The sequence below is a fragment of the Eumetopias jubatus genome, unplaced genomic scaffold, assembly GCF_037043125.1.
Source record: "Eumetopias jubatus isolate StellerSeaLion01/CBP00866 unplaced genomic scaffold, mEumJub1_p1.0 scaffold_2, whole genome shotgun sequence".
In the NCBI taxonomy this organism is placed as follows: domain Eukaryota; kingdom Metazoa; phylum Chordata; class Mammalia; order Carnivora; family Otariidae; genus Eumetopias; species Eumetopias jubatus.
The window spans coordinates 45,071,776-45,215,954 of record NW_028274808.1 but is presented as its reverse complement, the minus strand read 5'-3'; the positions used below and the strand labels follow the sequence as shown (position 1 = coordinate 45,215,954).

Sequence of the window (144,179 nt, the reverse complement as noted above, 5' to 3'; positions counted from 1 at the left end):
AAGATGGAAGGGGAGGGGAGAGGCAGAGCCTTCCAACACCTGGCTAGAGCCTCCCTCCCGAGCTGAGCACCAGCAAGCCTTCTTTTGCTAAGAATGCATGTCCAAGAGAGGGTTGTGCCCACTGAATCAAAGTCATCTTGATCACTTTTTATCCTCTCTCTTAGCCACTTCCTGAGCAAAACTTGCTGAACTTACCCAATCCAGCCCAGTGCACTTTTGAACCAGTCAATCTCCTCCCTGCAAATACCAACATGCTTCCTTTCCTACTCCCCCAGATTGGCTCTGCTGATGAACTGGGCTCATGGTTTCTGTTCTAAACCTTGTTCTTCTTCCATGAGTAAACTGAGGCAGCAGAGTACAACTTGGAAGACAACAAGATAGGTGTCTTGGACAAAATCCAACTCAAGCTTAGCAAAATTGTGAGGTGGGGAAAATATGCCTTTCTTTATCTCCCCTTTATGGCTTTTTCCCCCAATTCCCTCAGGTTCCTGCTTTTGATCCAATTCATGGGGTGGGGGCACTTTTTCAGAGTCTTATGCCCACTTGTTCCTTCATAATCCTTTTAGCAAAACTCTCCTTCATGAAAAGATAGATAAACTCATTTACTTTCATATATAAAAGACTGATAATGGCTTTATATATATCTCTACCAACTATTTAACTCAGCACAGAGCCATTTGATTTGTGCCCTGATTATAAACACCTGAAAGTCAAGTCAAAAAGGAATATTAAAGAAGGAAAATCAGGCAACTTTCAAATTGCTGTGTCCCTGAAGAGTTTCTACTTATTAGGCCGATCATAGTCCTTTTAAATTTTTGCTTTAGAAAAAAAATACACTGAAATTTAAAAATCTAATCATCACGTTAGTCAACAGTTTTACCATGTGGGCAATTTATATCCATTGAAAAATATTAAACAGAGAATGGACTCCGTAAAGCATTGTTTTGAGAATATGCTGGCAAAAACCATGGTCCCTAACTTCAACTAACTTACCATCTAGTTAGGAACATAAGACCGATGTGAAAAGCAATTAACGCCCAATAAATATGCTAGAGATGTTAAGTATAATAGACTTTTTTTTTAAAAGATTTTATTTATTTGACAGAAAGAGAGAGAGCGAGAGCAGGAACACAAGCAGGGGCAGTGGGAGAGGGAGAGCAGGCTTCCCGCTGAGCAGGGAGCCTGACGTGGGACTTGATTCCAGGACCCCGGGATCACGACCTGAGCTGAAGGCAGACGCTTAACGACTGAGCCACCCAGGCGCCCCAAGTATAATAGACTTTTAAGTGAAACAGAAATCTCTAGAGTCTACAGTGGGCTTTCACTTGGGAGCAGGATCTTACCTGACCCTTCTCACTGGAACTTCTTATCCTCACAGACCACCCTGTAAGCATAAATAAAAGGGCTTGATAAAATATTTTAAAACCTACCTCTAAAACTAATATAACATTATATGTGAAGTATACTTCAATTAAAATGAATAAAATTTAAGAAATATTTTAAAATCTTTTCCTATAAATCTCTAATGTATTATGTTAAGCGAAAGAAGCCAGACTCAAGACTACATTTTGTCTGATTCCGTTTATATTACATTCTGAAAACAGCAAAACCATAGGGACCGAAAACAGCTTAGTCGGGGGAGGGGCTGACCACAAAGGGCCAACATGAGGAAATTCTGGAAGGTGTTAGGACTCTTCTTTATACTCATCGTGGTGGACTCTTAACTGCATATATTTGTCAAAACCCAGAATTGCACATCAACAGAGGTAAATTTTACTGTAAATAAATTCTACCTCAACTGAAAATAAATAAACACTAAACCTAAAAAAACCCTTTTTCCAAAGTGTATGGATGTGTTGGCCAGGTGAGTAAGGACTACTCAGGTATCCAAAGCTAAATGAGAGTGGGGATCTGGTGAGTCAGAGATGCCTTGAACCTGGACTCTGACATTTTCTGATCCTGGTTTGGTTGACAGAGCCCTGAGGCTAATGTGAGACAGAAAAGAAAGCCCAATTTGGAAACTCTAAAAGGTAACTCTTGATAAAACTAGGACCCTGATGGATTTCACCTTCAGTTAAGAGCAAGTTAGAAATAAACCTGTTTTTCCCAGCCCTTCCACAGGGGACTACTTAAAAAGTTGTTTGTCTCAAAATTTGATGCTGAGTGGAGAAGAAAAAGAAAATTCCCCTTGGGAATAAGTAGCCACAAGAAAGATTTTATTTATTTATTTGTTTGTTTCTTTTGCACCTTGAATGCACACTATCAGGATAGACTAATATATCTCAAACCAAACATTTCTTTTAGAATGTTTTTGAGCTGGTAGAACCTCTCAAATACCTGGCAGAAACTAATTTGAATTTCCCCCTTGAAAGAATTTACCTTAAACCCAATCCTCACAGAATTCCCTAAGCTAAAGTTCCAAGGGGTATGACTCAGTCAAAAAAAAAAAAAATCATAAAATACACAAGAAAACAAAGCACCAAGAGTGAAATCAAGCACAAACAGCAAATAGCTAAATCAGATCTGAAAGCACTAATCAGTTTTGACAAAGAACTAAATACAACTTTGAGGAATGAAAACATTTAATGATTTAAAATGAAAATTTAATGAATGAGCTTGTAGGATAGTAAAGTCCACTGAAGAAAAAAAAAGCCACTGAAGAGAGATATGGTGAACTTAGATCTTAAAAATTATCCAAATGCATCACAAACAGATAAAGGGACATGACGTCCAAAAGAGAGATTAAGAGACATGGAGAATGAGGTGTGAAGATTTAACAGATGTGTAATCAGAGTTCCAAAAGAAGAGGAGACAATATCTGAAGGAATAAATTCTAAGAATTTTTCAGAGCTTATAAAAAGACTGTAGCCCAAAGACTTCAGAAAGAAAAAAAAAAAAAAGCATAAAATACAAAAAGAAATCTATACCCACATGCATCATGAGGAAATTGCTGATACCAAAGACAAAGATCATAAAAAAATCCAGAAAGAAAACAAAATTTAATTTAAATAAAGAAAAACTAGAAAGCAGATTGCTATGATCTGAATGTTTCTGTCCTCCTAGAGTCCTATGTTGAAACCTATTGCTCAGCACGATGGTATTAGGAAGTGAGGTCTTAAGAGATGATTAGGTCATTATGGCAGAACCCTTATGAGTGGGATTAGAGCCCTTATAAAACACCCTGCCAGCACCTTGATCTTGGACTTCCAGCCTCCAGGATTATGAGACATAAATTACTGTTGCTTAAACCACCCAGTCCACAGTATTTTGTTACAGCAGCTTCAACAGACTAAGACCCTAGTCCAAAGAATTCAGGAACATTAACTTCAAAGGAATAACAATAAAGTTGACAGCTAACTTTCTTAACATGAGACAAAAAGCCAATGAAGTAATATTTTTAATATAACCAAGGGGAAAACACTTGGAAAGAAAATTCGGGAGAGTGTGATTCAGAAAAAAGAAATCATAGCAAAGTTTTGAGATACAAAAGAATGATGAGCAAAGAAAGCAATATGCAAGTAAATCTTAACATTGATTAAAACAATAATAACCATGTCAGTGGGCTAACAAAAATAATAGCTTGTAAGTTAGAAGTTGGCTAAATTAGTGTTCTAAGGTTTTTATATAGATCTGGAAGATGGTTAACATTGATTAACTTTGGATTTGCAAGTTAGGTTATACATCTAATTTTATAGGGTAACATCTAAATGAATTGAAATAGCACATAACTTCCAAACAACTACAATAGTGGGATACATTAACACACATCAGTAAGAGAGATCAAGCAGACAAAGAATAGTCTACTGGACAAAAATAGAACACTGCAGAAGGCATATTGATTTCAAGCACATATAGGGTATTTATGAAAATTGCCCACAGACAGACTGTGATGGTTATTTTCATGTGTCATTTTGATTGGTCCATAGGATGCCTCAATATTGGCCAAACATTACTCGGGATGTTTCTGTGAGTGTATTTTTGGATAGATTAACATTTAAATTGGTAGACTGAGGGAGCACCTGGGTGGCTCAGTTAGTTAAGCATCTGCCTTAGGCTCAGGTCATGATCTCAGGGTCCTGGGACAGATCCCCACATCCGGCCTTATGCTCAGAGGCAAGTCTGCTTCTCCCACTCCCTCTGTGATCTCTCTGGCTCTCACCCCCTCTCAAATAAATAAACAAAATCTTTAAAAATAAATAAATACATAGATAAATAAATAAATTGGTCGACTGAGTAAAGCCGATTGCCTTCCCTAATGTGGATGAGCCTCATCCAATCAGTTGAAGGCCTAAATAGAACAAAATGCTGATCTTCCCCCAAGTAGAGAGTATTCTTCCTGCCTGATGGTCTTTGAACTAAAACGTTGGTTTTTTTCCTGCCTTTGGATTTGAACTGAAATATTGGCTCTCCCTGGATCTCAAGCTTGTTGGTCTTTGAACTGAAACTGACCATGAACTCTTCCGGTTCTTCGGTCTTCGGACTCAGACTAAACTAATCATTGGCTCTCCTGGGTCTCCAGCCACCTCACACCTCAGATCTGGGAACTTGCGAGCCTTCATAATTGCATGAGTCATTCCTTATAATAAATCTCAACTTCTCTCTCTCAATGTGGATGTAGATATACATAAAGGTAGGTCTCAACAAATTTCAAAAGATTTCCATCTTTGACAATAGTGTAATTAAGTGGAAACAATTATAGAAGAAAACTAGCAACATTTGACAGACTTGAAAATTAGAAAATATACTTCTAAATATTTTATGTATTAAAGAAGAAATGAGAAGAGAAACTAGAAAATATTGGAACTGTATTAATCAGCTGTGGGCTGCCATCATGAAATGCCACAGATCACATGGCTTGAACAACAGAAATGTATTCTCTTATGATTCTGGAAAGTGGAAAGTCTAAGGTCAAGGTGTGGCAGTATTAGGCTTCCAATGAGAGCTCTCTTCCTGGCCTCCTGATGAACACCTTCTTGCTGTGTCCTCAAATGGCCAGGGGGGAAGGGGCAGTGAGGAAGGGAGCTTGATTTGGTGTCTCTACTTGTAAGGACACTAATTCTATCAGATCAGTGCCCCACTCTTAGGACTTAATTTAACCTTAATTACCTCCGTGTAGGCCTTGCCTCAAAATACAGTCACTTTGGGGTTGCACAATTCAGTCTACAGCAAGAACTGAACAATAAAAAATATTAAATACCAGAATTTATGAGTGTAGCTATTGACGGATAATTACAGAGAAGTGTGTAGCTTTATTTTATTGTTTTTAATTTTTTTATTTAAATTCAAGTTAGTTAACAGTATTGGCAGTATTGGTTTCAGGAGTAGAATGGTATGATTCCAACTATATGACATTCTGGAAAAGGCAAAATTACAAAGATAAGAAAATCGTCAGTGGTTGCCAAAGATTGGGGTGTGCACTCAAACAGACACCTCATGGAAGAGAAAAGCCAAGGAGCCAATAAAAGTAAGAAAACAGATAATCAACCTCATTAGTAATCAGAGAAATGAACATTTAAACTGTAGTGAGGGGGCACCTGGGTGGCTCACTCTGTTGAGTGTCAGACTCTTGATCTCAGAGTTTTGAGTTCAAGCCCCACCTTGGGTTCCACCAGCATGGAGCCTACTTTAAAAAAAAAAGCACTTTAAAGATATACAAACCTTGTGACCCAAGAGTTTGGCTCCTGATCTGTACCCTAGAGAAACTCTTGCACCCCCCCAGGGGAGATAGATACAGGAAAGAATGACTAGTGGCGCTTCTGCAATAGCAACAAAGTAGAAATAACTCAAGTCTTCACTAACAGCATTATTAATAAAACATTTTCTTATAGAGATGCACTGTATAGCAGAGAAGCTATAGCAAGGTTGAACTTTAAGAACATGATGTTAAGCAAGAAAGCAAGTCAGGAGTAAAATCGTCATCGCCAGGGGTTAGAGGAGGAGGAAGTGGGGAATTGTTAATCAATGGGCATAAAGTTGCCGTTAGCCAAGGTGAGTAAGTTCTAGAGATCTGCTGTACAACATGTGGTTAACAATACTGCATTGAATACTTAAAAATCTGTTAAAAGGGTAGATCTCATGGTAAATGTTCTTACCACAATTAAAAAGAAAGAAACAGTATAATAAACGTTAATGGAAAAAAATAAAAACAGGTCAAAAAAGAGTGCCTACAGTCTCATGTAATGATATGCAGTATCATATAATGACTACATATATATAAAATAAATAAAGATAAACCTGAACAATGTGTTATTTAGGAATGCTAACATATTTGGTGAAACTATGAAGACAAGTCAAAGAATAATAAAATAAAAATGCAGGATTGCCTTCTGAGTGTAAGAAAACAGGATATGGTTCAGGGATATGTATAGGAGAATTTCAAAGATAATGGTTATATAATTTTTATTACACTGGATGATGGGTCATATTTATTGTATCTGTATATTATTTTGCATCTACTTTATGTTCAGTTACAAGAATTTTAAAAATAAGCATTCATTCAGCAAATATTATTGAATCACTACTATGTCTCAAGCACTGTTCTAGGAGCTTAGGATACCTCGGTGAATAAAACATCCCTCCCTGCCTACCTATGCTTGCGAGGGGTCAGTGGTGGTCGTGCCAATAGTAAACAATAAACATTATAAATAAGTAAACAAGGTGGCATGTTCCAAGAGGAGAAGTGTTATGAAAAAATAAAATGTTGAGTAAGATAAATGAAAATGAGGCACGGGATGGGAAGTTTTGCCAAGCAATTATCTTGGAGGGGAATAATCTAGGTAAAAGCAAGAACCGCATGAAGGTTCTAAGGCAGGAAAATGTCCAGCGGTTTGAAGAACAGCTGGGAGGCCCCTGTGGCTGAAGTAAAGTGAGCATAGATGGGAAACAATAGCACATGTGATCAGGGAGGTCCTGGTTAGGGGTAGAGGTGGGGGCTGAAGGATGGCTACAGCTTATGTAGGCGTTCTGAGCAAAAGAGTGATGTATTAGTTTTCCATTGCTGCTAAAACAAATTGCCACACATTTAGTGGCCCCCCCAAACTCAAACTTACTAACTTACAGTTCTATAGTTCCTCCGGGATAAAGTCAAGCTGTCAGGGTTGGTTGTTTTTGGAGGCTGGAGGGGAAAATCCGTTTCTTTGCCTTTTTCATCTTCTAGAGGCAGTCCTCACTCCTTGGCTCCTTCCTCCATCTCTGAGGCAGCTCCCAAGCTTCCACCATCAAACTGCCTTCTCTCTCTGACTCTAGTGCTATGGCCTCCCTCTTCTAAGGACCCTTGTGATTGCACTGGGCCCACCCTGATAGTCTCTCCGTCTTGACAGCCTCAGTCACATCTGCAAGAGTCTCCTGCCATATAAGGTGATACATTCACAGGCCCCAGGGATTAGGATGTGGATATGGTTGGTGACAAAGAGACCACAAGAGACACGATTGAATGTGTTTTTAAAGGGATTTTGCAAGAGTAAATGTAAGCAATTAGGAAGTTATTCTAATCATCCAATTGAGAGTTGATGGTGGCTCACACCAGGCTGGTTGGGGAGAGGGGTGGGATCAGATACTGGATATATTTCTAGTATAACACCAACATTATCTCATAATGGATAAGATATGGGATATGAAAGAAAGGGAGAAGTCAAGGGTGAATCCAACTGTTTTTTCGCTTGAGCAACCAGAAAGCTCAAATCGCCACCAATGTAGGTAGAGAAGACCATGGATGAGTACATTTTTGAAGAAAGATCCTCTCTGTATGTACATTGAGGGAGACCACAAAAAATAAGCACATCCTTATATACAATGCACCTTGGCAATGTGACTGTACCACTCCTGCAATCAATGGGTGAAGGCTACTTCTCCATCCCTTGAATCTGGAATGACTTTGTGACCAACAGAATGTGGCAGAGGTGACACCATGTGACTTCCAATCCTAGCCTCAAGAGGCCTTGCTGCTTCTTACTCCCATTCCCTTGGAAAGCTGCCCTGAGACTGCCCCTCGAAGAAGTCTGGTCTAGCTTGCTTGATGATGGCCAAGGACAGCAGGGACAATTACCCCTGTGAGGCCCTCCAGGTCAGCCAGCCAACCACAGGCACCAACCACCGGATATGTGATTGAGACATCTTACGCCACCCAACCCAGTTGAGTTTTTAATGGTATCATAATGTCTGTTCCCTTTGTCGTTCCTTTTGTTCTCATTCAATGTTGTTGCCAGGTGTGGCAATAGGCAGAGACCTCACCTGTGTGGGCTGCATCATTGGCTTCCCCTGTCTGCTGGCCTCTGATTTGTTAAGGCCATTGGAGTGCACTGGCTGGAGACCCAAGGCCATTTTTTTAACATATTGCAGGACCCTAGACTTAGGATGCTTTAATCCCTCACAGTGTCACTCAATCTTACACATGATTGTTGTCTAGTATTTTAGTTTCAGATTGTTTTTATAGCCACTGTGTTAATGGCATTTATTCTAATGAAGTCAGTTCTTATATATGTATACATACGGCTTATCATTTTTCACCATTTCTTTTTAAAGAACACTTCTTATCTCTCAGTTACATTTGATTTTTCCTGAATTCACTCTTTAATAATTCTGTCAGAGGGTTCTGTGAGGGGTAAACACTCTCGCTTTATTTTTCTGAAAACATCTTCATTTTACTTGGACCTCTGAATAGTAGTTTGAGAATAGAATTCTATGTTCACATGTATTTTCCTTTGGCACTTTGATTTATTATTCGTCTTTGGCCTTTATTGTTGAAAAGTCTGTTGTCAGTCTAATTGTCATTTCTTGGTAAAGGATATGTCTTTTTCTCTGGATGCTTTTAAGATGTTATCTCCATCAGCCTTGATCCATACCTTTGCCTATAGTATGTCTTTGTGTGGATTTATTTTTATTTATCCCCCTCAAGACTCATTATATCTCCTGGGTCTGAGTATACATGTTTTTCATAATTCTGCAAAAATTCTCATCAGTACCTCTTCTTATGTAAAATAGTAAGAGTAAACAGGGTGCTGTGGGTCCCTCTACTACCTAAAAGCATCCCGTACCTCCCCTGTGTTACTCAAACAAGACTATTCCTAATGGCCTGTTCACAAGGGTTGCGCTCTTTTACACCCTCCAAAAGTTCAAAGTCATGCATCAGTTTAGTTTCATAGCTGGACCACAACTACCTTGGATAGTTTTGGTTTTGTTTTTCTAAAGTTTTTAAATCCCTATCTCTTGGTTGGGAGAGCAAGCCCACACCTTCTTCACTATGTCTCTTGCACTTTTCAGCTTCATATTCTTATCCAGGGGTCAACCTACAGGCCAACTTCAGCCTGCAGCTAGTTTTTTGCAGCACCTGGGAGCTAATAACGGCTTTTACATTTTTAAAGGGTCGTAGAAGAAGGAGAGGGAAGAGGAGAGACTGTACAGGGTGAAGCAAATGAGGCACTCACCTGGGGTACAAAATTTAAGGGGGAGCCAAAAAACTCTATAATATTTTAATACAATATATAAGAAATAAAATTGGCAAATTATGGCCTGTTTTTGTAAAGTTTCATTGGAACCAGGGTCAAGATTAGAATGAGATAGGCTCATGCAAAGGCAGGATTTGTTTTATTTTTTATTTATTTAAAATTTTAAAATTTTGTTCATCATAGATTTTTTGCACTCATGTAGATTTTTACAAAATATGCATTAAATATGATTTATCTTCATGACCAAGGTTTTTGGTAAATTTTTCACCCAAAACAGGTGCCCCACATGCCTCACCCTAGTCCCAGCTCCACCTAGAATCCTTACAATCTGGCCCTCCCTGAAAAAGTTTGCTGACCCCTGCTCTTATCTACTGCTTGGATTCCGTTCTTCTCGAAGACTTTCTTTTTAAAGCTCACTGACTTTGGTTCTAATTTGATAGATTTAATTTTAGACTGCTACCCAAGTATCATCCTAGTATCTCTTTACTGAACTTCTGAGTAAGAGACACCATTTCCTGGATTCCATATTGTCTCTGGACAGAAATTATCTCCAAAAGTCCTCTTATGTCTGAAAACGATCTTAACTTTTCTCCTGCATTTACTGATAGTTTGACTAGATATAAAATTCCAACAGCAAACTTATTTTCCCCCTGAGCTTTAAATACTTTGGCCCACTGTTTTCTAGCATCTATTATTGCTAACAGGAAGTTGCAGATAAGAATTCTGATACCAGTCTGATTTTTCACTCATTTTTTTTCTCCATGAGCAATTTGTTACCATCTTTCCTTCATCCTTTGTGCTCTGAAATTGCCCAGTGATGCATCAGGTAAGGGTCTCTAGTCATATGTCCTATTCAGCTTTGGTCAGGTTCTTGCATTTTGAGGCTCACACTTAATTTTTCCTCTGGAAATTTTTCTTCCCTAAATACTTTGATTAAATTCCTATTAATCTGATGTTGAACATTCTTACTTGATCCTCTATCTTTTTTTCCATCTCTTTCTATTGATATTTTAATTTCTGAAGCCATAGGTTTTTAGTTCCCAAGAGCATGTTCATGTTCTAATTTTTTCATTTTCCATGGCACATTCTATGTCCTTATTTTATGGATATGCATCATGACTTAATCACTGATATTTCCAAGATTCTACTTGATGTAAAAGTTTATACATCAATTTCTATTTGATGTATATTTTTTTAGTAGGACTTTATAGTGCATATTTGTGACCAACAGAGAAAGAAGTTATTGTAGGGTTTACTTTTATAAGATACATATTCTAGGGGTGCCTGGCTGGCTCAGTCAGTAAAGCATGCAACTCTTGATCTCAGGGTTGTGAGTTCGAGCCCTATGGTGGGTGTGAGATCACTTAAAGATAAAATCCTTTTTTAAAAAATAAGATACATATTCTAAATTTTCAAGCAGCCATTTCTTTTTTAAAAAAATTAAATAGGAATTGATTTTTGTCCTCCTGTTTGAGGAAAGCATTGCAGAACGTCAACATGACCAGTTAAGATGGAGGCAGCATTTTCTGGCCCATAACCAAAGTAAACTAACCGGGCTGGGTGAGGCACGGAATCCAGAATGTTAGCCTCAATAATTCAATATTCATCTCTTCGTAGTCTCTTCTCCCTCCATATTCAAATCTCTCTTCTAGAGAGTTCTTGCATAACATGCCTGTTACTGCAAAGGCAGCTGCTCTCTCTCTTTCTCTCCATCTGCCCCCATTTTAATGCTCATGTACCTACTTTTTTGGGGGGTGGGGTGGGCGGAACTCCAAGTTTTGACCCATGAGGGAAAGATCGTGTAGAATGAGAATCAGGAAATGTGGTGTTGTCCTACTTCTGGCCACTTCTTTGCCTCATGCAGGAAATACAGCCCCTTACTAATCAAAGTGTGGGTCTTGACGGCAGCCTGGGCATTATCAGGGGACTTGTTAGAAATGGAGAATCTCAGGCCCTGACTCAGACTTAATGAATCAGATTCTGCATTCTAACAAATCTGCAGGTGAGTTGTGTGCGCATTAAAATTTGATCGACATTGATTTAGCCTCTATGAGCCTAAATTTTCTGTGAAATGGAAGTTTCAATCCCTACATAGTCTTATTGCTCTAAAATCCTACAGTTTTATCAATGAGAGGAAGGAAAGAGAGAGCCCCTCTTTCAGAAGGACCCAGGAACTGTCTGTTGATGTTTTGTCTCACAATTAGATCCTGTGAGTGAAGGTGTGAGGTGTCTTGTTGAGGTAATGGAGAATGGCAGAAGCTGTCCACACGTGGATTCCGGGACATAGGTGCAGCCAGAGAATGTTCTCTAAGAATTGAGTGTCATCAGTTCCACTGCTGCCAGCCACATCTGGAGCCATTTGGGATCTCTGAATGCCACTTTCATCCTGGATGTTGTGTTTGAGGTTGTTACATCTGAAAGGCCAAAAGTCTTTGGAAAGTCTTTGTGGAAATGACAGGAGCTCTCTGAAGATCTGAGGAGAGCTGTGTCAGAAGAGCGTAAGTGGGATTCTAATTAGAAAGACAACCACAAAGAAACATGGGCATTCGGTCATGACTGTGACCTTCAGGGAAACATTTGTCCTTCTTGCTTCTGCTCTCTAGCTCTCTAAACTAGTCCTGAGAGACACCTAGATTTCTGAAGCCCCTGGGGGGGGGGGGCAGGAGGGTGGTTGTAGTTCTGAGACCATTGCAGGATATATGACCACCAGCAGTCCCCAGGGGTGTCCAATTGAAGCCAGAAAAAGTGCTGCCCTATGCAAGAAGCTACTGCAGGGGGATTCTCCAGGGCAGCAGAAGATCAACCCCCTCTTTGTGGTTCCTGACCTACCCATTACATTGTATCTATATCATACCTGTAATTACAAAGTAACTGTGGCTGCTATTTTGTTAAAATAACATAGAAAGCTATTATGACTCAAAAGCATAAGAGTTCTTGTGTATTTATTAAAAGTTTCAATCAGCCACAATCCTGCCTTAGATAAACCTCATGGGATACTACACAACCCCGCCAGTGTAAACGGAAGATATGTGAAGGGGGAAGCAGTGTAGGGTAGGTAAGCAGATCCACCCTGGAATTCCCAGACGTGGGTTCAGGCCTTAGCTCTGATTAGAGCTCTGGACTCATCTGTAGATAGGAAAACCAAACTGGGTGACCTCTCTCACTTTTATGTGCCAGAATTTTTCACAAGTCAGCTTTAGAACCACATTTCATGTGCTGCCTTGTTTTCTTTCTTTTGTGACTGTCTTGATTACACCAGTAGTTTGAAAACACATTGTGGGCAGAGATCCTGTATGTTACTCTTTTTATATACCCACTGAGATCTAATCAGAGCTCGTGGTAGGACAGGGACCATGTAAGTCCTTTGCAGAACAAATGTGTAAACGAATGGCCTTGGATCTGTCTAAACTCTACCCCATAGTTGCCAGACAAAAATAAAATATTTTCTTCAACTCTATGCCATCTGGGTGATATAATTGACTTTGCTTTAAGAAAACTATTTGCACCTCTCTCTTTAAAATAAATAAATAAATATTTAATAAGGCAGGGGGCACCTGGGTGGTGCAGTCGGTTAAGCCTCTGACTCTTGGTTTCAGCTCAGGTCATGATCTCAGAGTCCTGCAATCAAGCCCCCCACATTGTGCTCCACACTCAGCACACAGTGTGCTTGAGATTCTCTCTCCCTCTCCCTCTGCCCCTCCCGCTTATGCTCTCTCTTTCTCTAAAGAAAGAAAGAAAGAAAGAAAGAAAGAAAGAAAGAAAGAAAGAAAGAAAGAAAGAAAGAAAGAAAGAAAGAAAGAATTCTTAAAAAAAAAAAAAGAAAACTACACCAAAAATCTTACAAACATTGGCAGCCGTCAGTGATTCTTTGCCTTATAAGTGGGGTTTGTCTCGGTCAGGGGCTTGGCAGGAAATGTGAGGCACTCTTAGAAGGAGTAATTGGAGAGTTTGGTAAAGGAACTGTTTACAAGGGTGTGAGCAGGGTTTAGGAAAAGCCGGAGGGATGATGCACCAGTGACCTGCACTGAGCCGGAGCAGCGAGGGCTGCCCCCACCTGCCCTCACCGAAGGGAAGGTGGAGGGAGCAGGGGCTGGTCATGCCTTCCCTGGAGGGGTGCAGCTGCCAGGCAGAGAGGGAGCCAGGAAAAGCAGCACTGCGACCTTCTGTCCCTCTGGCCATCTGTGTGGTGAAGCCTGGAGGTGCACAATTATTCCAGAAAAACTTCTTTCAATAATAACCCTCTTCCCTCCCAAGGCCCTTTGAAAGGTCAGAAAATTTATTTTTGGAAGACTAATGACAGTGCTGGAAACAATTTTGTTTTAAATGAGATTGTGTGATCAGAAAAATCAAAGCAAGAAAGTCACAGACCAAACCACTGGAAGCAAAAGCAATCCACTCCAAAAGCATCTCAAAGAACTGCCAGGCTTGGGGCACGCGGGAAGAGAAATGGTGCACCAGCGGGGCAGTTATCAGGATTGATAATGAAAGGAAATTAACTCTTTTCTCCATGGCAGCTGACCCCAAAAAGCTCCTTTTGGCTCACAGTTCCCTTGAAATATATTCCCAGTATTTCTATCAATTTCTATCAATGTGTTCTCATTAGCTCTCTAGTCCCCTTGGACTAGCAAATCTAGCTCTGGAATAATCTAGCTCTGGAGCTCTTTCTGGAATAATGAGACCATTTAGGTCCTTCCCATCCCCACACCCACTTCCTCTCTGGGCATCCTTCCTGCTCCTGATATAGCTGCAGTCCAAACACAGAGAGGGGCTACCTGCACGGGGGGCTTCTAAGTGTGGGTGGGAGAGACTAAGGGAGCATCAGATACATGTTTAAAAGGCTCCAGTCGGGGCGCCTGGGTGGCTGAGTCATTAAGCGTCTACCTTCGGCTCAGGTCATGGTCCCAGGGTCCTGGGATCGAGCCCCACCTCGGGCTCCCTGCTCAGTGGGAGAGCCTGCTTCTCCCTCTCTCACTCCCCCTGCTTGGGCTCTCTCTCTCACTGTGTCACTCTCTGTCAAATAAATAAAAATTAAAAAATCTTTAAAAAATAAAAAAATAAAATAAAATAAAAGGCTCCAGTCTGTACCACCGCAGCAGATGCAGGAGGGAAAACAGAAGGAGAGGCGGATCTTTGGGGAGGCAAATGCACATTGTGCTGCACCCCAGAACCTTCCATACCCCAAACACGGCCTTCCTCATCTGCCCGGGCCACATCCACACGCCCTGAAGAAAAAGCCTGACAACGGTCATGCACTCCACCAACACCGGCAAGAAGCCCATGGGGAAACATGCATTTAACCGAAGAAGAAATCCATGCCAACTGTTTACACAAACCAAACACATGGCAACGTGCTTGCACACACTGTTTGGTACCTTGCTATTTCACCCTACATTTTAACCATAAGTGATAAGATATTGGAAAATTTTCCCTGTCAGTCCAGAGAGAGGCTTCCTTATTCTTTATTTTGTTTGTTTACAGCTCTATATTATTTCACAGTACTGATGTACCATAATTCATTTAAATAGCCCCTTATGATAGACAGTTTAGGTTGCATTGTCAAACTTTCTGATCTTTGTCAATCGGATAGGGGATAAATGATAATTCGGAGTACTTTTAGTTGCATTTATCTTATTATGAGTGAAATCGAACATCTTTTCATGTATTTAAGAGACATTTGCATTTTCCCTTCTGTAAGCAGCCTGATCATATTCTTTCTTGTTCTTTCTATTGGGCTGTTGGTCTTTTATTACAAATAAGAAACCGATATCTAAATTTGGGGGCTGAAAAGCAATGGAATTAAAACTTGTTTAACATTTCTGAAGTAAAAAACAATGTAATTGTATTTAGATGGCAAATCAACTTCATCGTCTTAACATGCGGCATTTTTTTAACTTCATAAATTTAGCTTAACAGAAAAGAAAATACATTGCTAAAGCCACCAAACTCTTACAATCTGAAGACTAGAAAGACTCTTCCACATTATTTAGCTTTATTGCTTCATTGTATGGGTATAACTGAGAGGAATCAAGGCAAGCAGCCTTAGTTAATAGAATTAGCTAATGGAATAAAACACCTCCAGATTACTAGCCCAGGGACCTTTGTAGTCTATTTTGTTGCTCCTCCTAATCTGCTATTTAGAGAAACCAGAATTTTCTGTCCTTGACTGAAAGTTTCTTTTCAAAAGATATGTGAACAGTCAGCACCAAACCCTTTGAAGAAAGCCCGGGACAGCTGAGCTCAGTTTTGCTGGGGTGCTTCTCCTAACCACTTCCCTGGCTCTCCCAACCTTGACCTTAAGCTTCTATAAAGGGAAGAGTTCAGCAAAACTGGGTAGATGAACAAATATTTTGGATTTCTCTCAAATGACAGGACAGAACAAGGCAGCCGGGGCCGAGGTGTGGCCAGGAAACTTCAGAGTCCGGCACTGAACTGAATCCCGCCATCCAAGGTAAACATGCAGCTGAGTGAAATTTCAGGCCCTTGGCTCTTTGCCTTTATGTCTGATCCCCTATAAAAGAACATAATATTTGATGAGAAACAAAAGATGTGAGCAAACCAGGTAATAATCACGTACTGAGAATAGATACAGGAGGTTAATTTTTTAGGTCCTGGATTAGTAAGTGACAGAGGGTATAAAACTCCAAATGTAAGGACTTCAGCAGAAGCAGTGCACTGAGAAAAATACAGCATTAGAGCCCCAGGCTGAGTAAGGATACATTGGAAGGTGAGGAACCAGAGGCCAAACTCTTTTCTTTAAGTAGAGAAGAAATTAGTTCATGCCCACATGTCATTCTGGCAGTCTCTGAAGAAAAACAGGTATTCCTATGCAAGAATGAGAGAATGGGACGGGCTGAGTTGTACCAGGAGGGAAAGAGAGTAGCGGACCATCTCTGATGGATCACACACAGGACTGTCTTAGCAGTAGTCCAGGAGAAAACTGCCTACACAGTCAGGACTGCCCTGTACAGTTGGGCAGCTTGGGCACTGCTCAAAGGCACCATCTGAAAGAGTGCCCTGCCTATCACTACCCAAATTGTGTAGGGAAGAAGATTCTTCTTGTAAACGTATCTTCAGGGCTGCATCTGCCTAGAGGGGAGCACCTTTTCCTAATTCAGGCAAAGGTGTCATGCCGACTCCTGGCAGCCTGAGATCTTATTATAAATGCAGAATCTCAAGTCCTCCCCCTACCCCCACCACTCAATCAGAATCTTCCCATTAGCAACATCCCAGGTGACTTAGACACTCATTAGTCTGAGAAGCACTGCCCTAAAGCACAGGAGAACATATGTCACTTTGTAGAAGGGAAACAGATACACAGGAAAGTGTTTTCTTGGAGAAGAAGTGGGGTTGCACTTAGGCCTCCTGAGTTCCAGTCCTTTTCCAGTAACCTTTTACTAACATGGCCCGGATCCCTCATTACTTTTAGGGTTCTAAGCCTCCTGGAATCCTCAAGACTTGGGATTTTTTTTCACATCAGAATGGGGCGGTCCTCAGATTATATCTGACCCAAAGCAGCGGAGCTGCTCCTGCTCTGCTCCTGCCCTTCTCCTGCTCAGAGCTCCAGGCCTCAGATTCTAGCTAGACCCCAGGTCTAAGATCATGGGAGAGGGCTGCAGTACGTGCGTGTGCATTGAGGTGTGTGGTGTCTCATGCACACAAGCATGAGGAGAGGGTGGGGTGGGTACGGGGCAGACAGAACCACACTGCATGCACATCTTGCTGTTCTACTTGTCTTTTTATTTAGGGTTTAAATACTCTTCTAAGGGCCTCAGCCACCCCCTCAGCCTGTCATATGGTCCGGAAGAACTTGCCGCTCAATGTTCTCTGTGCTTCTCATATGGGCAAACAGACTGTACTTCTACACTTGGGGTGTCTTTCAACTGAAGTTGTTCCATTATTGTTGGTATAATTTCTCTTTCAATTGCTTTCTCTCTTTCTCTTCTCTTAAATTCTATCACCTTACTAGTCCTGCTAACTGATGTCCAACCTATAGGAATAAAGGAAAGTCTTGAGGCCAAAATATTGAGGAGAGAATTCAGAGTCTTAAAAAAAAATTCAGGTGCCTTGTAAAATTCAATACGTCTGTAAAATTCTGCTTCCAATTTATCCATGTGTAGTAGGGAGCATCATTCACAGTTAAATATCGGCTTGCCACTTCTCAGAGAAAAGCTGTTATGTTTTTCTCCTTAACATGTTCTCATTATCTTTCTTTCTGATATTCTTCTCCTCCCCCTCTCCCCTGTCCACTCTCTCCTCTTCCTCTCCTTCTCTGCCCTCCACCTCCCACCAGAGGGGACCTCTTTCATTTACCCTTGGCTGATTATCATTTCCCAAGCTCTTCTTTGTGAGTCCCAGAAAAGAAAGGAAGACAGTGGAAACAGGTGTCTGCAGCAGGCTTTCCCAGTGTGAGAGCCTATTCCCAAACAGGGAATAGGCCTGCCCCCCGCTTCCATCCCTCCGTTCCTCATGGCTTCCGGCGCTGGAGCCTGGGGACCCTCGGGCACTTGTGCACATAGAGGCCGCCGGGTTTCTGCAGCTGGTGCACCTCCTCGCCCAGGAAGCCCCTGATTTCTGTCCCTGCTCACAACATTTCTGTCCCTGCTCACTGATTTCTCCCCCCTCCCCCCACTTCCAGCCATTTGTCAGGTAGGCAGAAAATTGCTGAAAGAGTTTCCACTGATACTTTCTATCAAGACAAAAGCCAGAGGAAGAGCATCTGTCTTAGTCTGAGATAGTAGGGGGTGTGGTCCGAAGTCTAAGAAAAGTGAAGACTTTACATTTTTGTGTGACTACTGATCAAGGACACAGAAGGAGGGCTCGGTGGCTTTGTGACTTCCTCCAGCTTGCTCGTGTTATTGAGAGAAAGCTTTGGACTCATAGCCATTTTCTTCTCTCTCTCTCCTCTCACTCGCTAAGCCTTCAAAGCAAGGAGGATGTTTTTCCAGAGGGAGTCTCAGCTCACTGATAATCAAGTCATAGGGGATGTAGTAAGGAAGGAGACTTTTTTTAATCAAAGACACTGGGACCGGCCCAAGCCACGTATCTCATTAATTTGGTCTGTCACTTCACCTCTGTGAATCTGAATTCTATTGGACATCAAATTAGGATAATGCTGGTGATCTAATCCACGATTTTTTTTTAAGATTTTGTTTATTTATTTGACAGAGAGAGACACAGCGAGAGAGAACACAAGCAAGGGGAGAGGGAGAGGGAGAGCGAGCGGGGTAGGCAGCCCGACGCGGGGCTCGATCCCAGGACCCTGGGATCATGACCTGAGCCGAAGGCAGACGCTTAACGACTGAGCTACACAGGATTTTGAAAGAACCATGTTAGATAATGTATGTGAAAGAATTTTGGAAAGCATAAATTGCTCTAAAAGTAGAAGGAGCTACTGATATCAAATCACTGCTCAAGTGCTCTGTGGATATAAGTTTGAGTGCGAATTCCTTACCAATCCAAAAGTTTACAATAAAATCAGAGAAATAAGACACAGAGCAGTCAATAGCAGCTAATAATACGAGAGAGCATGGAATAAGGAGCAGATGCGTATGGTACAGTACAAATGAGTAGCTACAGACCTACGAGGTATAAAAAAACAGAGACCAAAGAGTGATTTGGGAAGTTCCCATTGAAGAGACGCAAGCTCGTAGGGGTTGAATTGTGTCCCCCGCCAAAATATGTTGAAGTTCTAACCCCCCCAGGCATCACACGTGATCTTATTTGGAAAGAGGGTCCTTGCAGATGTATTAGTTAAAATGAGGTCACACTGGATCAAGATGGGCCCTATAATCCAACATGACCAGTGTCCTCGTCAGAAGGGCAGAGACAGACCCAGGGAGAACGCTACCTGACCACACACACACACACACACACACACACACACACACACACACACAGAGACACCACGTGACAACAGAGGCAGAGCCTGGAGAGAAGCAGCCACAAGCCAAGGAAGGCCAAGGACTGCTGGCCACCACCGGAAGTTAGGAAGGGGAGAGTACGGAATCTCCCCTACAGATTTCAGAGGAAGCACAGCGCCACTGACACCTGAACTTCAGACTTCTGGCCACCTGAACTTCAGACTTCTGGCCTCCAGAACCAGGAGACCGATTTCTGTTGTTTCAGTGCACCCGGTTTGAGCTCTGTTCAAGCAGGCCTCGGAAACGAAAACAGGAGCTAACCAGGATCCCGTTAACTGTGCTGTATCCCCACAGGCAAAGCAGAAGAGGAGATGCTCTGTATGACATTAGATCACAGAGGAATGTTCACCAGTCAAGTTAATCATTTCTCAGTATGCTCTAATATCCTGGAATAATATCTGTGTTCCATCCGGCTAAGGTCAGCAATTTCTATTTTACCATCTAGTAATCAGTATTATCCTAACTGTGCTACCCCGTGTATTTGATTTGGCTGTACAAACCCTTTTTAACCTCCTTCTCCTTGCCCATTATCTATTTATTGTCCGTGAAGCATCATGCTGACCCTGTTCTCATTTTTTAAAAAATCAGGGTTTGGCTTTCACATGTATTGGTATTCAGATATTTGTGGTACCCAAATTTCCTGGTAATTTTTGACATTTAACTCTGAGGAAAGCGGCATGAAAGTTGCAGTAAGAAACTTCTAAAACTCTGTGAGCACTGTTTGATACTCAACAGATTTTGCTTCCAGGAAATCCTGTTCTCTGAAGAAGCTGTTATGGTCTATTGGACCAGTATCTTACCTTGAGAAAGATCTAAGAACTGTATTTACACGTTCAGCTGTCATAGATCCAAAGTAGCCATTAGTAATGATTAGGTAAATAGAATAACTTCAAATGTCCCTAAATACATATTTGCAGGATAATAGGCTATTGCGTGAGGTGTTCCTCTTTTAAATAAGCCCAGTTTTTGAAGGAAATTCCGATTAGTTTACAAGCATGCTGGGTAAGGCTGCCCTCAGTTGTGTGTCTTGCCAGTTAACATATCACGGTTGTATCTGACCGTGTCCTGGCATTCTTTGGGTTCACAAAGGATGTTGTGGAGTGTGTGACATTGATTTCAGGCAAAGCTCAGTCTACGAACCAGTATTCTAAGTGTTAGAGCAGAGGCTTTTGCTGACATGCCCCCAGAGTTCGTAATAGATGTCTATGTGTTAGTTTCCTTATTTCACAAAGTCTAACAGAAATCAGTCATTCACATTCAAGTAACCAATAGTCTCATTCAAGTCTCACCTATGCATTATAAAGATTAAGACTTTACAGTCTGGAGCCAGACTGCCTGAAATTCGACATGCTAGTTGTGGAAACTTGTCCAATATCTTCAGCCTCGGAACCTTAGTTTCCACATCAGTAAAATAAGGATGACAACAGTATCCAAACGTATGATTGTTGCCAGGCTTACCTGAGTGGAAACAAGGTAGGCATTTAGGGCAGGGCCGGACATACTCCAAGTTCTCAGTAAGGGCTTCTTATGAGTTTTTGCTTCTAGCCAAATTATTTGAAGTCCAATCAAATATTTTACACTAATAAGAAGCTCTACTCGGCAGTGGTATGTGTCTCAAATTAATTTTTACTAATATTAAATAACGTATCTCTAAGATGTCTCTTAAAACCTCGTTTATACAAGGGAGAAAAAATGAAAGGGGTCACTGGTGGTAAAAATATTGGGAATCACTGTATTTGGGGTTATTTTAAAGACACTTTTGTTTACACTGTATAGACATAGCATCCAAAATCATAAAGGGAACACCTCCTCAAGAGAACTCAGTCTTTAGAAGCACTATAATCTTAATATAATAATAATAATAGTGACTTGGCAATTGCACACAGTGTCTAATTCTGGCTTTCTTGATTTCCCTTTTAAATATCCAAGGAGACTCAGAAAAATGTAAAAATGAAAGTGGAAATTGATTAACACTCGAATATAAAAATCTGGGAGGAATCTCCACTAGATAAGGAGCCAAAGAGAAAGAAAAACCTGCTCAGGATGGTACAAAAACTTAAAATGCAAAGCACCAAAATTAAAGCCCACACTGGAGGGAGTAGCTGCAGAAAGTGTCACCATCATCGAAGACTAGAAAGCCTTCCTGTCCACTCCCCAGCCAAGCCAGGTACCTGCCTCTTTGTTCATTGTCTGAGTTCCCAGGACAGCTTCTGCATTCTTCTTCCATATCACTTGCCACATCATATTGATACTATCTGTTTATAGGTCTAAATCTGAATCTAAATTGTAGGAACCATGTACTAGTCATATCTGCATCTCCAGTAACTGAAGGGAACTGAACAAAGAGAGAGAGTGAAGTAGCTCTGGGATGTGCAGAGGTGTTTACTGGAGTTGTTGGCTGAATACCTAGCTGCACATGTGTGAAGTGAGATTCCATGTGGATAGGAAAAGAATCACCAGAAAGCAGTTGATGAAACAATTTCTGGAGCTCATGCAAAGCTGAAGATTATTCCTGCTTTGACCAGTCAGGGTGGAGAGACTTCCTGATATATGGACATGGGCGGTGGTGTGCTGATGGTGAGCAGGCTTGTACAAACTTGACATAGTTGATTGTTAACTTCCAGGGATTTTAAGAGCTGCTTGATGTCACATTGGTAGATTGAAACTGGCCATAGTGGGAAGTAAACAAACACTGTAAATTGGGTTTTTACTTTTTTCCTTGAGAACCAGTTGTTAAATATTCACCAGCACACCACTGAGCACCGTGTAGAGTCTTTAGAAAGGACCATGCTATAGTAGTTCAGTAGTTTCGCCCTAGGACAAAATCTACCCTAAAAAAGAAACAAAAACTAAAACTTAAAAGGCAAGACTCAAAAGGATCAAGCTGATCTACAAGTAACTTAACCTTAACTTATCCTCAGTTAAGACTGGACACTCTTGAATATAATACAACAAAATCCAGTTCTTAACACAATAGCATTCATAATCATATGAGTAGCCTTACATCTATTAAATAAATTTAATTCATTATCAAAATCCTTTTCACAAAGAAAACTCCAGGCCCAGAGGGTCTCACTGAATTCTATGAAACATTTAAGGAAGAAATAAGACCAAGTCTATACAGACTTCTCTAGAAAATAGAAGAGGAGGAAATACTTCTTAATTCAAGATGCTATGAGACCAACATCATCCTGCTACCAAGGGTACAAGGCAAGAACATTCCAAGTCATTACATTACATTACATTACAAGGAAACTGCCTACCAATATTTCTCATGAACATAGATATAAAATACTTAACAAAATATATTTTTTAAGATTTTATTTATTTATTTGATAGAGAGAGACACAGCGAGAGAGGGAACACAAGCAGGGGGAGTGGGAGAGGGAGAAGCAGGCTTCCCGCCGAGCAGGGAGCCTGATGAGGGGCTCGATCCCAGGACCCTGGGATCATGACCTAAGCCAAAAGCAGAAGCTTAACGACTGAGCCACCCAGGTGCCCCAAACAAACCAAACCCATCAATAAGTTTGTTAATGAATGATGAGCCAGTGTCACTTATCCCAGGAATGGGATGTCAGTTTAATATTTGAAAAATCAACGTATTAACACCTCAGTGAAAGAAGTCAGACATGACACTCCGTACTATATGATTCTATTTATATGAAATTCAAGAAAAGGCAAAACTGGAGTGGCAAGAAGCTGATCAGTGACTGTCTGGGGCTGGGGTAGAAGGAGGAAATGCACTGCAAAGCAGCACAAGGAAACTTTGGGGGGTAATGGAAATGTTACATTTCTTTTTTTTAATTGAAGTATAATGAACATATAACATTATATCAGAAACTATTCTGATGCACAAAATAGTGATTGGTCAAATGTTACATTTCTTAATAATGGAAGTAGTTATGTGACATTTATCAAAATTTATCAAACGGTACACTTAAAATGGGGGGATTTCACTTAATGTAAATTATACCTCAATAAAGCTGATTTAAACATTTTTTTCAGCCCAAACCAGCAAATGCAGCTTCTATAATTCTCTCCTTTCTCTAGGTCTCCTCTTTCCCTTCCTTATTTAGCCTGGTAACACCTTAGCGCAGCATCAGCCCTAGGTGGCTGGTCCAAGTGCCCTGGCCTGCCACCACCAGAAATGGGAGTCATTGATGGATTTTCTCCTTGGAGAGTCTCTGAGAAAATGTGAAGTATGGACTTCCAGACTCCTCCTTCCTTTCCTGCTTTTGTCAAGTGAGTGAAGGTTTAAGGTTGGGCCTCCTGATGGACTCTCTTTGGTTCAGAGACATTTATTCATTTATCAGTGACAATAAATATATCAAGTGACCAGATTTTAGAGCTGGTTCTGTATGAGCTTGAAGAAGTGAACAAGTTGCTTAACATTCTTGGCTTTAATATCATCCTTCAAAAAATGAAGATTGATAATTTTGATAATTCCTAAAGTATTTCCAATAAAAGCTGAGTCTTCATTTCCCTGAGGAAAGACTTCTACAGAATTACTACTTTTTTCTCACAGCATTGCTTAGAACTGTTCATCTGCTTTCTATTTATAACTTCCAAAATCATGTCTTTAATATTTTAATGCCCAATCATATTCAGTTCAGTAGATTTAATATACAATAATATCTCATCCATCTAGCACTCAGCTCTCTTGATTTCTCAGTTCTCCTGAATAAAATCAAGGATCAGATGAAAAGGGGACTCTGAGCCGTCTATTCAAAGACTGGGGAATTTTTCTAAAGAAGAAACACATAGGCTTCCTTAGGGTTAACTCGCTGGGAACTTTACAACCAAATGCAATAAGATTAATTAATTTGTTCTCAAAGCCATGCTAGATAATCATCAGCAAATTAAAAGGTACTGACAAACCAATTACAAGGGAAGAGATAGAAAAGCCATAAAATATGGGTACAATAAAATACAAATGATTCTATTGTAGAAAATAAACTGTTCTGTACACGTACTTCCAATAGGTCCTGAGGGAACTACTGGTATTTTGGAGCTAAATACGATTACTAATCCCATTAATACTACTCTCTTGTGTTCTAAGGGACAACTCCCAGATTTCCAGAAAGCTGGATGGATTCTCCAGAGTGACTCAACCTTTGACAGTTTTGGAAAGCTGATGTCGAGTGTAGTATATTTTATTTCTCAGCTGTTTCATATGTGTAAATGTTGTGTTCTTTACCATCCTGAAGCTCCCTGAGGGGAAGGCCAGGTCATATACGTCTCTGTGCCTCCCACACAACCGTCTTCATCTATACTTTGAGAACAGTGACACCACCTTCACATGGCTGTAGTTTAGGGAAGGGACCCAAGTGCCCAGACAGAGAGGCTGGCACATAGCTGTTCCTCAGTTAATGTTGGCGGAATGAATGACATTAGTGTGTTGTGCAGTTCCAGAAGTACTTGAATTTTTTATTGATTTAGGGATAACTGTGCTTTCTTCAAAGCTGCATCAAGTGCTTAGAGTGCCATCCTTCCTCTCTCAAAAATTTACTAATCCTCCCTACACAAAATACTTTCCAAAATCTTACAAATTCCCAAAGATTTTCCTGAAAAGGTGTGAAGGTTTCTCTTCAGTCCCACAAAGAGTAGATTGCAAACTCCCATGGCCTTTGTCCCTATGTTCTTCTCAAAATGTTCTTGCTCTGGGGAAGAACTCAAAATTTCTCTGATTTCTGACTCATATCTGACACAAATAGTTTACAGAGGGCTTAAGATTTATATTTGAACTTCTTTTTTCTCTTTCTATATTCACATCACATGGTTATATTACATGTTTTTAGTGTCTTGGCGAAAAGTACCTTTGTAATGATTTTTTTAGTTTCCTGTAGGCAATTAGGTACTTAAAAATATCGTAAGAAATATGATTGAGGGAGTCAAGGATTCAAGCACTTCCAAAAGAATATTTTCATTGGATGCATTCTAACAGCAAAATATTATAAAACAAAAAAAGGAGAGCATTCATTTGTGATTGACTCTTTTGCAAAATTCTGGGACAGGTCAAGTCTACTGTGTACCTCTTGTATAGCTAATGTAGGGCTATGTGAGGGAGAGGATACCAAAGTGACAGAATCCAACAGAACAATTTGACATGAATATTTAATACATTTAATTTGTTTTTGTATAAATATAATAATAAAACACATTTTAATCTTGGCAAATTCAAGAAGAGAAATAACGTCCCACGTTCCCACCACCCTGACAAGATTATGTGTATAGACTTTAGAAATGCTATGGGTATAGTCCCTAGGAGAACACCCAGTTCCTGCCCTGGAGGAGTTGTAGATCTCGGTGGGAGGAGACAAGAGCTACACAGTTGATGAGCTTTCAAACTAGGCGAAACCATGTATAGTTTCCAAGTGCTAAATGGAATTTAGGAAGTATTTACAAAGGAGAAAAAAATAGAGGGTATAGAATCTTTGCCTCCAAAAGTGCTTCAAAGTATGAGAAACCACCCAAAAAATAAGATTCTCTCTTCCAGTGACCCACTGGCTGAATGACAAGCATTGGGGAAATGTTCCTGCCACCAGTAATGCCCACTGAGCCAGGTGGGAGACAAGCCCAACAACTGTGATGTAACCAAACCTTCAAGTTGGGTTATGAGAGGTTTTTCAAAGCTTTATTCCTATTACACCTCTGCTTCGATATAGCTTGACACCTCTGTAGAGTCCTGGCCAAAACAAACTCAAAGTTAGGCCTGAACATTTGGGCAGATACTAAAACACTCCGCAGCTCGAAGATGCTAAGTCCGCCATTCTCCCAGAACAAATGGTCGCCTGAGTTAAGCAAGCAGTCAGGAATATTTGTGCTGGGAAATTCTTAAAATGTGTACTTAGATGTGCAGGTATGTGCCAGATTTCCCTACTCGATGAAAAGCACTGCCTCCTTGATCCTGGGTGGGTGGCATTCTCTTTTTGTGAAATGGTGTCAGGGCTGGTTTCCACTCTAGGCACAAGATGTTGCCATTAGTTAGGATCTTCTGATTTATACCTGCAGTGTCTAGTTTTGAAATTCAAATTCCATGCAGCTTAAATATTATTTGCTTCTTTCAAATCAAGTTTGAAAACAATAAACAAGGAAATAAATGTCCACTCGAAAGCTAATTCCCTGGCCTGCTAATAGTTCTAGATTCTTTCGAAATCACAAACATTATGACTTAACCTGGGGATTCCAGAAAATTGGGTAAACAGGGATTCGCTGTAAATATCACCTAGGATAGAACAGAATTATGGAATATTAGAGCTGTGCATGAGTCTTGGAGATGATCAAGTCCCATTTCTCCATTTGACAGTGGAGATTTTGAGAGAGTAAAAGATTATCAAGGTAATGTCAGAGCTAATTAGTGGGAGAAGACCTATGTGTGCTTCCACCTTTGTGAACATTCAACAAGCCATTTGTTGAATGTATTGCCTGTGTTAAGAACTTCCATGTTCTTGTCTCTGGATTTATCAAGATGGAAAAATTTCTCAGGGAGTTTACATTCAAATTTACATTCAAGATTGCTTATCATTTAATCTTAGAAAAATGTTAAATAGTTAATATTTAATACTTTCTTTGGTTAAAAATATCTTTCTTAACCATCTCCATTTAAGGAGGATGGCAGTAATGTGCTTTAGATCTAAAAACTAAAGGGGATCCTCATTATCCCAATATGAATTATCCAGGTGTCTAAGCTCTGACACTGTGTAAGGAAGCAAGAGCTGTTTTAATAAGAAAATTTTCACTAAATGAATCTCCACTTAAAAACTAGTGACTAAATAACACTTCTCACTCAGCACGGATTTGTCTTCATCCTTTGGGTCAACATTTTTGTTGGTCAGTCTTTCCCTGATCATTAAAAACATCCACATAATGCCAACTGGTTGCAAAATAAAATTGAATCCCTTACTTCAAGAATTCATAAAGTAAATCAAGTTTATGTGGAAGATCTGCTCAACCACATGCAAGGCCATTGATGAATGAAGAGCTGCTAGAAATAAAATGGTTAATGGAAGAGAAAATCATGAGAACAGCGACTAAAAAATTTACTCCAAAAAAGAATGGTCCAGAGGCCCCTGGGTGGCTCAGTCTGTTAAACCACAGACTCTTGATGTCTGCTCAGGTCATGATCTCATGGGTCGTGAGATCGAGCCCCGCCTCGGGCTCCACACTGGGCGCTGGGCATGGAACCTGCTTAGGATTCTCCCTCTCTCTCTACATCTACCCCTCCACCCCTACCTCATCCGCACACTCATGCTCCTGTGAGCTCTCTCTCTGTCTCTCTTTAAAAAAAAAAAGTCTGAGTATCATTGAATTAAGAGAAGCCCTTGAATAAATTAATAAAGTTCTTGAATATTTTTACAAAAATGTTCCACTTTATAGGTTGAAACTCAAACAAGAAGTAGAGGCCATTGTATTATGCCAGCCTATGGTTTTTTCAGAAAAATCACACACTCCAAGAGAGAATGAATACTTAGGTCATTCTTTGTTCGTGCTCAGAATACAACATGGTTTTAATTTAAATATATGTTTTATATACAAAATAAGATAAACTTATTTTTAAGATTTTTAGTTTGATTCTTAAATATCTAGTTCCCATCACTTTTTAGTTTGGAATTTTGTTCTCAATTTCAAGTATACTTTATAGCCATGATTTTCAGTAATGGAGATAACCTGTAACTGGAGAGATGAAGGACCAGAAAGTGCAGCAACTCTTCTAGGGTCTCACATCTAGTACAGGCCGCACTGAGTCACCAAATGCTCCCGTGCCCCAGAGATTGCTAATCTCTACGCAAAGAGGTGAAGAATTCACCTTGCATTTAACGTGGTTTTCCCAATCAAGGGAAGAATTTGATGGCAGGAGAAGAAGTAAAAGATGCTGAGGAAAGATCTTATGGAAGATCAAATAAAATTTGTTTTCCCTTCACTTTAGCTAAAGAAATGACATGTCTAAAATTGATCCTAATCCTAAACGTACATTCCAGGGATAAGACTTGCCCATTTTAAAGTGTGTTCTGGTGCAATTAAGAGACACACTTAAGATAGGGATTAATCTTGATTATACTGTTTGGGGTTCTTTTTTAAAGAGAGACTACACAGAGGAAACGGTGACACTCCCCAGCACCATCACCGCTGCTGCCTCGCTCCTGCAGCAAGTGACAATATAAGGCTAAAAGGAGTTCCAAGGTGTTATGGACTGAATGTTGGTGGCCTCCCAAATTCATATGCTGAAGCCCTAACCGCCCGTGTGATGGCGTTTGGAGGTGGGACCTTTGGGAGGTATTAAGGGTTGGATGAGGTCATGAGGGTGGGGCCCCATGATGGGATGAGTGCCCTTGTAAGCAGAGGAAGAGACCAGGAGGCACTCATGTGCTAGCACTCTCTCTCTCTCCTCTGCTACATGAGGACACAGAAGGAAGGTGGTCCTCCGCAAGCCAAGAAGCAGGCCACACCAGGAACTGAATCTGCCACCACCTTGATCTTGGACTTTCCAACCTTCAGAACTGTGGGAAAAGAAATGTTTACTGTTTAAGCCACCAGTCTGTGGTATTTTGCTATAACAGCCTGAGCTAAGACACAAGGTCTCCAGACCAGGTTTTGGTTCTAACTTGGCGGTTTTCCAGGAGGCCACAGTTCCCTCTCCTGTAGACATGAAGGAGACATCAGCATCTGGAGCCAGTAGGCTAGAGATGTGCTGTCTCACTCAGAAGGACAGGGACTGGCCTGCCTCTGCATCTCAGAGAACAAGGTACCACTCTGTCACCGCTGGGCTGTGCCTTGGCCCTAGACACCCTAAACTAGTGATGTTACTTCACCTGTCCAGTAGCCCTTGGACCAATTCAGGGGCAGTCAGTCTAAACAATAAATATTGAGGCCTCTACTCTGCCCTTGGGAACACAGCGATCTCACCTTTCATCATTTTAGGGACTAGCTGGGGGAGGGCAGGGCCATCCCTAAGCCTACACATTGCCCAGACCTCCAATCCACCAGATTTACTTGCTTCTTGGCACAGAACATGAGGGAAATCCAACAATTTCTGCCCTTGATGATGATGCCCTTGGTGACCGTGTCATGGTGATGGAGGGAGCCCAGATGGGGTGGATGGAGAGTGAGTTTCCTCAGCAGCCCCTGGTGGCTACTCCACATGGAGTCCTGTCAGCTGCAGCCCGTCCCAGGGGTGCTGCCTCCTCCCTGTGCAGCCGCAGTGCCCAGGGCCCTCAGTAACTCCCAGCAATGAGGACTGTTCTCCCGATGCTCTTTCCCTCCCATCCTCACACCACTGGTTTCTGGAACCACCGGAAGGCTCTGGGGCTGGGCTCTGCCGCTCTCTCTTAGCATGCCACCAGAGGATGGCTCCCAGCAGGGCCCCCTGCAAACCCCAGGATGGCAGCAGGGCTGTTAGTCTCTGTCTCTGCCCCGAAGACACCACCAGCACCACAGAGTTTATTAGTGTACCTAACACAAGGCACTAGCTCACCCCTCCATCAGCCTCGACAGCGGGCTCCTCCAAAGCTCACTGCCTCAACTAAGGCAGAACAAAGCTCATCCGCCAGTCCAGAGACCTCTCCCCTCTTTCCTCACAGTCAGCTGAGCCAAGACTTCTAGTCTAAGCCAGAATCCTGCACTCTCCCCATTCCCGGCCATACTCTACTGACACTATTTAGCCACATCCCCACCGGCTTCTCAGACTCCCACCTTCAACTTCTCTAACTTATTTCTCACCCAACCGTACTGATCCATTCCTGCTCATGCTCAGTTATCCCTGGCAGTTTCCCGTTATTGACAATTTTAAATCCAAACACCTCAGTGAGACCTGCAGGACTACACCCCCGGGACCTGATCCGGCTTCCCTGAGCCACCTGTCATGTGCTCTACCTTACACCCTGCACTCAGGCCTCCTTGGAATATTCATTGTATGTATTCTGGGAATTCACCCCAAATGTCCCTGCTGTGTCCCCTCCCCCAGGAAGGCCCAAGCTTGCTGCCAATTTTTTAATCCCAATTCCAGTTCAAATGTTACAGTTCTTTAGTTAGCTTTTCCACCATCTTCTCAATCTGAATTTATGCTCTGTTTCCCAAGTTCATGTGTCACTTTGTTAATTAATAAGATGACCCTGTGTTCCTGTTTGCTTGGGACAGTCCTGGTTTATGTCCAATGTTCCTATTTATCTATCTATCTATCTATCTATTTATTTATTTATTTGGGGGGGCAGGAGAGGGAGAGAGAGAATCTTAAGCAGGATCCACACCCAGCACAGAGCCCGACACAGGGCTCGATCTCACGACCCTGAGATCATGACCTGAGCTGAAGCCAAGAGTCAGACGCTTAACCGACTGAGCCACCCAGGTGGCCCCCTGACAATTTATTAATAATTTCCTCTTTTTGTTCTCAAATGTCCAGATTAGGATAATACATGATATGGCCACTATATACATCTAATTCTTGTATTCTAAAACCTTGTATTCTAATTCTTTATGTACTTATTTATGTCCCTCCCACCCTATCCCTAGGTTTGAGGTCAGGAACGGCCACCTCTCCCCAAGTTGCCTTTCCCCAGGCCCAGCCAGTGCCAGAGAGTAGATGCTCAGTATTATTTAAGTGCGCTTTTGTTGGGCCCCAAGGGATGAATGTGATTTGAAAAAGCAGAGAGTAGAGACATTTTTAAGATTATTATATTATAGTGGTATTAGGGGTAATACTGAGATATTCTATTGCAGAAAATATACTTAATTCCAAGTGCATCTGAGCCTTGCCATGAGAATTTCCTGATCTGCTGAACAAGAACACGCATGAGGCTCCAGAACATGAATTTCGGGCCCTAAATACATGCTAAACATTTAAAGAATAATGGTTTAAAGGGATGTCAATTTACTGGCCTGCTTTAGATGCCCACATGTCTCAATTCAGCCCTAAATCAAAAGGTAAGCAGTAAGGAGGAAAAAATGAGAAAGATAGTCTAAGTGTTAGTGATATATCATGCACTAAGGCATATAAATGTTATTGGAAACTGTTCACATTTTTGTAAATACATAAGTGAATGTATAACTGGTGCATTCGTGTGTGTGTGTGTGTGTGCACACACGTGTGTGTGTACTGGGCACGCGGAGGGATGGTCTAAGTCATGCTGTCACTATATACCCGGTGATCTCCAGACACCCATGGGCAGCTGGTAAATGATTCCTGAGTCTGATCCCAGCCCTCAGGACAAAAATTCTTAAACCTCCTAAAACAAGAACTGCCCTATGACTCACCTGGAAGGCAAATGGATAGAAACAGAAATCATCAGGGCAGGGGCATGGTGAGGCAAGCATCAGAGCACTGTCTGGGGGAAGTGGCTGGTACTGGGGGAGGGTGTGTTTAAGTATAGCAAGGCATGCATTGGGATTGTTCTCTTGACTGTCTCTAGTGGTTGATACTGGGGTGTTAGGGTCATCAGTCTTAGTGCCACATGGAGCACAGAGCTTTGCAGTCCCCTCAAGTTTGAGGTTATAAAGGTACAAGGCAGCTTCCACACTTGCATTCACCTGTTGGAGCACAGAATGAAAGTGCACAAAGCCACAAGAATGTAGAGACGGTCGGTAGCCTCTCGGGGTCTGGGAACCCAGCATCATCACAGGACTCTGGGGAGAGGGTATTCTTGCAGAGACAATGAAAGCTGTTTGATGAGGTCAGGGCCACCGAGGAGGAGGACAAGATGAGCAAGACCAGATGGCCATTCTTGAGCTGTATAAGATCCCAGGAACCCTAAAGGACCAAAGAAAGGCATGAGGGGTTAGGAGACTCAAGGTTTTGAAAAGGAGATTAAGTCGAAGAAATACTGATTTGTTGCAAATAGCATGACTTTGCTGGACATCCCCCAACACCAGCTGGTCGTTCTTGGGAAGCACTGGTGTGTGTGTATATGACTGGATTTACTGAGCTTACAAGGAGGATACGTTCACATCTGGACAGCTGAAAATCCCACTCCTGGCTGCTTACATCTTGAGTGGTTTCTTAGACAGTGGAGAGAGAAGGAGACAGCTTGCTCATCCTGGGAGTGCTCAGCAGCTACGTTTGGAGAGGAATTTCACTGATGTTCCCATCCTGGGGTTTCTGGTCCTGATGGCATCTGGAATAAACAGCCTGATGCAGAAGTGAAAACAGAACCTACAGGAAGGCAGAGTAAATGGGTGTCGATGTGATCAGAGGTTCTGAGTTCTAAGGGAGCATCCCAGGGCTTAAAAACATTTCTTTCATGTATGCCACTGACAGAGGCACCGGAGATCTGAAATCCTGGGATTTCAGCCACACTCTGTGGGTGTTTAACGCTGTTTGTGTATTGTTTTGGTGTATTTTTCTGGGTCGAGGCTGTTTCCAATAGATACTGCATTCACATGGTTGGGACACTATAGATGTAACTTCTTAGTTGATACACATTAAAGTCTCCCCACCTCCCCCTCCCACTTGGCACCCAGTTTTGCCCAGTCACACCTTAGTGTTCAATGTATCCTTCTAGCATCTCTTTCTACACAGACAAGCAATATAAATATATATTCTCACCTCCCTTCCATATTCAAAAGTAACATATTATATAATACTTTGTTTTGTTTTATTTTTGTTTATTTTATTTTTGTGTTTTCTTAATTAAAAACATTTTTACTTAAAAAGTAGGTGTCTGGGTGCTCGGGTGGCTCAGTTCGTTGAGCGACTGCCTTCAGCTCAGGTCATGATCCTGGAGTCCCGGGATCGAGTCCCACGTCGGGCTCACTGCTCGGCGGGGAGTCTGCTTCTCCCTCTGACCCTCCCCCCTCTCATGCTCTCTCTCTCAAATAAATAAATAAAATCTAAAATAAAATAAAATAAATAAAAATAAAAAGTAGGTGTCTGACACACTTCCATATCAGAAGTTTCCTTATTATTTTAAAAGTTTCTTATAATTGTCATTTAGGTTGTATAAAATATCTTGTTATTACAAATAACTTGGCAAGAATGGGTCCAGAAGAAGCTTGTCATAATGGTCATTTTGCACAGATGCACGTATATCTGGAAAACAAATTCCCAGAGGTGGAAAAGGATATATGGGTTTGTAATTCTGACAGATATTGTGTGTGTCCGTGTGTGACTTTTTATTGTGGAATCATTTTAGATTTATAGAAAATTTGCAAAGATGACACAGAGTTCCCAGACTCCTAACAATACAGACATTGAAAATTGTTATGTAATCAACTCTATCCATCTTTTGCTTGTAATTTCAACTTTTGCAAAAAAAAAAATCCATGGTGTTTGTTTAGTTATTTTTTGGTTTCACATTTTACACTGAATTATTTCATTCATCTGAATTTATTTTGGTATATGATATGGAGAATGATACCTCACAATTTAAGAATTTAATTTTTCCCTTTCTATGAAAATTTCCAAGTATCCTGGGATCTTTCATTGGCTAATACTTCCCTTATGTCCTGGTATGCAATTCTGCCTTTATTATATATGAAATTTTTGTTCAGACTTGGGTTTATTTGTGGGTTTTCTCTTTTGTTATGTTGATCTGGCTTTTAAGTATTGGTGCTTTGGGGACAATTTCATATTTTAATTGACTCATTTTTTCCATTGGTTTTTTAGCTGATTTTCTTGGATTCATAGGGAAGCCATTATGTTTGCGTTGTGTTTGTTAATATGGTAATTTTGTCTCCTTTTAAAAGAATATTTATTGTTCTTGCTTTCATTCCTTGTTTTATTCCATTGGCTAGAAATGAGGAGGTAGAAAAAAGATGGAATCAAGTGCACAGACAGAGGAGCCTCACCTTAGAAGGAGAGAAGTCCTCTTTCCATTGGGTCAATAGGGAAGGACAAATGGGTTCAGAGAAGTGGGAAATGGGAAGGAAGGGAGTTGAAGGCCTTCTCCGCTGATGGTTCATGTGTCTGTGGAGTGTGAGGCAAGATCATCTTCTTAGAGATTGTGGATGGAGAGATAGAGGAAGGAAATGAATGAATGAATGAGCAACTTCCTCTGGGGAGGATGGCAGGGGCATAAGGTTCTCAGGTTCTCAGGTCCTCAGGTTAAGAACTGGGTTTTAAGCTTTTGCACAACAAAAGAAACAGTCCACAAAACCAAAAGACAACCGACAGAATGGGAGAAGATATTTGCAAATGACATATCAGATAAAGGGCTAGTATCCAAAATCTATAGGGAACTTCTTAAACTCAACACCCAAAGAACAAATGATCCAATCAAGAAATGGGCAGAAGACACGAACAGACATTTTTCCAAAGAAGACATCCAAACGGCCAACAGACACATGAAAAAGTGCTCAACATTGCTCGGCATCAGGGAAATCCAATTCAAAACCTCAGTGAGATATCACCTCACACCAGTCAGAATGGCTAAAATGAACAAGTCAGGAAATGACAGATGTTGGCGGGGATGTGGAGAAAGGGGAACCCTCCTACACTGTTGGTGGGAATGCAAGCTGGTGCAGCCCCTCTGGAAAACAGTATGGAGGTTCCTCAAAAAGTTGAAAATAGAGTTACCATTTGATCCAGCAATTGCACTACTGGGTATTTACCCCAAAGATACAAATGTAGGGATCCGAAGGGGTACGTGCACCCTGATGTTTACAGCAGCAATGTCCACAATAGCCAAACTGTGGAAAGAGCCAAGATGTCCATTGACAGATGAATGGATAAAGAAGAAATGATATATATACACAATGGAATATTATGCAGCCATCAAAAGGAATGAGATCTTGCCGTTTGCAACGACATGGATGGAACTGGAGGGTGTTATGCTGAGCGAAATAAGTCAATCAGAGAAAGACATGTATCATATGACCTCACTGATATGAGGAATTCTTAATCTCAGGAAACAAACTGAGGGTTGCTGGAGTGGTGGGGGGTGAGAGGGATGGGGTGGCTAGTGATAGACATTGGGGAGGGTATGTGCTATGATAAGCGCTGTGAATTGTGCAAGACTGTTGAATCACAGATCTGTACCTCTGAAACAAATAATACAATATATGTTTAAAAAAAAGAAGAAGATAGCAGGAGGGGAAGAATGAAGGGGGGGGAATCGGAGGGGGAGACAAACCATGAGAGACGATGGACTCTGAAAAACAAACTGAGGGTTCTAGAGGGGAGGGGGATGGGAGGATGGGTTAGCCTGGTGATGGGTATTAAAGAGAGCATGCTCTGCATGGAGCACTGGGTGTTATACACAAACAATGAATCATGGAAAACTACATCAAAAACTAATGATGTAATGTATGGTGATTAACATAACAATAAAAAATTTAAAGATTAAAAAAATAAATAAAAAATAAAAGGGCACTGTGGAAATCTTTAGGAGTGAGAGGGCAGTAGAAGTTTGAGTCATGGAGATGAGGCTCCAAGCACTATGGACATGAGAGCATTGGAGCAGATAGGTGGTCAAGGAAGCTTCCAACTGGGATCTGACCAAGCAAGACAGGGCTGTGAGACAAGGACATGTTAGTTGGTGCAAAATTTCCAAAAGGAGCAAGGTCAGAGTCCCATGGTGCATAGGCAAGTGTGGAGCTGGAGAGGAGTTGCCACAGTGGGAATTGGTTATCCTTCTAAGGGGGTCCCAGTCCAAGCGAACAGACAAGCAACAAGTCCCTCATCACGTGTTAAAATTCAACAATCCAAGAACTTCCAGTGCTGGCTAAAATGGAGTATGCTCACCACTATAGTCTATCTCTTCTACTGATTACAACAAAAATTCTAGACTAAATAAAAAGCAAATACTTGAAGGCCCTGAAAAGTACAGACTAGCAGGCAGATTGGGGAGGGAAGTCCAGACTTAAATGACAGTGAGTTTCTTGGTTTGTTTGTTTATTTGTTTGTCTGCTTTTTTGTTTTGTTTTGTTTTCTCCTTTATCTCCTGGCTTTGACCTGAGTGAGATCTGAGTTGCGGAACTGCACAGCAGGTACACTTAGGCAAAGCTCTGAGAGAAACCTCCTTTTTCTGGCCATAAGACCAGGTAAAAGGGTCCTTGTGGGCCAGAAAGTGTGGAAGAAACCTTCATTGTTTTCTTTTTCTTTTTTCCCCTCTCTTTCCTACCCCCATTGCAGTGACAGCAGTGATACAGACACAAAACTGGAGGAAGAAGTTCCTCTGATCCTAAGATCAGGACCAAAAAACATAGGGACAATTCCTCTCTTTTCTCTTGTCACTTTTTGTCCTCTCTTTTCTCTTGTCACTTTTCCCCTAGGGTTGCCCCATGACATAGAACTGTAAGCCAGCACATGAGTATTAGTGAGGAGGGTTTAGGAGTACTAAAACTCTTAGAGAAACCTATATATCTGGTCAGAAAAAAACAGAGAAGAAGCCCATGGAGTTAGAGATGGGGGTGAGTGGTGGTAATTCTGTAGAGAAGAAAGCTGGAGCAGTGGCCACCATAATTCTGTATATGAACAAACACCAATCCCCGGCTGACCACTGAACTGCACAAGTGTGGAACAGACCCAAAGAAGCATAGTAAAGGCTTTGAGGACTGAACTATGACATAAACACTGACCAACTACCAGACTAAACTCTGAGTTGCACGTGCATGGGACAGAGTCCATAGCACAGCAAAGGCTCTGAACAGCAAACTAACATTGGACACACCACCTACAGTAGTTGAGATTGAACTTGCAGTCTGAACATAATCAGTTTGATTACCTGTTGAAATAAAATAAATATTCTTCAGAGGATTTTAATAGGACTCAGAGTCTCACAACATAATATTTAAAGTGCTCAGAATACAATCTGAAATTACCCAACATGCCAACAACCTGGAAAATGTGGCTAATTCTAAAGAAAAGATAATTAACAGATGTCACTCCTGGGATGACCCAGATGTTAGAATGATCAGACAAACACTTAAAAGCAGTCTGATAACCATACTTCATGAGATAGAGGTGTACACTTTTGAAAAGAATGTAAAGATAGACATCCTCATCAGAGGAAAAAGCCCACTTTTTTAAAAGCCAGAAAGTTTTAGTAGAACGAAAAAAAAAATCTAAAAAAAAAAAAAAAGAATCCACTGGATGGGCCCAATAGCAGAATAAAGATGACAAAAGAAAAAGTGAGTGAATCTGAAGATAAATCAGTAGTAATTTTCTGATCTGAAGAACAGAAAGATAACATTTTAAAACACACAAATTGAGCCTTAGGGACTTATGGGATATTAAAAGTCCTACACTTAAGTCATTGGAATCCCAGAATGAGAGGAGATTAATGCAGAAACAATATTTGAGGAAATAAGGGTGAAAATTTTCCACATGACATAGATATACAAATTAAAAAATATCAGTGAATCCCAAGCAAGACAAACTCACAGAAAACCAAAAAATAGTAATCAAATTGACAAAAACAAAATACAAATATATATATAAAACAGCCAGAGAAAATGACACACTATGTATATGAGACACTAGTCAATGACTGCAGATTTCTCAACAGGAACCATGGAGGTCAGAAGACAATGTAACAGAGAAATGCTCAAAAAGAATTGTCAACCAAGCTTGATATCCATTGAATATACTCCTCAAGGCAAAATAGAGACATTTTCAAATGAAGGAAAACTAAGAGTTTGTCACCAGAGGATCTGCTCTACAAGAAATGTTAAAGGAAATTCTCCAGCTAAAGGGAAATGATATTGAAGGGAAACCTAGAACTGTGGGAATGAAAAAAGAAGAAGAGCAGCAGATGAAGTCTAGATAAAAATAACAGACTATTTTTCTTGTCTTAAGTTCTTAAAAATATGTATGATCATTGATAGCAAAAATCATTTTATATCGTTTAGTGCTAATGGAATTGGTGGGGATAGAAATGATGCAGCTCCTTGGGAGAACTATTGAACAGTTTCTTATAAAGTCAAACATACATATACCACATGACCCAGCAATCCTGCTCCTAAATATTTATCCTAGGAAATGAAAACTTATGCTTATATAAAAATAATGTTTAGAGTGGTTTTATTCGTAAATCACCAAAAATAGAAGCAATCCAAATGTCCTTCAACTGGTGAATGGATACATGAACTGTAGTACATCCATACAATAGACAATAGTTTACAGTTGATATGACATTCTGGAAAAGGCAAAACTATAGAGATGAAGAACAGTGTGTCAAAGGTTAGGGGTGGAGGGAGAAGTTGATGACAAAAGGGCAGCACAAGGGAATTTGGGGGGAGCAATGGAACGATTCTGTACCTTGAACATGATGGTGATTGCATGACCCTGCATTTCTCAAAACTCAGAACTGAACACCAAGACATTTCATCATTCTCTTTTTTTTTTAAGATTTTATTTATTTATTTATCAGAGAGAGAGAGAGAGAGAGACAGCACAAGCAGGGGGAGCGGCAGGCAGAGGGAGAAGCAGGCTCGATGCGGGACTAGATCCCAGGACCCTGGGATCACGACCCTGAGCCGAAGGTAGATGTTTAACCGACTGAGCCACCCAGGCATCCCCATTTCATCATTCTTTATGTAAATTTATAAACACATTTTTAAAATTTAGCAGTCTGTTAATGTCTTCAATTTCTAATGCCCCTCCTTTAAGTCAACATACATATTTCTAAAAGCTAAATGCAAACTGAACTCTTGTAAATTTAAATATTTAAAAATTCATTAAGGGAGCTTGCTTTTAAAAAGAATCTTAGTGTGAATTCTTTTACAAAGTAAACTTGGTGCATCCACTACTCACTATGATCTATGTGAACCAGAGATTTGAATTTCATCATCTACCTAAAGGGAGGTGAATGTGTAACACGAAATTTTTCAGGCTCTTCTTTCTTTTTCCATAGCTCTAAGCAAAAGTGGGTTGGGTGAGTTATTCTCACAGCCTTTCCCAGTGTCAGGACTGGGAGAAAGAGTTGGAACACTCCCAGGCAGTTCATGTCTAAGACCTGCCACTGGAGAAACCCATGTTGCCTAACTTAGGGAAGAGGACACTAGAAGGCAGGGCTGGGTGCAGGGTGCCAGGACTCACCCTTTGTTAGCCTGTGCTTCCAGCTCAAGGTCTCTGGGGCCTGAGTCCTGTTGAGCCGGATCAGGGCCACATCTCTCCTCCCTCTCTTCCAGCTTTCGAACGCCCTGATGTTGAGAGCAAACAGCAGCGCCATGAGAAGGAGGAAGTGGCCTTTGTCTCAGCTTGGTGCTTAGTGATGTATGTCAGAGATGACACCTGTTCAACAAAGCAGGTAAACTTTGTGCCCGTTGTTCTGGCTGCCTTCAAGCCCCACAGTTAGCTCAGGTGCTCTGCCCCACCGGTTTGCACATCCTGGTCACATTTCCTCAGCTCTCACTTTCCCAAACCGTGTTTCAGGGTCAGCGGTCTTTCAAAAAATCAGACAACTCTGCCTTTGCCCCCACGAGGGAAGTGTTCCTCACTTGGCTCAACAACTTCCTGAAAAAACAATGGATGCAAATCTCATTATTATCAATTGTGCAGCATAATAAAGGCCTAGGGGAGTTCCCTCCAGAGCAAGCCCAGTGTGGCTCCTTCTACAAACTGAAGTCTCTTTTCGTAAAAAGGAGCTAATCCACCCCTCTACACACACACACACACACACACACACACACACACACACACACACACACACACACACACCAATTTCTCTAGCTCCAAGCTCCTGACGGCAGTATTTCCTTTACAGTCTTCAGCACACAGCCTCTTCCGCTTCTCTCCTCACCCCATCCAGCAGTCCCCACCTTTACAGAAGAAGGTAGTGGCATAACTAGGGAGAATATACTTACCTAAAGCACACAGTTAGCAAATAAGAAGAAATAGATCTTACTATAAATGCCCTCTCACTGAACCAAAATACACCTAGAGTTTATTTTCTTTTTCTAGGCCTCTCACTCCAACTGAAAGGGTAAGTGAATATTGCTAAAGTTTAAAAATAAAGTTCAGTGTAAGTCAAATTCACCCTGTGCTATCTGATCAACCTGTTGAAGGAGAATAACAAGTCAGGAGGACTGGTTAATACCCCCAGACCCTGCTTTACCCGGCTGCCAAGCCAGATTCATCCTGAAGGACCCCATGGCTGGACCAGCCATAGGAGCAGAACTGTTTCAACAATGTTAGAGGCGTGACTTCCTCCATCCTCGTGCCACATCAAACATTTTAAATTTACCCACATCCCACACTAAATAGGATTTTTACATGGCTGCATAAGAGCTAGAAGCAGTTGAGTCATTGATATCATGTTTTATAGACATTTAATTAAATGTTCATTTAATTTTGATTTTGTGGTTTTCTTTTCATGTTTTGAAATTAATACATTTCTTTTTGGGTTCCAAACATTCCTGCTGTCCCCTGTAAAGCTGGTCCTCCTAAGGCACTGTATCTATAGTGTGTGATGTATACAGTGGCCTTGCACAGCGGAACACAGAAATCTTTGGACCTTTGGACCAAATCTGTGGTACGTCCAGCTCAAAATGTTTTCTTTCTTTTTTTTTTAAAGATTTTATTTATTTATTTGAGAGAGAGAGAGCACAAGCAAGGGGAGCGGCAGGCAGAGAGAGAGACAGGCTCCCTGCTGAGCAAGGAGCCTGATGTGGGACTCGATCTCAGGACCCTGGGATCATGACCCGAGCTGAAGACAGATACTTAACTGACTGAGCCATCTAGGCGCCCCTCAAAATGTTTTCACCAACCAGGGGCCAAAATGTTTGAATAGAGGAAGAACTCATTTCTAACACCTAGTGGTAGTCAGTTTAATTTATATTATCTATTCAATCTTTACAACACTCTTGTGTTTGGAATTATCATCCTCATGTAAAGAGAGAGGAAAAAAGGCACAAAAGTTCTTAGTGACTTGTCCAAGATCTCGCTGCCAAAAAGCAGGCTTTTGGACCCAGTTTTCAACTGAGTCCTCTCTCCTGCAAGGATAGTTTTCAACTGAGTTTTCAACCGAGTCCTCTCTCCTGCAAGAATAGCAGAAAATCGGGGCTGTCCTTCCCAACATTTAAAGTTAGATAAATATTGCCAATTTCAGTGATTACTTGATACTCTATAATTCACAGATCTGCTTATACTGTTTAGAAGCTATTCATTCATTCTTTTCTGTCTTTATCTTTTTGTCCAAAATGACCTTGTTAAGCTGTAAAAGGTACTCCTAACATAAGTGTTGGTTTTGTTGTTTTGAGGGGCTGGTTTCCAATCACCTTCTCTTCTCTATCAGCCTTACCTCTCTGGATGCCTACATCACACACTGTCTGTCAAACTCATTTGGCACTTGGAATCCAATGTCACTTTTTTATTCCTGCTTATCTGGTCTCTCTTAAATTATACTCTGGGATCCTCTAGGGAAAGATGGGGTCTTATGTTTTTTGTATCTCCCTTAGCAGTGGGGTCGAGTGGTAAATGAGTCCTGGTTTCCAGTTCCTGCTGTGAAGTGACCCAGTTATGTCACCTTGGGCAAGTCACCCAACTTCTAAGTCTCCCTATTTATAACATGGAAACAATATTTACCCTGCTTCGCTAAAGATGAGAAAGCAAGCTGAGGGGCGCCTGGGTGGCTCAGTCCATTAAGTGTCTGACTCTTGATTTTGACTCAGGTCATGATCTCAGGATCGTGGGATTAAGCTCAACATCTGGTTCCATACTGGGTGTGGAGCCTGCTTGAGATTCTCTCCCTCTCCCTCTGCCCCTCCCCACCCATCCCTGTCCTCCTCCATCTCGCCACCAGCTTGTGCTCACTCCCTCCCACATAAGCTATCTCTCGTAAAAAAAAAAAAAAAGAAAAAGAAAAATAAGGCACCTGGGTGGCTCAGTCAGTTAAGCATCTGTCTTTGGTTCAGGTCATGAAAACCCAGGGATCCTTGCTCAGCGGGGAGTCTGCTTCTCCCTCTATCTTTCCCTCCCCCCTGCTTGTGATCTCACTCTCTTTCTCTCTCAAATAAATAAAATGGAAAGAAAGAAGAAAGGAAGGAAGCAAGCAAGCAAGCAAGCTGATGTATATGTGAGTGCTCTGCAATCTGGAAAATACTGTGCACATATGCAGGGTGATTAGCCAAAAGTATTGCTGACTGACGCTGATGGGAGAAGCAGGTTCCTGGAGTCTTTTGCCAAACTGAGAAAGCTTATAGACAGTAAAGGTTTTACTGCTACTGTGTTGGGCTTCCCAAGGTCATGGCAGGTGAGTAAACCAAAGGATCAGCTACGATGTGACAGCCAGGTCAGCAACTGGGTCCCAGAAGAGCAAGGAAAAATTGTCAGGCAGCAGCACTCTTGTGAGACCCTTGGGAGCCTCCTGGCCCCCTCAAGAACTGAGACTGAAACTCAACCCCTGACTGGTACCATCTGATTGCTGAGTACCTAGAATGTTCTGAGAGGTATTGTCAACACTCAAACAAGCACCCTACCCTTGGTGCTTACCTTACAAAAGCATTACAGGTGCAAACGCAGACGCCAGTACATGAAGAGAGCACTTTGCCAAACCCTTTTCTTAAAGCCCCAAATTGTCAGAGTGAAGACACTGTCTGTCATGGTAGGACGGACTAACGCACAATGAAAACTGGAGGAAGCTGAGACAGGAAAGCATGACAGGGAAAGAGGCTCCCCCACCAGCAGGATGGGAAAAATCAGATTCTTCAACTAGTCAATCTGGGCTTAACATTTCACCAGGAAGATGTCTGCAATGGAAAAATAATTCCCTCCACTCCTGACTCCAAATCAAAGCAGAATCCCAAGCAAAGAAAGCCACCTGGGCTCAAGGCCCAACACAGCCACACCTCAGTCTAGCCCTCAATCTAAAACCCATCTCCTTCCAAGCAGTCCTCTCTGTTCTTTTGGCTCTTTTCCAAACCTGCAGCTCCCACTCACCATGGTCCCTTGTCTCCTAGAACGGCCTTCCCTTGGCACTCCCCACTCAAAGCTGGTGTGCTCCCAGCTGGACAGCCAGGCAATTCTCTCCCCACTCACAGAGCCTACTGCACCCACCCCAGCACCTTTAGTGCCCCCCTCCTCTAAGCTCATAGAAGATGTGATGCAGGCATCGGCTGCCAATTTACTGTCTTGTAGAGCAAGGTCTTCTAGAAACATGTGTAAGCCAATGTGCATGTTTTTGGTTTAGCAGAGCCCGAGTCAAGGACCTCAGCGCAGGTAGTTTATTTGGAAGATGATACCAGAAAACAGAAGTAAGAGAGTCCACAATGTGAGAGGGGAAGAAAGTAAACCAGCCAAGGATGCGTAATAAACCAGCTGCCGCCTTCATCAACAGGGCTTCACACCCACCAGGATCCTCTGAGGAACCATGGAGTGTGTGCTGGGCATCGTCCTAACTGAAGAGAGGAGGCTGGGGCCGATGGTCGAGGAGTCCTAACTCCTTGGAGGCTTCAACTATCTCACCCTTCGTCCTTCAGGTCCTACCCGGCACAGCTGAGTGACCTTCTTCAGCTTCAGAGAAAGCCCTGAGGTAGCTAAGGGCTGCCTCTTTTTTGGTACAATGTTCCACAAGTCACAATATCTGCCACACTGAGCATGCGTGTGCTTTCTCTATGCGACTAGATTGCAAGTTCCTTGAGTGCAAAGATCACAAAAGGGGAATAAAAATGATGCAAATGGTTTCAATTGTAAATTAATATGATCTTGGCTAAAAAACTTTGAGATCATTTGCTCTTTGCTGTTTTAGCTTGATGGCATTTTACCAATGCATTACCCCTATGCTCTCATTGAAAAATAAAACCCTCAGACCATTTATATGGCAAAGACATCAGATCAGGAAATAGTAGAAGAAAAACAATTGTCTCCTTTTGTTCCGTGAGGCAACCACTGTGTGTATTGCCATATTGGGACTGTAATAATACAGAAAGAGAAGTAGGGAAATCTTACTTTGGTCTATCAGATCCTTGTTAACTCTCACTCTGCCCATCCTTCAATAAGCAGGGTCAGACCAGAGGGCCAAGTGACCTTGGGCAAGTCATTTCACCTCTGTAAGGTAGAGATAGTTAACTGTGCTGACATCACAGGGATATCGTTGGCATTGAACATGCTGGTGGTTGAAAAGATGCTTGGTAAACTGTAAAAGGCTATTCAAATATTGGGCGTGATTGTAGCAGGCCTGGCTAAGGGGCTACCTTGCCCTGTAACAAGCCCTCATGTACTCAGCGGGGGGATCACTTCCTGCTCTGAGAGATCCAACTCAGGTTTTATACCACCTAAGACTAGGTGTCCCATATTGCCTGCTATTATTATCTACGTAGGCACCAAGTGTCTTTCTTGGTGTCCCCCACTGTCCCCTGGTGTACTTTACATTCTGACAGTCCATTAAAAGGGTTCTCAGCTTCCCCCTGGAGAAGGCACAGCTCCTCAGCAGGGCCCGAGTCGGGGTGAGTCAACCAGGTTGCAACATGCAACCCCACCTCGACTTTCTCCATCTGACCCGCACCCATAGTTTAGGGTCAGCTTCACTCCACTCTTCCATGAAACACTTCTCAGTCTTCTTCATTTCTTCTTCATTTCATAAGTTTTGTTGTTGTTGTTTTGTTTCTTTGTTTGTTGGTTTTGAGTGCCTACTAGGTGCCAGTACTGTGCAAGGTATAGGGGGCACAATGGTGAACCTATCAGATTTGATCTCTCCCCCTCATGAATCTAGAGACCTTACTCATAATAATGGTCTGGAACTTAGACAATTTGCCTTGTGAGTTTTTCCTTTATGGTTATTTCATACACGTACCTGTATAGACCCAGCGTGACAGCTAGATTTGAGTAAGGCTTTTTTGTACCCTCCCACTCACAAGCAAAACAGTATGTGTGTAGTATGTATGTCAAAATACTTTGTGCCTCTTCTCTTGGCTGTAAGGCAAAGAAAGATATGGGGAAAGTTCCCAAACTATGATACATATTCAACACAATGATCAATTACAAAAATTTAAAATGCACAAGCATACCTTGATACAGATATGACTACCAGACCAAAAAAAAAAAAAAAAAAAAATGGTTCAAGGCTCCTAGACAAACATAAGTTAATGCAATTTCCTTTAGAGATGCTACCATTTGAAAAATATTCTGGTACAATAAGCTTCCAGAAGCTGAGACAGATGTGGGTTTCCAGTTCGGGGGGTGAGAAGAGGTGTGTGATTCTTGTATTAATGAAAATCAGATGCCATCTTGTGGCCAGAAATAGAAATTCAAGAATTTAGTTGGGCAGAAGAATTGGTTGCTCTGGGAATCAAATACAGAATTGCATTCCCCATGTAATCCGCTCAATCTCAGTAGGGTTGGTGTATTCTCACATTAACATTCTTTGCTGTAATCTATGAAGCCCTGCATCCACAATTCTTAATTCACACACACGTGACAATTACAATCCTCCTAAAGCCCCCTGTTCTAATCAACTGGGCTGGCTGTCCAACCTCACCCAAAATCCAGTGTTGATCAACCCTTGAAAACCTCTCAGGGAAATTTTGGTATCTGAAGAGTATTTTCAAGGATATTAGGTGAAAGACAGTTTCCTTTTGTGAGCAAATAAAACTTCAGTAACAGGGGAATGGATGCTTTGCTAAAAGTGGTCTACAAAGGAAGTAATTTTAAAATATTTTATAATTTGTAACACTTATATTTTGCATTATTTTATAATTAAATACTTTTATTTTGTGATGTTATTTTAAATATTTTTCTTTTATAAAACTGATAATTTGTGATGTTTTTTAGCCACATATTAAGTGACCAATTTTGACAGCATCACAAAGTTCAGAATTTCCCTCAAACTAAGAGTTATTTGGTAGAAAAAAAAAATCAATATAAACATAATCATGCCTTGTTACAGATATTACTATTTGGATGATTTTTTTTAAGCTTAGAAATGCATCAATTATAAGACAGAGACTATCAAAGTAGATCAAAAAACAAGCCTCAGTTATATTTTGTCTATAAGAAACCCACTTTAAATATAAAGACACATATTGATTAAAAGTAAATGGATGGAGGGGCATCTGGGTGGCTCAGCTGGTTAAGCATTTGCCTTCAGCTCAGGTCATAATCCCAGGGTCCTGGGATCAAGCCCCACATGGAGCCTGCTTCTCCCTCTCCTTCTGCCTGCCACTCCCTCTCCTTCTGCCTGCCACTCCCCCTGTTTGTGCTCTCTCTCGCTCTCTCTCTCTCAAATAAACAAATAAAATCTTTTTGACTTCAGAACAAAGAAAGTTATTAGGCATAAAGAGGTATTACATAATGATTAAGGGATCAATTTTCAAGAAGAGAAAAGAATCCTTAATGTATATGTACCTAACAACAGAGCATCAAAGTACATAAGGCAAAAACTGATAAACTGCAAGGAGAGATAGTTGAGCCCCCTATTATAGTTGAATACGTCAATGCCCTTTATCAGAAATAGATCCAGCAAGCAGAAAATCGGTAAGGACATACTTAAACTCAACAACACCATCAATCAACTGGATATAATGGACATCTATAAACTACTTCATCCAACAACAACAGAATGCACATTCTTCTCAAGCTCACATAGCACATTTACCTAAAGTAGAACACATTCTGAGCCGCAAAGTACACTTTTACAGAATTGTAAGAATAGAAATCATGCAATGTCTGCTTTCAGACCACAGTGGAATTACACTAGAAATCAATGACAGAGAGGTTATTAGAGGTTAGACACACACTTCTAAATAACATATGGGCCAAAGAAGAAATCCAAGAGAAATTTTAAAATATTTTGAACTAAATGAAAATTAAAACAAAATTTATCAAAATTTGTGAGATGGCATTATAAGAAATCTTATTATAAGACATCTGATAGGGGCACCTGGGTGGCTCAGTCATTAAGCGTCTGCCTTTGGCTCAGGTCATGGTCCCAGGGTCCTGGGATCGAGCCCTGCACTGGGCTCCCTGCTCCGCGGGAAGCCTGCTTCTCCCTCTCCCGCTCCCCCTGCTTGTGTTCCCTCTCTTGCTGTGTCTCTCTCTGTCAAATAAATAAATAAAATCTTAAAAAAAAAAGTTCTCATCACAACCAGTTGGCAATTTTATACCAAACTGAGTCTCTGATAACATGAAATCATTACTGAACACTTAGTAAGTGGTCAAAGTGAAACTCCTAATTTCCCATTGCATCACATTTTCCTCTCTTTTTCCAGCTTTACTGAGATATATTTGTACCTAAATATGTACAGTATTTGTACTATACAGTACTTTATTTGTACAGTAAATATGTACAAATAAAAATTGTACATATTTAAGGTAAAAAAACTAATAGGATGCAGCAAAAGCAGTGTTTAGAGGGAAATTTATAGCACTGAATGCATCTATTAGAAATGAAGAAAAATCTAAAATCAATCACCTAAGTTTCTACCTTAGGAAACTAGAAAAATAAGAGCAAATTAAATCCAAAGTAAGCAAAAGAAAAGAAATAATAAAAATTAGATGAGAAGTCAATAAAATTGAAAACAAATCAATAGATAAAAATCAAACTAAAAGCTAGTTTTTTGGAAATTGTTAAGTCTCTAACCAGGCTAACCAAGAAAAAGAGAGAGGACATAAATTACTAATATCATAAATGAAAGAGGGGACATCACCATAGATCCCATGGACATTAAAAGAATAATAAAGCGTTACTATGAAAAACTAACATCCATAAATTTGATAACCTAGATAAAACGAACCATTTCCTTGAAAAGCACAATCTGCCAAAACTCACACAAGAAGAAATAGACAATTTGAATAGGCCTATATCTACCAAAGAAATTAAATAAATAATTAACAACCTTCCAAAACAGAAAACACCAGATCCAGATGGGTTTACCAGTGAATTCTACCAAACATTTAGGGAGAAATTATACCAGTTCCCTACAATTTCTCCTAGAAGACAGAATCAGAGGGAATTCTTCCTAATTCATTCTATGAGGCCAGCATTACGCTAATACTAAAACCAGAAAAGGCATCACAAAAAAAGGAGAACTACAGACTAATGTATCTCATGAATATACATGCAAAATCCTCAACAAAAGATTAGCTAATAAAATCCAACGATGTATAAAAACAATTATAAACCATGACCAAATGGGATTTATCCCAGGTATGCAAAGCTGGTTCAACATTTGAAAATCAATTAATGTAATGCATCACATCACCAGGCTAAAAAAGAAAAATCACATGATCATATCAATAGATGCAGAAAAACCGTTTGACAAAATCTAATACCCATTAATAATAAAAACTCTCAGTAAACAAGGAATAGAGGGGAACTTCCTCTACTTGATAAAGAATATCTACAAAAAAACCTACAGCTAACATAATTAATGGTGAGAAATTTGAAGCTTTCCCAATAAAATGAGGATCAAGGCAAAGATGTCCCCTACCACCACTCTTTTTCAACATTGTGCTGGTAGTCCTAGCTAATGCAATAAGACAAGAAAAAGAAATAAAAACTACACTGATGGGGAAGGAATAAAACTGTCTCTGTTCACAGACAACATTATTGTCTTTGCAAAAAATCTGAAACGATTGATTTTTTTAAATTCTTGGAACTAATAAATGATAGCAAGGTTGCAACATACATGGTTAATATACCAAAGTCAATCACCTTCCTATATACCAGCAACGAACAAATGGAATTTGAAATTCAAAATACAACATCATTTACATTAACAACCCCAAAAATGAAATACTTAGGCCTAAATCTAACAAAATAGGTACAAGATCTATATAGGAAAACTGCAAAACTCTGATGAAAGAAATCAGAGAAGAACTGAATAAATGGAAGGATATTCTATGTTCATGGATAGGACAATTCAATACTGTCAAGATGCCAGCTCTTCCCAACTTGCACTATAGATTCAATGCAATTTCAATCAAAATCCCAAGAAGTTATTTTGTGATATCAACAAACTGATTCTAAGGTTTATATGGAGAGGCGAAAACCCAGAACAGTCAATTCAATATTGAAGGAGAAGAAAGAACAAAGTGAAATGACTGATACTACTTGACCTCAAGATTTACTATAAAGCTACAGTAATTAGCTATTAATAGTTACTGAAAGCTACAGTAATAAAGGTACTGGTGAAAGAAAGACAAATAGATCAATGGAATGGAATAGAGAGCCCAGAAATAGACCCACATAAATATAGTCAACTGATCTTTGACAAAAGAGCAAAGACAACACAATGAAGAAAAGACAGTCTTTTCAACAATGGTACTGGAACAGCTGGACATCCACATGCCAAAAAAAAAAATAATCTAGACACAGACTTTACACGCTTCACAAAAATTAACTCAAAATAGATCACAGGCCTAAATGTAATATGCAGAAGAAAACATACGTGACCTTGGGTTTGATGATGACTTTTTAGATATGATACCAAAGGCATGATCCATGAAAGAAATAACTGGTAAGCTGGACTTTATTAAAATTAAAAATTTCTGCTCTGCAAAGGGTGCTGTCATGAGAATGAAAAGACTAGTCATTGACTGGAGAAAATATTTCAAAAGACATCTGATAAAGGACTGTTATTCAAAATATACAAAGAACTCTTAAACTCAACAATAAGAAAACAAACGACACAATTAAAAAATGGGTCAAAGACCTTAACAGATACCTCACCAAAAAAGATATACAGATGGCAAATAAGCATATGAAGATATGCTCCATATGATGTCATTAGAGAAATGCAAATTAAAAGCACAATGAGATACAAATACTCACCTATTAAAATGGCCAAAATCCAGAACACTGACAAGGATGAAAAGCAGCAGCAACTCTCCTTCATTGGTGGGAATGCAAGATGGTACAGCCACCTTGGAGGACAGTTTAGCAGTTTCTTACAAAAAGAAATACACTCTTACCAAACAATCCAGGAATCACGTTCTTTCCAACCAAAGGATTTAAAAACTTTCAATGCAAAAACCTGCATATGGATGTTTATAGCAGCTTTATCCTAGTTGCCAAAATTTGGACACAAACAAGATGCCCTTCAGCAGGTGAATGGATAAATAAACTGTGGTATATCCAGACAATGGAATATTATTCAGCACTAAAAAGAATGAGCCAACAAGCCATGAAAAGACATAGAGGAACCTTAAACGTATATTAACTAAGTGAAAGAAGCCTCTCTGAAAAGATCACATAATATATGATCCCAAGTACAGGACATTCTAGAAAAGGCAAACTATGGAAAAAGTAAATAGATCAATAGTTGCCCGGGGTTGGGGGAGGGAAAGATAAATAGGCAGGGCACATTGGATTTTTAGGCTAACGAAACTACCCTGTCTGACACTAATAATTATGGGCACATGTCATTATACATCTGTCCAAACCCATAGAATGTACACCAAGAATGAACCCCAATGTACGCTATGGTCTTTGGGAGATATTGATGTGTCAATGTAGGTTCATCAGTTGTAACAAATGTACCACTCTGGTGGGATGTTAATAATGAGGGATGCTTGGGGCACCTGGGTGGCTCAGTCGATTAACTGTCAGGGTCTTAGGATCGAGTCCTGTGTTGGGCTCCCTGCTCAGCAGGGAGTCTGCTTCTCCCTCTCCCTCTGCTCCTCCCCCCACTTGTGCACTCGCTCTCTCTCTCACTCACTCTCTCAAATAAATAAAATCTTTAAAAAAATGAGGGGGGCTATGCATGTGTGGGAGAAGGAGGTATATGGGAACTTTCTACCTTCTTCACAATTATATTTATTTTTATTTTATTTTTTATTTTTTTAAATATTTTTATTTATTTATTTGACAGATGACACCCCGGGTGAGAGAGGGAACACAAGCAGGGGGAGTGGGAGAGGGAGAAGCAGGCTTCCCGCTGAGCAGGGAGCCCGATGCGGGGCTTGATCCCAGGGTCTTGGGAGCATGACCTGAGCCGAAGGCAGACGCTTAATGACTGAGCCACCCAGGCGCCCCATTCTTCAGTTTTACTGTGGACCTAAAACTGTTCCAAAAGATCAAGTGTATGTATGTATGTGGGTGTGTGTGTATATATGTATATGCATGTATAATTTTAAGTTCAAACATATAGTCTCTATAATTAAAAAAAAAAAAGCCACAGAAAAACCGCAGTGTGTCTTCCTATACTCATATACTAGGTGAAAATAAGGGCATTACTACTATCACATTCCCTAAGCTGCAGGTACTTGATACATTATGAGCTATTTTGTTTCAGGCATTGTGAGAGGGAGCCTAGAGTTCAACACAGATGAACAGTCTGCACTCAGAATTTAGATAGTCATATAGGCCAACCAATTATTGAATTACAGTTGCACGGAGATGCAGCAGTTAAAAACATATTAAAGAGAAGGATGTGAAATGCAGTTAAATCCATCATTTTCCTATACCAATTTCCTGGATTTTTGTGTTTTATTATATAGGAAATGAGAAGAGAATAGTAGTGAAGAAAAGTGATAATGAATGATTCTTTATGGCAGGTGGGCTAAAAGGTCTGTAAAGATTCTCTTTCCAATCTCATATAAAAAGTATGTAATCATACTATAATTATAGACAGAGAGAGGGGGTAGAGCCTATACTACTTGAACAGAGGCTAATGCAGCTGAAGGAACTATTACAGGACATCTGGCCCACCTCTTTCATTTTGCAGATGGTGACACTACAGATGAGAGATTAAATGATATGCCCAAGGCCACTCAAAATTTCCCAACCAGTTAATGAGCTCCAGGACTAGAGTCCAGGCCTTTGGACATGCTGACCCACCTGCTATGTGCTCAATGGTTAAAATGGACCAGAGCAAATAAATTACTTTATTATAGCAACAAATAAAATTATCCGTGTATTAGTATTCGCTATAAGATAATTGTATGCTTTTCAAATCTGGTTTTTAAAACTTGCTGATCTTAAAAACAAAAGACTTACAGAGGCCAAGGTGGACATTCAAGATAGCATCAATAAACAAAGATTTTGATTTAAGTCAAACCAACAAAAACAATCTCTTCAAAATAAGAAGCTGGTTCAGATGAAGCACGACAGTAAGAATCCATGAACATCTGCATATGAGTGCTCTTGGCAACCCTAGCTCATCGGAACACCATGAGGCTTAGAACCTCAGGTTCCGTTCTGCGTGAAGAAGGTTTTTCTACCACAGTGAATAATGGGCTTAGGGTCTGGTACCATCTTTCCACCTAGAACATTCTTTCTCCTGGCTGCTCCTCTCAGTATGATTGCCCTCTCAGTACCATTAACTATGACCCTCTGTATAATTTACCCAGATTTCATTCATGTCATGAGCTTGAGGGGAGGCAAGCAAGGGGGTCGTACACCACCCTTGGCCGTCAGACCCAGGATCCTGCCTGAAGACTGTGAACTGACCATAAAGTTTCACTATTATGGACACAAACTAAACCAGGAATAAGATCCCTGGAAATGCGAGGAAATAAGGCAAGGATGAAAGGAAGCTGTTAGCACTTGGGTCTTTACCAGTTTTTTCAGTCTTGGACCCAAGGCAGTTGAAATTTGGACATTGCCTTGAATCTTCGGGGTTTTTGTTGTTTGTTTGTTTTTTGTTTTTTTTGCCTAGGACTCTCATTATTGAAAGTACTTACCCATTACCCTCATGAAGCCCAGTGCGCCAGGAAAAGGGCATTATGGGTTTTTCATTAAAGTTTGCTCATCATTTTGTCCCAAACTTTAAGACACGGATACAATTACAGAAAGGGAGAAAATTGCTGAAGTATTTCATTCACATGGTTGCACTAAGCTCAAAATATGACTCTTTTGGGATATGTATTTGTCACCTGTCAAGCTAAAGGCATCCACCAAGAGGATGTTCTCATCATTCAGGAGAAAGCCAGAATCTACTTCCACAAGTCCACAACCCGATGAGAGCAAAGTTTCCCAGTACTACTCTTCATTTCTTCATTTCAAGCTACATCTTCCTTAAAGGCAGCCACCACAAGAGCCAGCGGGACAATAATGGGGAATGCAGACATCTGGGCTTCATGAGGCTTCCATTGGGTTCTGCTTTCGCATAAGAGCTGTCAGCCGTGAGTCCTTCACAACAGCAGAAATCCACGAGGACTCTAAAGCAATGACAGGCTTCAACAGCCACGGGTCAAAGACAAAAACATTGCCAATACATCTGGATTTGTATTTTTTCTTCCCACAGAGGAGTTTCAGAGAACAGTGAACATGGGTTGGGCTGTCCCTCTTAAGGTGGCACTTTGTCCTCCCAGCAGAGCACCAGTGGTTCTCCCCAGGTGCCTCACCTACAGTAGAAAATGAAAGATCATGGCCGCCATGGGTACATAAGAACATAAGTGAAGAGGGCGCCTGGGCGGCTCAGTTGGTTAAGCGACTGCCTTCGGCTCAGGTCATGATCCTGGAGTCCCGGGATCGAGTCCCACATCGGGCTCCCTGCTCAGCAGGGAGTCTGCTTCTCCCTCTGACCCTCTTCCCTCTCATGCTCTCTATCTCTCATTCTCTCTCTCAAATAAATAAATAAAATCTTAAAAAAAAAAGAACATAAGCGAAGAGCTTCCTAACGAGGCCGTATCAACAGAAAACCGGAATTCGAAAGTATCCTCTCGTATCCACACATTCACCAAAGAAAGCTCATAGGTTCCCCCAAATAATATTACTTTTAGGAGGCAAGGCTAGAGGAGTAAGTTCGGAAGTATTTTCAAATTGTATAGATGTATGGGGGAGTCCGAATTTTAAATATGGTGCCTGGCTGCAGACCCCTCATGAAATTTCCTCCCTTGCCACTAAACCACCGGGATAGCCCGGATGTTCTACAAATCATTCAACTTCTGGATAGATTTCCAGTTTGTTTCCAGCTTTTGGCTTTCATGAACAATCACCAATACTGTAATTCCTTCTGGGTAGATCTCTCCACCTCTGATGTCCCACAGGCATTCCAAACTCAAGGGGACTTCAGAAGTTTGCTAAATACAATTAACAATGATTGTTGCTCGTATGCAGAATGAGGGAAAGTTGGGGGGGCACTGTGGAGAGAAGAGTGAATGAACAGCAATTTCTGTTCTCATGGGGTACAAATCCTGGACAGATGGCAGCAAAATGCAAAGTGAGGTAGGCTTCAGTGGCTCTAGGCCAGGTACTGATGAGAGAGAGAGATCACATTTGATATGAGAGTCAGGAAGAACTTTGCAATGGAGTAATATATGTTGTCTTCAGGGCACCTAAAAGATAGGACTCTGATGGGCAGAGAGGGGAGGTGGTAGTAGGTAGGAGCGAGAGGAGGACATTCCAGCGAACAAAGATCCGGATAGCCAAACTGTGGAAAGAGCCCAGATGTCCATCGACAGAGGAATGGATAGAGAAGATGTGGTATATACACACAATGGAATATTGCTCAGCCATCAGAAAATGAAATCTTACCATCTGCAACAATGTGGTTGGAACTAGAGCGTATTATGCTGAGTGAAATCAGTCAGTCAGAGAAAGACAATTATCATACGATTTCACTCATATGTGAAATTTAAGAAACAAAACAGAGGAGCATAGGGGAAGGGAGGGAAAAATAAAACAAGATGAAATCAGAGAGGGAGACAAACCATAAGAGACTCTTAACTGTCGGGAACAAACTGAGGGTTGCGGGAGTGGGGCAGGGGGATGGGGTAACTGGGGGATGGGCATTAACGAGGGCACGTGATGTGATGAGCACTGGGTGTTATATACAACTGATGAATCACTAAACTCTACCTCTGAAACTAATAATATACTATATGTCAATTAATTGAATTTAAATAAAATAAAATTTTAAACAAAGATCTGGAAAGAAGGCAGCACTGCTCTGTTCAGGAGATGGAGACCTAGGAGCTCATCCATCCACCCTGCTCTCCTCTCCTGTTTCCCTTTATTCCTTCACACAGGAGGCTAAATTGGGCACTGGCCTATGTAGGAAAGCCTATTCTTAAGTTCAATTGGCAATGAAGAGCCCCTGAAAGTTTTGAGCAAGTGAGTAGCATGGTAGGCCTCTGGCAGCAGGGGGCGGGAGTCTCTTGGGGCTAGGGGACAAGGGTTATTAAGACCTGGGGGATCTCCAGCAGACACCTGGACATGTGGATCTGGAGCTCAGGAGAGAAGTCGGGATGCTATATCCCACGTCTGGGAATCATCTTCCCAGAGAGGCCAACTGACGCTGTGAAGGCCGACCAGCACCAGAAAGGGGTGGAGGGACAGGAGGTCCAAAGGCAGAAGCTTCCCAAGCAGCCATCCCCAGGTGACCCAGAAAGGAACTGAAGCTGGTGGGGGGGAGCCAGGGATGGTGGTCAAGATGCGCAGCCTGGAGGAGGACAGGGAAATGGAAGCCAAAAGAGGGGAGCTAAGGAGGCAGCTCTAAGCCAAGAGCTCAAAGCTCTGGTGTTGTTCATGCCCAAGGAGAAGCAGGACTAGAAGATGGATGTGGAGACAAGGCACCTCCTCTGCCACCAGCTGCTATTCCTCCCGGCCAGGTCTCCCCCTTGACATCGCCCCTGCTCTCATCTTGCCCTACGGTCATGCACCCCCGCGCCCTGTAGATGCCACTTTTACACCCTCGTCAGCTGCGTGCAGTCTGTTCTGGCCACCCTTCCCATCCCCATCATTATCCCTCTTCCGGGCAGTTTCACTGTGGCACCAAGGCGACCATCTCCTGCCCCTGCGGGATTCCTTCTCCACTCCATCCCGTCCACTTCTGCCAGAGGACTCTTCCTAAAGTGAGCTCAGGGTGTCCTCTGCTCCAAGACCCTTAATGGCTCCCGGCTACCTACTGACTAAAGGTCTCACTCCTCCTGATGGCAAAGCTCCAATCTGCAGCTTACCACTAGGGCACCTCCTACAAAGCTCAGCCGGCTGCAAACGAGCTGTTCTCCCTAGTTGCACTCATTACTCCTAGGCGCACCCCTGCATTCTGCCTCAGACCAAAGACAACGCTTTACTCCCCTGTGAGCAGTACTAGCCCACCCCCACTCCCTTCCGGTGCTGGGGTCTCCCTCTTGTCCACCTCTGGGCCTTGTTACATTCTTCTCTGAGATGTCTGGTCCTTAAGGCTGCTCTTGCAGACAGGACTGAAGTCCCTCCCCGGAACTCAGAAAGAAAGGGGAGCTGGGCCCCGTAGGAGAGGGAGCCCCTGCCCTTCATGGCTTTCCTAGGGCTGGAATCTGATTGTGGACGTGCGGGAGAGGGTTGTCAGTGATGAAGACGGCCTCTGCCCGAGGAGGAACTGGGAGGGCCAGCACTCACTTGAAGGGGCGCAGGTTGAAGACGACCAGTTTCTCTCATCCCCTTCTCTAAGTACACGTTTCAGACACCTGCCACGTACCAGGTGCCGGGCTGTGTGTCGGCAGTGGTGGGCTGAAAAGCTGGTAAGACAGAGCCCTGACTTGCAGCAATTGCCTGTTTCCGTGGTATGAAGATTCCTGCCATTGCTGATTTCCAGCTCGCCATAGGACGGTCCCGAACACGGAGCCGGGAAGCAATGCACACAGCCCGCTCCAGGGAGTGGGGCGCGGGGCCGGCTCCGGCACACCACGGCTGGGGCCGGGGCCGGGAGGAAGAGGGCCAAGTCAGTCATGGTCGTAAAGTTTGGTCTAACGGATTAGGTCACTGTTTTACTTCCACGTCCTCTCTTCTATTCCCCTGGTGGGCTGTCGAAGGCCGGGCAGGGCGGGAACCGCAGCTTATACCGGGCTGTCTACCCCTCCCCACCCCCCACCCCACACCAGGCACGGTGCTCTGCTCACCGGATGCACTCCAGCCTGCAGGGCAGGGAGGGTATGTATGCACTGAAAATAGGCCCTCCCATACCTGCCACCCACCCCACCCCAGAGGAGTGGAAGCCACCACAAGCCACAGGTCAGCTTTGCGCAGCACAGGGTTGGCCTTTGGTAAAATGACGCCGGGGCGAGCTTACCTCAAACCTTCCGCACTCTCTAATCCCTCTTCCCCACCCTTGCCGATGGCTCGTTCTCAGGCCTGGCCTCAAGTTTGACTCTCCACCCTCACTGAAGCCTTAGGTGGTGATGCTGCAGGTAGGTTCTCTCACCTCCACGCCATGTGAAGAGTCAAGACTTGTCCCTGGCTTTTCAAAGGGGTCTGACACTTCCCTCCACCCCTCTTCTATCTCCAGAAAAGGTTTAGTTATCTAGGAACTATGTGAGGATTCTGGTCACTCTTGGGCCTTCCATAAAGAGGGACCCTGATTGAACCTCTGCAAAGAGGGGTGTGTGTGTGTGTGTGTGTGTGTGTGTGAGAGAGAGAGAGAGAGAGAGAGAGAGAGAAACAGGCACATCCCAGGTACCAGGGCTGTGCATATCATACACTCGCAGCCCGTCACACTCACACGTCCGCACTAGGAAGGAAAACTGCCACCCTCCCTCTTCGTGGAGAGCAAAGCCAGAGGCGGCTCTTGGCCCTTGCCCAGGCATGATAATGTGACCGTCCCCGGGCTGCCTGACGTGGGGATCTGCCTCCATCTCTGACAGCTGACATGGCACTTTCTACCACAGTCATGGATCTGGTTCTTCATGAGCAAGGCTAGACTAGGCGCCAGCCCCACGGATTACACTCCTTCTCTCCACCCACTCTCCTCTTTTTTCATATTCCTACCACAGAGCCCACAACGCTTCAAAGATCAAGGCTTTATTTTCTCTAGCTCCAGTGTCACAACTGTAGCAGCAAATCTGAGATATCCCCACACATAAACACACATTTGTCCCTGTTCCAAAGAGCTGGCAACAACTGGAGGCAGCAACTGTGCTATTTGCCCCAGGCCATTAAGAAACACTTGCTCACCCTTGTACATTGTGCGTCTTACAGGTAGGAAGCAGCAGTCCATTCGCATTTAACAGACACAATCATCCTTAAATAAAGTTAAATAAAACCTTATTGGCATAACAATGTGTTGGAGATGCAGCTTTAGGGGGACTTTGGAGGACCGCGCTTGGAATAAGACATCATCATTAAAGAAAAAAAAAGAAACAGAAATAGAAAACACACAGAAGGGTGTAGGCCAGTAAACAGCTAGATTGAATACAAAGTTAGGAAAAAATAGGCGTGGATTGAACCTGTATCACCTCTGAGGAAAATCAATTTTCTATTCTAAAATAAAACTCTGATCTCCAAGGGACTGAATCTCACATCATGGCCTGGGCGTAAGAGTTCACGCCTGTATGCACATGCACTGTTACGGAGCACTGTCCTCAAGGGGTGTGCCTTACTGCAGAGGTCACCCCAAACACATGAAAGACCAAGCACGTGCCATGATTATGTTAAGCTGGTCATCACCGGGGTGGGGCGAGAACATTTTCCTATTTAGTTACTTCTCAATGTCAAAGTCACAGTTGACAGCTGGACTGTATAGTCTGCACAAAGCAACAACACAAACTTTGGAGCCCAGAGCAAGGAGGAAAATCAATTCCCGCAAGATTAAGACCACTTACATTTGTTCAGTGCTTCACAACTTTCAAAACCCGCTCAGATACATGGCTCATCCAGCCTCATGAAGGTCCAGGGGGGAAGGCAGGACAGGTGCATTGCCCCATTTCCTGGCCAGTCCATCTGTACGGTGAGAGGAAAGTGTGGGCAGACCTTCCAGCTCAGTCCACAGAGCTCTCAAACCCCCTTCTCACCTCTCCTTCTTGCATCGCTTACCCAAAGGAGCTTTCCTAGAGAAGTGAAGTTTCTTTTCTGAATACCATCGGAAACAAAATCCTGTGTTTTGTTTTGTTGTTGTTGTTTTTTGTTGTTTTTTTTTTTTTTGCAGCAGTGTGGCACATCTTAAGAGGAGGAGAAAGAGTGGTTGGGTAATTACTTTAGAATTCTCTCTCTAGTTTTCTTCCTTTTGCAGAATGTACCAGTAATACACAGCATGTTTTAGTAGAGGATGTAAATACTTCCCAGAGCACCAGGGTCTCTCTCCATGGGCTTTTTGCAACCCCAGGTAGGACAGAGGCTTGCTACAACTGGTTTCCAACTGGCAGAGGGTGGGGAGTGGTTCATTCCAAAGTGAGAGAGGCCAGCAGCTGAGCCCTCCCAGCCCAGGAGCAAGGTCCTTCTCATGGGGCACACATGGGAGCTGCCTGATATGGCACCCTTCCGTCTCTGACCTCAAAACGACTCCTGAAGGCAGTGTGCGGGGTCCCAAGATGAAAGCTGTTCCAGTGCCACCTGGAGTTCTTGGCAGGAGGAATAGCCTCCAAAGGAGCCTGGGTCTGAGCCTCGGAGAGGTGCACTACATTGACCGTGGGGCAGGTCAGGGGCAAAGGGCAAAGGCCGAAGGTCAGGGCCAGCCCCACCAGATTGAACATACATGTGCTTCCTGCTCATTTTTAAAGGGCTCCAGAAGGAAACCGTGAAGCCATTTGGGCTTCCCTTGGAGATGCCTGGCAGCCAATCAAAGGGCGTGGCCAGGGGAAAAAAGCTTGCATTTTCTTAGTGATAATCCGGCTCAGATGCACCATTTCAGAGAACAAGGCAGTTAGGCCTCGAGTTCTCAGCTGGTGCAGCTAAGTGAGGCTGACGATAGCTCTGGAGAGACATCCTGACTTGTGCACAAGGGTCTGGGTCTCACTTCAGCGGCTGGGCTTGGCCTGAGGGCCTGGCCTCTGTCACTGCAAGGTGAGAGGCTCCGTGCCAGGTGAACTAATGGTGGACAGAGGGACGGGCACGTGCCATAGACATACTTGCTATGCTTTTTTAAAAAAATCCCTGAAACAGCCCAGGGAAACAGATTTAGTCAACACACAAGAATATCTGAGGTGCCAGAGTTAAAGGCTGAAGCAGAAATAAGTTCTAGGGAGAATTTATCCCAATCGCCTGCTCAACAAGTAACAAAACCTTGGCATTTCAAGAGCTGCTGCGTGCTGGCCCAGGGAGGCAGACATCCGCATCCCTTACAAGGAGGAAGGGAAAGGTGTCAGCAGGAATAAGACTAGTCATCGCACTCCTGCCGGCGGCCGCCATCCTCCAATGCGACCGATCCTGCCACCATTAGGTGTGCATGTGTATGTGCCTACAGCAAGAGAAAATGCCCCAGGACCGATCTTTGGTCCTGGAATTTTCGGTAAAGACAAAAGGAAAAGGCACACGCAGGTGACTGACTGGATAAAAGGAGAAAAAAAGTAGCTAGGAGTAATATATCATTATTTTGATTTTGTTTGCAACGTAAATTCAAAATATAAACTTTATTATTTTACATTCAAGTGAAACTTCCATCTGGGGGCTCCACACAATCTTAGGCCACATTCACTAATTTATCACTTTGGTGCCTTTTCACTTAACCCAATGGAAGAATTCAGCCCTCTTATCTTTTTAAAAAACAAAAAATAAAACAACTTGATATTCCCAGCTGTACCACTTATTCGCACACACACACACACACTGGCGTGAACACGCGCGTGCGTGCACACACACACACACACACACACACACGCCCAAAAACTTCTACATAGAAAAATAAAGGATAAACATTATCCATCTATTTTGTACTGTGTACTAGAACTTTTATATACAGAATTCTCTTTTTTTCTTTAATGCTTTCAGTCACTGCACATCTTCTCCCCTCCCTTGTGAGCTGCGATCGTAGGGCAGGAGATGGCTACAGGGAGGCAGAAAAGCTACATTCCTGTCAGGGGAGGGAGAGCAAAAGCCATCCCTCACTCCTCGTCCAAAGTCTTTCCCCACCTACCACCTCAGACGTCCCTGTGGACGGCCTTCCGGTCAGCGGCTGTCCCATTGTCCCTGCTCTCTGAGGCGTCAGGGAGCAGAGGGCCCACCCTGCCAACACCCCACCAACATAACCTCGGTGTGAGGTCAAGGGAATGGAAGCAGGCAGGAAGAAGCCTTTTTAAAATAAAAGATTCTGGAATCACTGCCCATGGCCCGTTCCTTTAGTACGGAGCTCGATTTTCCAGCTTGTGCTTGGTGAGAAAGTACTTGAAGAACTCATAGACAGACCAGGAAATGGCCGTGGAGGGCATCTGGTAGATGACACGGGCCTGCATGCCTTTGAAATAGCCGGGTAGGCCATTGAGCTGGTACACCATCCTGAAGGCATTGGCCATGCCCGACAGCCGGCCGCTGATGTTGGCCAGGTTGAGGGCCATGTTCTCCTGAGTGTTGAGGAGGGTCTTACAGACGTCCAGGGGGGTGGTGGCGGCTGCGGCGAGGGCCCCGGCCAGCCCACCCGAGATGATGTGGGACTGTGGGTTGTAGCCCCGGTGAGGGTTGACCTGCTCCTGCAGGAACTCGTAGGTGATGAAGTGGATGGACTGGAAGGGAATGTTCATGGTCAGCTGTGTGGTGTAGCTCCGGTAGAAGGCCCCCAAGCCCTCGGTCCTCCAAACTGTCCAGACGCAACGGAGGGCTGACCGGTGCGGCGAGTCGTACATCTGCATGCGCTGCTTCACAACTGTGGTCAGGGCCACCGGCAGTCGGGGGGGTGGTTGGTTGGGTTTGGCCCCACCCCGGGTCGCAGTGAAATGGGTAGCCAAGCCATAAAGAGAAACAAGCAAGTTTAGACACACTGGTAACAGGTCCCAGAGAGCTAGCACACGCGCAGCCCCAGCCTGAGAATCCAGAGCCGCCAGCTCTGGGCTCTCCCGTTTACAGATGTGACCCCAGGACCCGGTGCTCGGTTTCTCTTGCCTGCAGCCCGCGTAAGGGGGCCCCCGAACCAGGCAGCCACTTCAGACTAGATTCAGTGATCTGATCCCCCAAATCCCGGAGGCCTCCAGCATTGCACCTGCGGCAAAACTAAATCCCGCGCCCCCATCTCTCTACCCTCCACCGTCCCAGCTACACGTGTCCCGTCTTTTATTCTCTGTATGTGGTCTGTACACGCCGTTTTTAGCTTCTGTATGTCACAACACTCTTGGAAGAAACACTGGAATTATGTGAGCCCAAATTCAGTGACACACCCCAATGAAGACCCTGGCTTAAAATACAGAAGTAACTGCTGGTTCAAAGGCTATGAGGCAACCGGGGGCCTCAGGCTTGAGTCGTAATAGTCCCCCGCACTGCCAAGTGAACAGATGCAGTGCACTTTGCTTTACTCTTAGAGAAATGAAGTCCTTAATCAATATGTCAAAGAGAAGAGAGGGAGCTGAACCTGACTTGTTTCTCTTTGAAAAGTAGAAACAAAATTCTTGCCTGGTTGACATGGGCTAACTGGTCACTGACCAGGTCGCTGGATGCACTGCCTTAAACACACAAAAACAAAGCCCGCCTCTCCCAGTCTGACCCATCAAGTCCCTGAAGGTCAGAACAAGTCCCCTGTCTGCGAGGGGCTGGGAGGCAGCTGAAAGCAAATAAGAAATGTTCACCTTAAAAGACAAAAACAGACAAACTCCTAACAAAAGACTTGAAATGTTGACATTTTACCTCTCATTTTCCCTTCTGGCAAGGGACCAATTTTTAGTTGGGGAGAAAGGTGGAGAGAGTCCTACATGTCACACCGAGAATAACCCAGCTGCGAGGATGCCCAGTACCAGGCCCCAAAGCTCCTCGCTGGGCGGACCCGAGTCGGCTAAGGACTCACATCTGCACGGCTGACAACTGTTTTCCAGTGTTCCCCAAATTCAAAATAATAATTAAAAAAAAGAGAGATAATGTGGGAGGGGCTGGCTAAGGCAAGATGGCCAAACGTTAAATCACAAGTAGAGTGAGGCACACACGGCACTCCAAATACTCTTCTCTCTACGTCTGCGTACGTTTGAGATGGTCCGTAATAATTTCAACTCTCTTTTAAAAAAGCAAATTGAACCTAAGCCCTAATGAACGGCCTCTGACGGCTTCCCCCTACATCTGTCTGGGATTGATAAAGGTTAACAAAGGCCTGTGCGTGTGAGTGTGTATGTGCCTGCACGCACATGTACACACACACACAGGTTTTACAGGAGTGCCAAAGACTACTCAAGGAAGCTTGTTAAAACAGATTCCTTGTCTCTACCCCCCAGAGACTCCGATTTAGCAGGTCCGGGGTGGGACACCAATTAGCATTCCTAACATGCTCCCAGGAGATGCTGATGCTGCTGGTCCGAGGATCACAGTCCCACTCTCTGTTCAAGAGAACAGGAACGCCAGAAGCTCAAATGCTCAGCCCCTTTTCGAGGCCTTTACTAACGTGGTGAAGAATTCTGCTTATTCCGACCAGGGGCCGGAAGTCCCCTTGCCCAACCTTCGGTCTCCGCCTCCCACCCCGCCACCGCCCCCCACTGTTTTCGCTGCCCCTTCGCACATCCCCTCCTGCCATTCCCTGGGACCATGAAGCATTACCTTCTGCTGGATTCATTACCGCATCGTGGAGCAGGGTGGCCATACTCCCAGCTATGCCTGCAAAACAAACTCCAGAAAATTACCCTCCGCGACCGGGAGTTCTGAGGAAGTTCCTGGAACGGAAAATCAGATGGAACCCCGCACAGAGCTTTCTAAGAAGCAAAATCTATGCCCAGCTGCTCCCAGGTGAGCATTGACTCTTCAAAACGTAAAGTTATGATGGAATTGTTGAGAAAAATGAGGACGATAACATAGACGCCACTGGCCACATTTTCATCCTGCAGATGGGTAGTCAATGCCGGGAAAGGTTAGACCTGCTGATGCCTGATGGTACCCAGAAACCACACTTCGTGGCTTTTCCCAGTGGAAAACTGTCCAGATTTTAATTCTCTCCTGTCCCTCACCTTTGTCTACAGACTAACTTACTCTGTCCTTGAGCTGGGGCAAGCAAAGGGGATGATATTATATATACAGCTAAGAGGGGAGAAAAAGAAAAGAAGTTTTAAAAGAAATATCCTTAATAAAATCCAGGCATTTTCAAGAAAACAGGCAGGAGAAGCAGACGTCAGGAAGCTCTGCATATGGCAGATTTCCAGGGTTGGTCTGCAAAGCGATGACTCATCTCAGAGATGGCAGACCCCATCTTGAGGCTCACATCTGGCCTGGTTTCAAGAACCAGGAACCTCTGAAGTCTAATTCAGGCCTGGAATTTTGCTTTTGGCTTTGGGTTTCCTCCCTAGGCAGGTGACACTGCCCAGCAATTAAGATTAGCCCCGGAAGGTGGGAGGAATGAGCAATACCAGGATAATGCTTCAGAAATGCATATAAAGCCCCCTTCCCCCCGCCACACACACTTACGATTACCACCAGAAAGGTCAAAATGCAACCACAGCATACATCGTCGCGAAGCAGTAACGGCGCTGGGCAGAACTGTGTTCCGTCCAACCACCTCCAAGGGGTTCAGTGACCAAGGGACTAAACCATTACACAAGGCAGTTTCAGCAAGAAGCAAACCTCGAGGCCACGGACTCAGGGGACAGCGTCAGAGTGTGACCCTTGGGGACTGTCTTGACAAATGCAACCAGGGGCCCATTTGGAAAAAAAAAAAAAAAAAAGCAAAATAAATGCCTGCAAACCAGCCAGGTAGTTATTATTACCAGGGTTTGCTGGTGGAAGGGATGCTTTTGGGTTCTCTCAGCACAAAAAGAAGGGGTAAAAGCTGTCGATGGTCACTCTCCCTCTTCCGTGTTGAAAAATTAGTTTTGTTAAAATAAGGACGCCTTATTCCATGACCAAACAAAAACCAACAAAAGCAAAACCCACAGGAGATGGGGAAAGAGCCACCACTGAGCCCACTGAGCCCACTGAGCCGGGCAGGTAGGAGCCGCCTGCCCACCCGCCCACCCAGGCCCCCTCCCGCCGCTCTCCCTCAAAACAACAAAGGAAAACTACTCCAGCCCTTGCTTGCTGAGAGAGGCAACGGAGACCAATGGAAGAGAACGGGGGCGAAACCCCCAGATCCCCAGAGGCTTAAGGTGGGAAAGGTGGCCTGTGCTGCAGCAAATCCTTTGTCAGCCATAAAACTTCTTGACCTTTTAAAGCTTAGTTAGATCTTGACGTTGCAGAGACCTGTTGAACCAGTTTTTAAATAGTCTCAAAGAAGCTGTCCAGATAACTTTTTTTTTTTTGAATCCAGCATTTAAAAGTTTTGTTTCTATTCAGGGTTTGTTTTTTTTTTTTTTCCTAGATCTGATCATTAATTGCTTTTCAATGTCTTAAAAAGAAAATGAAAAACCCACGCAACAATGCAAACTGAAACACCTCTGTCACCGACTTCCCCCAGGCTTTAGAAAGCGAAGGAGGGGAACAGAAAAGCGTGTGTGTGTGTGTGTGTGTGTGCGTGTGCACGCGCGTGTGTGTTTGGGTGTGTGTGCACACACGACTAGAGTTCTTTATTCGTAAGCAAGCACGGCGGAGATGAGGCGTCAGGCTGCTGGGTCACAGGGAGGAGAACCCTGGGGAAGGGTCTGTTGAAGGAGAGAGCTCTCTAACTCCAGACAAACGCTTTCAAAATACCGTTGGCTAGGTGGCTGTTTCCTTGGTGGTGGAAAACGGCATTTAAAGTCCTTTTCATGTTTTCATAGCAGGCAAAATACATGGCGTGGGCCGGCCCTGCGCCCATCATCATCACGTTGAGGCCTCGCAGGGGCCTCCAGAAGCCTTCAGTCCGAATGATTTTCTTAAGGGCTCCGTAGACACTTGTGTACTGCGCTTTGGGATCTGGATTCAAACTCTGCATTCGTGTCTGGCGGGGGGGGGGGGGGCAAGAAAACAGAAACGGTGGAAGTTAACAAGCATAGTAAAGAGGAAAAAAAGACTCAGGGAGACAGTGAGAGCAAACTGTCCATTTTCAGTTTCACGGGATTTCTTGGTGAGGAAAACACTGATTCCCTCCTTCCTGGAGTACTCCCCCCCCCACATACGCACATTTGCATGGATTTCATTGTGGCCAGCAGCGGGGAAGGATGGTTGGGGGCAGGATATGAAATAGGAAGATGTACCCACATGCTGTGTGAGCCCTGAGGAATCCCTTAACCTCTCTGGACCTCAGGACCCCCCCAATTAAAAAAACAGGATGGTCACAAACCCTTAATAAACTCAGAGGCCTAGTCAACTGGAAGTATTCTTAACCTGTGGTTGCCCCTCTCGTCCTAAAGCCTGTGTCCTCACTTATCTGAGACCTCCATGTTCTGAATGCTCCTTTTCAGCCCCCACTGGGAATCTCCCAGGCGTCCTCCAGACCTCATCCCACAGCTTCTCTACATTTTGTCTTTAGAAGTTAGCACTTACACATAAATGGTCCTGTTCTTAATTTCTTCCTGTGTGGAGCCTTGCCTCCTCGAAGCAGAAGCTCAGCTTTCCCCATATGTCATCCCTGTCAGATGACCAGGGCACTTAAGTGGGTATACAGTTAATCGAGGTGTCAACGGAGCAAGACCATGGTACCCACAATGGCTCCAACTATGACCAGACACTAGTCTAGATGTTGCTATGGAGTTATTTCTTAGATAAGATTAACATTTAAATCATTAAATTAGACCCTGAGTGAAACAGATTACCCTGTGTGGTATGGTGGGTCTACACACACACACACACACACACACACACACTCTCTCTCTCTCTCTCTCTTTCTCTCTCTCTCTCTCCCTCCTGACTTGGTCTCTCTGGAGAACCCTGACTGGTTCAGGAGATAGTATCTGCCAGGTGAAAGACCCACCTTGGCTCAGTCCTGCAAAAGCAACAAGCATGTGCTCCTCCACTCCCCTCAACACACGCAGGCTAGAGGGGAGGGTCTCCAACCGTGAGCAGGGATACCCTTTTACCACCAAACAAAATCATACCCAAAGCTAATATATAAAATGGAAGAATTCTTCTAATTGAGAATGGGGGGGAGGGCCCTGGGCTCTCTTCTCACTCTGAGGCAGACACCCCCCACACACACGCCACCCCCCTCCCCAGCAACCCAGCAACTCCAGGGCTCAGAGGAACAGTGTGAAAACCAATGATCTAAATTAATACTCATATGTGGAATCTAAGAAACAAATGAACAAACAAAGAAAAAAACAGACAACAAACAAGACTTTTTTTTTAAAGATTTTATTTATTTATTTGACAGAGACAGACACAGCGAGAGAGGGAACACAGCAGGGGGGGAGTGGGAGAGGGAGAAGCAGGCTTCCCGCTGGGCAGGGAGCCCGACACGGGGCTCGATCCCAGGACCCTGGGACCATGACCTGAGCCGAAGGCAGATGCTCAACAACTGAGCCACCCAGGCGCCCCAAAACAAGACTCTTAACTACAGAGAACAAACTGGTGTTTGCCAGAGGGGAGGGGGTGGGGGATGGGTGAACTGGGTGATGGGGATTAAGAACCCACTTACTGTGACTAGCACTGGGTGATGTATGAAAGTCTTGAATCACTATGTTGTACTCCTGAAACTAATATAACACTGCATGTTAACGACACTTGAGTTTTAAAAAATAAATTTTTAAAATTAATGGTCATTTTCAGATGTCCCCAGCTAGTAAAAACCACAAAGAAAATGGGCACATCACTGGCAACTTGTCGTTTTGCCAAGAAAGGCCATAAAACAGTAACAACATGAGCAACAATCACCACTGCCCTCCATTACGACCATTTTCTATGAAAGGACATTTTTAATGCCAAAAAAAAAAAAAAAGCAAAGACTACCTCTGATTATAAAGCTGTTCCTTAAATTAAATTTAGCTTTATTAAAAACTCCCCACTTGGGGCACCTGGGTGGCTCAGTCGGTTAAGCGTCCTGACTCGATTTCGGCTCAGGTCATGATCTCAGGGTTATGAGATCAGCCCTGCCTGGGCTCCGCGCTGGGCGTGGAGCCTGTTTGTCCCTCTCCCTCTGCCCCTCCCCCACTCTCTCAAAAAAACAACAAAACAACTCACCACTTTACACTTTGTTTTCCGGTGAAAATGCCCCCTGGCCCAGCCCAAGGCAGCTGCCCCACATCTGGGCCCCCATTCCAGGGAATGAGAGGTGGGAATGGATGGGGTCAGTTGTCCCTGGGCCTTTTGTTGAACTATTTTCTCTTCTAACATGTTTCCAAAGGTGTTCGAGGTGGCTTCATAATGGAGGATACATTATACGCAAACATGAGCAAGGGAAGGAGAAAGAGGGAATTTGTCAACCTAGAGGGCACCTGACGCTGCTCGGCGGGTGCTCCTGGCCAGAGTGAACCGAGTATGGGAGTGCAAAGTGTCCACTCCGGAAGAGGCACACCCGCTTCCTCAGGACTGCTGAGGCTACCCAGGGCACTAAATCCTCAACAACACTTGAAATCGCTCACATTTTACAGCAAAGAAAGCTCCGTAGTTCCCCCCACCCCACCCCCCGCCCCGGCTTTTTCCTATAATTGCCCCTGATGAAAAGCAGGGGCACCAGGCAGGAGGCGGCACAGAGCAAACAGGGATGGAACCCAGATCCCATCACTTAGGCTGTGACTCTGGGCTAGATGGTTACCCCCGCCCCGCTTTCGTTTCCTCCTGTGACAGAATGGTTGAGAAAATTAAATGTCTATGACCATTGTTACTGTTAATGACAATAAAGGCTGTGGTTCTAGTTATCTAGCCCTGCAGAGGTCTAAGCTCCATGGGGGCGGGGGGGGGGGCTACGCCTGTCTAATTTACAGTATATCTACAACGCCTATTACGGTGTCTAACTCACACAGGGGTCGGGGGGTCCAATAAATATTTGCGGAACGAATGGGTGAACAAACAAATGTGTGCAACTTAGGGTACCAACGGGGGTGATGCGGTACTACGTCTCTTATTGCATTCTCCCCCTAAAATATGAGTAGCTTTCCTGGAATTACCTGTCCCTCCCACCACCCCTTCCCTATTGATTTAAAAAAAAAAAAAAGTCCTCATTTTGCTGCATTTCTCAAGCCCAGGGGTGATCTGCTGAGCCACATGCAGAGCTGAGGCAGCCTGTCCCTGGGACCCGTTGGTAATGGGTGGCTCCTGCCAGTCCTGTGCCCAGGGGAGAGCCCCTGGGGATGGACTGGAGAAGCTTCCTGCCTTCTCCACCCCCCACTTGGCCCCGGTTTCTGGCCTTGGGCAGCAAGACCAGCCTGTGGTGAAGGCCTCCCTTGGGTCCCAGTGGGTAGAAACAAAGGAGCCCCTTACAAGCAGTGTGAGAAGACACACAGGACCTGGAACGACGAGCTGAGAGGCTGGATTCTGGACCTGACCCCAGCTCCAACAGGGCCAGGGGCCTTGGCTATGGCATCTCATCTCTCTGGTCCTCAGTGTCCTCAACTGGAAAATGAAAGAGAGGACTGGAACCGTGGCTAGTTACCAGAATCATGGGGAAATGTTTAACGATGTACCTCTGAGAACCACTCCAACAAATGTGGATTCTAAACTCTTTTTTTTTTTTAATTCCCCAGATGATTCTGATCATCACTCAGTTTGGAGAACCCCTAAAAAAAGGGCCCTCTCGGCCTTAGCAGTTTCTAGTAACATTCTGCATCCAGCCTTGGCAGAAAGGGGGGGGCACCAGGGTTAAGTGAGGAGGGGGTGGTTGGGGAGGCGGTGTGCACAGAGAGGGGGGGGCCAAGGCAGGAAGCTTTAGAGCCGGCCAGTCCAACCTTGTAGGTCTGAACTCCAACGCTGGGACCTTGAGCAGGTTCTTCAATGTCGGGGCATGGAATAACCCCCCCAGCGAGCTCCCAGAGAGCTGTTGGCAGCTGGAGTGAGTTGACCGTGGGAAAGGCCTGGCTGAAGCTGGGAGGCAACGAAGACCACCTCTTCTCCTACCCCCCCTTCTATAGTGTCAGGAAGGCTTCTCCCTGACAAAGCCGCTCACATTGGCCAGCTCTCAGACTTACACGGGAAATTTGGGATTGATTTCTCACCTCTCTCTTTTTAAATTAGGGGTGAGGCAGCTGGAGTAAATTTTACTGAACCAAAATGCCCCACCCCCTGTGAACAAGAAAAGGACAATTGGGTATCTCTCTGTCCTGGGGAAGGGGCGGGGGGAAGAGGTCTACTCAAAGGAGGCCACATTTAATGACACAGGCTTGGGACAGAGGCAAGCGGCCCCTGAGCACAGAGGAGGACTCAGTCAAGGACCCTCTGGGCCCACCATGGCCAAGCTCGGGGCCAGAGCCCCTTTCGTGCGAACTTCATTTCTTCAACCTGCCCGCAGGGAGCACCCACCCTCAGTCAGGCACCAGGATGCAGAAGGGGAGAATCGTTGGGGAAATAAATAACAAGGAACGTGGGAGATACGGTTGAGAAGGACACAGACCCTCTGCGTGCCCCGAGGGTGGCCAATTTGCACCAGCATGGTCGTGGGAGGGGCTAAGAGAAGCCGAGGTGGCCACGTAGTAGCCGGAGGAGTGGCCAGAGCAGTGGAGACCCCTCAGTTTAACCTCTCTTTCATTTTCAGTGACTCTACTTGCAAAAGGTACAACTCAGGGCCAGGCATTTTTTAGTGACCTGTGGACCAAAGAAGAATTTGGGGTTGAGTGGAAGCCACCCAAGCGTCCTGTCCCTCGATGGATGAATGAATAAACAAAAAGGGATCCATACAGACAACGGAATCTTATTCGGTCTTAAAAAGGAATGACATTCGGGCATAGGCTACAGCTTGGGGGAACGCAGAGGACATGATGCTGAGTGAAATAAGCCAGCCAGCCACACACACACAAATACTGTTTGAGTCCACGTAACACGAGGTACCTGGAGTTGCCAAAACCATAGAAACAGAAAGTAGAATGGTGGTTGCCAGGGGCTGGGGGAGGGGAATGTGGTTGTTTCCCGGACCCTGAGTTTCACTTTTACAAGACGTACAGTTCCGTGAATGTACTTAATGCCACCAAACTGGGCACTTAAACATGGCTAGGATGGCAAGTTCGATGTTAGGTATATTTTACCACAATGTTTTTCTAAAAGCCCAGGCGTGAGGGTAAACAGAAGGAAAAAGACAACAGAGAAAGGGCAGAGATTAAAAAGCACAACCAAAACCAACCAAAAAGACGGAGACAGAGAATTTCACAAACCGCCTTTCCTGTCCTGGGTTTCAGTTCCTGCTCAGGCCTAGCTGCACTGCACGCCCGCCCTTTCTTTATAATAAATTCCCAATCTCCGCCTTTTAATTCTCCACTCTTGGAAATTCAGAATGCACATTAGCATATTAAAGGCTCTGGGAAGTCCTTCAGGAAAGCACTGGTGAATTTTGTTTAACAAGGCACTTGTTACTGTTTGTCTTGGGCGACAGAAACCCTGTCTCACGGAATAACCAGTTCCACCTTGCTGAACACACTTTGAGAAAACAGCTGTCGCCGGCATGGGCCCTGGACGCAGGAATCGCAGAGGGCAGCTTGGGGTGTCAGGAGGAACCCCCCGGGGCATCCCAGGCACAGTATGGCCGGCACCAGCCGGAAGACAGGCCCGAGAAGCAGCACGGCCGGGAAGCAGCATGAGCCTCTGGGCGGGTTATCCAAGCACTCTGGCCCAGAAATCAGGAGACCTCAGGCCTGGTTCTGCCACTCCCTGTGTGACTGAGCAAGTCTCCTCCAGCCCTAGAAGGGCGATTCTATAGGAGGGCTCCATGCCAATGATACAAACTCTGTATTCGCATTAAACGGGTTCCATAAGCTCCCAGCAAGGCCAGAATGGAGTGAGTGGCAAACTTCCCCCTAAAAAGACAAATCAGGATGAGCCTACCTTTCCGTCTTGTTCTCTTCTTGAGGGGAGGAGGGTGGCTGGAGAGTGGAAAATGTGTCCTTTGCCTCAGGTGAGCTTGCAGGATCGTATGACAGGAGCTGCAAGGGCCCTGGGCAGAGGGCACACGTAGCTTGGCACCTGCCTTTTCAGTCAAGAAAGTGGTGCCCAGCAAAAAAAGCTAAGGGAGCAAGCCAAGCCTGGCGGGGAGACCTGTGACCTCCCTGCAGATCCTGCCCAGCCCAAGGACCTGCAGCATCGTGGGGTCACTGTCCTCCCACCTGGCCCAGATTCCAAGTCCTCCTTTCTCAGTATTTCCAGAAGATGAAGAACAAGTGGGGCGTCTCGCTGGCTCAGTTGGTGGAGTATGCGACTCCTGATCTCAGGGTCGTGAGTTCAAGCCCCACACTGGACACAGAGTTTACTTTAAAAATAAATAAGTAAAGAAAGAACAAATAATAATATGAGAAACTTCCTGTGTCAAAAATACACGCACTATCAGGACCAGGAGAAGATAAGGCGAAATCTACCCATTCATCCACTCAAAAGCATTTGCCACGCTCCTACTTTGGGGCAGGTGCAATGGGGAGACAGGGCAGGAAGGGGTGTATGCGGGGCTCCCGGGTCATGGTGTGAACAAGTATCACAGCATAACAGGTGGGCACAACACGCACCCACTGAGGGACCAGGGCTGGGCCCCAAAAGGCTACCAAGGAGTCTCTGCTGTTCCAGACTTGCTCCCAGAGAAAGGAAATTCAGTTCAGGCACCCACAGAGTGCTAGGAAAATGCCAAATCATATCAGCGTCTGCCGCCCAGTGTCCCTTGCAGAATTAGCGGTCAAATCGATGTTTAATTCTATCCCGTCTGCCAAGGGGCACTGACAGTCAGCAAATGGAACCACAGCCTAAGCCAGGCTGCAGGTCCCAACCCAAGCCCCCTCCCAATTTTCCAAGCCCACAGCCAGCCACCCACAGGCGCACAGCCTCCTTCAGCCCTGTGCCCGAAGCTCTCCCACTTGCACCCACAGCCCATCCATGACACTGTGTGTCCCCGGCACTGGGGTCTGCTGGTGACACTCCAGCTCCCATCCAGCACCACCCAGCGCAGACAGCGTCAAGCCAAGGAGCCTGTTCCCATGCAGGTCTCGCTGGCTGAGACATGGGCGCGCGGATCCCTGCAGGCAGCCGGGAGAGAGGCTTTTTTGGCACTGTGCTTTGTGAGGAAAGAACTGTCTTCTGGAATGAAGCTACAGACCTCATCAAGGGCTTAGAAAGTACTATCCTCGCCTCGGAGAATCCTTAGGAGTCACGCACAGCAGAGAAGAAACCCAAACCACATCAAGGAGAACCACGCAGACACAGTAAAGCCTTCAGCTCTCTTGAGTTCAACACTGCCAGGGTTCCAACTCAGAATCTGCGTCCCAACCTGGAACCTCGTCCTTACTATGTACGATACGGAAGATGGATGATCACACCCTAGCCCTTTGAAAACACTTGCAGAAATCATCAAAATCGAGGCAGGAGGAAAAGGCCCGGCATCATGCCCCCGCCCCACACACACATTAACCAGGAACAGAGCACTGCAGGAAATGCTTTCAGGAGAACCACATTGTTCACGGCAAGCAGAGGCACATTGAAGTTTATTCTCAAGTTCAAAATTCCCAATCATGTCTTCTTAAATCTCCCAAATTGGCAAAAGTATAGACATAAAGAGAATGTTACTCTGTCTCTCTTTTTTTAATCAAAAGGAAAATTTGATCCTCTTCAAGTTTAGGAACCAACAAGAGAAAAAGGACCCCTTAAAAGAAGTCCTTGCCTCTCCCTCCACCACCCCCAAATCAAAGGGGGCACAAGGTAGGGGAACGAAGCATGTGGTGACATGGTGCGTGGGGAGTACCAGGCACACACATTCTGAAAGCCCCCCTATTTTAGAGCAGGCAGAGGGGCCAGTTCACCGTACCGTCAGTGGGAAGAGCTACACCAAGACAAAACAGAGAGATGAGAGCTGGTGGGAACACACCTCCAGCTAAACCGTGTTGGGACCGATTTCCCTGCCTCACCTAGCAGAAGGGCCAGACTCCCCTCCATTCCTAGTCACCCGGATGCTCAGGGGAGGATTGGGGGGGGGGGGCTCACACACACGAGAGCAAACCAGCAAGGCCACTCTGTCTCTCCGCTCACGTCCCACAGGAGACCCGATTTTCATGTGAACTGACTAGCCACGCTCCAACGTTCCCAGTTATCCACTGCCTCTAAAGTGTGGGCCTGCGAAGCGTTCGCGCCATCTCTCACTCATACTCTCCGGACGGAGTCCCGAAACCTCCAGGGCCCATTAGGGGTGTGCTTCAGGGCACTGCTGTTTCTAAGGGTAACGTGCCTAAGCATTCAGTAGAAAATACAAATCCCACCAAGACAACCAAAACCAAGTGCCTCGGCCTCCCAGGGGATAAGCCACGGCCCCAAACACAACTTCTCCTGGGAACAGGCCATAGCGTGAGGAGTCAGACAGACCCCAGATCACATCCAACCCAGAAAAGGTGGCGGAAGAGGGGCCACTTGAGCCGTCCCTCGAAGGAGGAACAGTATTACAATTGGTAAGAAATGGAGCTGTCTTTACGATTCCTTCCATCTGACTTGATTTTTGACTTTGTGCGCGTGTTACTTTGATTGAAAAAATAAATAAATAAAAAAGGCCAACCAGGCAGGGAGAGGAAGTGAACGATTCTGCCAAGGGGGAATGTGAATGTGCAGGTGGGTCTGGGAACCAGAGGAAGGTATGGCTGAAGGGTATGCCTGAGGGGAAATGCAGAGGTAAGGTGCAGATGGAGAGGTAGTCCTGGGCTCAGGCGGGTGGCTGAGCATTAGATAATCAATAAATGCTTGCTGAGAGAAAGGCAGGTTGAGGCTGGACTATGGGAGGCTCTGAACAGCTTGTTCAGGCATTTGGAATTTACTTTATATTCCAGTGTTTTCCATGGTTACGTACTGCACATGACGGGAGCTATGAGGAGCCACACAGTAACCAACACGGATGGGGCCTCCAGCGTCTGGGAGGAGGGTTCAGGCCCAGGAAACAGAAGTCCTCCCTGCCGGGTCTCGTTACAGGCTGGCCACGCTCTGCTCTCTCCGAAGCTGCGGCCCCAAGCAAGGCCACTGTGCCACCACCCCACACCCACGGGTAGCAGCTCACTGCCCTGCTACGGCTCAAAGCACTTTCCCACAGCCCTTTATCCTAGGAGCTAAGCCTGGCCATTCCTCCCCTTCTCTAGAAGATTCTCCGGCAGATGGAGGGAGGGATGAAAGAATCCGTGCCTGGCTCGGACCCAATGTACCCAGGACATACTTAGAACATCCAGTCTGTGGTCGGCCCAAAGGATTAAATTATTGCTGCTCTACAGGTGGGAAAGTTCCCAAGATTCCAGGTAACAGAGCTCAGAGTGCACGGACGGGATTGGTGACCCCACCAGGAGATGGCATGTGAGGCTGGAGGGGAAGCCTGAACCACCAGTCACACCTACCCACCTCGTCTGGCTCTAGCAAGGGTCCCGCATTCTAGTCCCACATCTGGTACTAAGGACTGTGTGGCCTTAAGCAGGTCAGCTTGCTTCTCTGAGCCCCAAGGCCGCCATTCACAAAATAATTATAATAACAAAACAGTCATACTAGCAACTAATTATCCCCATCTTACAAACAAGGAAACTGAGGCACAGAAGGGCTAAGCAACTAGCTCCCAAGATCACAGAGTACACACAGACTGGCTCCAGAGCCATACTCTGAACGGGGAGGCCACCCAACCTCTCGCTAGGGGGTAGACAGTTAGGGATCACAGGTGATCTCCAACTTCCTTCCTGTCTCTGATGTGCTCTGCTTCTCCTACCATGCTAAGTGATAGGTACAACACTCCATATGCGCCCGACCTTTTTGAAGAGGGAGTAGCCCCATCTATGTCAAAGTCCCCCAAATCCTCACTGGTTAAGACCACGAAGCTTTTGAGGGATCTACATCCAGGCTGCAAGCAGGGTACTTACAGAGAGTCATGAGCCCAATCACACGGAGGTCACAGAGCTTTGCTGTTTCGCATTGCTGGCCATCAGCCTGGCCACAGGTCCCAAGTGGACTTGGGTAATAGTGGCTTGTTCAGTACGAACCCATTCTCTCTCCTCAAAAAGGGCTTGAGCCATTCGCCGTCCCAGCTCGTGGGCAGGAGGGGCATGTTGATGGATGAAAGTCTGGCACTCCCACAGTATTCAAAGGCTAAGACTGAATATTCCAAAGTTCAGGCTGCTTTCGGGAAAGAATTTAATTCACTGCGTGATCCTGGCCTCGGCAGGGCCTCCCCTGACTCAGCAGCCTTGTCTATGTCATTGGCTTATAAAACGCCCCACCTACAAGTAAGGACAAGATGTCAGGGGCAGAACTGAAGAAATACCTCATTCGCAAAAGTGTTTTATTTTCCTTGCACATTGGTAAACATCGCAACGCCACATCAAAGAACAAATTTAATGCAAGATTCCACACGGAAATACCCTAGAAGCACATGACGCCACCCCAAGGCACCAGGATTACCTGAGTGCAGAACAGAATCCAGGCACTGATTCTCCACATGATCAATCTGGGCCCTGCCCTCTACCTTCAGCCCTCAAGGCTCTGCCGTCATGGTTTGGTATGGTGGGGTTCCCGATGGGCTTTTGTTTGACTTCAGACTTCTGCCACCCATCGAGCCCCCCAACCTCCACTTTGTCTTCTTTAATGAGGAAGCAGTTATGTGACCTGAGCCCATAGCTCCAAGAGCTGATCACCACTACGCCAGCACTGACCAGCACTCTAGCTCCCAGACCCTGCCCTGCTGACCATCCTTCAAGCTTTTGCTGAAAATCCCAACTGTGGAATCTCAAAGACACCTTGTTCAACCACCTACCGGCCTGACGCTCAGATGGTCCCTGGGGTTTGAAATGCATCCATCCAATCAAAAATTACATGGTGGGCTTCTACTCTAGGCCTGACTCTGTGAATAGGACCCGAGGACACAAAGACATCCCGTATCCTCAACCACCTCACAATCGAAGTCCTATTCTATTTTTCAGCTGTATGCACTTGGGGGAAGTTACTCAACTTCTCTGAATGGCGGTTCCCTCATCTGCAAAAACCCCTCCCTCACGTGCTTCCTGCAATGGATCCTCAAGAAAACTTTTCCGCACATGGATGTTTCCACCAAGCGTACATGGCACAGTACAGGAGGTGCTTAACACATGTTTATCATCTTTGTCATTATTTTTGTAAGGGCTCCAGCATGTTCCCTAAGTGGTTTAGGGAACCACCTATGTTAATAAAAAGGCTTTGAAATCTTATTAAGAATCACCAGCAAAACTAGCTTAATCTTGCCGGGAAGGTGTGGGGCTTTTTCTCCTGCTTGCTGACAAATGGCTGTTTGGCACAAAGGATCTCATTACAGGTCTGAACTGAACATCAGACTACAGAGTAGGACAGGCCATAAACCACACACACAATAGACCCCAGGGTCCCAGAAGGAAGCGGCCAGCCGGGGGGCCCTGGTGTTGAGGACTCCATGCCCCAGTCCCTATAACCTCACAAGGTAGGGAGAGGAGTGAAACCCAACCCTCACCCCCTCTGATCAGAAAGAGGCTGGACAAAGCAAGGTGGCCTTCTCATTTCCACTGGATTCCAGACCCACAACGGCCAGCACCGTAGGCTCGAGGGCTCCGCCTGAGTCTAACCCCCCCCCCCACTCTCCTGCTTCCTCCTCACACCTTTGCACCTTTGGCAAGTTACTCAATCTCTCTGAGCCTGTTCCCTTATCTGTAAATAGGGGACCATAACAGCACCTACCTCCTAACGTCTCTGTGAGGATTAAAGGAAATAATGAACGACAAGCCCTTTGCCTGGGGTCTGGCATGTGTGGGGTTTTTGTTTGTTTGTTTGTTTGTTGGATAAACTGCAAATTCCTAGGAAGATGTAACTTTTACCGTAATTCCTTCAGAAAACCCTCATTCCCTCGGAGGAGATCAGCCCTGGTTGGGGGCAACACCCCGCCCCCCACCATTACCACACACTGAGACTAGATTACCTGAGTCACCCTCACCACAGGCCGAGCAGCTTGTATTTTTGCTGCCTATTAACAGAAGAGAAACTGAGGCCCAGAAAAGCCAGGGCACTTGCCCACAGCACCCACAGGGACCTCTGTCCCTCCCCACCAGCCCCACTCCTGCATTCACCTTTTTTGGCTCTCAATTTCTAAACAAATGGACCTGGTTGCTTACATTAATCCTGGTTATGTAACAAAGGGAGCTTGAGTAGCCTGAAAGGTAGAGGGAAAATCACCAGTGTCAGTTTACACGGGTACAGAGGGTCCAAGATGACAGTGCCTCAGGAAGCTGGCTCGCCGGGCCTGGCTGCTCAGCGCCAAGGGTGGTTCTGGAAAACCTTTAACCATTGCTAAAGTTCCAAGGTTCCCTGACACTGCTGACTGCAGCCCATTCCCTCGAGGTCACCACTGTGGAGAGGGCCCTCCCCGTGCTCAAGGGCTGGCTCCTCTCTGAACCATAGAGAAATAGCCAGATGGGGCCAAGAGGGGCCACAGCACAGGGCACGGGGTGTCCTCTGTGGGTTCTGCCCCTGGCTTGGGCTCCACGGTCACCCTGCAGGACCTGGGCCCTCGCCATGGGCATGGGCAGGCTCACAGGTCCCTTGGATTCTGGGGGATCGAGCCACATGGCGCTGCAGGGCACGGATGTTTCCACCAAGCGTGTCTCACTTTCCCAAACAGGGCAATCTCCCCAAAATGTGCCCTTAAATGTGAGTATGATCAAACGGACAGAGTCCTGTTTCAAGAGTGAGAAGACCCAGACTCCAAGCCAGCTCTGCCCTCAAATCTCTAAGGACCTCGAAGTAATCTAGCCTAGCTGGGCATCAACATGGGTTTCCACCAGCAGGTAAACACCAGAAAAGATGGGAGATTTCTTCTGTTTTGTTCACGATCTATTACAATTGCAAGTATCTGTCAAATGGATCAATGGAGTTAATACTGATGTCTCTAAGGAGGTCCTTTTTGGCCTCATACAGTCTAAATCTATGAAACCAGTAAAGAATCCTTTGAAAAACAAATGTGTGTGGGTTGTGTCTTATTTGGGGGAGATAAATCTATGTATCTACATTACTATACATCAGGCCTACTTGCAGCTTTAAAACACCTGTATTTAAAAGGAAGGAAGGAAGGGAGGGAGGGAGAGGAGTGGAGAAGAGGCGAGGGAAGGGGAGGGGAGGGGAATCCAGGAGATATTGGAAGCCTTGTGTACTGTCCTTGGGAATGTAAAATGGTACAGCCCCTATGGAAACAGTACAGCGGTTACCAAAAAATATTTAAAAACAGAATTATCATATGATCCAGCAATCCCACTTCTGATTTATAACCAAAAAAAAACTGAAAGCAGGATCCCAAAGAGATATTTGCACACCCATGCTCACAGCAGCATTATTCACACTAGCCAAGAGGTGGAAGTAACCCAAGTGTCCATCCGTGGGTGAATGGACAAACAGAATGTGGTCTATCATACAATATTGTTATGCAGCCTTACAAAGGAACGAGGTTCTGACACAGGCTACAACATGGATGAAGATGAACATGATGTGATAAACCCATCACAAAAAGACAAATACTGTATGATTATCACTTCCATGAGGCACATAGAGTAGCCAAATTCAGGGACAGAAAGCGGAATGGGGGTTGCCAGGGGCTGCAGGCGGTGGGGGGGAAGGGGGAGTGATTGTTTAATGGGGACAGTTTTACTCTGAGAAGATGAAGAAGTTCTGGAGAGTGCCTGTACAGTGTGAATGTACTCAGCACTACTGAACTACACACTTAAAAATGTTAAGAGGGGGGCGCCTGGGTGGCTCAGTCGGTTCAGATGTCTGCCTTCGGCTCAGGTCATGAGCTCAGGGTCCGGGGATCGAGTCCTACATCGGGCTCCCTGCTCAGCGGAGAGCCGGCTTCTCCCTCTCCCTCTGTGCTCTCCCTCTCTCTCTCTCTCAAAATAAATAAATAAAATCTCTTAAAAAAAATGTTAAGATGGTCCTGTACACCTGAAACTGATATAACACTGATGTTAACTATACTGGAATTAAAATTAAAAACTCAATGAAAATGTGAAAAAAGAAAAAATGTCACGATGGTAAATTTTATATGTATTTTACCACAATCTTTTTTTTTTAAGATTTATTTATTTATTTTGAGAGAGTGAGAATGAGAGAGAGAGAGAGAGAGAGCACATGGGGGGGAGGGTCAGAGGGAGAAGCAGACTCCCTGCCAAGCAGGGAGCCCGATGCGGGACTCGATCCAGGGACTCCAGGATCATGACCTGAGCCGAAGGCAGTCACTTAATCGACTGAGCCACCCAGGCGCCCACCACAATCTTTTTAAAATCCTAAATCTAATCCATAGCTCATTCCATATCTGAAATCCTGTCACAATCAAATAATTCCCTAGACTTCCTCTAACACCTGAGATAGCATTTTTTTGTTTGTTTGTTTGTTTTTGGTGAAGGCAGCCAGGGGTCTCGAATGCACAGCGCGATCCCCCAGACACAACAGTATTCCTGGCTCCAGAGCCTGCCTTGGAAGGCAGCACCTGGAAGATCAGCCCAGGCGCTCTCAGAAAGAAGGCAAAGCTTCCACGGGAGGCAGAAACGGCTAAGATGCAGAGTTTGACTCTCCGTCCTTTCCTGTAGGCTGGCCCCCAGCCTCAATGAGACAGCGCTTCCCTGTCCAGGGCACTCTGGCCTGGGCCACCCCAAAAGGTATCATCCCAGGGATCAGTACCCCAACTGCTCAGGCACGGAGGGAGCTGTCAAAAGCCAGCCACGTGTTTGTATGTGACAGACTGGGTGACGACACGGGTGACAGGCCATCAGAGCCACAGAGCGGAGGCGACGGCCCCCCTGGAATCCGTCCCAGACAGGCCCAGGGAGCCGAGCACCTCCGAGGCCCTGCATGCGCTTCTCAAGTCAAGTGTGGTCCTGTCAGCTTCTGCAACACCAGCTTCCACACCCTTCACCGAGGCTCCACCTTCTAAAGCATGCCCCACTATTAGCCTGTTATCCACAGGAAGAAAAGACTTCTCAGAACGGCCCTGTCGTCAGCCTTCTCCTGCTCATTTCTCTACTTATAATTATTATCAGGTGACGCGTCTGCATGCCTGTCTTCCAATAAAGTCTGGGGACGGCCTCACGCATTTGCGGTCTCAGTGCCCCGGCACCGTGCTTTATAAAACGGACACACTCAATAACCCATGGTCAAGGACGCAGAGGGACACAAAATGTCACCCACGGGCATACACAAAGTAGGCCCCTGAAACCCCGCACGCACGCCCCTTGCCAAACAGCTGTCTCCTTGCTGCTTGCTCCCCCAAAGGGTTACACACTAGCTGAGTCCCGCATGCACGATGCGCCTTTCTGGGGCCTCCCGCACAGGGGATAGCCCCATCAGAGCTGGGCTCCAGAGTTCAGTGTATGCTAGAGGTCTAAGCAGGGGTTCAGGGTAAATTTCCCAGATGTTACTGAAGCCAGATTCCCTACAAATGCTGAGATCCAATTATCTCCATAATGCTGGCTGACTTATGTGTGGGTGGGGTCAGGTCACAGCTGGAGAGGATGTTCTCCTGCTTTCTTCACACACCTTGCACACCAGCCAGTGACAGAGAAAGAAACCCCAAATACCAGAAACACCACGCTTGATGTTCTCTGGGTCTCTCTCAGGGGAAAGAGACCAAAGGAAACATCCCGAAGATTCCCTTCCCAGCCTCCGGAATCCACTTACACGTACAAATGTCTGCACGGACAAATTGTTTCATAAGCTTTTGGGGGAGTCATGTTTACATTTTCCTGGATGCCGAAGGCAATGGCAGGGACCTGCAATCATGGGTGAGCTTTCATGCTGACTAAAACCCTTGTCCTGGAAACCAGGGCTTTAAAGGATTTAAACTGAAGCCGTCTGACGAGAAGGGTTTCCAGAAGGCAGAGCGGGAGCCTGGCGTGGTCAAACTACGGGGGTTTTTTTCCCCACTGCACAAACATCATCAGTGTGCCCACGGGGGTGGCTAGGGCTGAGTCCTTGCCTTCAAGGGGTCTGTCGTCTTAATAAGGACAGCGAGAGTAAACCAAAAACCATGCAAATAAAAAAATAATAATAACAAAGTCTAAGGGCCCTGAAGCAGAGCAGAAGGGGACAATGCAAGGAGAGCAAAGGCAGGGAGCCTCCTGTACATGTGGGGAAGGGTCCCGGAAGGGCCTCTGAAGCCCGGGGGAGTCGGGCAAGTGGAGCTTAGCGCACAGGGGCTACCTCGGGCACGGGCAGTGGCAGGTGGGAGGGGGCCAGAGGCCCCGAGAAGGCTGGTGTCCCCGGCAGCACCTGGAGCTGCCCTGAAAACCACGGCAGCGGTGAGGATCATTTCACCCTTCTGTCTGTCTGGCTCTGACCTCCGGCCTTGGATGTGGGAAAAGAGAAGGAGGAAGGGGGGGAAGAAAGGAGGTAAAAGACACAGGAGAACGTTTCTCACTGTGAAATCTAAACGGGAGCACAAACCATGGGGAGCAGTGGTACTCCCGTCACCGTGAGGGGACACCACCGAGAGCCTCCCAAGTGAGGAGCCCACCCCACTCTGTCACTCCCAAAAGCGCTCCCCCAAACGCTCGGGTCGTCTGGGCTAACCCATCTGTGCTGCTGGCAAAGCTGCCTGACCTTGGCCATGCCAGCTGACCCCTCAATGACTCAGCTTCCTGGTAGTGAACTTATAAAAGGTCCCCGGCAGGATGGAGTCAGAGTTATAAACAGGGCCTTCCAGAAGCATCTGCTACATGGCTCCCCTTGATTCCAGGGTGGGGCTGTGGCCATTCAGCATTTCTGGAATTGCCTGAATGAATGGTTTGCAGTCTTTAAGCATTGTAGTTGGACGTTTCAAGGAAATTACACAGACTATAATTTCTAGTAGTCTAGTAAGGACGAGCAGGCACTCTAGGATGCGGGGACCCCCAAATGGTATATTGGCACCTGGTTCCTAGCCCTGCTCCTTAACCCCCTGGTAGAAATTCCAGGGAAGGGGTTTTCCAGTGTCCTCCTCTAAAGAGAAGTGTCTCCAGGTCTATACATTCAAAGTCAGAAGAGGATGTCCCAAAGTTATAATGCCCCATGGAAATAAAGGGTGGAAATTTTAGAACTGGAAACTTCCTAAGAAAACATTTAGTTTGGGTTCAGTCTTGCCATTTTACAGATGAAGAAACTGAGACTCGCACAGGTGAAGTGCTTTTCTCAGAGGCACTCGGTTGGTGGGCCTCTGGTCATCTTAAGCTAATTACAGTTCACTCTAAAAGCAACTGCTAAAGAATATAAAATAAAAGGCGAATGCTAATGTACAGAAAGAATCCGCTTTGGCCTCACTTTTCCTTAGTTTGTTCACTGCCCTCTGTGCTCAAGTTCTGGGTTGACAAAGGTTCTCCCTGTCCCTTAAACTGGCTGCTCAGAGATCAGAAATCTGTTTCCAATTTAAAGCAGTTTCTTTTTCTTTTTTTTTTTTTTTAAGCAGTTTCTGGTAAAAGTCCAGCTTTGTAGTGACTTTTGGTTCTTAGGGTCGGAAAGAGAATTTCAGAAACTGGCTTGTGCCTGGATTATCAGAAAATACAAGGGACCCTTGAAAGAGACACCCGGGGGGGAGTTGAAAACGAGACTTCTTATCCAAGGTCAGGGAGAGCATCCGCAGCCGGCGTCAGAAGCCCGTGGGGGAACAGTGCCGAGTCCAGGGAGAAACGGAACCTGCTTCCACCTGAACCTGTCCCAGCGTGCACCACCCCCCGATCAGGACAGACGGCAGTGCCAACCGCTTCTCTACCTCCTCCTGAAACTCGAAAGATTCTTTTGGAAGCACAGAAGGCACTGGGCGTCCTACCAACTTGTCAATATATTCCTTATTGCTATTACATTGTTTTTGCGATGAAAAGCCACTTCTGAAGCGGACATTCTTAAAGCTCTAGCTGCGAACAATAAATACGCAGTAATTTGCGAAGAAAGCTCACTTACCGCGCCATCCTTCCTGGACTGCGTAAATACATGTACGTTAATTCAGTTTATTATCTGAGAAGCCAAGATTCAAGGGGGAGAAGAAATGAAGCACAATCACATTAAAAGAGAGCTCCCAAGTGTCACATACTATGTGGGATTTTAGCCATTTCACTGACAGTTCCTTGTCCTGATAGGACACTTTCTATGGCAGAACTTCAACCAGCTCAAATCCTGGCTTCTCCACTGACCATTTCTTCTGGGTTAACAGCTCAGCATTGTCTAAGGACACTGAAAAGGCCCACACATGTCCTCCTTCAAAACACTCAGCCAACAGATTTGGTAACAAAGACCTCCTGTGCCAGGGGAATCCGCAGACACAGAGAGAAAGGGCTGGCCTTGGGGTCAGCCGATTCTTGCCCATGTCACCGGACCGGCCTTTTAGAGAAACAGGACTCAGTCTCCAAAAGCTGCAAGTTCCAAGAACTTCTGTCTAAACCCTGGACTAATGCAGACAGCAGGGGGAACATTCCTCGGGAGTCCAGTTTCAGGCTCTTTATCAAAACTGCCACAGGCAGATGGGACAAGCCCTGGGAACTGTACTCTCTGCATTTTGTAGGAGACTCTACCGGAGACAGATAGGCTAAAAGGGAAGGGGCGCGGGGGAAATGTCCAGCTCCGCGGTGGCCTTTAAAAAGCGAAAAGGAATGACCTTCAAATAGGAGTGTCAGGAAGAGGTCCAGGTGCTATGGGGCTCCAGCTCAGTCTCTGTCCTCAGGAAAGCACACTGGTCACCTACACTGTTTGTCAGGTCTCTCCCTCATAACCCTACAAACCATGACCTGTGCCAGTAAAGGTCACTCAGGCAAACCCTGACCCTCCACAAGTCATGTGACGGTATTTAATTTTTAGCCACTTATCTGGCTGCTCCTGAAGCTGGTATTTGCCACCAATGCCACCCATTTATTATGAGCCAGTTATGAGCAGAAATGCCTTCGGTATGACAGCTTTCGTCCCTCCCTCCTTGTTCCTGTCTCCCTCTGGTCTTTAGCACTGCTGTCCCACTCAGGGAGGGAAAGCCACCAGGCTGTCACTTGGGAGCCGGACAGGGAATTAAAACCCCAGAACATGAGGGAGAAAAAGAAGAAACTGCAGAGAAGTGGGGGGGCAAGAAAATTCCAGAACAGGGGGCAGGTCTCACGTGGAGGCCCCGGTGTGGTGACCTCGAACCACGAAAACTGTCTCCGGGGATTCTGCAGTCAGAAGGCTCCAAGCAGAATCCCAAACGCAGAGTGTCAGAGGGGTGTAGGTGTCCTGATTATGGCCAGGCACCTTGGGGACAGGACGTGACAGCCTAGGGGACAGAGAGAGAATGGCACAGCTTTGTTCTAACATCTGCAACCCCTTTGGTCTAGATATAGATACTGAGAGAATTCCTGGAGGGGCTCTTTCCCGACCCCTCCAGACGAGGTGCAGGGTCCCTGAGGGCAGGCTCAACACCCACTACAGGAAGGATTCATCAATCTATCTGTCCCCCCTGCCAGATGGGGGCTTCCGCGGGGAGAGACATCCGGGGTGTCAAGCCCTCGGCTCCCTGGTACCCAGCACATGCAGTCACTCTCTGTATGTCCTTGCTCCTTACTTTCATTCAGTGAAGTCCAGCAGATGAAGCTGCATTGTTGCAAAGGCCTTTCAACCCTTCCACGGTTCTATGAATCAGGCTAACACAAGCCCACATTTAAGCAAATAAGCCACAGAGACAGTGACTAAGAAAAGAGACTGACTTCATTCTTCATTTAAGACACACCCTGGGTCTGCCCCTTCCACCGTCACACATGTATACATATACCACCACCATCTTTCCTTTGGAAAGGCTTCCCTGCTCTGGTCTGACTTCTTTATAGAGCTGCTCATCAGCTAACCACCCTGCTCCTTTAATCCAGGCTCGTGACAGCGCCGGGACATCCTTGGGACCTCCCCTAGTCCAGGGTGGTGGGGGAGCGGGGCACTGCAAGTCAGAGGCAGTGCCCGGAGTGTTCCTGTCCTGAGCAGGCCTGGCTGGCAAGCTTCCTGTGGGCTGCCCGTATCCATCCACCACCTTCCGCACCTACTGCCAGGCCCGGGGCAAGCAAGGCGCCAGCAAAACCGTCACGGCGGGCAGCATGCGGAAACAAGGACCAGAGGACCTCAAGACAAAGGCGTCTGTGTCCTACCTCCTTCCCCTCTTACTTTTCTATGACACCAGTTGTGAGAAAACAAGGAAAACAGAGACAGGAGGGACCACAGTGGGAAAATCCCCAGCCTCATCTGCCTGGCACTGGAGGGGCAGGCTCACTTAAAAAGTAAAAGTGAGCCTACAAAATGCTGACCCCGAGAGATGAACGGGGCCCTAACTGCCCCGGGGGCCCTGCTGTCCTCCCTGCACAAGGCCCTGTCATTCACGGTTCTTCACCTCAGTAGCCACACACAGCTCCTCTCAACACCAGCCCTACGGGATCAATTTTGAAGGTGTTTCTGAGCAGGCTCTGAGTATAACCCAGCGAACGAGGTGGGAGCAGGGGGGCCATCCCAGTCTTCACTCAACAGATGGGAGACACTGTGTAAGGAGAGAGGTGAGGCGCCCGAGGCCATGCAGCGAATCCCACAGTGGCTGGAAATAGAGCCTGGATTTTCCATTCCGATGAGCTAACCTTACCCCTTTCACAGGAGCCCCATTTGATAATAAATACCATGACCTGGCACCTGCAGAGAGCTTTATACTTTTTAAACAGTAGAAAGGTTTGTCTGCCGCAAGCCTGGCTCTATTTTCTTCCTAGAGGCAGTGAGCAGACGGGAAAGGGAGGGAAGACGGGGTGGTCTTTGCTACTCTTCCCTGCGTTAAGGGAAGGAAACAGCTGCCCTAGCAGACCAAGGAGCAATGACGTAGTGCTCTTCCCAACAGGCCATCTTGATCCTGGGATTTGGAAAGGCTTCTCAGGCCAGTCCAAATTCAAATCACTATACTGAGCTCCACGTTTTAATTCCCTGCTGACATGAGAAGGGGCCACCGCAGGAGCAAGTTGCTCCAGAGAGAGGCCAGACAGAGCCAAAAATTACCTACAGCAATTTGTCATCATCCTCTTGCCCTCAGTTACCGGAGTATCTGACCAAAGAACTCCTACTTACACGTTAGAGCCCTGCGTTCCATGTTGGACTCTGAGTCGCTGCTGGTGCTCCCTTAACTCCAGTTCCTCCATCCCAAGAATGCAGCTGGGGCAGCATCATCTCATCTCAGAACGCAGCTCAGGGGCTCTGCTGCCATTAACATGTGAGTCTACTCCCCAGCACCTCACTTGCTTGCTCCTACCTGCTTCCTTCCTCACTGTCCCCCTTTAGCTCTGGAGTAACAGAAAATGCCCGACTTCCAGAGCATCTTATTTTTCTGAAGTTCGGTTTTCTCATCTGTGAAATGAGAAACAGCACATGCCTTTTCCCACCTTCAAAGGAGAGCTAACAGAATCCAATGACAGAATGCAGGTGAGAACAATACAAAAATAGTGCAGTATAAAGTGCAAAAGCAACATACAAGCATAAACAGGTGTTCAAGTAATAACATTTACAGAAATGATAGAGGAGCTAAAATTAACCAAATGCTTACCAGGTACCTGACGCTATTCTTAACACTCGAGGTGTATCCTAATTAATTCTCATAGCAACACTCTGAGGTGGGTCCTGTGATTATCCCTGTTCTACAGATGAGGAAAATGAGGCACAGAGAGTATGTCAGTAGCTTGTCTAGGCACTGTCCCCGGGCAGTCTGGCCCCAGACCCTGTGCTGTGAACCTGAACCGCTCTCCTCTCTTAATCATTAAGCATATTGCCTCCGATACGATCTGGCATTATCTGGGCAAGTCCAGGTTTACAAAAGCCGCCCACAAACGCGATCCTGCCTGAGTTTCTCAACAGCCCCGTCAAGTGGGTGAGCAGATGCTGTTAGCCTAGAAGATTAGTATTAGTCTGTGAGACAAGGAGACACTAGCTTCGCCTAGAGAAGTAACTTGGCCAAGGTTTCAAAGGTGGTCCATGGCAGGCCCAGGGCCTACTGGGCCCCGGGGCAGTGCCCACTGGGCCCCAGGGCAGTGCCCTTTTTAGAGGCTTCCACGCCAGCACACACGGCCCTCCCCAGCCCCTGCCCCCAGGAGCATCTCAAATGGAGCCTTTATGGCCGTGCCAGGGAACCAAAGTTGTCACCACAACGAGCGACCGGGGCAGGGGCTTTTGCCAGCCAGACCTCAGGGTGCCGCCACTTTCTAGGTCTCTCGCTGGATGCGAGATCCAGAGGCCCCAGAGGAAGTCCTCTCAACAACACGAAGCTGCAGCCCCCCACTTGACCCAACAATGGCCAGACGTTTCTTAAAGCTGTTATGCAACTCTTGCTTCAGCCAAGCTGCTGCTGGGATTTATATTTCAACATGTTTTGTTTTCTCTTCAGAGAGAAAGCATGAATGTGAAACTGTAACACCTCTTAGTGACCAGACAACGGCCCTTCCCAACTGTCTGGGGTTACTGGTAGGGTGGAGGATGTTTTCAGAGACACCTTATGGGAGCCAAGTTCAGGTTCCAGAATGACTAACAACCTCAGGGGTTAGGAAGAGGATTGGGGGGTGGGCGGTGGGTAGGACAACTGAGGGCCACTGTCTCCTACCAGGGAAGGAGCCAACTCAAGACTGCAGAGCAAAGAAGCCCAGAATGATGCTCCCTGGACGGCCTCCGGACCTGCAAGATGGCAGCTTAAGCACTCCAGAGTCCAGACACCCCAGACCTTGTGCCCCTTTGAAAGTAAATACCAAGTTAGGCCATTCTGCCCCTCAAAGGGAGCCAGTCCTGCCACCTTAGCTCAGGATCTAATTATAGGGAGCGATGCTCTGGGAATAGGGGCCAGGACTTATTTTTGCTGCCCAGTGTCTAGCACAGAGACTGGCAGGGAAGGCTCTCAGTAAGCATGGAATGAAGTGGGTGGCCAGATGAATTAACAGCCTCATCGGGATAGAACTGTGGCTTGCGAATTCTACTGCAAAAAAAAGGGCAAACAAAAGGGCTGAGAAAGTCTTTCTATGGGCAAGGTACACATGGATTCAAAAACAACACACATCAAAAAATTAAAACTAGCATTTGTTTAATCGCATGTTTCAAAGCACTTTTTTCCCCACATCTCTTCTTTTTTTTTTTTTTTAGAGATTTATTTATTTATTTTAGAAAGAGAGAGAGGGGGGTGCAGTGGGGACAGAGGGAGAGAAACTCAAGCAGACTCCCTGCTGAGTGTGGAGCCTGATGGGCAGCTTGATCCCACAACCCTGAGGTCATCACCCAAGCCGAAAACAAGAGTCAGACACCCAACCAAATGAGCCACCCAGGCGCCCACCACCACATCTCTTTAAAACTGTGCCTACGTTCATTCAACCACTATTCACAGAATACCTTTATCTGTCTCACTCTGGTGGACAAGTCAGAGGGGAGCTGGTCTGGGTCTCTGCACACTGTTCAAGGCTCAGGCTTTATTCTGCAGGCAACGGGGACAGCTAGGGGCATATGAGGCGGAGAGAGAGACACCCGATATGAGACGCAGAAGATGGGGCTAATTCTCAGCCCCGGCATCGGCTCTGCTCACGTGCAGAACAGGCTGGATTTTCCATTCCAATCAGCTAACCTTATCTTTTAACAGGTTCCCAGTTTGATAAAACCATGACCTGGCACCTGCAGAGAGCTTTATACTTTTTAAATTATGTTCACTGTTTAAACAGAGTTCACTGCAAACCTGGCTGCATTTTCTTTCTAGATGTAATAACTAGACCTGAAAGGTGGGGACTGCGACTCTTCCCTATTTAAGAAGACAAAGCTGCAGCCTGCACGGAAGCTGCAGGGCTCAGCAGTGAGCGCGAACAGGACCAGCTATGAATGATTTACAGGAATTCATTCAACAAATCCTTAACTGAGCACCTACTATGTGCCAGGTATGGTTTCTGGCCATGGGAACATACCAGAGAACAAAAGAGCAAGATTCCTGCCCGCTGGGAGCTTACATTCAAATAAGGGGAGACAGACCATAAATAATAGTCTAAATATGAATAAAATATGCAAAGACTATAAGTAATAAATGTAAGTAAATGGCACTGTGTGTTAAAAGGTAACACAGTGGCCGTGGAGAAAAACAGCAGGGCCAGGCGACAGGGAAGTGGGGGCCAGGGGAAGGAGGGTGTACTCAGTTGCGACTCGGGTGGTCAGGGACGCCATCAATGCAAAGGAGACAGTGAGTCTCCAAAACCAAGGTGGCAGCCGTGGGAGGGAGATGAACAAAGGCAAGAGCTACTACAGATGCACCAGTGGAAGGGTCCTGAAAACATAAGGGGGGGGTCGGGGAGGGCGGGGAGAGTGGGCAGAGGGAGGAGAAAGGCTGAACAGGGTCACCAAGTTCCTGAGGGAGGGGGCCCAGGCTGGAGGGGAGGCAGGGATGTCTACACTGCACATCCTGGACACCGAGGCAGCCATGTCTACGACATGTCTGTGAGGCAACAGATGCCCAGGTCCCAGAAAGACAGGACCAGAGACACCGGTGTGCTATCCGTGAGTGACTGGGACCCAGGCGGAAACTGAGGGAAGAAGAGAGGGTGGCAGGCTGACTTCTAAGGAAGACCAGGCAGCTGCCCCCTCATTAGAGGGGCCAGGAAAACAATGACTGAGTTTATTAGCAAGGAGATCATAGCAGCCTCCAGGAGGTTTCCAGCAGAGTGGTGGGCACAGAGCCAAAGGCCTGGCCGGTGAAGGATGGGGGGCGGACAAGGTGAGGAAGCAGAGACCAAGTGTCAATGATCCTTTCCTAACACTTGTTATTTTAAGGAGAAAGACCCCTGGGGCCCCTGGGGTCAAGGTGAGACGTCCGGTGTTTGTTATTTAAGATGGGACAAGTTTGGACTGTATAAATGCTTTAAAGAAGGAATCACTGGTCGGGGGCAGGCGAAAGATACTGAAACCGAGTTACTCATGAGAGAGATGACCAAAATAGCCACCAGCATGACCATTTATAGCACACTTATACAGCAGACTCGGCAGCAACAGCTTTTCGGGAGATGCCTCATTCAATTCTTTCACCGGCCCTGTAAGGGAGGGCTTGGTATTAACATCCCTGCTCTGCAGACAAGGACACTGAGCTGACAGGGGTCACTCGCGCGCCCCGATGGAGGCAGGACTGAATGCAGGTGTCCGTGGCTGGTTCCCACACACCGCCCTGCCCCAGGCCCGCTGATCCACCTTTGACAAAGGAAGGAGCCTCTTCCCTTATGACAGTAGGAAGGCGGGGAACAGCATGCTGGTTGGAAGGACAGTGACAGGAAGGCATGAGCTTGACCGGGGTCCTGCTTTCTCTATGAACGAGGGAGCAAGATGCCACCCAGGGGCTGCGAAAGTGGAAGGATGGGAGTTTGAGGAGCTGCTGAGGAGGATGGAAACAGGCTGACGAGAACACACAGAAAGACAAGCTGAGGGCCCCAGAGGCATGCGCACACAGGGCACCACCAGCGGAGGCAAACATGCGATTTTTCTCCAGAAGGGCTCCAACTGCCCAACGGGGCGCTGGGTCATCCAGGACTAGGGTTTGGGCAGACCAGTGAGGCAGGGAAAGAGAGGTCTCTGGAATGGCTGCAGTGGCGGGCCACAGGCTCCCGTGTGGATGAGGAAGACGGGGCCAGGCCGACACAGGTGGATTCAAGATCTCAGAGGCGGAAACCTTCGGGGTTAGGATGAGGCCCCATGGAGTTACAGGCCATCAACCTGAGGGGCATAAAGACCCCAGGGATTTGGATGTTAGTCCAGTGGCGCCCGGGACGGGACATTCTCAGAGTGATGATGGGATTCATTCGTGGTGGAAGCAGTCTGTGAGCCAGACACCAACGTCCAGAGAGAACGGGGAAAGTAGCTGCAAAACTATGTTGTTGACGATGCCGGAGATGAAGGTGAGTACTGAGCCCCAGAGAGTACTCAATGCACAGCAGGCTCCCTCATCAGTGCTTTAGGGACTGAAGCCTCACAGCCCCTCTCCCCTTTGCACTGACAGGAAATGGGGCACAGACAGAAGACAGGAGGAGGGACCTGCCCAAGGTCACACTAAGCGGAGCCAGGACCCAGTCCACGCGGTCTGGCTCGAAGGCCCCTGCTCCCCACCACTCCGCCGCCTGCCTCTCACTGTAAGTCAGGCTGGAGGCGGAGGTGAGCAGATGAAAGAGACAGAGAGAGAGAAGAGGAAGGACCGGAGACTCCAAGAAGAGGGGAGGCTAAGAGGCTGGTCGGTCACGGTGAGACGGCAGGAGCCCTGGAGGTGCCTGGGCTCGAGCTGACGGGAATCTTACACTTGAGAGGCTTCCGGGAAGGAGAGGCCTCGGAAGAAGAGCTGGATTTCTATCGGGACAGGGAGACGGCAAGGAACATTCGGTGCAGGTATAAGGGAGCTTGTTCGAAGGCACTTCCGCGGGGTGTGACGAAAAATAAAGGAAGAAGAAGGCAATGGAAAGCTAGGTCAGGAGAGAGAAACCAGCGAGAAAATTAGTATCTGCACTTCACAGACAAAGCAATTACAACTCAGAAAAGCAAAGTGACTCTGCCCCAACCAGTAAGTCAAAGACTCCCCAAGATAGTTCTCTGAGAGTGAGACACATGGCTCAGAAAGAGCTTGAGGGGAGGTTTAGAGCTAAAGGCAAAGTGATTAGATACAACCCCCCTATGGAAAATGTCAGCCGTAAACATTCGAGGTGGAGGCCGGGAGGGGAAGGGCAGGCTCAGGGCTCACAATGCCCCCCGAAGAGCTCCCGCAAACAACAGGACTGTAGAGATGCGTCTGCAGCCAGCCCCGAGGGGGCCGGAGGGCTCACTGAGGAGTAAAAAAAGAAAAGGAAAATTCTCTGAGAAGGAAATGTTGGGTACTAGGAGAAATATGAAGAGAACCAGAACGCGCTGGGGTTTAAGAGAGACTGCCAAAGGCTTCATTCAACACAGAAGCTAGTTCATCCAGTGGGCCGGGGAAAGGCAGCCCTCCTGAGGTTGGAAGGGGGTCAAAACCCCACGCCCATCAAATAGGGAGAGTGGACTACGGTCGGTCATTGCTCCGAAGAGCAGATGGGACAAAAGCTCTCATGAATGACACGGCCAAAGGTAGTTAAAACATGCCCAAAAGAAAACCAGGAAGAGATAGGGGACACACACACTCCACAGAGCAACGCCCTCTCCCCTGTGACACGTGCATACCCCTGGGCGCTTTAAAGTCACAGTCAGGTAAATCCTCCATTCAGGCCCAACTGCCTCTCCCTACTGAAGAGGTGAGGGCACCTTCCCTGCCCACTACAATCCTAGGGGCGCCCCCTCAAGCCCTGGCCCAGCGGGCCCCTCCCCCATTTCCGGGCGGAGGGGGCCAGGTCAGGTCTGCCCCCTCCTCCAGCGGCAGGCCTGCCAGGTGCAGATCCGGGCGGTGGGCAACGGCACCAGTGGGCAGGAGGCAAAGAAAAGGACACGAGTTCCAGAGTCCGCCTTTCTTGACTCCATGCCCCTTCCAAATGCACCCCTCAGAAAAACATCACCCACTTAAGGACAGAAAAAAAGGGAGGGGAGGAACCTGAAGGAGACAAGACAGGAGAAGAGAGACAGAAAAATCACTATAATTTTCTTGCAAGAACTCGAGCAATTTGGGATTTCACGCCCTTTTGAAGCTGAATGGCAGCTACTGAACTGTACTTGGTTTTGAAAACACTGCAGTGGGTGGGAGGGGACTCTGGCTGCCACCCTCACCCTCCCGCTGAGCACCCTGCCTACCAGCCAGCCTGCATGACTGGAACCCTGAGGAGCAAACTCAGAAGGTGAGGAATGCTGAGCCGTCCTGGCACCTGCCTGGTTCACTGCAGCTCAAAGCTCAGCAAGGCCAGCTACAGAAACCCCTGAGGCCAACCGAGCTTTCCAACTGGCACAGCACCCACCAGCTAGCTCCTCGAGAGAAGGCTGAGCCTCACCCCCTCGCTGCCCGCTCCTCTCCATGGTCCGCACCCGGCTGGGAAGGAGGGCTTCGCCTGGCACAGTTAAAGGCAGCATTTCCCTGAGAAGCAAAGGGAAGGGCCGAGAAAGGGTCAGCGGAAGTTCCCTCTCTTCAAATCTTTCCTGTTTTCTTTTGCCCCCTGCTTTCACCACCACGGGATTCAGCGTGGTCTAGAATGGTGTGCCTAATCTGGTTGGAATTTCCTCCTCCGCCCACCTGGCATTCTCCCCACGGTCTTGAGCACTCCCGACCAGGGCTTCTCGCAGCCACCCCACGTGCTGGTCTAGGTGACCACGCCACTTGCCACTCTGGAGCACCAGCTAGAGAATCATGGAAAACCTGCCGCAAAGCCCCAGTTGGGAAGGAACGATTAATTGCTACTGGTTGGCGAAAGCGCTGCGAAGCCCCCATGCTCCTTCCCTTGGTACCATGCAGACCATACAGTTACTGGGAACTGACAAAGTCCGAGTGGCCTGGCCCTTTATGGATTCATAAGCATTCACAGTCCACCCCCAGGGACTACATGAGAGAAGAGGGCACAGGAAGGAGCAGAAAAGTTGCCGAAGGTCTTCCAAACAACCCTTTAATAATCACAAATGGCTAGAGCTTCAGAGACATTAGTGGTCATTAGGTTCAGTGTTCTTCATACTTTTTTGGCCATAACCCCAGTCAGAAGGGGATTTTACACAGCCATCCAGGGGACACACACACACACACACACACACACACACACACACACACCCCAATTTCACCAAGCAACACTTCTTACTATATGCCACACACACTTATGTTTTGTACTCTGACCATTAGAGAGGCTAATCTTTCTTAAAATGTTGATGCCATTAATGGGTCACAACCCACAGTTTGAAAAACACAGGTAATTAAAGTGACACTGAGGGGGGGTTAGGATGTGGCTTCATGGGAAAGCATATTTAACATAATAATTTTAAGCATTAGTAAGGTTGGCTTTCTGCCCCTGTGACCACAGCAGCAAGCAGCTCATCTGGCTCAGTGGTCAAAGTGACCAGCACTGACTTCCATGGTCTACACCATCTAGGACAGAAAAACTGGGAAAAGCGGGCCCACCTGATACTCTCACTTAACCTCACATATTCAAAGTTCAAAATGTGTGACTTATAAAATCAGAGATCATTTTTTTTCCAGCATACAATTTACATTGACATGGCTTCGACTGTAATAATTCTTTGGAATTTCAAGTACCATAAAAGAGGTCAATGGGTGTTCTGTGTAAGTAGAAAGGGGGACAGGTTAAGAATGGGGAGAAATACTGAACTGGCCCATAGCCCCCACTTTACAGACACAAAACTAAGGCATATAACAGTGCATAAGGCATGAAGCAAGTTAGGGGCAGGGCTGGAAACCCAACCCAGGGCTCCTGACTCCTTTACTCACGGTCTCCATCACCCAAAATATTTAAGAAGAACACAGTCGAGGTTTCCTCAAGTGAAGCATTTCCATGACTGAAGAATGGATGCGTCCCTGATATGTCACGCTGGGCACAGACAACTGTGCTGATCTTGGCAGACCTTGGCACTCGCCTGCAGCCTCCCTGGGATCATGCAACAGGGCTCACACCACTTAACACTCTCTCTGTGCCTTTTGTCTCAGCTGAAAAATGAAAAGAATCCTTGCTACCCTCTTCTGAGAAAGTTGTAGTGAAAAACGAGGTGCTTTAAAACCAAACCTGCATGCTTAAAAACAGAAGAAGCCCTTACTAGTAACCGGGGCCTTCATTTTACAGTCAAGCCCCATAAGGTGAGTGACTTGTCTGGGACAGCCCCGTTATCTATCCGCAGGTGAAAACTGCTATGTAAAGTAATACTAAGTACAGAGTGACAACTGGATTAAAACTTACGACATCTACGGGGCAGAAGGAGCGGCAGGGAAGGAACTAAACACAGAACACACAATTTAAACATATATGACGAATGCCTCTTTAGACTGACATAGGGAGTTGAAAAGGCATGACTAATTACATCTAATCCTAAAGATAAGCTACAGTGATGCTCTGAACCACACTCAGCAAAACCTCACATGTGGCATAGTTCCTCAATGGAACGTTCATCTCTGCCACCCTGTGGGTCCGGTGCCTGCTCAGATAACATCTCCCTGCCCCTAACTTTCCCCATACTCTGTCCAAGGCACTGGAGACAACAGCTTCAAATATGGGAAATTGTATTACATGTGAGGGATTCCTTCCTGTACAAATGCCACCTGGTATCTGTCCAGGGTCTTTCCTGGAGAAGCTGTGAAAAGCTATGAGGCAAGATCTCCCCCATGCCCTCCATAACCCTGGCAGCAAGGGCCGTTCCCCCTGGGGATGCTGGAGGGTCCGAAGAGGTGATACCTCAGGCCCAGCAGCATCATCAAAGGCTTGGGCCTCACCTTACTGCAAATGCCCACGCTTTCTCTCACTGGACTCCTGTCTGTCCACTGATAGCCAGCTCCCAGAGAGCTGCCCAGGGCAGGGAAAACCCTGACTTAGACATTCTGGTCTTCACACCTTGCAAGTGGGGCCAGCATCAGCAACAAGATACAGCTGCCAGTGGGGGAGCTCGGTGGGCCCTGCCTTTCAAGATAACTGCCACCCAGAGAGGTCCCAAATCTCGGAAAGCACTCTTGGGCCGGAGTCAGAGGAAACAGGTGGAGTATGAGCCCAGGCAGGTGAATCAGTTCATAGCTCTTTGCCTCAGTTTCTTCATCTGTTAATCCCTGGGTTGCTGGATGAATTCGACGAGTTATGCCTACAGAAGTGCAAGATGTCAATACCTGCGTTACCTTCCTGAACAGGCGGCCAGAAGGCAGCTCTCAGGCTAACAGGAAAAATCCGCCTGGCTGACGCTGCCTCTTTGCAGAAATGCACGTAAAACTACCTGGGGAAGTGACAGGCAAACCGAGTGCCTATTACACAACCCACAGTAAGAGTTGTATAGCACATGCTCTCCTTGCCTGCCCTCCTCCCTGCAACAAAAAGAGAAGGCAAATGTCACTGCAGGGCTCACTGCCTCTAGGCTGCTCAGCCGCCCGAACTTCTGGGGGAAGAGATGTAGAAACCCTGAGAAAAGGGGCTCACGTAGGGCGTCGCTGAACCGGTATTCCCAAGAGAGCTGCCAAGAACCAGGAGAACCCCTGCCACTCCTACGCCTCCCCAGAGACCCGGGGAGCTGAAGCCACACACCCGGGTCGGAGCGCGCACGGCCGAGCAGGGGCCACGTTTCTCGGCGCTAGCGTGGTTAGCGCTTCCCGGCCGCCAGCTCCCTCGGAAACCGCACGTGTGGACAGCCGTGGCCACCCTGCACTGACCGGAGGACGGCTCTCGCCGCGGCTCGGACACTGGGCGCGCCAGCAAGAGCCGCCAAGAGCTGGAACCCCAAAGCCCTCGGATCGCGCGGGCAGACGTGGTAAGACTGTGCAAAGCGGCACCGATCGCCCTCCCTCGGGCACCCCGCCGCCACCGCCGAGACCGGGGGCGCTCGCCAATTCTTCTCCCCCGCCGCAGCGCCGCCAGCAGCCCGGGTGGGGAAGGCGGTGGGAGCGGCGGTGCGTGGCGCCGGTCGGAGCACCCTCGTGGGCTAGGGGCGCCCCTGGGGCCCAGGCGCTCGGCGGAAGGAGCGGCCTGGCGCGCTCGCGGCGAGAGCGGGGGTGCCGCGCCCCACGCCCGCCGCAGCCAGGAGGAGAGGTGGTTTCGGGGCGCTCCCCCAGGCTGCTCTTGCGCGGGATGCAAACGCACGCGCGCGCACTCCCCTGTCCGCTTGCTCCGTCCCTAAAGTCTCCTCGCGCCTCACCTTCACTGAGTCTACCGGGTACATGACCGAGTGCTCCAGGATCCCGGCCATCGCTCCGGCTGTCATGTGGGTGGATAAGGAGGCGCTGGTCGGCAGGTTCTCATAGTCCTCCGACCCGGCGTCCTTGCAGCCGCCGCCGCCATCTCGGCTGTCCCCATCCATCCTGCGCCCCACAGCCTGGCTCCCTACGCCGCCGCAGCGCAGCTCCATCCGCCAGCTCCGCGGGGCGCGGGAGCCTGCAGGAGGTGGGCAGGGAGGGGGAGGGGGCGAAAAACTTCACTTCTTAAAGTGGGAACCACCTCCCCGGTTTTGCGGCGCCTGACGCCATGGCGGGCTGGGGTGGAGCAAAGGGGCCCGAGACACCAATCGCTGGAAAAGAAGAGGCCCGCCGCGGCCCCACCATTGGTGTGCGGGACACTGGGGACCCGCCTTCCTGTGTGACGTCACTGTCCAGTGCAAATTTCCAAGCAACCGGACGGGGGCGAGAGGAGACGTTGGGGTGTCCCGGGAAGTTGTACTACCTCCAGGGTGCCGCTGCCGCGCTTGGGGCAGGCTGGGCGGAGGAGGGGGTCTGGTGGTCACTGGAGAGGGTCGTCCGGGCCCGCAGGGGGGACATGCCCAGGGGTGGAGGGAGATCAGGAACAACGGATAATCCTTTCCCAGAGCCCGGGGTTTTGCAAACAGTGTTGTTCAGCAAGCGTTGGCATTCCTAAGGCCTGGAGAGGGGACAGTTGCCGCGAATGCCATTTATGGAGCAGTTATGATGGCCGGATAGGGGGTGAGGGCGCACGTGGGGGTGGAGTGGAGCTCTAGAATTGGAGACACTGCGCGATATCAGTGGTGCATCACCTTTTGTGCAACACAGGGCATATATCGTGGAGGAGACAGAGTCAAGGTCCTGTGCTAGGCTGCTTTGTTGGGGAGAACACTCATTTAGTTGAAATTTTTTTCCCTCACTGGAAGCACATAGAGCTAAATTTGTTCCTCTTCTTATTCTCACAAAGAGGCTTAAAGCTACCCTGCCCTCGACTGATCAAGACATGAGTAGTCATCAGAATGGAGCCTTTCTGAGGCAACTTCAGCACATTTTTCTCAGGACTGATATGCCTGGGAGGTCTTTAGAGGCTGATGTCTCAGTCAGGTGCCAAGTGGTTCCGAGTGAAATCTCGCAGCATTGCATCTACCTTCCTTTTAAGACTCTGGTCTCCTGGTTCTTAAACTCATCCCAAGCTGACTTCTTAAAGTGTAACCCAGGCTGCTTTATTTCAGCCTCAACAATATTGTCTTGCTCTTATCTCTGGGATGAAGGAGCAATCAGAAAGTAGGGGAATAACCTGTCAGTCTATGGAAGTCTCTGTGAAAGCATGGCATCTGCACATCTAAGTGTACATGTTCTGGGGCTTAAGATGTGACACTTCTGAGATACCAGACACCTTATCCAGGGAAGCCTTCTGGTCAGGAGAGCTGGGCCTTGAGATATGAAAGGGTGGGGGAGATCCTGAAGATGCTGCACCCACTCTACCCTCACCCTGGTTCCAAGGTTCAGGTCACAGCAACCCAGGCACCTCTCAGGAATTTGAGATACAGTGATGTGAGCATTGTTGATCAAGGCTTCCAGGCTGAGGGCACCAATTCCCCATTTTTGGTAGCTGCCAATAGTAGCTCCCAAGGCAAGTGCTAAGGATGTCACAGGTAGAGGCAAGCTCTGTTTAGTGGTTGGCAGAGAAAATTTTCCCTGCTTTTACCATAGGTGATTTTTAAGAAACATTAATCGAAAGCCACTGATACTCATTTAAAAATGGATACCTTTTAACCAGTACATATTATTAACCAGTTGTCCCACTTCTGGGAATGTGCCACAAAAGTCTACATACGCGAAAGCTCCTCTTCAAAGCACTATTTATAGTACTAAATAATTGGAAACAACTGAAATATTCAACTAGAAGGTAATGGCTGAGTAAATGATGACATGTATATTAGTGACCTATTATGGGGCCATTAAAAATTGTAGTTATGTTATGCAATAAGATGAGAAATGATTATGATACAATGTTGGGTGAAGAAAAAACACAAAACTCTTATTATGATATTTATAAAGATGTAAATATTATGCACACAGGAAGAGGGAAGTGGTTATTGTGATAGTGATGTAGAATTAAAGGTATTTTTACTATATTTTTCAGACCGAAATAATACATGTATTATTTCTATAACTTAATTCTTTTTTAGGATATAATCGCCTAATGGATGAGAAGCCTTCTGAACTTTGCAAATGGTGATATTGGTGAAGAGAAGCCACCCTCTGGATGATTAAGGGGACTCCTGGCAAATGTGAACAGGCCCATAATCTTCAGAGACATCAGACTTTTAAAAATTTCATTAAATAAATGTTAAGCCAGAGCCATTTAGAAACTCTTTGGAATATTTATTATAAGCATTCAGTATTTTTTCTTCTCCTATAAGGTAGATATGGTGAGTTGGCACTCAGCATCCGTCTTCAACTCTTTCTTGTACTGCAGCGGCCAGAAATTTGTAAACCACATTTATCAGATCCTTGCAGCTAGCCTAGACGTGAATTATATTCTGCCAGTTGGATGAACTGGAGAGATCTGGGAGACAGTAAGGAGATGGAGATCACCTTCCTGCTGCTTTGATGTTTTCTGCTGCTTAGCAAAGCCATAGACACTTCAGTAAGGAGCAGTTGGGGTGGGCAATGGCTTTCCTATTGCAACAGCTCTGCAGTGTCTGGTCACCAGATTCATGGATGTCAAGAAGCAATGTGGCAGTAGGAATGGCAGCAGGAATGGTAGCAGCCTCTGATCCCTGCACCATAGCTTCAGTAGGTGCCTTCCTCACCTTTCAGGACATGGCAGGGGATCCCTTGGAAGGCCAGTTTGGCAATGTGGATCTGAGAGTTATTCCTGGAGGCCCAGCCTAGGTTTCAGCTCTAACAATATTGTATATAGTAGCAAGAGAGCATAATAATGAAGGAGCCATTCCTGAGTATCAGAATACAGCCACCAGCCCTGGTCCTAGACCTCTGTGCAAGGCCCGTTTGGAGGGAGTTGACATCCCAGATACCATCACCCAGTGCTTTGGCCACACTGTCAACAAAGAGGGAGAGCATAGGGACCCAGGGGCAGAGCAGTGATCCTGTCTTGTAGGGTGCACCTGGAGACTCAGAATGACTTGGCTGGTTCCACTGGGGTCTTATGTAAAGTTCCTGAATGTTGAAGTTTTGAAGATGTCATCATACTGCCTAGCCCATCTGGGAGCCAGCCTCCATTTCAAAAGCAGGGCGGGGTGTACAGAGGGTAGAGGGTGAAGAGCACTTGACTTGGAGTCATGGACCTGTTCAAACCCTGGTTCCATCATTTACTAGCTATGTGGCTCTTGCGCATTTGTTGGCATGCTTCCTCATCTGTTGGTAGGCATTCGTACTTAACACATGGTGAATGAAACACAGAAAAAGATAAAATAAAAATCTCGTGGTGAAGGATATATAATTTGGGAGTATTGAGAGCAAAGGAGTTGAGGGTACAGAGGTAAGAGGTCCAGACTTTCTCCAAAATCTTACTTGTTTTTTTTTTCCACAATAATTGCTCCAACCCTGGCACCCACCTGCCCACCTATGCAACACACAGACATATTAACACCCCACCCAGATTTCAGCCAATGCCGTGGCTCCCACCGGGGACACACTTGTCTGCCAGAGAGGAGGCTCTGTGCCTTGGAGCAACTGCAGCTGGTATGATGTCTCCTAGAACAAAACCATGTGGTGTGGTACTGGGGTGTGTGTGGGGGGGGGGGGTCATTTTGTCTTTGTCTTTCTCAATGTGCACTAATCCACATATCCATTAATTTTAAGCCAGGTTTATCTGTTGGGAGGGCTGGGATGACCTCTAGAGTGCAGGATCCCTCCCATTTATATATCTGGCTGTGTATTCCCAGAATCTCTCACTTTCCCAAAGACAGCGCTGTATTTCCTAAAAGCTCTGTGATTCATACTTTGGAATGAATCTCTCCATAAAACAGACAGAAGAAATGGAAGCAAAAGCTAGTCTTACTCCAGATCTGCATGTCAAATAAGGAAGTAGTGGGTGCGAGCCATCAGGCCCGGAGAACACAGAGATGATTCACTTTACTGTCTTTTCAAACGATGGTGATGGGCAAGGGTCAGACCTGGGGGTTTAATCAGCAGATTGGGAGTGGAACGTTGACCTGCTCACACGTCTGCAGACTCTACTGCTTGAGTCCACTGGTAGTCGTCCATGTGATGTGGCCGGGACCCCCTGCTGGGGGACAGTCCCCTGACTCCTGTTCTGTGGATGCCTGTGCCATCTGCCTTACCAGCTGCCCCATGCATTTTCACTGATGAGACCCAATGATGTCAGTTGCCTCCTCCCCACATCGGAGGCCACACTGTCCTCGCGCTGCTGCCATGCCCACTCCACTCAAGAGCCCATCCCCTAGTGAACGGCTCAAGGCTCCAGAATTGGACAGGGGTGTGGCAGAGGAACACTAAAGCCCCAGTGGAGGGAAAGCATTAGCTAAATTCTGGGTGAGAGATGCCATGTCTCTGTGTTTACATGGGTGGACTTGGGGCCATCTGGTAGCCACCCACCACAACTGCTCACACCTGTCATTTTTCCCTCTCCTCACCTTTCTCCACAAATATACTTGATTCTCCACGGCTTAAAAAAAGCCCTCTTCCCTGCTCCACGCCTTAAGCTGTCGCCCTGTTTCTCCCTCCATCCTGAAGTCCCTGAAAGAGTAATCTCCCCTTATCTTTCTGTACTCACAATGCACTCACTCCTGAAGCCTCTGCATGCCAGTTTCTAACCCCTGCACTTTTCTAAAGGAGTTAAAGGTCACCAAGGACCTCAGTGCCAAATCAGCCCAGTCCAGTCTTGCCCTCTTGACTTCTGCCTCTTCTGGAATTCCTCACTTCCGGTCTCTTCTTGCACTTCCGGCAGTGCCCTCTGCCTCCTCTACCTCGTATCTCCAACACCCTGTCCTCGGAGCTCCTTTCTTTTCCTTCCTTTGCTCCTTTCTTCCGTCCCCATATTCCCATCACCAACCCTGGCTCTGTTTTAATTTGACTGTTCCTCCGCACTCAAGCCCCACATTTTCCTGTGCCTCACAGACAGTGCCATCTGAATACTCCACCTGAACCGAAAGCTCAGAAGGCGCATCTGCGTCCCAGGGCTGCCATAACTGAATACCACACACTGGGTGGCCTAAAAAAACAGAACTATACTCTCCCATGGTTCTGGCGGTGACAAGTCCCAAATCAAGATGTTGGCAAAGCCACGCTCCCTCCAGAGCCTCCAAGCGAAGATCCCTCCTAGTCTCTTCCCAGTTTCTGGTGGCTCCCGGCTATGCTTGACGTTCTTTGGCTTGGAGATGTATCACTCCAATCTCTGCCTCCACTCTCACCTAGCGTTCTCCCTGTGTGTCTCCATGTCCACTGCCCAGATTTTCCTCTTCTTATAAGGACACCTGTCATATTGAATTAGGGGCTCATACTACGCCAGTATGACATCATCTTAACTTGATTATATCTGGCAAAGACCCTATTTCCAAATAAAGTCACATTCTCAGGTTCTCAGCAGACATGAATTTAGGAGGGACGCTATTCAATTCAGTACAGTGAGGGAGAGAGGCAAAAGCTGCAAGGGGGCGGGGGGGGGCAGGTGACCTAGGTTCCTGTCCTGACTAATGTGCTTGGCCCCATTTCTTTTACCTGTGAAAGGAGGGGTTGGAGTCAGTGGTGTGCAGGGCCGCCCAGCTCTATCTTTCTGATCAAAAACTGAATTCATAGGGCACCTGCGTGGCTCAGTCAGTTAAGCATCTGCCTTTGGCTCAGGTCATGATCCCAGGGTCCTGGGATCGAGCCCCGCATCGGGCTCCCTGCTCAGCGGGACCCGGCTTCTGCCTCTCCCTCTGCCCCTCCCCCTGGCTTTCTCTCATTCTCTCTCTCTCTCAAGTAAACAAATAAAATCTTAAAAAAAAAAACTGAATTCATAATCTTTCCTTCTAATTGGCAACTCCTTCTAATGCCATTTTTATCTCTATTTTACCAGGCAACCAAATGGCAAGCACAGAGTCGTTACTGACTCCCCTCTTTTTCCTCCTTGTTTTAATTGAAGTCTAATTAACATACAATATCCTATTAGTTTCAGATGTGTGTTACAGTGTTTGATATTTTTATACTTTATGAAATGATCCCCACAATAAGTCTAGCTACCATCAGTCACCATACAAAGTTATTACAGTATTATTGAGTATATTCTTTAGGCTGTAAATTACACCCCCATGACTTATTTATTTTATAACTGGAAGTTTGTACCTCTTCATCCCCTTCACCTGTTTTGCCTACTCTCCACCCCCTTCCCACTCTGGTAACCAGCAGTTTGTTTCCTGTATCTTTGAGTCTGTTTCGGTTTTGTTTGCTTTGTTTTTTAAATTCCACATGTAAGTGGCCTTTATTATGTTGAGGTACATTCCTTCTCTATCCCCTTTTTTGAGAGCTTGTAATCATAAAAGGATGTTGAATTTTGTCAAATGTTTTTTCTGCATCTATTGAGATGATCATACGATTTTTATCCTTTGTTTCCTTAATGTGGTATATCACAGATTTGTGGATGCTGAACCATCCTTGCATCCCTGGAATAAATCCCAATTGATCATGGTTTATGATTTTTTGATGCCTTATTGAATTCAGTTTGCTAATATTTTTTGAGGATTTTTGCATCTCTGGCCATCAGGGATATTGGCCTGTAATTTTCTTTTCTGTGTGTTGTCTTTGGTTTTGGTATCAGGGTAATACTTGCCTTGAAAAATGAGTTTGGAAACATTCCCTCCTCTTTAATTTTTTGGAATAATTTGAGAAGGATATGTACCAACTCTTCTTTAAATGTTTGGTAGAATTCACCTATGAAGCCATCTGGTTCTGGATTTTTGTCTGGGGGAGTTTTTAAATTCCTGATTCAACTTTATTACTTGTAATTAGTCTATTTTCTATTTCTTTGTGAGTCAATATTGGAAGGTTATATGTTTCCAGGAATTATCCATTTTTTTTTTTTTGGTTTTCTAATTTGTTAGCATATCATGGTTCATAGTAGTCTTTTATGATCTTTTGTATTTCTGTGGCATCAGTTGTAACTTCTCTTTCATTTCTGATTTTACTTATTTGGGCTCTCTCTCTTTGTTTCTTCATGAGTCTGACTAAAGGTTTACCAATTTCTTCTTATCTTTTCAAAGAACCAGCTTTTAGTTTCATTGCTCTTTTCAATTTTTTGGCGTCTCTATTTCATTTATTTCCTCCCTAATCTTTATTATTTCCTTCCTTTTAACTTTGGGTCTTGTTTGTTCTTATTCTACCTCCTTTAAGTGTAAAGTTAGATTCTTTATTTGGAATTGTTTTTGCTTCCTGAAGTAGGCCTGTATCACCATGAATTTCCCTCTTAGAACTGCTTTTGCTGCATCCCAAAGGTGTTGGAAAGTTCTGTTTCCATTTTCATTCATCTCAAGGTATTTTCTGATTTCTTCTTTGTGTTCCTCACTGACCCACTGTTGTTTAGTAACACTCCCCTCCTTTTCTCCCTCGAAGATCCTGTCAGCCATATGGAGATTTGGCCTCTTAGAGAGTGTCACTTATAGCTATGGTGACTATATAGTTTATCATCCAAATGGGAAGATTTTTTTTAAAGATTTTTCTTTATTTATTTGACAGAAAGAGAGAGAGCACAAGCAGGCGGAGAGGCAGAAGCAGGCTCCCCACTGAGGAGGGAGCCCAGTGCGGGACTCCATCCCAAGACCCTGGGATCATGACCTCAGCCAAAGGCAGACGCTTAACCAACTGAGCCACCCAGGCGCCCCCAAATTGGGATTATTTTTGAGAGTAAAAAGGGGGTGCTGTTAACAATTACACCAGAACAGAAAATATAAACTGAGACCTTTCTAGGAAAACTCAGACATATGGTCACCCTACATAGAGCCACGCGTTGCTTTCCATCCACAAACCTTCATCGACCTGTAGCCCGTCCCATCCTTACATCCTCTTCTAAGGGAGAGCTCTCTGTGTCTCCACTTGCTGAAATGGTACTCATTTCTCAGTTCAAATGGCTTTGCTTTCATGAAGCCTTATCTCACCCAGAAAAAGTGAGCTGAACCCTGTCACACTTTCATGCTTCCTTCAGGGCTCTTGCTACCTCTCACTTCACATTACAGTTCTAGTAGCCATGTCTTAGTTCTCCCACTACATTCTAAGTTCCTTGAGGATGTAAGCTGAGTAAGCAATCAATGTTTGTTAAAGGAGTAAGAGTTTCTTTCAAAAGAGCTCCAATTCTTACATAACATTAAAACATCACAGACTCATGATCTCCAGGAAATTAAAGCATGTTGCACTTGAGATCCCAGGGCTCTGAATATAGTTTGTGAAGAAGGGAAAAAAGTGGCATTTCTTTTCTTCCAAAGGACATGTCCCAAATGCTAACTTCGGTTGCTACTTTTCTTAGGAACTTGAAGTTGCCAAACCGAGGAACTGGAAGAGACCTAGAATGTGATATAGTCTGTAAGTCCCATCTCACACGTCACAAAAGAGATCCAAAAGGCAAAGCAACTTGTCCAAGGACACAAAATGGTTAATGGCAGAACTGGGTGCAAAACCCAGGTGTTTCATTCCATACTCTTTCCCTCCACACCTTTGAAATAAACCCCGAGGCTGATAAGACTCCTTTATTGCTGCCATTAGTCATATCTCAGATGGCTGCTGTATAAAAATCAATAGTCATCAATCCTCCACTCTGGCCAGGTTTGCCTGACACAGCACATTAGCACATGACCACATTTGCCAAATTCCATATGTGAGTTTTACACTGAGCTCTGGGTCTCATAAATAAGAGATGGTGATCCTTCAGACAGTACAGTGACCATTTTCAAACATCTCAAATAGACCACTGAGCATAAAAGAGGTGCTCTTTCGATGGACTCTGAAAAACAAACTGAGGGTTCTAGAGGGGAGGGGGTGGGGGGATGGGTTAGCCTGGTGATGGGTATTAAAGAGGGCACGTTCTACGTGGAGCACTGGGTGTTATGCACAAACAATGAATCATGGAACACTACATCAAAAACTAATGATGTAATGTATGGTGATTAACATAACAATAAAAATTTAAAAAAAAAAGAGGTGCTCTTTAAGGAAATATAGGAGAAATAGAAAGCATGTACTTTGCGGGGCACCTGGGTGGCTCAGTCAGTTAAGCATCTGCCTTCGGCTCAGGTTATGATCCCGGGGTCCTGGGATCAAGCCCCGCATCGGGCTCCCTGCTCCAAGGAAAGCCTGCTTCTCCCTCCCCCCTCCCCCTGCTTGTGTTCCCTCTCACTCTGTCTCTCTCACTCTCTAGCAATTAAATTAACAAAATCTTTTTTAAAAATAAATAAAAAGAATAAATAAAGTTTATTTATTTAAGTTATCTCTCCATCCAACATGGGGTTTGAACTCAGGACCCCGAGATCAAAATTCACACGCTGCTCTGACTGAGCCAGCCAGGTACCCTGCCCCCCAAGTCACTCTTTACCCATTGCTCTCTCAACTATCTCATTTATTTATCCTCTCTCTCCCTCCCCCATATCTCTCCCTCTCCCTCTCTCTCTCTCTCTCTCTCTCTCTCACACACACACACACACTGTAAGCTTCAAGAAAACAGACAATGGGTGTCACATCTTCGTGGCTGTGTCCCCAGTGCCTGGAAATACGACTGGCACAGAGCCAGCTATCACTAAATAGATGCGAATGAATAAATGCAATGTCACTTCCTCCAGGAAGACTTCCCTGACCCCAACAGCCCACACACATCTCTCTCCACTGAACTTTTCTAGGATTTGTTTGCTACATCACCCACATGACATTCATCATTCACTACTTTGTAATATGGTTCATTTCAGTACCTGCCTTGGTCTCCCTTGTAAGATATTAAATCCCTGGAAGGCAGAATTCCTGGTTTAAACTTCTTTCTATCCCCAGAACCTAGCTCACAGCAGGCTCCAAATCTCTTGCTCATAACAGGAAAGCATTAAACATGTGCTCAATCCATTGAGGAGGAAGGAGAGCATAGTAGAAAAGGTGAACTTTGCAGTCAGAAGTCCTGACTTACCACTTATTACCTAGCTGTATGTCCTTGGAAAATTTACTTAGTATCTCTGAGTCTAGATTCTCAATTATAAAAGGAGCGCAGGAATTCCTACATCATAGGATTTAAAAAGAAGTTCTATAAAGCAGTGTGTGTGTGTGTCTGTGTGTGGTGTGTGTATTTAAAAATGTCAATTCCCCTTTAATGTTTGACAAAAGTTTGTCATCTCTGACTGTAACCATGGACATATTGCATAGCATGCTTATGTTCCCCAAAGATTTTCTCTTAGGCAGCAGTTAATTCTGCTTAAGTATTCTCCTTTATCCCCCCCAAAAAAGCAAGTATATAACATGTTTATCAGAGTGTTTTTGATAAATGCAAGTGTATAAATCAGGGCATGAACACAACTTGCTCAATTTAATAGGTTTCATTTCGATGTTATAATAAACAAAACCAATTCAAATTCTCACCATTGATTTTACATCCACAAACGGGACTTCAACAGCAATAGCAGTCTCTCAAAACTGATCAGCTTGGTACAAGTAAGGGAGGCCCTACTGTAGCACGTTTGTGCAGGGAGGAATCCTTCCCTCATCTGCTGTGTGACAGCTTCATGCACACTTAGCCCCTGTGCGTCTCCATTCCCAGAAGCTGGCAGCCAAGTCTAGTAAAAAATGGCCACTGGTGTCCCTCTGGAGAACTTTCCAGCAGTTTACATGTCTTATCTAATTTGATTCTGTTATTAGGGAGTAAGATGGAGAAGTGCAGGCTGTGTAATATTATCGTATGGTTGGGTCAATCTGTCGTTGTCCCCCGAGGGTTGGTTAATGGGACTTGTATCAGCACGGAGGCAGGCGTGACACAGGACCCTGACCTTGACCAGGTTCGATTCAACTACTTTTTTTAATCTGCTACTAGGAAAAGTCATGGCATACAGACTTATCAACCTCTTAGAAGACACAATACCAGGAGGAGTAGCTTCCCAGAATGCTAAAAGTCAAGGTTGTTTTTAAAATCTCTAAAAACAGAAAATTTTACGCTTAAATCCTACACAGTATGGATATGCTGAACAGGCCAGAGCACTTGAGGACTGCTAAGTCTTCACATGACCGTAGTTGCCTGTAAGCTTGGCACAAGCTCCAGCTTCTAGGGCATTTTTCCTGGCTCTCTTCGCTTGGATAGCCACCCTTTGTCCTTCCAGTCTCCATTTGCATGTCCCCTCCTTTGGGAAGCCACCCTGATCCCACACTCTGACAGCTGGTTGCTCAGGCCAAAAACCCTGGAGTCATCCCAAAGTCCTCATTGTGTTTACACAGAACACCCCACCTATCAAGAATCATGCCAGCCCTACCTGCCACGAGACAAGATAGTTGTATTTATCATTTATTAATGCATAACATGACTTGTACTATTTATAGTTTTATTCATTGTGCTTTTGTCTATCTTCCTCCAATACCACGTAGGCTTCACAAGAGAGGGGTCTTTGATTTGTTCCACTGATAATTCTCAGAGTCTACGACTTACCTCAAAGGAACCTAGTAAGTATTTATTTATAAGAAATGAGTGAGTGTTGGGGTACCTGGGTGGCTCAATTGGTTGGGCATCTGACTCTTGATTTCAGCTCCAGTCATGATCTCAGGGTCATGGGATCGAGCCCCACATTGGGCTCTGTGCTCATGTGGGAGTCAGCTTGGGATTCTCTCTGTCCCTCTCCCTCTGCCCCTCCCCCACCGCTAGCTTGCACTCTCTCTAAAAAAGAAAAAAAAAGAAATGAGTGAGTGTGAACAGAGGTGAGTTAGGTGCCCCACTTTTGGGCTCCCATATCACCCTGTAATTTTCTCATCAGAAGACTTAATACACTGAGGGGCAACTGGGGTTTATTTCCACTTAAAAAAACATATCTTTTAATTATACGTTGGCCCATGAATAAATTCTGGTTGTCATGTAATGGTTTACTTGTCTGGCCATTTCACTAGACTGCAAACCACAAAAAGCTCAGAGCTGGTCTGCCTGGCCCACTACTGTGCACCCAGCACTGGGCACGGTGCCCTGAGCAGTGAAATAGCACGTTTATTGAATATCAGGCACACTTCTAATGTTTTACATGTGCTAATTCATTTCATCCACACAACAACCCAATGGGGTGCATTCTCTTATTACTCCTATTTTATAGATAAGAAAACTGAGGCTCTGAGGAGTGAAGAAATGTGCCCAATGGCATCCAGTAAGGGATGGATCTCTGAATCTCACCTACAAAGTCTGGCTCTGGAGCTCAAGGCTCCAAATGACTGCCCTGAATTGCCTCACCTTTACGAGGCACCCAATAAAACTTGTTCAATAAATGAATCAAGGAAATACGGCTGCCAAAAAAGGGCAATGCGTTCTTTGTCTGTGTTAGTAAAGGGTTGAGATAAGAGAGGTTGTAGTCCCAGAATAGAGTATAGGTCAGCTCAGTTTAGGATAATTCCTGGGTTTTTTTTTTTTTTTATGATTTATTTATTTTTTTGACAGAGGGAGAGAAAGAGAGCACACGAGCACAAGCAGGGTGAGTCCAAGCTAACAACAGGGCTCACGTCTTCCTATGCTCTCTTGGCCTCCTCCAGTAACTCCATGCTGCCTCCTGCTCTTTCCTGCTCAGCCCTAGGCATCAAATGCCCAACACGGGCACTGCCAGTCAGTCACAGAGGCGCTAAGTTGCCTTCAGGAAGGCACATCCTCACATACCTTCTGAGGGTGTTGCTATGGCCAGGATGTCTCATGACAGACAGAAAGCCTGGCCCAGCACAGGCTGTACCATTAATCTTTCAGGGTCAAGATTCCCGGGCAATAAGCAAGTTTCCTTGTTATTTCCCTCATAATTTCTCATGTCACAACTTCTGTGTTCCCTTACTTAAAAGTGGACTGTAAATGATGGTTTGAGAACAAAAGCTCTTGCATAGACTCAAAGCCTATTTTAATTTTATGAGCATTGTGCTTTATATTCACCATGGTCTTTAAATGCTTTGAAGCAGAGTCTAGACCAGCACGGCCCAATAAAAATACAACGCATGCTGCATATGTAATTTTAAATTTTCTGGTAGCCACATTAAGAATGTAAAAGAGGGGCACCTGGGCGGCTCAGTTGGTTGAGCATCTGACTCTTAGTTTCGGCTCAGGTCATGATCTCAGGGTCGTGGGACTGAGCCCTGCCTTAGGCTTTACACTCAGCGTGGAGTCGGCTTGGGATTCTTTCTCTGTCTCTGCCCCTCCTCTCCTGGTGTGCATGCTCTCTCTCTCTCTCTCTCTCAAATAAATAAATCTTTTTACAAAGACTGTAAAAAGAAACAGGTGAAATTAATGTTAGTAATATGTTTTATTCCTCTCAGTTGGTCCAAAATAATTATTGATGAGATATTTTACATTCTTTTCCATATTGTCTTTGAAATTAGTGCATATTTTATACTCAGAGCACGTCTCGATTCAGACTAGCCACCTTTCAAATGTTTACCAGGCAGGTGGAGCTGGTGATGACCATTGAACAGTGCGGGTCTAGTCTCTGCTTTTCAAGGAGTTTGATGGTGAAGAGGAAACAGAAAAAAGGCATGTTTTAAGGGGAGCTGGATCTTGTGAGAGTTTTGCTTAGTATAGAATTCATGATTACATGTTGATTATGGGGGCTAGAGGATGGTGCTTCTCACGACTTTGGCAATGAGGAACATTTGGCTTTCTTCTAAGTGCTAAACTTGAAAATCTATACACAATACATTGGAGATATGCAGTCTTTTGGAAGAGACGAAGATGCCCAGGTCCATAAAATCTGACTGGTAATTGGTTGAAAATAGCAATATTTTAGTGAAAGGGAAAAAAATGGACCCTGAGGCCATTAAGCTAAGTGAAGTAAGTCAGGCAGAGGAAGACAAATCCTGTGTGATCTCACTTATGGCAGAATTCGTAGAAAAAGATCAGATTTGTCGTTACCAGAGGCCAGGGGTGGGGGTGGGGAGGGATTGAAGGAAGATGTTCTGAAGGTACAGACTTTCGGTTCTAAGAGAAATAAGTACCCAGGATGGAATATATGACATGATGACCATAGTGAACACCACTGTGTGGTATATTTGAAAGTTGTTAGTAGAGTAAATCCTAAAAGTTCTCATCACAAGGAAAACAAAAATTTTTCGTAACTGTATGAAATGATCGATGTTAACTTATCATAGTAAACATTTCATAATATATGTATGCCAAGTCATTACTCTCTACACTCTAAACTTTTACAATGCTGCTAGTCAATTTTAATTCAATAAAGCTGGGGGGGCAGGAAAAATGGGTTAATCAGAAAGGGTTTTAAAGTCTAGAAGTAAGAGGAGAGTCACAGATAGAAACCTCAGCAGCACTGGTCTGGGCAGAGATGAGGAAAGAGGCAACCTTCAATGTCCCGTCCTTTGACAGCCTCCCTGGTACCAGGACACACCGGAGCGTGAGTGCCGATGGCATGTTAGGATTTCGTCCTTCGGCTGGATGGTTACATAAAGTCCTGACACTTAGGGTGTCAAGGAACATCTAATTCATCCAAATGCCCTGGTTCTGGCTCTGTGCTCACCATGTCACCATTCGGGTCACCCTTTGGTTTCCATGAAGATTGCCTGCAGAGAGGGAATGGGCCAAGGCCCCCACACATTTATGTCTCATGACAAATGTATGGGTAACCTGGCACCCTAGTTCTACATATTATTAATCTCGTGTGTTTGATTAATACAAACAGCTGCCTGAGGAATCAGAGTACCCTTGGGGCACCAACAAATGTGGGTTTCTGAGTCTGGAAGTCCGTGGCCCTCACCCTGGACAGTGTGGTCATTTGCCACCACGTTAATGAATAACACCCAACAGGAAGTGGCTGTGCCTTATTCACCTGACACATCATCTTTGAGCCCCTTCTTAATGCTAGACACGAGCCGAGTGCTGGGGACACCAAGCCCCTACTCTCTTGGAGCCTCCGGTGTGGGTTCTACAGCAACTTTCAGAGAAATGAAAACAACAGCCTTTTCCTACCGTTCTCAAGCCAAAAAACTAACTTTTAAAAAAAGATAAAATAAATGCAGGCTGAAGGAAACTTCTCTAGGCCGTCCTACCACGCCCTCAGGTTTTGCTGACATGAAGTTTGTCTTTTAATGGCTGGTTTCCCATTATGGGCTCCTTCTTAAAACCTGGCTCCATCGTCCCTGTGTGCTACCTGGACAGGTGAGCAGGGAAGAGAGCCAAGGCTGTCTGGATTCGGGACGGGGTTGGGGGCCAATCAGCTGTGCGGACACCCAAGAGACAAGTCCTCCGTAAGGTTCAAGCCATTACAGAGTACCCAGGGATCCAGCTGGGTCCCACTATCTTTCTGTTTAATAGTGTTTGGAAGTGTTGGCACGGTTATGAAGTTGTACAAAGGGCCCTTAATGGGCACTAAGTGGAAGCTGCTGGCCTGTCCATCACTTGTTCACATTCCATATCTAGCCTCCACGGGGCTCCTAGGGGGGAGACCTCAGCTGTATTTATCTCCCATGGACTTGCCAGGTCCTTTTTGGTTGATTAGGAGAGGGGTGGGTTGGGCCCTGTATCAGAAACCATCTGCACTCAGGCCAGAGACACATGTATGAAGCGAGATGTCTCTGAGAGGCGGTGGGTAGGCTAAGATAAGCTGGGAGTGACTGGCCGAGGCAAGCACACCCATCCTAGGACCCAGGAGAAGAAAGGCTCTTAAAGGTGCCGAACGAGGGATGTGTGTTTCCCGAGCTGCTTTGATTGTTCAGAACATTCAGCTGTATGATTGTGGCTCACAGGACACATAGCTAACTGTCATACATTGTAGCTAACTGAGGACACAGCATTGTCCAGTGACAACTAGTAGCATATGTCACTTTTATGTTCTCTAGGAAGCAGTTTACAAAGGGTAGCTACTCTGCGGAGATCATTTAGAAGCAACACTTCAAGGTGTTATTGAAACAAAACAGGGCTGCCTAAGAATTACTTGATGCTGAAATACAGATTTCCAGGTCCCACTCCCAGAGATACCAATTCAGGAGGTCTGGGGTAGGACCCAGGAATCTGCATTTTAGCAACTCTCCTCTCTACAGCCCCCATCTCTCCTGTGCCCTCATTTACACACTGGGTGATTTGGACAAGAAATATCCGAGGACCCCACTTGGAGAAAGTCTGTGAAAAGGACTCTGGGCCTGTAAATTGAAGCCTGGATTTGGGCGTAGCTGTGTGACCTTGGCGAAGTCCCTTCACTTCTCTATAAGTGCCTTCATTTCTGTCTATAGAAAAAGGGACCTGCTCTTTCAGGCCCTTCCTTTCCGGGGCCAATATTCTAGAAGTTTAGGCATACTCACAAAGGCTTTCCAAGGCTGTGGGTGTTGCACATTTCCTAGAATGGGAACCCACCCTCAGACTGAGCTCTACCCTAAGGAGGACTGGTCAATAAACCAGAGCTTTGTCCCAACTTCCCACTCGAGATTAGGCCTTTCAGGAGAGACCCCAGCATACTTCCCTCTAAAACAATTCCCTTCCCCCTCACATAATTCTGAGGGCTTCCACAGGCATGATTTATTTTCACCTTACGGAAGGCTAGACTTCAGGTGGGGCAATGGGCGAAGCTCCCCAGGGATGGAAGGAAGACTGAGGCACAGGGAGAGGAAGAAGCCAAGAGACATTGGCAGCCCATCTAGCTCAGACGCCCATGCTTTGTCCAGGGGTCTCCATCCTCATCACACTTCTGGTGCATGGGCTGGAGATGAGTGTCCCTGCCCCTGGATGAGACTTATAAACCAGCCACTTCCTTTTGGTAGTATTTCTGTGAGCGTCGGTGGCAACATGCACAACCCTGACCTCTTTAAAGTGAGCACTCTTTCGGAAAGGCAGGGGCACTTTCTCCTACCTGCTTTTACTAGATCAGCTCACCACCACTGCAGTTAACATCTAATGAGCCATAACTTCCTGCACTCAGAGGGTTGGGATCTGGTTGTGAGTCACCAGCCCTTTGGGTGAAGAAAAGCGAACAGTGACATACGAATAAGAAAAGTCCTTATCTGTGATACTTGAGCAAGGCGGCCCTGTTTTATACTCCCTTACCTTCCCACGTCCGATGTTGCCAAGAGGAGGCCTGAGACTATAGGCATGGCTCTGCACAACCCCCCACTCTCCCGGTTTTCTCAGCAGGATGAGGTGGTTTCTGACAAAGACATCATTAATAATCATTTGCTGTATCTCAGGGAATTCTTGTATAAACCACAAAATCTTGTAGCAGATACTGTATGACCCCGGTTTCTGTCTCAGGTTAGGGCTATTCAGACATGCCATCTGTTGGCATCTCATTTCTGTGGCAGGAACCCTGTGCCGATAGCCAAAACTTTGACCTTGATAGAGATCGCACTAGCAATAAATGACACCCTCTTTCCTCTCTCCCTGTTCCACCTTCCAGAATTGAAGCCGGCACTTCAGAACACCACTGACAACTAGAAGGAAGTAAAAAATAAAATCATAAAGTTGGTGTGTTCTTTTATTTTAGGGAATCCTCCTAGTGTGAGCTGAGGACTTTACAAACCCCTCCAAGAAGTCAACTTCTAAACCCTGGTGGATTAGAAAGAAAGAAGGTGCTCTAGATGAATAACTGATGGTGAACTTGGGGCAGGCTTTGCCAGGAAAGCTTTAACTAGGTGTTCTGTGCTCTGTTTAAAAAGGCAGAGAAGTAGATAAAAAAAAAATTCTAGAAATAGCTCTACTGCAAATCATTATAATGAAAAAAATGTAAAAGACATTAAAAGGATAAGCAAACCCCCAGTCCTCGGAGAAGACTCATTCCCAGAAAGGAGCTACGGTTAACTGTGTTAAATATTTATTGTCAGTAGTTGTAAGTCACGTCCTTGGGGTGTGCTGGGTAATAGAATGCTGGTGAGTAGAGGGCAAGAGCCATTTACCTAGAACCTCTTGACCCAGCTTTGGCTAAATGAATGCTGGAACCTTCTTTTGTACTTCCAAACTTTGGGGAATTACTTAGTTTTGCAATAAAACCTGCCACCCTTCCCAAACTCAGTGCTGTGTGTGTATCTAAGTTGGGGGGCGGCGGTTATATTTAAAGGTAACCTAAAACTACCTTTTCCAGAATTTTTAAAACTTTCATCAATCCTTGACAAAATAACCCTGTTAAGAGTGCCTGACTGGCTCAGTCAGTGAAGCATGTGACTCTTGATCTTGGGGTCATGGGTTCAAGCCCCACATTGGTTGTAGAGATTACTTAAAAAATTTTTTTTCTTAATTATAAAAAGAAAAAAATGACTGTCTTCTTATCACAAATGTGATGGACCAAAATTTTGGAAATTTTAGAAAATGTAGATAAGAAAAAAAAAGTAAAAATCACTCATAATTGCATTCTAAGAGTAAGGATGGCAAAAATGAATTCTTCCAATCTTTTATCTTTTATTTTTAATGGAACAAGGGATACATAAATACATGCACCTTTTAAAGAAAATCAGAACATCAGAAATAAAACCAAATTATCCATTGACCACCTCCCATAATCCCATGCCCTTCCCTCTATCCAAGTGACCAACCGCTTTTGGGAGTTTGGTGTGTTTCCTTCCAGAGTTTTGTAATTATATATAACATATTTTGTGGGTTTTGTTTACATAAAAGGCATCATACTATAAGTATGGTTTTGCAACTTAGCCAAGTTTTGGAAATCTAATCACATTAATATACAGACCAAACTAATTTCTTTCAACTACTGAGTAGTATTCCATTGTATGAATATGCCATATTTTATTTATCTTCTCCACTTTTAGTGGACATTTAGGATTGTTAACAATTTTTCTACCTCAAACAATGTTACAGTAAATATCTTATTTTTCCACATCTCTCTATTTTAAATTCCTACAAGAGGAAACTGTAGGTCCCAGGCTGTGCCCCAGGTGCCTCTAAAGTTGCTGTGCCAAACCTTCTTGCTTCCTGGCAGTTGCCACGACCCTTTACCTTCCAGACCTTTCAATGTGGCCAGTGTAGTAGGTGTAAACTGCTATCTCCTCATTTTTTAAATTAGTATTTGCCTGATAAAAACTGTTTGAGTGTCTTCTTATAGGTTTGTGGCCATTCGTATTTCCCTTTCTGTAAATTGTGTATTCATATCCTTTGCTCATTTTTGTAAAGGGTAGGCTTTTTTTTCTTATATATCTGTTACACTCATTCTTTGTTACATGTGTTGCAAAATTTGTTCAGTCTCTGGCTTGCCTTTAATATTGTTTGGGTATCTTTTGCTATGTAGTTGAGCTTTGAATGACTCAGGGCTTAGGAGCATGGCCTTCCCCCATCCTCAGTGGGAAATCTGCATATAATCTTAATTCCCCAAAATTTAACTACTAATAGCCTGTGGTTGACCAGAAGTCTTACCTATAATATAAACGGTCAACTAACACATATTTTATGTGTTATATTGTTACATACTATAGTCTTACAATAAAGGAAACTAGAGAAAAGAAAGAAAAGATTAAGAAAATCACAAGAAAAAGAAAATACACTTACACTGTACCATAAGACATCCACATATAAGGGGACCCGTGCAGTTCACACCCATGTTGTTCAAGGGCCAACCGTACAGCTCTTTTTCTTATTTACAATTTAGATAACACTTATTCATGAACTTAATTTAAATTGTTTGGACTTTTACTGTTCAAGTTTTGCGTTCCATGACGTACTCAATGTCTCCTTTTTCCTGGGATCATACTTCCCCACACTTTTTTCCCCCTAATACTTAAAAATTTTTGTTTTGAAGGTTTAGGTTTTTAATTCATCTAGAGTATAATTTTGTGTATCACATAAGGTAACTTGCTTTCATTTATTTTGTCTACATATAAATACTGATTCTCTCAGGGTGCCTGGGTGGCTCAGTTGGTTAACCTGATTTTGACTCAGGTCATGATCTCCGGTTGTGGGATCCAACCCCGAGCGAGGCTCCCTGCTCAGTGCAGAGCCTGCTTCTCCCTCTCCCTCTGCTCCTCCCCCTGCTCGTGAGTGCTCTCTCTCTCTCTCTCTTAAATAAATAAATAAATAAATAAATAAATAAATAAATAAATAAATAAAATCTGAAAAAAAAATAAAGTAAATCCTGATTCTCACAATACCATTAATTAAATAGTCCATTTTCCCCCACTGATTTGAAATGTACCATGTATCAGTTTCCTAGTATTATTTCTGGATTCTTCTCGAAATCATGTTTTATTGACCTTGTTCTATTCTAGTCTTACAAAAAAAATGACACCGATTTACTTGCTTTGCAGTGTGTGTGTTTATTTGTTTTATGCCCTGCTCTTTTTTTCACAACCTACTTTTGTTTTACAACCTACTGTTTTAGCTGAAAAATTTGTAACAAGAGAATAGATAAGTTCTGATAATCACACAGTGGAATACTATATAGCAATTAATAGAAACTAAAGCCATACATATCAACATGGATACATTTCCCCAATATGATGTTGAATAAAAAAAAAAAGTTTCAATACAGGGGCGCCTGGGTGGCTCAGCCAGTTAAGTGTCTGCCTTCAGCTCAGGTCATGATCCCAGGGTCCTGGGATAGGGTCCTGTATCGGGCTGCCTGCTCTGCGGGGAGCCTGCTTCTCCCTCTGCCTGCCGCTCCCCCTGCTTGTGTTCTCTCTCTCTCAAATAAGTAAATAAAATCTTTTTTAAAAAAAATTTCCATACAAATATCAGAGATTATCATTTACAGAAAGCTTAAAAATAGGTAAAACAACACTCAATATCGTTTAAGAATACATATGTAGCAAAAACAAAAAGGAAATTCAAGGGAATGATAGCAACCAAAATCAGTATTAAAGGTGGGTCTACCATCAAGCTTATGAAGCTTAAGCCCCTCACTCACATGGACCCCTCATGAGATCCTACACTGAAATTCTATTTCATCATTTTGTACTTTTTTTTTTTTCTTAAAGAGGCTGTCCTTTCCCAGATTGTATTAGCTTTAAGCCTATCCATGGAGCTAGGGTAGGGAAGGGAGAGGGGGAAGGAAGGGGAGGGGAGAGAAGAGGAAACAAAGGGTCTCTCCCAAAAGACCTCTGGCTCTTCAGTGCCTGCCCTGGCACCACTGGCTGGCTTTGGGGCATTCGAGCCTGGCTGGGGCGGCATCTGGATTGGACTTGATCTGTGGTTCAACGCCTTGCAGGGCTCCAGGCCGGGAGGAGACCTCGCGGCAGCCGCCCTACGGCAAGGAGTTCCCGGGAGCACTGCCCGCTGCTCAGGGCAGGGGTCAGTCCATTTTTCCAGGGACAGGTTTTCCAGGCCAGAGGTTTTGTCCAGGAGGACGGTCTGAGACACCAAAGCACCCTAGAGCTGCAGTTCTGCTCCAGTCCTTTAAGCTTCCAGCTTCAATCTTGCTTCTTTCACTCAAAGTTTATATCATTTTAGAAAACAAACCAACTGGAACAGAATAAATAGGAGTTCTTTCACCAACGGAAATCCACCCTATGAACATCTTTCCATGTGGGGAAATATTCTTCTATAACATCTTTCATGGCTATGTAGGAAATGTCAAAATTGACTTAACCCATCACCTATTGTTAGATGTTTAGATCGCTTCCAGCTCTGCTCAATGCCAGAACACACATTCCTACGGCTCACCCCTGGCCTACGACCTTAATTATGTCTTTAGAAAAAAAATCCCATAAGTCAACTCCCTTGGCCAAAGAGTCTGATTATTTTCAAGGCTTTTGAGATATATTGCCAAATAGACCTCCAAAAAGCTTGCATCGATTGACTCACCCACACATCAGTATAGGAGAGTCTCCTTCGCCAACTGAAACCAACACTATTTACGTTAAAAAAAAATTGTTGTTGATTGGGCAGACAAGAAATGGGATCTTACAGCTTTAATTTGTCATAGGTCACAAGGCTCAATTGCCTTTTGGCTGTCAGACACCATGTTTCTTCTGGGTCGATTTTGCTATTCATGTGCCTTGTTCTGTCCTCTGTCGAGACATTCCCCTTTGCCTTACTGGTTACTGAGAACTTCTTTCTTATGATATTAACTCCTTTTCATGTACGTTGTTAACACTTCCCTTTTTGTTCTGTCATTTGCCTTTATATTTTATTTTTTGTGTTTTTTTGACAGATATTTGTTAGTTAAATATATTAACGTTTTCCTTCAGATTCTTCGGTTTTGTTTTTTTTTTTTTAATCTTTCCCCCCAAATTATGTAAATATTCACCTATATTTTCCCCCCATCCTTCCCTGGCTTTATTTTTGGAATTTTTTTCTAGTCTGAAGACTGAAATGGGACTCCCTTTTTACCCCAAAGAGTTCATCATTTCATTAATAAGTTATCTTTTTCTTCCTGATTTTAAACGGGATTTTAATTATATACTGAATTGAGTCTGTTTCTGGACTTTCTTCTGTTTTAACTGATGTGTATGCTTTTGCCAGCATTATGTGAATTATTGTAATTATGGTGTATGTCATTTCTAGTATTAGGGAAACTCCTCATTCTTTTCATTCCTTTGTTTCAACATTCGTTTGGTTGTACTTGCACGTATATTCCTCTAGAAAGCAATTCTACTTCTTTCCCCCTTTACTTGTAGTATGAAGAGTGTTACTGATTTTTCTTAAACTCAATCAAGGTCATAACCAGAGATGTGGTTGGAAAAGAGAGGGAACATTTAAATAGACAGGAGTCTAAGTGAGACATGAAAGATTTTTTGCCCTGATCATTTCACAAGAACCAGACCTTAAACTCCTCCAGCATGTCCCAGAGCCCTACCACTCATGGCATAAATGAAAACCTTCTGTGTAAAAGGGAGCCAAAGAGAAATGATGGTGACATAGGGGTAGAAGTAAAAGAAAGGAAACAGGATCTGAAATTAAGAAGAACACAAAGGCCCATGAAACCAAAATGCTGAAAGCAACCTAAAAAAAATGATCCATGGTTTCCATTTGTCCGCTTCATTCATTTTTCATTTCGGGAAAAGAAAAAAAAGTCTAGATGTTTCTAAGAAGCTACAGAAAATGTTTCCTATATCCCCGTATCGAATTTATGAGGCATAGAACTTGCATTTCAGACAGCTACGGAATTGCAGCATCTTTGAGTGAACGTCCTGCCCAATGCCAGCATCCTCCTGCAGCACCTGCCAGGAGTGGCCATCCAGCCTCCGCTTGGCTACCACCTGACCAGGCCCTGACTCAGTGCCTCAATGAGCTCTTTCCATGTTTAAAAAGCCTAATATTAGAAGGTTCTTGCTGCTATGAAGTTAAAGCCTGCCTCCTAGTATTCCCTCCCCCTTGGCCCCTGGTTCTGCCTTTTTGAGCCAACAGAGGCCTTGCTGCTTTGAAGGTGATTCTCATGTCTCCTTCTGTTTTCTCTTTCCCAGCCTGGTCCTTCCTGATTACTCCAACTAGTGCTTTTAGGACATGGTTCTAGATCTCTCAACATCCTTGTCTCTCCTCTGGAAATGTAAAATAGCCACCATTTCTTTTAAAGGTGAAATGTAGAAGGTAACAACATTCTTCACATTTTATCTGACCTGGGCAGTAAATTGGGAGAAGCTCATTCCTTACTTGGGTTTTTTTCTTTAAATGAATGCACCGGAGGTTACATTCATGCCTAAGATAACAGACTCCGGCTTTAGCTATTTGGCCTTGTCATCAAGAAAATAGCTTAGGCCCTTTTCACATCAGCAAGTGAACCAATCTCACAGGGGAAGATCACCAACAGACTTCGGTGAAATGTGGGAAAGCCAAGAATAAGGCAAGGAAAGGCCTTGCCATGGAAAAACCGAGAAGACCAGGTGGGAGAATTATGGGTGCTGTGAGTGCTTCTGAGCCCAGGAGAGATGGGAGTCTGCCCGCCAATGAAGACACCCCTGGGTGAGTCACCTGTAGGGGGCCTTGTTCCAGGCTCCGGTCTCTGCACAGGCAGCCGGAGGATTAGATGAGTGAGCTCTCGCCACGTGTCAGTCTGGCTCCCTGCTTCTCAGGATCGCTTGGGAGCAATGAGGGCTTACATTTCCATGTTGTCTGTGCCAGGGTGTGTGCCCGACCCTGCGAAACGGAAAGGAATACTCAGGACCCCAGTCACGGCGTCTAGTCCCCTCGGGGTCCTGGCGAGCTTCTCTCGGGTCTCCTGGCAGCTTCTCACCATCTACCTCCCGCTGGCCTTTCCAGGCCATGCCATCAGCACCCTGGGCAGGCTCGCGGGCGTGGGCAGGAGGCCGGTGACTCTGCCACTGAGCTGTGCCCCAGGGCGGGGGGCGGGGGTGGTAATAACCACACGGGCAGGGGCGGATCAAGAAACTGGGGGCCACTCTAGCTTCGCAGACGGTTCCTCTGCCAGCCAGTTGCCTCCAGATGGGAAAAATCAAATATTCACAAATGGGCCCTGCCTGAAATCCAGGAGGAGGTCTAATTACAGAGCTACGGATCTGTGTTTTCTGTTACCCTAAATCCTGCAACATACCCTAGTGAGTAAGTCAGGAACTAAACACTGGCTTTCAAGGGAGGGAGAAGGCCAGACGGGGAGAGTGGGGGAGGGAGGAAGCTCCCTGCGCTTCCATTGGGTAGGAGAGGATCATGTGACCCGAGGAGCTCTAGGATCTTTCCGAGCACGCAGAAGTTTCTTCAACTAGTTCATTGTCAGTGGGCCTGGCCTACCTCACCTTTCTGGGGCTTTGTTTGCTTATTAATCTGTCTCTTATAATGTAAAGTCCATTCGGGAGTAGAGTGCTATATCCCCTCACACTGCTATTCTTCCTGGCAGATTAAGTCACAGAGGAAGTACAAATCAGCTTGGTGTGTCTTCTGCCACCATAAAAGGCAGAGAGAAGGTGTTGGAGAGGTGTTTTCTCCCTCTTGGGTTCAGCCAGCTGGAAAGCAGGTCTGCCTTTGCAAAGCGTACAGCAGAGCCCGGGGCCAGTGGTTATAAAATAGAGGGGAAAGAGAAAATGTGGCAGCATCCTGCATGCCCCCTCTGCCCCAGGCTCGGCCCTGAGCCTGAGGTCTCTTAGACTTGAAGACAGTGACTGGGGACAAAGAGCCCCCTCCATGCTCCCCACTCCATGCACCCCCTTCTTCCCTCCCTGGGGAACTCTACGCCCTGGGCAGAGGGATACCACACATTTCCTCCTCCTGTACCCACTTAGCTTCCTATAAGGGTTCGGGGTATTTGCTGAACTGTTCGCCTGTGTTGTGAGCTTTTCATTTGTGTGTCATGTCTCCCACGGCTCATCTGGGAGTGAGATGAAAAATAACACCTCTTGAATGAATGCGGAAACCTGTACTGCTTGCTCCCCTGCTTCACAAGGGGGAGTGGGCCCTTAAGGGATGTTTCCACAGACTGGTCAACACTGGGGAAGCTTTTCAGAAAGCTGCAATAAAGAGTTGAGTTTATCTTTTATGTTCTACTCTGAATCTTACACTCTGGGTTGGAATATCCCTGCAAAGGTCATTCGTGAATGGTCCAATGATTCAAGATTAAAAAAAAATGTCATCTCATGGCAAACTGCAAGCAAATACGAGAGAGTTCTCGTAGCCCACCACTCAGCCTTAACAAATACAACTCATGACTGAGTTCATATCACTTATATTCTGTCCATTCATTACGCACCCTCCCCAATCAGGATTATAAACAAAACACATCAAACAAACAAAACACATCATGTCCTTTTGTTCCTAAGTATACAGTGCATATCTCTAAAAGATAACTTTTGTTTTAAATAATCATTTTTGGTGTTATCATCAAAGTGCTCTGGTCTTTGAGGCAGAGACTGAAGGCTGATGAGCCCCTTATGATAAGCCTCTGTCGGGCCTCTATTATTATCACATGGGAGGCCATGGGCACCCGGAAATCTTCCTTTATGTCCACCCTGCCACTCCCCCTCTTTCCCCAGTCACCTGCTCTCAGGAGGACGGGCTTCTTAGGAGAGGTTTACATGTGTAGCCTTGAAAGCAAATCTGGCTTAAAATCCCAGCTCCACCATTTCCTAGCTCTGTGACCTTTGACAGAATACTTAACCTTTCTGTGCCTCAACTTCCTCATCTAAAAGCTAAGTCAATTAATAGTACCTACCTCATAGAGCCATAAAGATTAAATATATTAAAAATAATGTGAAGCTGGGGCACCTGGGTGGCTCAGTTAGTTAAGCGTCTGCCTTCGGCTCAGGTCATGATCACAGAGCCCTGGGATCAGCCCTGCATCGGGCTCCCTGCTCAGCGGGGAGTCTGCTTCTCCCTCTCCCTCTGCCCCTCTGATCATTCTCTCTCTCTCTCCCTCCCTCTCTCTCAAATAAATAAATAAAATCTTTAAGGAAAACAAGGGGCGCCTGGGTGGCTCAGTCTGTTAAACGGCTGCCTTCGGCTCAGGTCATGATCCCAGGATCCTGGGATCGAGCCCCACATCAGGCTCCCTGCTCAGCAGAGAGCCTGCTTCTCCTTCTCCCTCTGCCTGCAGCTCTGCCTACTTGTGCTCTCTCTCTATCTCTCTAACAAATAAATAAATAAAATCTTTAAATAAATAAATAAATAAATAATAAATACCATGAAGCTCTTGGAACAGTACCTGGCACATAGAAAGTACCATGTGTTTGCTCTTACTATTTATTCTTCACTTAAGACATGCACTATTTTCACCAACCCCACTGACTCCCTGAATTCACTGATGACAGCAATAACCCTTCACATCTGCACAGCGACATATGTATTTCTCAAAGCATTTTCATACATTTTATCAGGTACAATCTTGCCATAGTTTATGATGGCACTGGGAATTAGGAGGTGTTAATGCAGAACAGGAGAGTGCAAAAATTCAGCTACAATTAGCCCTGTTCATGATGAGGAGAAATTAGAACCAAAACAAAGGGCTAACAATAGAAAATTGATTAAATAAAATAGAGCATATTTGTTATGTTCTACATCATAAATGAAAAAGAGCATTTAATAACATAAAAATGATTCATGCTGAATAAAGTGGAAAAGGAAAGTTACAAAAAAGCATGTAAAGTATGAATCTACTGTGCTTTTTTTTCCCCTTTTGGAATGTTATGCTTGTTAAAAAGACTGAAAAGATACACATCAACATATTAACATTATTTCTCAATGGAGCAACAAAAAGTCAGTTTTCTTGTGTTTGAAATTTCTTTTTTCTAATAAACAGATTTTTTAAAAATATTTTATTTATTTGATTTGAGAGAAGAAGAGAGAGAGAGAACGAGCAGAGGGAGGAGCGGAGGGAGAGGGAGAAGCAGGCTCCCCAGCTGAGCAGGGAGCCTGACACGGGGCTCGATCCCAGGACTAGGGGGTCATGACCTGAGCCACCCAGGCACCCCTAATAAACAGTTTAACATTGTTTATTATATTGGTAAACATTCACATTGCTTCATGGCACAGATTTGTAATAATAGGTTGTGTTTGAAATTTCTGAATGGGACATAATGAACACCTATTACATTTACAATAAGGAAAGGTTACTGTTTAAAAACAAGATACGTTGGGGGCGCCTGGGTCGCTCAGTTGGTTAAGCAATTGCCTTCGGCTCAGGTCATGATCCTGGAGTCCCGGGATCGAGTCCCGCATTGGGATCCCTGCTGAGCGGGGAGTCTGCTTCTCCCTCTGACCCTCTCATGCTCTCTCTCTCTATCTCATTCTCTCTCTCTCAGATAAAGAAATAAATAAAAATAAAAATAAAAAATAAAGACAAGATACGTTGTATCTTGCATATACGTTGTATATGCAACGTGGTTCAGTTACATAAAAGATATATAAAAACAGCAAGATGTTAATGGGAGCTTTGTGGGTAATTTTTTCTTTATCTTTTTCAGGTTTTTCCAAAGTTTTTTTTTTTTAAAGATTTTATTTATTTATTTGAGAGACAGAATGAGAGACAGCACGAGAGGGAAGAGGGTCAGAGGGAGAAGCAGACCCCCTGCTGAGCAGGGAGCCCGATGTGGGACTCGATCCCGGGACTCCAGGATCATGACCTGAGCCGAAGGCAGTCGCTTAACCGACTGAGCCACCCAGGCGCCCTTTTCCAAAGTTTTTATTCTGAGAGCATGATATTGTTTTTAGTTTGGTGGTTCAGATAGGGAAACTGAGGCACCGTAGGTGGGCAGGAAGGCTCTCTGGCTCCGAATTGGAGCAGGTCCCCCTTTTGGGTCCATTCCTGACGTGTGACTTAAGGTCAAGGCTATGATGGTCACGGAACAACTGACTTTAAGCCTCTCGTCTCAGCAGAAACGGGCTGCAGGGCCGTGTGCGTGTTTGGGGTGAGGCTGGGGATGCTCAGCATCCCAGAGGCAGCAGCCTGACCCTCTGTAGGGGCAGCAAGCCAGCCCGCAGCTGTGCCTCTCCAGATTCCGGCAGCAGCCATCTCCCTGCTCCAGACGCCAGGTGTTAGGGAGGAGTGAGCCCTACCGGCAGGTGTGTTCGTCCCTGATAGCTGCCCACCCAGGCCAACCACTGTGGGTGTGTGTCTAGGACAAAATAAAATAGGAATAAAAACAAGTAGAGGTGGGGAAAAAAGAAGGAATGGGAGAACAAGAGAAAAGTATTTTCCTGATAAAGTGGTTGGATCTGGTAGCAACCTGGGAAGCAGGGAGAAGGGAGGGCGGGGTGGCCCAAAGGGCGAAGCTGTGGATTAGAAGTCACAGACCAAGGGGCTCTTTTGTGCCCACTTCCCACAACTATATGATCCAAAGCATGTCTCCTTGCTGGGGCAGTGCCTCTTCTGCAAGAGGCAAATGTCACTAAAGGGTAAGACAGGTTCCTGGTTTCTGGAAGGGTTGCTGCAAGTGCACGTTTGCCCCAATACCCACAGGAAGGGCGGTTGGTTCACAGCCTTCCTGCACATGGCTATTTGGACTTGATAGGCAGGGCAGCTTGCTGACATTGTCAGACTCGGGCTTCCAGATCTGCAGGTGAAGAAATAGCCCCATCTTGGCGATACCACACTGGGAGGCTCGGGCTTGGGCTGGCAGCCCCTCACCTGGTGCATGAGACAGCGGCAGGCCCGGACCGTCTTTGGGGCAGTCGGCTCTGAGTGGCTCGGTGGCCCATGGCGGCCCTCCAGCAGGCCCACGCTGCCCAGGAGGGCATTCACTTCTCTGTCCATTGGCCTCAAAGTAAAGTAGTCTTTGGGGATTTTTTTTCTCCTGGATGGAATGGAAGCAAAAAAAGTAGCAATAGTCTGTTATCATTAAAATGACATGTACATTTCTGGCAGTTCTAGCGATGCCCCCGGTTACTTACCTGTCTTTGGACAAGGGGAGACTCTAGCAGTGATTTCAAGGCAAAAATATATGGAAGAGAGCAATACTGGAAATTTGGATAGGAGGAAAGAATTGTTCTTCCTTACTCCCTAGCATCCTCAGTTTTCCCTTAAAATCCCACCAAACCCTCCCCCGGGCATCTGTATGGCTTTGCAGCTTGACTCAGGTTCTAGCCCTGGGTAAGAGGTGGAGGGGGCTACAACAGAAGAATGAGACTTGGTCCTGGTGACTTCATTCCAGAGGGGGTGACAAAAGCCCCACCGGAAGCTATTGACTAGAGCGGGTCAGACAACAGTTTCCAAACCAAATTACATTGATACGGTCCATGAGCACACTCATTCTGAATTAACACCAACCCCAAACAAAACATATAGACAGAATCATAAAATGTACCCCTGCTAGTCCCAGCCTGTGCCATCAATGAAGGTGCTATAGGGGTGGTCCTCTGCCTTAGGAGGCAGGGGCTATAGGATGGCCACTCAGTACCATGCATGGACATTTCGAGTGTACATGAATGTCCCTCTACACGCAACAGTAACTAGGCTGTTAAGAAATGTATCCGACAGTGTTCATGTTTGTCCTACCCCAAGGATAACATAGAGGAGAGAAGATATTTACTGGGACCCAAACTTGACTTCAATAGCACGCAAGCTGCTCATGGCAGGGTCCACCTGCAGGCCTGAGATAAACCCCACAGGTCCACCTCTCACTGGCTGGGTGTATCCTCTTAATTGACTCCTATTTCTCTCTTTTAAAGGTACAGTTTGAGCCTCACATCTTCTCCTCCTCAGGGACGTCTTCGGCTGCTCTTGCAATTCCAAGTCAGTGTTATTCAAATAAAACTAGTTCATGAATGATTTATATTCTCTATTTCATATTTATGTTTCTATTGCAGTTCCAGAGGGGGTAGCAGGTAACACTTCTGTGAGCCCCACCATGGTGCTCACACAAAGCCGACAATTCTGTCACCAGGAAGATCACGGCAGACACCATTCTAAGTATCTAGTGTTTGTCCCTGTTCTGCTGTTTAACCCACTACAAGTGGACCCCAGCGTTCATCTGCCTAGCTGCTTCAGAAAGCAGGTGGATCAATACCTAAGGATAACCAGGACTCACACCGTAGCCATGTCAATTAGATTTTTGAATTATGTTGTTCAAACCCAAGTTCATCAGCCAAAGGGTTACAATCAAAACAGTCATTATTACAAATAGTCATTTGTCTAGTTGGTGGTAATTCCACAAGATCTGTGTGATAAACATCATCTTGGTGAATAACAATTACACAAAAACACAAGCACATCCGCAAATGTAAGGCTGAGATCCACAGGCTAGCTCCTTCTAGGAGGAGAGTAATAAGCAAACTGTGAAATTTCTTTATATTTACACACTGGTTCCTAAGCTAATGGTTAATATGTTTGCCTTGTTACAAGATTTAGAATGATAAACTATTTATATTATGCATATGACGTTGATAAATTACATCGTCCGCCAAAAAGATGCATCTGTCTATGTAGACACCTCTATTCCAGACAGAAATATATAACTGAACAAAAAATTCTTCACCACATGAAAATGAACACAAAAGCAAGGGCAATTAACTTGCTACTTCTTTCCTCCGGGCCAAGTGTATTAGTCTCTGTGTCCTGTGTACTTAGTATACTTCCTTCCTGGATACACTGAGGGGAGGTCAGTCTGAATTAGAAGTCTGATACAGAGATTTGAAAACTTACTTTCAAATACATAAACAAAAGCTCCATACCACCACTATAAAATTAGGCCTTGTCAAGCCTGGTTCAGTACAGTTTTGGCTTTAATCACTTATTTATTTATTTATTTATTTATTTAATTATGTTATGTTAATCACCATACATTACATCATTAGTTTTTGATGCAGTGTTCCATTATTCATTGTTTGTGCATAACACCCAGTGCTCCACGCAGAACGTGCCCTCTTTAATACCCATCACCGGGCTAACCCAGCCCCCCACCCGCCTCCCCTCTAGAACCCTCAGTTTGTTTCTCAGAGTCCATCGTCTCTCATGGTTCATCTTTTAACCACTAATTTAAAATGATGTTTAATTCAAATATCCAAGAGCCAACCAAGAGACGCAATCATGGCTTCTGCATACAACGAATCACTGTAGATCACTTGCATGTAAAAGGACACATTTTAAAGGCTTTAGTTGATTTCTCTTAAGTCAGTGAACAGTACTTGTATCGGTTTCCTCTGGCTGCTCTAACAAATGACCACAAATTGGCAGCTTAAAACAACAAACACTTATTGTCTTCCTGGAGTCCTGGAGTCCTGGAGGTCAGAAGTCTGAAATCAATTTCACTGGACAAGGTGTCACCCTGGAGGGGTCCTTCTGGAGGCTTTCGGGGAGGTGCGTCCTTGCTTCTTCTCGCTTCTGCAGGTGACCCACGTTCCTTGATCTCCTGACCCCTTCCTCCCACTCCACCCTCTTGCCTCCATCCTCACCTCTCCTCCTCCTCCTCTACCTTCTCGCCTCCCCCTTTAAGGACCTTGTGGTTACAAGGGCCCATCTGGAGAACCCAGGCAAATCTCCCCACCTCAGCTTCCTTCATTCATCACACCTACCAGTCCCTGTCACCTTATAAAGTCCCAGAGATTAGGACCTGGATAGTCTGGGGGGGCGGGGGGAGGCTTGTTTACACTGCATTTACGGTGAGATGGACCAAGGATAAACTTCAGAGCGTCGAGCCATAATGACATCTGAGTCCCATGCCCTGGAATGGAAGACGGTGTTGGATGGTCAGGATGGTGGGGAGACCTGAGTTTCTGTGTCACTCTGCCACCGCCACAGAAGGGTGGCTGGGGATCACACAGATCTGCTTGGAAATCCGGGATCTGACTGATTAACCGAGTGACCTTGGGCAAGTTGTGTAACCCATCTGGGGAGGAACCACGGCTCCCAGGCAGGGCTGTCTCCGGAAGAAATGAGTAACTGTATATAAGGTACCTGGCAGAGCAGGTGTTTAGGAAATAGTTTTAAGCTCATCTGCCCTTCCCACCCACCCCACCCCTGGAATGAAATGATGCCTATGATTTTTTTTTAATTTCTAAAAATTAAAAACATCTCACAAATACAGATTCATATGACTATAATGGCAAAGTGAGTTAGGCCTACCCTCGTGTCATTTTTCTCCTAAACCAAGAGCCCGGGTGAGGGCAGAGAAAGCAGCGGTTCTCCATGGCATCCGTTGGAGGGGTAGGTGAAGTCCACGTTATAAAAGAGCTTTGGAGCAAAGATGGGGTACCGGGGAGGCCGAGTCAGTTACATGTCTGACTCTTGATTCCGGCTTAGGTCATGATCTCAGGGTCGTGGGATCGAGCCCGCGTCAGGGCTCCACGCTCCGCGCAGAGTCACCTGAAGATTCTCTCCCCCTCTCCTTCTGACCCTCCTCTTGCATGCACGCTCTCTCTCCTCTCTCTCTCTCTCTCAAATAAATAAATAAAATCTTTTTTAAAAATAAAAAATAAATGAAGGGAGCAAAAGGATGAACAAGAAGGAAAGAAAAGAAATATGAGAGAACGTGGGCTCACAGGCTTTTAGAAGACTAGAAGGACCATTTGAGCTCACCTCACCCTGGATATCATGCTGGATGATTTAAACTAATCAGCTCCTTGAATTTCTGTGTCCCCACTTGTAAAATGGACGTTATGAGGACTATCCCACCTCGCTCTAATTATATACAAATAATAATTTACATACAAATCAAGAGAATGCGTCTGCAGTGTCGTGTAAATGGTATTTTGCTCCACAAAACTGAGGCGTCATCATAGCCCATTGTTACAAGACAGGGTCAGGAGGGGCAATGACTGTCACCCAACTGCAACATGTGCCTTCCGTGTCAGCATGGGCAAAACGGGCAACACCACTAAGAAAAAACTTTGCAACAAAATACATCAACAAGCCACTCAATCCCTTCCTCCAGAACCAATGCCCACACTTCCTTCTTTTTTTTTTTTATTATGTTCAGTTGGCCAGCATATCGTACATCAGTAGTTTTTGATGTAGTGTTCAGTGATTCATTAGTTGCATATAACACCCAGTGCTCATCACGACACGTGCCCTCCTTAATACCCATCACCCGGTTACCCCCTCCCCCACCCCCTCCCTTCTGTAACACTCAGTCTTCTTCAGGGCACGCTGTGAGCTGTGAGCATTTGTACCCAGATGCCTTGCAGGGAAAGCAGCCTGTCAGCTGGGGCCATCCCTCATTTCTAGACCTCCAGGTGCCTCACTGTACTTACTCCTCTAAACTCAAATCCCATGTCTTACTTCGAAGCAAGCAGCTTACTTTTCCCTCGGCTCCCAAGAACTCTGGGGAAGCCCACCTCAGGAGGCTCTCTGGGCTTTGTGGGCTACAGAAGGATGAGGAAGCAGTGAGCCCCTGCCCCACTCACTGGGCCTCACTGGGTTCATTCTTGGGCGTTAGTCCTCTTCTTAGTAACAAGTTTTCTTCTAAGGGTCAAATCTCGTGGTTTTCTTTCCTGGCTTGGTTCCAGCTGTGTCTGGGGACAGTTCTAATCCCTGGGCCCCAGGATCCCCACCTTCTCATTAGGTGGGGCGTGCTCAGTGGATCACAGATAAGTAGGATTCTGTACTTGCGATCTCCTAGGATAGCCCACTCATTGTGCAGATCAGGAAACTGAGGCCCCGAGAGGGGAAGTGACTTGACAGAGGTGGCAAAGAAGTTGGGTGTGAATTTCTGGTCTTTGTCACGTCTCCTTAGCCAACTCCTCAGCAACTCAGGGGCAGGGGCTATGGCTTCCTGCCTTTTGAATCCCTCCAGGTGCCCAGGCCCATGGGTGGCGGGGTGGGGGGTGTAGTAGACATGTATTGATTGAGGGGCCTCACTAATGGAACACAGGATTGGTGGATTCGGGTTGGGGAGAAACTGTCAAGAGTGATCCAGACTGTGGAGCAGGCCCACATGGGCAAGTGCAGGGGGTGGGGGTGGGGGGGACTCCGGACAGCCACTTACCGGCTGGGTGACCTAGGTCAAGGTTCTTAACTTCTCTAAGTCTCCATTTCTTCACTTGTAAGATGGGCATGGCAATACCTATTCCTCATGGTTTGAAGATTTACTAAGATTTACTTAGCCTGCTAGGCTCGGTAGATATTGGCTTATTTTTGTCGTAGTTCCCATTATTGTGTGATTACCACAGAAGCAAGTGCAGGGTCCCTAGGGGAGGTGGAGAAACAGTGAAAATGTCACAGCAAGATGCGGGAAAGCACAAGGCAAGCAGTCCCTTGCCTCTGCTCCTGAGGTTGGGAAGCATTGCGGGCCTGCTGGAGGTTCTGCTGAGTCGGCTGGAGGTGGGGGAAGTGGCGGGAAAGGAAGCTACTCTCCTTCCTGGTGAGCAGTAGCCCTGCGGCTCCTGTCAGCAGCCCCCAGCCAGCCGCACGTGGTCCCCACAATGGGTGGGGCCGCCACTCCCTGTTTGCTGCACTCGGGCCTCAGCTGTAGGGGCCCCTTTGAGACAATTCTGATGCAGGGCTCGGTGCTGCTGCAGACCTGGCTTCGCCTGGGAACAGAGGGGCATAATCCAGGGCAGGGCCCACCCTTGATGTGACTTCTCCTCCGGGATGTGGATGCTCCCCTGGCAGCTGGCTCCTCCGGCTCACCAGCGTGGGACCCGCGGCCACCTCCAGCAAAGCGCTCGGGACGATGCAGGGCACGTGGCGGTAAGAAAGGCCAAGCTCCAGCTGGGTGGGCCACCCAGCCACGTGGAAGCCGAGAGGATGCCGACACAGCTGTGGGGTCAGAATTGCCCAGTCACCCTGGAAGAAATGGTGGCAGAGAGACAGACGGCTTGCTAAGGAACTAAGGAAATCTCATCTTGGGGGGGAGGGGTGCAAAACATAGGTACTCATGCCTAGGCTGGCTCATTTCTGGCAGTGGCCCTGGCCGACAAGAGGGGTTTGGCACGTGTGGCGTTCTTCCAACACCGTCTCACAGGCGTCAGTCCTGTGGGCGATCACAATGTGATCATGTCCTCATCAAACCTCTGCTTATCACTGCAGAAGTGTTAGCTGCTTATTCAGCACTGAGATAATTGCCAAACCAGAGGGATCTGCCATCTTAATGGGGGCAGAGTAAAAGGGAAACCAGTAAGACTAAGGAGATTGGCTCTGGAATCCACAAGACTTGGGTTTGAGTTCCAGCTGTACCTTGTAGAAACTGTACTTCTTTGCCGGGACTCAGTTTTCTCATCTGTGGAATGGGAATAAAGATTTTTCTTGTTCGCGATGGTCGTGGTGAGGCTCAAGTGCAATGTCTGTCTGTAAAGGTACTTGGTAAACTCTAAAGGCTCTCTACTCGTGGTAGAGTGTGACTGCCAACCGTCCCTCTTGCGGCTCGTTTCACAGAGTTTTAAAGGTGGAAGGGGATTCTCAGCTATACCTCAGATGATAGAGCTTGGGACACCCCCATACCCGCCATGCTGCTTTTGGAAGGTAGGTGTGCCCTCCTTCTTAACTGAACAGTCATTTGCTTGGTTGAAACCTGAAATCCTCCAACCTGATGGAAATGAAGCCTTTCCATGGAGTCAAAGCAGGCCTGCTAAAAAGGGCCCCTTTCAGAAGGCAGGGAGGTGACACCTCTGATGGTTGGGTCCTGTGCTGGCAGGTGACACGAGAGAGGGCAGGCAAGCAAAGCAACGGGAGGACAAGGCTCAGTCTTCCACTCAAAACAGCTGTTTGAGAGTTGACTGTGTGTAGGTTCTGCGGTGGATAAGGAAGACGGGAAGAGAGGCGGGGGACATGAGAATGGGGAAAAGGAAAATGAGCACAAAAGGAGGCCGTCTGCTAGAATATTCTTAGCTGTACATTCCCGGGTAGGTGGGTAGGCAGGAGAGCCTTCCCCCAGAGAAATCCTGTCAGGGGCTGCATGGGAAACCTCTCCTGTGGGGTCATCTTACCCTCCTGGGTTTCCCTAACCACCGACCTGCGTACAAAGCAATTAAAAGGGCTCTTACCTGAAAAACAGCCACAGCCCATTCTGATGCCTGACCCTTAGCAGGTGCTCGGCAAGCAGTGAGGGAAGGCCAGGGTGGTTCCAGGCCTCAGTTCTCCAAAGGAAGATGGGTCTGGGGCTGAGCAAATTTTAGAATCTTGAAGCCGGATGCAGAAGCCTGGGACCAACTCTCAGTGGGAACAGCTCCTGGAGATTCAGGAACACACTTTGCACATGCCCCCTGTGCAAAGGAGGCAGACAGCACAATCCGTTTTGGCAACTTAACAGCAGAACGTCCTTCTCTGAGGCCTGTGCAAGGCACGCATCGGGCCTTGTTTAGCCCATTCTCAGACCCCTACCAGGAGCCCAGGAGAATTCACTCTAGCCCACTGAGGGTTATTAACGGTACATCCTGTCTCCGGACAATGCGTTGAGTGCTAGAGATACACAGTGAATGCAATCCGTTCCCTGCCCTCCAGCAGCTCCCAACTCAAAGGACAGATGACATCATATCTATTTTACAGATGAAGAAACTGAAACTATATGTGATAGCATTAAGACATTCATGTGTTCGGGGCTGTGGCAAGATGGCAGAGTAGGAGACCTGGATTTCCTCTGGTCTCAGGAATTCAGCTGAATGGGGATCAAACCATTCTGAACACCTACGAACTCAACAGGAGATCAAAGATAAGAATAGTAACAACACCCTGAAGAGAAAAGCGACCACTTTCTGGAAGGTAGGACGTGCGGAGAAGTGAATCTGAGGCGATATTCGGGAGGATAGACGGCGGGGGAGGGGGCCTCCGTCGGCCGCTTCTGGCAAGTGATAGAGCCGCAGAGCACAAAATTGGAACTTTTAGAAGTTGGTTCCGCTGAGAGACATCACTCCAGTGGCTAAGCAGGAGGTGGAAACCTCGCGGGACAGTGTGGACTCAGGACCCTCGGGGTCACAGAAAGACCGGGGGTGCCTGAGTGCGGCAGAGCTCCCAGGTATCGGAGCAGGGAAGCCGGCTGCAGAGACAGAGCCGAGGCGCGGGCTCTCAGCTCGGGGTTGCCATAAACTGTGATCCGCGGCCCAGTCCGGCTACTGCTCCTCCAGCAGGGACCCAACAAGCGGCAGAGCCGGGGAGACTCCCCTTCCTCCCCCAGGAGGACTGGCGCGGGGGCGCACCGCAGGGATCTGCTGGGTTTGGAGACTCCACACGGGGTTGGGAGCCAGACATAGAAACACTCAGTCACAGGCCGGGTGAGCACGGAGTGCGGCCGGAGACCCGGGAGACGGGAGTGACTGCTTTTCTCTGGGGGCGCACTGAGGAGCGGGGCCCCGAGGTCTCGGCTCCTCCGGGCGGAGATTGGGAGGCCACCATTTTCACCCTGGTTCTCCAAAGCTGTACGGAGAGCTTGCAGGGAACAAAAGCTCCTGAGAGCAAACCGGAGCAGCTTGCTTAGCCCGGACTCACAAGGGCGGGGCAATTCCGCCTCCGGCAAAGACATTTGGGAACCACGGCAACAGGCCCCTCCCCAAGAAGATCAGCAAGAACAGCCAGCAAGCCAAGACCAAGTTTACCGATCAAGGAGAACGGGAGAACTCCAGCGCTAGGGGAATACTGCACATAGAATTCATGGCTTTTTTACCATAATTCATTAGTTTTTCAAAGTTAATTTTTTAACTGGTTTTTTTTGAATTTTTCTTTTTCCCCTTTTCAAACAACATCTTATCGATCCCTTTTTTAAAAAAAACATTTTTTATTTTTCATTTTTAGAGTCATATTTTTATCCCTTCATAGTAGTTACCCTTATTTTTGGCATATACATATAAGTTGTTCTCTCTTTAAAATTTTGAGATACAATTTCTTCTAACAGATCAAAATATACCCTAAATCACTAGTGTATGGCTTTGTTCTATTCTCCTGCCTGATCACATTCTCTCCCTTTTCTTTTTTTTCTTTTTTCTTTTTCTTTTTAAATCTTCTTCTTTCTTTTTAAAAAACAACTTCTTATCTTATCAATTCCTTTTATAAAATCTTTTATAATTTTCATCTTTACAGTCATCTGCCATCCCTTCATTGTATCAACCCTTATTTTGTACATATATAAGTCTTTCTTCCTTTAAAATTTTAGCAGGCACGTTCTTCTAAAGACCAAAATATGCCCAAAAGCTAGTGTGTGGCACTGATCTATGCACTAGCCTGATCATATTTGATCATATTCTGTTTTTTTTGTTTTGTTCTGTTTTTGTTTGTTTTTATCTTTTTCTTTTTCCTTTTTTTTCTCTCTCTTTCTTTCCCTTTCTTGTCCCCTGGTTTCAGGTCTTTTCTGATTTGTATAGAGTATATTTGCTGGAGACATTGTTAACCTGTTAGCATTCTGTTCTCTCATTCATCTGTTCTCCTCTGGACAAAATGACAAGACGAGAAAAATCACCTCAGCAAAAAGAACAAGAGGTAGTACCGTCTGCCAGGGACCTACTCAATACTGACGTTAGTACGATGTCGGACCTAGAGTTCAGAATCATGACTTTAAAGATACTAGCTGGGCTTGAAAAAAGTGTGGAAGTTATTAGAGAAACCCTTTCTGGAGAAATAAAAGAACTAAAATCTAACCAAGTCGAAATCAAAAAGGCTATTAATGAGGTGCAATCAAAAATGGGGGCACTAACTGCTAGGATAAATGAGGCAGAAGAAAGAATCAGCGATATAGAAGACCAAATAATGGAAAATAAAGAGGCTGAGAAAAAGAGAGATAAACAACTACAGGATCACGAGGGCAGAATTCGAGAGATAAGTGATACGATAAGACGAAACAACATTAGAATAATTGGGATCCCAGAAGAAGAAGAAAGAGAGAGAGGGGCAGAAGGTATATTGGAGCAAATAAGAGCAGAGAACTTCCCTAATGTGGGGAAGGAAACAGGCATCAAAATCCAGGAGGCACAGAGAACCCCTCTCAAAAATCAGTAAAAATAGGTCAACACCCCGACATCTAATAGTAAAACTTACGAGTCTCAGAGACAAAGAGAAAATCCTGAAAGCAGCTCGGGAGAAGAGATATGTAACCTACAATGGTAGAAACATTAGATTGGCAACAGACCTATCCACAGAGACCTGGCGGACCAGAAAGGACTGGCATGATATCTTCAGAGCACTAAACGAGAAAAATATGCAGCCAAGAATACTATATCCAGCTAGGCTGTCATTGAAAATAGAAGGAGAGATAAAAAGCTTCCAGGACAAACAAAAACTAAAGGAATTTGCAAACACGAAACCAGCCCTACAAGAAATATTGAAAGAGGTCCTCTAAGCAAAAAGAGAGCCTAAAAGCAGCATAGATCAGAAAGGAACACAGACAATATACAGTAACAGTCACCTTACAGGCAATACAATGGCACTAAATTCATACCTTTCAATAGTTACCCTGAATGTAAATGGGCTAAATGCCCCAATCAAAAGACACAGGCTATCAGATTGGATTAAAAAACAAGACCCATCAATATACTGTCTGCAAGAGACTCATTTTAGACCCAAAGACACCCCCAGATTGAAAGTGAGGGGGTGGAAAACCATTTACCATGCTAATGGACACCAAAAGAAAGCTGGGGTGGCAATCCTTATATCAGACAAACTAGATTTTAAAACAAAGACTGTAATAAGAGATGAAGAAGGACACTATATCCTACTTAAAGGGTCTAACCAACAAGAAGATCTAACAATTGTAAATATCTATGCCCCTAACGTGGGAGCAGCCAATTATATAAGGCAATTAATAACAAAAGCAAAGAAACACATTGACAACAATACAATAATAGTGGGGGACTTTAACACCCCCCTAACTGAAATGGACAGATCATCTAAGCAAAAGATCAACAAGGAAATAAAGACTTTAAATGACACACTGGACCAAATGGACTTTATAGACATATTCAGAACATTCCATCCCAAAGCAACAGAATACACATTCTTCTCTAGTGCCCATGGAACATTCTCCAGAATTGATCACATCCTAGGTCACAAATCAGGTCTCAACCGGTACCAAAAGATTGGGATTATTCCCTGCATATTTTCAGACCACAATGCTTTGAAACTAGAACTCAATCACAAGAGGAAAGTCGGAAAGAACTCAAATACATGGAGGCTAAAGAGCATCCTACTAAAGAATGAATGGGTCAACCAGGAAATTAAAGAAGAATTAAACAAATTCATGGAGACCAATGAAAATGAAAACACAACTGTTCAAAATCTTTGGGATACAGCAAAGGCAGTCCTGAGAGGAAAGTATATAGCCATACAAGCCTTTCTCAAGAAACAAGAAAGGTCTCAAATACACAACCTAACCCTACACCTAAAGGAGCTGGAGAAAGAACAGCAAATAAAGCCTAAACCCAGCAGGAGAAGAGAAATCATAAAGATCAGAGCAGAAATCAATGAACTAGAAACCAAAAGAACAGTAGAACAGATCAACAAAACTAGGAGCTGGTTCTTTGAAAGAATTAACAAGACTGATAAACCCCTGGCCAGTCTTATCCAAAAGAAAAGAGAAAGGACCCAAATCAACAAAATCATGAATGAAAGAAGAGAGATCACAACCAACACCAAAGAAATACAAACAATTATAAGAACATATTATGAGCAACTCTATGCCAGCAAATTAGATAACCTGGAAGAAATGGGTGCATTCCTAGAGATGTATCAACTACCAAAATTGAACCAGGAAGAAATAGAAAACCTGAACAGACCTATAACCACTAAGGAAATTGAAGCAGTCATCAAAAATCTCCCAACAAACAAAAGCCCAGGGCCAGATGGCTTCGCAGGGGAATTCTATCAGACATTCAAAGAAGAATTAATACCTATTCTCCTGAAACTGTTCCAAAAAATAGAAATGGAAGGAAAACTTCCAAACTCATTTTATGAGGCCACCATTATCTTGATCCCAAAACCAGACAAAGACCCCATCCAAAAGGAGAATTACAGACCAATATCCTTGATGAACATGAATGCAAAAATTCTCACCAGAATACTAGCCAATAGGATCCAACAGTACATTAAAAGCATTATTCACCATGACCAAGTGGGATTTATCCCTGGGCTGCAAGGTTGGTTCAACATCCGCAAATCAATCAACGTGATACAATACATTAACAAAAGAAAGAACAAGAATCATATGATCCTCTCAATAGATGCAGAAAAAGCATTTGACAAAGTACAGCATCCTTTCTTGATCAAAACTCTTCAGAGTATAGGGATAGAGGGTACATACCTTAATATCATAAAAGCCATCTATGAAAAACCTACAGCAAATATCATTCTCAATGGGGAAAAGCTGAAAGCTTTTCCCCTAAGGTCAGGAATGCGGCAGGGATGTCCACTCTCACCACTGCTATTCAACATAGTATTAGAAGTCCTAGCCACAGCAATCAGACAACAAAAAGAAATCAAAGGCATCCAAATCGGCAAAGAGGAAGTCAAACTCTCACTCTTTGCAGATGATAGGATACTGTATGTGGAAAACCCAAAAGACTCCACCCCAAAACTGCTAGAACTCATACAGGAATTCAGTCAAGTAGCAGGCTATAAAATCCATGCACAGAAATCAGTGGCATTCCTATACACCAACAAGACAGAAGAGAGACAAATCAAGGAGTCGATCCCATTTACAATTGCACCCAATACCATAAGATACCTAGGAATAAATTTAACCAAAGAGGCAAAGGATCTGTACTCAGAAAACTATAAAATACTCATGAAAGAACTTGAAGAAGACACAAAGAAATGGAAAAACGTTCCATGCTCATGGATTGGAAGAACAAACATTGTGAAGATGTCAGTGCTACCTAGAGCAATCTACACATTCAATGCAAGCCCCATCAAAATACCATCCACCTTTTTCAAAGAAATGGAACAAATAATCCTAAAATTTGTATGGAACCAGAAGAGATCCCGAATAGCCAGAGTAATATTGAAAAAGAAAAAAAAGCTGGCGGCATCACAATTCCGGACTGCCAGTCCAGATTTTGCCAATTTTCTATTACAAAGCTGTAATCATCAAGACAGTATGGTACTGGCACAAAAACAGACACATAGATCAATGGAACAGAATCGAGAGCCCAGAAATGGACCCTCAATTCTATGGTCAGCTAGTCTTTGACAGAGCAGGAAAGAATGTCCAATGGAAAAAAGACAGTCTCTTCAACAAATGGTGTTGGGAAAATTGGACAGCCACATGCAGAAGAATGAAACTGGACCATTTCCTTACACCACACACAAAAATAGACTCCAAATGGTTGAAAGACCTAAACATGAGATAGGAGTCCATCAAAATCCTAAAGGAGAACACAGGCAGCAACGTCTTCGACCTCAGCCACAGCAACTTCTTCCTAGAAACATCGCCAAAGGCACGGGAAGCCAGGGCAAAAATGAACTATTGGGATTTCATCAAGATAAAAAGCTTTTGCACAGCAAAAGAAACAGTCCACAAAACCAAAAGACAACCGACAGAATGGGAGAAAATATTTGCAAATGACATATCAGATAAAGGGCTAGTCTCCAAAATCTATAAAGAACTTATCAAACTCAACACCCAAAGAACAAATAATCCAATCAAGAAATGGGCAGAAGACATGAACAGACATTTTTCCAAAGAAGACATCCAAATGGCCAACAGACACATGAAAAAGTGCTCCACATCGCTCGGCATCAGGGAAATCCAAATCAAAACCTCAATGAGATACCACCTCACACCCATCAGAATGGCTAAAATTAACAAGTCAGGAAACTACAGATGTTGGCGGGGATGTGGAGAAAGGGGAACCCTCCTACACTGTTGGTGGGAATGCAACTTAGTACAGCCACTTTGGAAAACAGTATGGAGGTTCCTCAAAAAGTTGAAAATAGAGCTGCCCTACAACCCAGCAATTGCACTACTGGGTATTTACCCCAAAGATACAAATGTAGGGACCCGAAGGGGTACGTGCACCCCGATGTTTATAGCAGCAATGTCCACAATAGCCAAACTGTGGAAAGAGCCAAGATGTCCATCGACAGATGAATGGATAAAGAAGAAGTGGTATATATACACAATGGAATATTATGCAGCCATCAAAAGGAATGACATCTTGCCATTTGCAACGACGTGGATGGAACTGGAGGGTGTTATGCTGAGTGAAATAAGTCAATCAGAGAAAGACATGTATCATATGACCTCACTGATATGAGGAATTCTTAATCTCAGGAAACAAACTGAGGGTTGTTGGAGTGGTGGGGGGTGGGAGGGATGGGGTGGCTGGGTGATAGACATTGGGGAGGGTATGTGCTGTGGTGAGCGCTGTGAATTGTACAAGACTGATGAATCACGGATCTGTACTTCTGAAATAAATAATGCAATATATGTTAAGAAAAAAAAAAGAAGAAGAAGATAGCAGGAGGGGAAGAATGAAGGGGAGTAAGTCGGAGGGGGAGACGAACCATTAGAGACGATGGACTCTGAAAAACAACCTGAGGGTTCTAGAGGGGATGGGGGTGGGGGGATGGGTTAGCCTGGTGATGGGTATTAAAGAGGGCACATTCTGCGTGGAGCACTGGGTGTTATGGATAAACAATGAATCATGGAACACTACATCAAAAACTAATGATGTAATGTATGGTGATTAACATAACAATAAAAATTATTTTAAAATGACATTCATGTGTTCTTTCTCTCATTCATTTATGCAGAGAACTCTTATGGAGTCCACATGAGGTGTCAGGCCCTGTGCTAAGTGCTGTAGGCTGATACAGAGAAAAGTCAGGCACATTCTGCCCCACAACGGGACACCTACACAGACAGTGACAAATAAATGGAAAACTCTGGAGTTTGTATTTTGGTTGTGCACTGGAACCTTGTGAATTTATCTGTGTAGCTTCAGTTTTATCACATAAATGCCATTCAGAGAGGTAATGGGAAAATGCCATAGGGGTGTGTATGTGTGTGTATGTGTGTTTGTGTTTGTGTATGTCTGGGGACACACAAAGGCTGCTGAAATTGCTGCCTCAGATCTCAAGGAGTTGGGGGGAGAAGGATGACTGGAGAATGATGTGGGAAAAGACAGCCCTAGCCAGTTTAAGTGATGGGGTGGTACCTTCGGGAGGAGTGGGAGAGAATATAGCTTAGAGCCTGGGCTAGGGATTCACCCTGCACCAAGATGGTCCAGAGCACGGACCAGGGATAGGCAATTAGATCCACCACTTAACTAGCTGTGGGATCTTGAGGAAATCTCAGCTTCCTGATCTGTAAAAGGAGGATAAGTCTGCATCTCTCTCAAGGTATACAGACTTCACTGTGACGATTCGCTTAAATATCACTGGCATGTTCTAGGAACTCAGTAAGCTACTGTCATTCATCAACATCGATACCAAAAGTGTCCCATGGGGAAGGAGTTACGAGAAGGTGACAGTGAGCGAACAAGGGGATTTTTCTGGTCAGGGAAGGCCTGAGAGGACAGAAGGCCCCCTCCCTATCTCTCTGGGGGTTTCAAGCACCTGTGGGAGAGACCCACACCGTGGACAGGACCTTGTCGGCCCAGGCTATGTGGGCCTGGGACAGAGAAGGCTGCATCTGACAATGAGTGAGTGGCTGGGGCCCCGGAGCCCCCAGTCTGGGGTGGGGCCCTGGGGCCCTTGAATATTCAAGGACAGCAGTTATCAGTCCTGTCTCCCCACATCCCCACAAGGAGGCTCCTCAGAAAGAGATAAGCTCAAACCCACCAGTCTCCCTCCCAGAGAGCAGGTACTTTTTAGTTTTAAATAACAGTACATTTCTTTTCTATTTACACAAATGCTTGTATTTGGAAAGTGTAGAAAAATAAAAGTAACATTTTACAATGATCCTGAGACCTTGCCACCCAATTTAGTGCTTTATTTTTTGCCTTTTTAAAAAAACAATAGAGTTTAAAAAAACACCTCAGAATATAATTCTATTCTACTTTCTCACTTAACATTACTTTGTAAGCTTTTGTTATTACAGACTTTCCATATACAATTTCGAAAGTCTGCCCTTGGTTTTAAGTAGATGATGTGTTTTTATCTAATCACTCCTGCATTGTTAGACTGTTTCCAATGTTATACTTTTATGAATAACATCACATTCATGTCTTTGTAGGCAGCATATTCCGTAACTTGAATTATTTCCTTAGATTAAATCCTCAAAATAGCATTCATATAGTTAAAAGGCATAAACATTTATAAACCTTTTAATGTTTTAGGTATCTCCAAATGTTTTCCAGTTTTTTTAAACTGTATATGTTATATATACTTCTGTAAAAATGTTAAAACATAGAGCTAAATAAAATAAATGGAAAAAATTATAAATAATCCTATTGCCCCCAAATAACCACTTTTGACACTTTCATATACTTCCTTCCACATTGTTCAGGGATCATTGTTTAAATAAAATAATTATTTTCATTTATTTCTCCACATCATCTGTGGAGACACATTAAGAATCTGTCTACTACATGAATTTGTAATTACTGCAAAATGGCCCTTTATGTACGTACATCATAATTTATATCTTATTGGTGGTTAACAGGTTTTCTTCCCAATGTCTAACTATTATAAATAACACTCAAGTGGATGATAAAAGACCACTACATTCATGAGAAGGACCCTATCTGGTGGGAGTCACAGAATTACAATCTCAAGCACTCATGTACTTCAAGAGATTCACTCATCCAGAGCCCTGCATCTAGATTCAAGACCGTGATAGCCTCGTTTTACAGATGGAAGATACTCACACAGAGCACTGGAGTGGCTTGCACAAGTTCATTGATCTGGGAAGCATCAAAGTTGAGAATTGAAACCTAATGTTTTGGCTCCGATGCTCCTTCTATATATGAATCAATTTGATTATTTTCCTTATTCTGAAACATTCTTGTTTTTTGAGCAATTTGAGAGCAAGGTGTGCATAAGATGATAATGTGCTAAGGGAAGTCTAAAGAGGATTGACTTTTATTCACATCAGCCTGAGGGAAGTGCTCTACTGGTGTGTCACAGATCTCTATCCTTGACTTTATCCTGTTCAGCTTTTTTTTAAATATTTTATTTATTTGAGAGAG

At 45.2% G+C, this 144,179-nt stretch overlaps 1 protein-coding gene and 1 long non-coding RNA gene across 8 annotated transcripts; one reads left to right on the top strand and one right to left on the bottom strand.

Annotated features, from left to right (window-relative positions):
- Positions 1 to 60,412: 60,412 nt before the first annotated feature.
- On the bottom strand, positions 60,413 to 98,041 carry SLC25A37 (solute carrier family 25 member 37). 7 transcript variants are annotated; one of them, XM_028114234.2, is made up of 4 exons: positions 97,702 to 98,041; positions 65,599 to 65,827; positions 63,523 to 63,579; positions 60,413 to 61,657 (listed from the first exon to the last, which is right to left on the bottom strand). In XM_028114234.2, exons 1-4 carry the CDS (start codon positions 97,909 to 97,911, stop codon positions 61,137 to 61,139), a joined length of 1,017 nt encoding a protein of 338 aa, XP_027970035.1. In that variant the 5' UTR covers positions 97,912 to 98,041; the 3' UTR covers positions 60,413 to 61,136. The 7 variants fall into 7 exon arrangements, with proteins under 7 accessions (XP_027970035.1, XP_027970037.1, XP_087877123.1 ...); XM_028114236.2 differs by lacking the exon at positions 97,702 to 98,041 and adding an exon at positions 76,706 to 76,833; XM_088020997.1 differs by lacking the exon at positions 97,702 to 98,041 and adding an exon at positions 75,816 to 76,141.
- On the top strand, positions 96,841 to 100,113 carry LOC114217408 (uncharacterized). The gene is made up of 2 exons (XR_003610980.2): positions 96,841 to 97,317; positions 99,931 to 100,113. It is a non-coding gene; the product is annotated as an uncharacterized LOC114217408 (long non-coding RNA).
- Positions 100,114 to 144,179: the final 44,066 nt, after the last annotated feature.

Excerpts from the sequence above, each read along its gene's own strand:
- SLC25A37 (XM_028114234.2), bottom strand. The coding sequence starts at position 97,911 with ATGGAGCTGCGCTGCGGCGGCGTAGGGAGCCAGGCTGTGGGGCGCAGG. Across the intron at positions 65,828-97,701 it reads ACCCGGTAGACTCAGTGAAG|ACACGAATGCAGAGTTTGAA; the intron begins GTGAGGCGCGAG and ends CCCCCCCGCCAG. Across the intron at positions 63,580-65,598 it reads AAACAGCCACCTAGCCAACG|GCATAGCTGGGAGTATGGCC; the intron begins GTATTTTGAAAG and ends TTTGTTTTGCAG.